Below are 144,179 nucleotides of genomic sequence, written 5' to 3'. Positions count from 1 at the left end.
AGGAGCAAGAAAGGTACTCTTTATTTTTGGAGAAGTGAGAGAAGATAGAGCATCCATGAAACCAGGATGTTACAAAAAAGGAACACAAAACAAGTAAGAATTCTTGGACAGTAAAGACAATATACAAAATAAAAATGTATTGGAAAAATTAGAAGGCAAAGAAACCATTAAGCAGAACAGAAAGACAAAAGATGGACATTACAAGCATTTTTTTTTTTTTGGCTGTGCCGCATGGCATGCAGGATCTTAGTTCCCTGACCAGGGATCGAACCCGTGCCCCTGCAGTGGAAGTGTGGAATGTAACCACTGGACCACCAGGGAATTCCCACAGCAATTTTTTAAAAAACTTAAAGATTAATCCAAGAGATGTAGTAGGAGTTCTGGAAAGAAATAATTCAGGAGAATTTTTCCTGAAAGGGTTTCCAGATTAGAATATTCACAGATTATCTGGCACAAGTAATGAAAAAAAAAATTATCTTCAAGGCATGTCATGGTGAAATTTTGAAACATCAGGGACCAAGAAAGGATCATAAAAACATCCAGAAAGAAAGATCAGATCACATGCAGTACATAGAAATCAGACTATCATCAGACACCTGATGAATGCCTTCAAATTTTTGAAATAAAAATAATTTACCCTAAATCTCAAAACTCAGCTGAACCATCAGTCAAGTGCAAGGGTAGGATAAAGATATTTTAAGACAGGAAAATTTTCCAAAAATTCCCCTTCTATACACCTTCTCTTAGAAGGTTACTTAGGTGATGTAACGTAGATTAGGAGGATGGAGGGAAGAGAAGTGTATGTGTTGGGGGGCGGGCGGGAGAGGGCAGCAATAGACCCACACATGTCAAGGTACGGGAGGAAGGGATGCTTTTGATAGAGAAATGTTGTTTATTTAAATTCTCATCTTCCATAATAGAAAGTCAATAGATAATACCTAAAACTTATGAGTAAAAGAAATAGCATTTTAAGGATACCACTTAGAAATACTAAGGAGATACTGAAAGAGTTAAAGCTGGGGACTGAAGGATGGGGAAGGGTAGGTAGGGCAGGGTACCCCTGTTATTCGTCATAAGCCTTGTAGTACCATTTGATTTTTTTTTAAATCAGTCATCAGTTTTATCCATTTGATTTCTTAAAATATGTGAATTCATTGGTTTGATGAAAATAAAAATTGCTTTAAAAACAAAAACTGTCCGTTAGCAGATGTAAGCTATTATATATGGAATGGATAAACAACAAGGTCCTACTGTATATCACAGAGAACTATATTCAGTATCCTGTGATAAACCATAATGGAAAAGGATATAAAAAAAGAATATATACATATATATGTATAATTGAATCACTTCGCTGTACAGCAGAAATTAACACAACATTGTAAATCATCTATACTTAAACAAAAAACTGTCCAATTCCCCTTAAACACCACAATCTTCCAAGATAATAAGTAAAGAATATAGACAGCTGAATTACAGAAGGGCTGTTATTAGGTGTTTGAGTTGCTTTCTCACTGTCCCCATTTCTGGTCAGGGTATCACCGGTGAAAATCAGTGATTAAAAAATTCTTCGAAATTAAAAGAATAAAGAATACTTTGAAACTATAATTCCATTTCTGGCACTCAATCCAAGCAAAATAATCCTAATAATAGAAAAATCTTTATGTGAAATGATATATAGCACTGTTTATATATTACTATAAAATTGGCAAATCCTTAGCTGCCCAAACATAAGAAAGCATGAGTAAATTCTCCTCAGCCTTTAAAAAGAAAGTTTATGAAGATGAGGTAGTAACATGAAAATGTCGATAATCTACTGTTAAGTGACAAAGTCAGTGTGAAAAATTGCATATAAAGTAGGATTACAACTATTTTTAAAATATCTGTGCATAAAGAAAGGTTGGGAGAATATATCAAAAGGTTTACAATGGTTTTGTTTCAACGGTGATTTTATGAATAATTTTTTTTCTTTATACTTTGTACATTTTCAAAATTTTTATGTTAGTATTATAACAAAAAATACTTGAAAATATGAATTAAAATTAATTTTTATATTTTAAAAACTTTGGAGCTTACCATTTTGATTTTGTCAACTTAGCCTTAAAAAAACACATGGGATTTTTTTTTCAAATTTTTTATTGGAGTATAGTTGATTAACAATGTTGTGTTAGTTTCAGGTGTACAACAAAGTGAATCAGTTATACATATACATCTATCCACTCTTTTTTAGATTCTTTTCCCATATAGGTCATTACAGAGTATTGAGTAGAGTTTCACTGTGCTATACAGTAGGTCCTTATTAGTTATCTATTTTGTATATAGTAGTAAAACCCATGGGATTTAAAAAATTTTTTTACTGGAGTATAGTTGATTCACAATGCTGTGTTAGTTTCAGGTGTACAGCAAGGTGAATCAGTTATATATGTACATATATAAATATATACATTCTTTTTTTTTTTTCAGATTCTTTTCCCATATAGGCCATAATAGAGTATTGAGTAGAGTTCCCTGTGCTACACAGCAGGTTCCTATTAGTTATCTATTTTATATATAGTAGTGTGTATATGTCCCAAACTCCCATTTCATCCCTCCCTCCCCACCCCTTCTCCTTTGGTAACCGTAAGTTTGTCTTCCACGTCTGTGAGTCTATCTCTGTTCTGTAAATAAGTTCATCCGTATCATTTAGTTTAGATTCCACATATGAGTGACATCACATGATATTCATCTTTCTCTGTCTGACTCATTTCATCCAACACGATCCCATGGGATTTTTTAATGGCAGTCATTTCAAACCCATAAATAGTTGATTCTTTGACAAGCTTATGAATACATTTTAGTCAAAATCATCCCAACATTGATAAATTTTCAGCAAGAAACTATTAACTAGAGAAATCCATTAGGCCAACTTGACTTGAATAATTTATTGCTGAACTAATCAGTAATTGATCAATTTTGTGTATGGCAAAGTTAAGCTGTTTCAAATAGCTCCCATTTTCACTTTGGTTTGCTGGAACTATTTTCATAAAAATCAGATTTCTCCCTCAAAATCTTATACAAAAGAGTTGATTCATTGATCATTTTTTTTTTTGGACAATCAGAGTTTCAACTATTAAGATTTCTGTCAATGACTTATTTTGTCCAAGTCCTTCTGCCTTATCGAATTTTGCAGATTTTCATTGTGCCAAGATTTATTTTTATTTATTTATTTATTTATTTATGGCTGTGTTGGGTCTCCGTTTTTCTGTGTGAGGGCTTTCTCTAGCTGTGGCAAGCGGGGGCCACTCTTCATCGCAGTGCGCGGGCCTCTCACTATCGCGGCCTCTCTTGTTGCGGAGCACAGGCTCCAGACACGCAGGCTCAGTAATTGTGGCTCACGGGCCCAGCTGCTCCACGGCATGTGGGATCTTCCCAGACCAGGGCTCGAACCCGTGTCCCCTGCACTGGCAGGCAGATTCTCAACCACTGCGCCACCAGGGAAGCCCTTGCCAAGATTTAATTCTATTATTTTTGAGTCAACCACAGATCTTACCATATTTAGTTTTAGCCATTGTCAGTTTTATTTTTACCATAATAGTCATCATGAATTTTATTTTTTTATGCCTGTTGTTTTCTATTTTTAAAAACTCTAGGGAATTCCTTGGCAGTCCAGCGGTCAGGACTCTGAGCTTCCGCTGCAGGGAGCACAGGTTCAATCCCTGGCCAGGGAACTAAGATCCCACATGCCACGCAGCATGGCCAAAATATTAAAAACAGAAACGAAAACAGGTACTTCCCTGGTGGCGCAGTGGATAAGACTTCGTGCTCCCAAAGCAGGGGGCCTGGGTTCAATCCCTGGTCAGGGAACTAGATCCCACGGGCCTGCGAGCCGCAACTAAGGAGCCTACCTGCTGCAAGTAAGACCCAGTGCAACCAAATAAATAAATAAATATTAAAAAACCAAAAAACTGTCCTTCCGATCTCCCTGACTTCCTGCTTTACTGGCCTCCTTTCTTACCTCCAACCTCCCAAGCTCATTCCCAACTCAGGGCCTTTACATTTGCTGTTCCTTCTGCCTGGAATACTTTTCCCTGAGATCATCACATGGAGACTCCTTCTATCCTCCACATCTTATCTATGTCCTCTCCTCCTGGGGACCTCCCCAATTCCTATTTAATTCCACCCTTGCTCCACAATTCTTGTCACTATCTGAAATTATTTCATTTATTTACTTGTTCATTGTCTTCACTACTAAAATATGGGATACACGGGAGCAGGAACCTTATCCATCTTGTTCACTGGTGTATTTCATTCTCCTGACACATGGTTATTCCTCAATAAATATTTGTGGAAGGGACAAACAAATGAATGATGTGTAGAAAGAGCTGTTATGGAAGAATGAAACAAATGATGTCATGGAAGAGTCAGAAATGCCATCGCTAAACAGGCGTCTTGTGATTGAAGGATGAGTAGAAGTTCAGATGGTGGGGGACAGGCAGTTGAGAAGGGGGCCAAGCGGAAGAACAGAGATGAAAGAAAGGTACAAGACAATAAAGTCTGTGCAAAGGTGTCTAAACGAGAAAGAAGGAAGAGCTTTACTGAGCATCGAGAGAGCAATGTGGTTGATACTTAAATGGTTTCATTACTGCCTGACAGTCAAAGGCACTGTGACAAGCTGAACAACACCTCCAAAGATATGCACATTCTGTGACATGATTCCCAGCACCTGAGAGCATCTTACGGTACATGACAGGGGGATTAAGGTTGCAGATGGCATTCAGGTTGTTAATCAGCTGACCTTAAAACAAAGAGATCAGCCTGGATTATCCAGGTGGGCCCAGTGTAATCACAAGAGTTTTTGTTTGTTTGTTTTTATTCTTTTTCAAATTCTTTTTCCATTTAGGTTATTACAGAATGTTGAGCAGAGTCCCCTGTGTGATACAGTAGGTCCTTGCTGGTTACCTATTTTAAATATAGCAGTGTGTACATGTCAATCCCAAGCTGCCAGTCTATCCCTCCCTCCCCAACCCTTCCCCCCTGGTAACCACAAGTTCATTCTCTAAGTCTGTGAGTCTGTTTCTGTTTTGTAGATAAGTTCATTTGTATTTCTTTTTAGATTCCGCATGTAAGCGATATCACATGATATTTGTCTTTCTCTGGCTTACTTAGTATATAATATCCAGGTCCATCCATGTTGTTGCAAATGGCATTATTTCATTCTTTTTAATGGCTGAGTAATATTCCAATGCACATATGTACCCCATCTTCTTTATCCATTCATCTATCAATGGACATTTAGGTTGCTTCCATGTCTTGGCTATTGTAAATAGTGCTGCAATGAACACTGGGGTGCATGGATGCTTTCGAACCAAATTTTTCTCTGGATATATGCCCAGTAGTGGGATTGCTGGGTCATATGGTAGTTCTATTTTTAGTTTTTTAAGGAACCTCCATACTGTTCTCCATAGTGACTGTATCAATTTACATTCCCACCAACAGTGCAAGAGGGTTCCCTTTTCTCCACACCCTCTCCAGCATTTATTGTTTGTAGATTTTTTGATGATGGCTGTTCTGACTGGTGTGAGATGATATCTCATTGTGGTTTTGATTTGCATTTCTCTAATAATTAACGATGTTGAGCATCTTTTCATGTGCCTCTTGGCCATCTGTATGTCTTCTTTGGAGAAATGTCTATTTAGGTCTTCTGCACAAGGGTCCTTTAAATGAGGAATTGGGGGGCAGAAAGTCAGTGTCATCATGGGGCAGGCTGAGAAAGACCAGACTGGCCACTGCTGGCTTTACAGATGGAAGGAAGCGACAAACGAGGAATGGGGGCAGCCTCTGGAAGTGGAAAAAGACAAAAAAACAGATCTTCCCCTAGAGCCTCCAGAAAGAAATGCAGCCCTGCCAATACCTGGATTTTGGCCTCGCAAGACCCACTTTGGACTTCTGACCTCCAGAACTGCAAGATCATAAATTTGTGTTGTGTTATGACACTAAATGTGTGGTACCTTGTTACAGAAGCAATAGAGAACAAATACAGACACCAAAAAGTCACTGCAGTCAGATGAGGAAAAGGAAAGCAATGTTCACAGCTCGTTTGAGTTTATGTTCTGGTGAATGGAGATGCTTTGGTAGGCATCAGAGGGGCTGAATTCCACTCTCAGACGCTGACTTTACCCAGTTCATCTTTGCTTGCATAACCTGCAAGAACAACCTGAAGGACTAGAAACCTTTAAAATCACCTTCAAGGTACAATAGAAAAATTGAGCAGATTAGATTGGAGTGGGTCCTTCTGGGCAATCAGCACTGCTTTACCTTAATGTTCTCCCAGGATTTAGAAATCATTTATTACTAAAGGCATCCCTTAAGCAATCTTCTATCAATTTTTAGAAACCCTATTAGATAATAAGTCTTCTGATATTCTGAATTTTTTTTTTTTTTTACAAGAGAGCAAGAATGGATGCTTTCACTGAAAGAAGAGGAATAAAATCTCTGAAGAATGTCCTCTCAGGAAGATGGACAAGCTGTGAATAATCACCATTTTGGTAAGCACTAATTCTTGCAGTGTTGGCCCTTATAGGTCAACTAGATCCCTTTCTTTTGCTTTGTAAATTGAGCTGAAATCGCTCCTGCTGACCTGAGACTGCTGGCTGCCTGCCCAGAAGTGCCACCCCTGCAGGCGCTGTATAATGAGGCAATCCACAGGGCTGATCTCAGCATAAATAAAAATTCAAGCTGAGACTTAAATTTTTAGCAGTATGAAAGCAAAATAGCCAGAGGAATTGCAACAGAATGACATCATTCTAATAACTGAGTAATCATTTAATCACTCTAAGAACCGATATCGCAAGTGTCATTATGACAGCATGGGCCATAGCTGCCTAAGACACAGGCTTCCTTCTCACTTTATACCCGTGACAAAACATGAGGATACAATTACATTTGGTATTTGGTTTTGGTTTGTTGCAGTGGTTTGTTTGGAGGTGAGGAAAGGTAAGAAGATGTTTCCTCTTTCTTTGTGAAAAAAGTTTCTGCACATAAATGATGGAAGGAAGGAAAGAACAAAGGATACACATGTTATTGAGTCCAAGCTCATACTGCCCGCTGCAAAACAGGCCAATAAATTGAGGATGAGTTGTTGGGGGCAAGGAATAGTGACTTTATTTGGAAAGCCAGCAGACCGAGAGGATGGTGGACTAGTGTCCCAAAGAACCACCTTGCCCGAGTTAGAATTCAGGTTTCTTTTATACTAAAAAAGGAGGGAGTAAAGTCAAACATTTCCTGGTTCCAGTCAGCTTCCAGAGGGGGTGTGTTAATTTCTCCCTTCCTGCCGTCATTCACAGGTGGGCCTGGTCAGGATGTTTCCTGTGAGCTAAACAGAGGTATTTTAGCTTAACGCTCATTATCTGGGGAGCAGGGTTCCCAGAGATGGGCCATTATGTAGAATTTAAGCTTAAAGGCAACATCCCTTTAGTGATTAACTTGTAGCAAAAGCAATAGAATAGGAAGGTTAATGTAAAAGAAATGGATCCAATATGGAGTCAGACTTGTTCTCCCCTATTACACACACACAAATACAAACCCTTTGTCGTTTCTTTTGGGCTAATATAAAGTCCAGGTCATTACTTTGCCTTTTTTTTTTTTTTTTTTGGCCGTGCTGTGCGACATCCAGGATCTTAGTTCCCCAACCAGGTATTGAGCCTGCGCCTTGTGCATTGGAAGTGCTGAGTCTTAGCCACTGGACCACCAGAGAAGAACATATTTTGCCATTTCTTGAGCTAACTTTAGAAACCTCTCTTAACCCCCATCCATTAAACTATTGATGTCGCTGAAAGAAAAAAGAAAAAGAAAAGGAAATCTCTCTTAAGCATTGTTAACATTTATTATAGGTAAATTTTGGAGTATTGCTTAACAGAAAACAAGAGCATTATGTGGTGTGAAACTGAAAATATTCTATTTTAGAATTTCTAGTATTTGTGGTTCTATATTCATTACTGTGGCATTCTACTAGATTTTCCCTCTTCAAATTAATGACTTGTCCTAGAAGGAGAGGTAAAAAACAGAATAAAACATCTTCAATGAGATGTTAACAGTTGAACAGTAAGTTTTTACAGCTTTATGTACATTTTTAAAAATTCACAAGCATGCACATTTAAAAAATCTTACTAGCTTTCAAAAACGTTTATTCGTGAATGTTCTCTGCTACACAACTACTCTGATAGCTTATGGGTAAGTTTCCTGTAAACCTAACCAAAACAGATCAGAAAAAAGACCATCACTGGAAAGGACTGATGACACACTTTAGTGTAAGACAGTATTTCTCAATGTTTTTTTTCATTATCACTCACCTAAGGGGAAAAAATTAAACATCATTTAAATTCTATGTAAAGGGAGAAATGAGTAGCAAAGAATAAGATTTTGTCAGTTGGGGTTGAGTTTCAGAGGGCCACAAACTATCGTAATGTCTGTTTTTCTTTTTTTTGCCCTTCAAGAACCAATTTTCACTCCCTTGGCGGCAATACTACCATAGCCCTTTGAGAATGCATGGGATAAATAAAGCAAGGCAAAAAAAAAAAAAAAGGCAAGGGGAGGGGAGGAGGAGTGGGGGTTGGATGTAGGCCCTTACCCCCCAGCCCCATATATTCTATGTATAAGCTGATGTATGTGATGAGCAGGGTTTTCGCGGAGTGGTGCTATTGACATTTGGGGCTGGATAATTCTTTGTTGCGGGCAGTGCGGGGTGGGGTGGGGGAGTTGTGCTGTGCATTATAGGATGTTTAGCAGCATCCCTGGCTTCTACCCTCTTGAGATGCCAGTAGCCAACCCCCAACTCCCAGGTGTGACAAAAATATCTGTAGTCATTGCCAAATGTCCCCTGGGGGGGACAAAATTACCCCCATTGAGAACCACTAGCATAGAGTGATTCACAAAGTGGCCACAGTGAGGAGAAGCATGTGGAGGTGTGGGGTGGGAGACAGAATAGTGACACACACAGACAGCAGCGCAATACTGTGTGAGCATCCTACCGCTACTGTGACCAGTGACCACAAACTTGGCGCTTAACAAAAGACACACTGACTATCTTACAGTTCTGTAGGTCTGAAGTCTAACAGGCTCTCCATGAATTAAAAGCAAGGTGTCAATCCATATATACATTATTGATACTATGTATAAAATAGATAACTAATGAGAACCTACTGTATAGCACAGGGAGCTCTACTCAGTGCAATGTGGTGACCTACGTGGGAAGGAAATCTAAAAGAGAGGGGATGTATGTATATGTATAGCTGATTCATTTTGTTTTACAGTAGAAACTAACACAACATTGTGAAGCAACTGTACTCCAATAAAAAATTTAAAAATAAAATAAAATCAAGGTGTCAGCAGGGCTGCATTCCTTTCCGGGGCCTCTGGGGGAATCTGTTTTCTGGCCTCTCCCAGCTTCTAGAGGCTGCCCACAGTCCTTGGCGTGTGCTCCCCGTCCATCTTCAGAGCCAACAATGTCAGGCCAAGTCCTTCTCACCTTGCCATCTCTCTGACACTCATGCTCGTCCGCCTCCCTCTTATATTGAAAGGACCCTTGTGATCACACTGGGCCCACCCAGGTAATCTCCCCATCACAAGGGCAGCTGATGAGCAACATTATTCCATCTGCAACCTTAATCCCCCTTTGCTTTGTAACTTAACATACTCACAGGGTATTGGGGCGGGACATTTTTGGGAGGGGGCATGATTCTGCCCACCACAAATAAGTGTGGAATGATCCTATGAACAGTGATGTTACTGACTCCCAAAGTAGAAGAAACACCCCTTTATGGAGGAAGGAGTAAAAGTGAAACACACGCTAGTTCCTGCTCTTCCCAATGAGAGGCCCCTGTAATCCTCTCTGCCCCTTTCTTTATAAAACAACAGAAGTTAGTTTTCGGCGGGCGATAATAGGTAGTTCTCATGTGGATTGTTTCATTAAGGTTGTACACTTCAGCTCATGAAATCTCAGGTTAAGACAGGGACCTCCAGACAGAGGAGTGGATAAAGAAGATGTGGTATATATATATAAAATGGACTATTACTCAGCCATAAAACAGAACAAAATAATGCTATTGGCAGCAACATGGATGGACCTAGAGATTATCATACTAATAAGCCAGAAAGAGAAAGACAAATACCTAGGGCTTCTCTGGTGGCACAGTGGTTAAGAATCCACCTGCCAATGCAGCAGACAGGGGTTCGATCCCTGACCTGGGAAGATCCCACATGCTGTGGAGCAACTAAGCCCATGTGCCACAACTACTGAGCCCACGTGCCACAGCTACTGAAGCCCGTGCACCTAGAGCCTGTGCTCTGCAACAAGAGAAGCCACCACAATGAGAAGCCTACTCACCACAACGAAGAGCAGCCCCCACTCGCCGCAACTAGAGAAAGCCAGTGTGCAGCAACGAAGACCCAACACAGCCAATAAATAAATAAATAAATTTATATATAAAAAAGAGACAAATACCATATGATATCACTTATATGCAGAATCTAAAAAAAATAATACAAATGAACTTATTTACAAAACAGAAATACAGTCACAGATGTAGAAAACAAACCTATGGTTACCAAAGGGGAAAGGAGGGGAGGGATAAATTGGGAGATTGGGATTGACACATACACACTCCTATATATAAAATAGATAACTAATAAGGACCTACTGTACAGCACAGGGAACTCTACCCAATACTCTATAATGACATGTATGGGAAAAGAATCCAAAAAAAAGTGCATACATGTATATGTGTAACTGAGTCAAGAGGGAAGACAGCAGAAGTAAGAAGAACTACAGTTCTGTGGCCTGTGGAAAGAAAATCACATTCACAGAAAAATAGACAAAATGAAAAGGCAGAGAACTTTGCACCAGATGAAGGAACAAGATAAAACCCCAGAAAAACAATTAAATGAAGTGGCGATAGGCAACCTTCCAGAAAAAGAATTCAGAATAATGATGGTGAAGATGATCCTGGACCTTGGAACAAGAATGGAAGCAAAGATCGAGAAGATGCAAGAAATGTTTAACGAAAACCTAGAAGAATTAAAGAACAAACACCTAGAAGAATTAAAGAACAAACAAACAGAGATGAACAATACAATAACTGAAATGAAAAATACACTAGAAGGAATCAATAGCAGAATAACTGAGGCAGAAGAACGGATAAGTGACCTGGAAGACAGAATGGTGGAATTCACTGCCGCACAACAGAATAAAGAAAAAAGAATGAAAAGAAATGAAGACAGTGTAAGGGACCCCTGGGACAACATTAAATGCAACAACATTCGTATTATAGGGGTCCCAGAAGGAGACGAGAGAGAGAAAGGACCTGAGAAAATATTTGAAGAGATTATAGTTGAAAACTTCCCTAACATGGGAAAGGAAATAGCCACCCAAGTCCAGGAAGCGCAGAGAGTCCCATACAGGATAAACCCAAGGAGAAACACGCTGAGACACATAGTAATCAAATTGGCAAAAATTAAAGACAAAGAAAAATTATTGAAAGCAGCAAGGGAAAAATGACAAATAACATACAAGGGAACTCCCATAAGGTTAACAGCTGATTTCTCAGCAGAAACTCTACAAGCCAGAAGGGAGTGGCACAATATATTTAAAGAGATGAAAGGAAAGAACCTACAACCAAGATTACTCTACCTGGTAAGGATCTCATTCAGATTCAACAAGGAAATCAAAAGCTTCAAAGACAAGCAAAAGCTAAGAGAATTCAGCACCACCAAACCAGCTCTACAACAAATGGTAAAGGAACTTCTCTAAGTGGGAAACACAAGAGAAGAAAAGGACCTACAAAAACAAACCCATAACAGTTAAGAAAATGGTAATAGGAACATACATATCGATAATTACCTTAAACATGAATGGATTAAATGCTCTAACCAAAAGACACAGGCTCACTGAATGGATACAAAAACAAGACCCATTTATATGATGTCTACAAGAGACCCACTTCAGACCTAAGGACACATACAGACTGAAAGTGAGGGGATGGAAAAAGATATTCCATGCAAATGGAAATCAAAAGAAAGCTGGAATAGCAATACTCACATCAGATAAAATAGACTTTAAAATAAAGAATGTTACAAGAGACAAGGAAAGACACTACATAATGATCAAGGGATCAAACCAAGAAGAAGATATAACAATTATAAATATATATGCACCCAACATAGGAGCACCTCAATATATCAGGAAACTGCTAACAGCTATAAAAGAGGAAATCAACAGTGACACAATAATAGTGGGCGACTTTAACACCTCACTTACACCAATGGACAGATCATCCAGACAGAAAATTAATAAGGAAACACAAGCTTTAAATAACACCGTAGACCAGGTAGATTTAATTGATATTTATAGGACATTCCATCCAAAAACAGCAGATTACACTTTCTTCTCAAGTGCACACGGAACATTCTCCAGGATAGATCATATCTTGGGTCACAAATCAAGCCTTGGTAAATTTAAGAAAATTGAAATCATATCAAGCATCTTTTCCGACCACAACGCTATGAGATTAGATATCAATTACAGGGGGGAAAAAACGTCAAAAACACAAACACATGGAGGCTAAACAATACGTTATTAACCAAGAGATCACTGAAGAAATCAAAGAGGAAATGAAAAAATACCTAGAGACAAATTACAATGAAAACACAACCATCCAAAACCTATGGGATGCAGCAAAAGCAGTTCTAAGAGGGAAGTTTATAGCAATACAAGCCTACCTCAAGAAACAAGAAAAATCTCAAATAAACAATCTAAACTTACACCTAAAGGAACTAGAAAAAAAAGAACAAACAAAACCCAAAGTTAGTAGAAGGAAAGAAATCATAAAGACCAGAGCAGAAATAAATGAAATAGAAACAAAGAAAACAATAGCAAAGATCAATAAAACTAAAAGCTGGTTCTTTGAGAAATAAACAAAATTGATAAACCTTTAGCCAGGCTCATCAAGAAAAAGAGGGAGAGGACTCAAATCAATAAAATTAGAAATGAAAAAGGAGAAGTTACAATGGACACTGTAGAAATACAAAGCATCTTAAGAGACTACTACAAGCAACTCTATGCCAATAACATGGACAACCTGGAGGAAATGGACAAATTCATAGAAAGGCATAACCTTCCAAGACTGAACCAGGAAGAAATGGAAAATATGAACAGACCAATCACAAGTAATGAAATTGAAACTGTGATTAAAAATCTTCCAACAAACAAAAGTCCAGGACCAGATGGCTTCACAGATGAATTCTATCAAACATTTAGAGAAGAGCTAACACCCATCCTTCTCAAACTCTTCCAAAAAATTGCAGAGGGAAGAACACTCCCAAACTCATTCTATGAGGCCACCATCACCCTGATACCAAAACCAGACAAAGATACTACAAAAAAAGAAAATTACAGACCAATATCACTGATGAATATAGATGCAAATATCCTCAACAAAATACTAGCAAACAGAATCCAACAACACATTAAAAGGATCATACACCATGATCAAGTGGGGTTTATCCCAGGGATGCAAGGATTCTTCAATATATGCAAATCAATCAATGTGATACACCATATTAACAAATTTAAGAATAAAAACCATATGCTCATCTCAACAGATGCAGAAAAAGCTTTTGACAAAATTCAACACCCGTTTATGATAAAAACTCTCCTGAAAGTGGGCATAGAGGGAACCTACCACAACATAATAAAGGCCATATACGATAAACCCACAGCAAACATCATTATCAATGGTGAAAAACTGAAAGCATTTCCTCTAAGATCAGGAACAAGACAAGAATGTCCACTCTCATCACTATAATTCAACATAGTTTTGGAAGTCCTAGCCATGGCAATCAGAGAAGAAAAAAAATAAAAGAATGCAAACTGGAAAAGAAGAAGTAAAACTGTCAGTGTTTGCAGATTGCATGATACTATGCATAGAGAATCCTAAAGATGCCACCAGAAAACTACTAGAGGTAATCAATGAATTTGGTAAAGTTGCAGGATACAAAATTAATGCACAGAAATCTATTGCATTCCTATACACTAAAAACAAAAGATCAGAAAGAGAAGTTAAGGAAACAATCCCATTCACCACTGCAACAAAAAGAATAAAATACCTAGAAATAAACCTACCTAAGGAGGCAAAAGACCTGTACTCAGAAAACTATAAGACACTGATGAAAGAAATCAAAGATGACACAAACAGATGGAGAGATATACCATGTTCTTGGATTGGAAAAATCAATATTGTGAAAATGACTGTACTACCCAAAGCCATCTACAGATTCAATGCAATCCCTATCAAATTACCAGTGGCATTTTTTACAGAACTAGAACAAAAAAAATCTTAAAATTTGTATGGAGACACAAAAGTCCCTGACTAGCCAAAGCAATCTTGAGAAAGAAAAACGGAGCTGGAGGAGTCAGACTCCCTGACTTCTGACTATACTACAAAGCTACAGGCATCAAGACAATATGGTACCAGCACAAAAACAGAACTATAGATCAATGGAACAGGATAGAAAACCCAGAGATAAACCCACGCACCTGTGGTCAACTAATCTATGACAAAGGAGGCAAGAATATACAATGGAGAAAAGACAGCCTCTTCAATAAGTGGTGCTGGGAAAACTGGACAGCTAGATGTAAAAGAATGAAATTAGAACACTCCCTAACACCACACACAAAAATAAACTCAAAATGGATTAGAGACCTAAATGTAAGACTGGATACTATAAAACTCTTAGAGGAAAACATAGGAAGAACACTCTTTCACATAAATCACAGCAAGATCTTTTTTGATGCACCTCCTAGAGTAATGGAAATAAAAACAAAAATAAATAAATGGGACCTAATGAAACGTAAAAGCTTTTGCAAAGCAAAGGAAACTACAAACAAGACAAAAAGACAACCCTCAGAATGGGAGAAAATATTTGCAAATAAATCAACAGACAAAGGATTAATCTCCAAAATATATAAACAGCTCATGCAGCTCAATATGAAAAAACAAACAACTCAATCAGAAAATGGGCAGAAGACCTAAATAGACACTTCTCCAAAGAAGAAATACAGATGGCCAAGAGGCACATGAAAAGTTGCTCCACATCACTAATTATTAGAGAAATGCAAATCAAAACTACAATGGGGTATCACCTCACACTAGTCAGAATGGCCATCATCAAAAAGGCTACAAAGAATAAATGCTGGAGAGGGTGTGGAGAAAAGGGAACCCTCTTGCACTGTTGGTGGGAATGTAAATTGATACAGCCACTATGGAGAACAGTATGGAGGTTCCTTAAAAAACGAAATATAGAATTACCATATGATTACAGCAATCCCACTACTGGGCATATACCCTAAGAAAACCATAATTCAAAAAGACACATGCACCCCAATGTTCATTGCAGCACTATTTACAATAGCCAGGACATGGAAGCAACGTAAATGCCCATAGACAGATGAATGGATAAAGAAGATATGGTACATATCTACAATGGAATATTACTCAGCCGTTAAAAGGAACGAAATTGGGTCATTTGTAGAGACGTGGATGGATCTAGAGACTGTCATACAGAGTGAAGTAAGTCAGCAAGAGAAAGACAAATATCGTATATTAACGCATATATGTGGAACCTAGAAAAATGGTACAGATGAACCGGTTTGCAGTGCAGAAATATAGAACAGATGTAGAGAACAAACGTATGGACACCAAGGGGGGAAAGTGGCGGGGGGGGATGGTGGTGCGATGAATTGGGAGATTGGGATTGACATGTGTACACTAATACTATAAAATAGATAACTAATAAGAACCTGCTGTATATAAAATAAATAAAATTCAAAAAAAAAAACAAGCAAGCAATAACTGAGTCACTGATGTATACCTGAAACTAAGACAACATTGTAAAAAACTGTACTCCAAAAAAAAAAAAAAAAAGACCGGGACCTCCTCCAGGTATCATTTATCTATAGTATAGTATGGAAATGGCTGGAATTGCATTCTTTGATTTCTTTATTTATTGAATACCGTTTTTTGAGCCCAATTTGATAGGCATTCTCACAATAGCTATTATTGGAAGGCTGCCTGCTGTGACTAACTCAAAACATCCCTCAGAAACTCTGCCAGACCTATAATCACTTCTGACACTTCCATTTAGTTGTGAGGTTTGGGGTCCATAAACACCTCACATTACAAAGAGAATTGAGGGCTCTAAGCCAAGCTGATTTCTAACCATCTGTAGTCAAAACTGGCTTTGGGGTGATATAACTTACAGAGGTTCTTACCTATCTCTCCCCTCAAAATTAACTTCTCCATTCACAAAAACTTCAAAAACCAGTGGCAGGCCCCGCTGACTAATAATAAACATCACAGTGTCATGCGAAGACTAGAAAGAAAACACCCTGTCTCTGCGCATTTCCCAGTAGGAGGAAAAATGAGACAGTCTTTGGGGCCAGGAACGAATAGCCACTGTGTTACTTTTTTCTTTTTTTAAATTAAATTAAATTAAAATTTTTAAGTATAGTTGATTTAAAATGTTGTGTTATTTTCAGGCGTACAGCAAAGTGATTCAGTTATACATATACGTATATCAACTTTTTAGATTCTTTTCCCATATACGCTGTTACAGAGTATTGAGTTCCCTGTGCTATACAGTAGGTTCTTATTAGTTATCTATTTTATATATAGTAGTGTGTATATGTTAATCCCAATCTCGCAGTTTATCCCTCCCCCCTTTCCCCCCTGGTAAACATAAGTTTGTTTTCTACATCTGTGACTCTGTTTCTGTTTTGTAGATAAGTTGAAAAATCTGTTTTATTATATGAGCCTAGAACTTAACTTCATTCCATATATAAACACAAACTGCTTTTTGCACAGTTTGAATATGTACTGTGTTTTCTAGGAATGTAACTACCTTGTGAAGGAAGGGAAGCTTGCTGTTGGTTTTGTTTAGAGCTTTACCAAGAGTTTTTAAACCATTCAGAAATCAGATCATGGAAGGCAACACTGTTTATGATATTTGAGAGGCTGATAGAATAAACACGTGCATCAGGCTGTATTCACAGGAATTCTGCATAAAGGTATAAACACCTTCTTACTAGTTTGTAATACTTTCTGATCCAGTTGTATGCAGAAATTTACATATCACAATACATATTGTTTTATTATAGATTACTTTTACTTTTCCTTCATATTACAGTTTGGGCATTATGTTGATTTTTCTGAAATTATATTTGTAGATTAGCTGTGATATATAAATTTCATATCATGGTAGTCAAGGGGGCATTATAAATTCCTATTATAAAAAAGAGGGTGTTGGGTCCTTTTGACACAAAAACAGGGTTGAAAACGGCTAGTGTAGGAGTCTTGTAGTCCTTTTGTTTTCTAAAATTTTTTTTTTGTTTCTTATTTTTTACTCTGAGACTTAAAGTCACTGGAGAGTTTTGAGCAAAAGAGTGCCTGATGTGGTTAGTTTCAGAAACGTCACTCCTGCTGCTCTGTGGAGACAGATGCGGGGAAACACCAACCCTAGTTTAGAGGGTTTATCAGCACCCTCCTCCTGTACTGCTCAGAACTGGATGCCTTCATCTTTGTCCCCGTAGCCCAGCGAGAATGTCGGAGTGTCACTAAGCCGCTCTGCATCTCCGCTACCCCTTCCAGAAGCAGCTCTGAATGCTACCCACTCTCTGGATTCCCTGTGTTGTCCTGGATCTGAGTTCTGTGATTCTCCAATGCTTGTTAGCTCATATATATACATATATATAAAGCTTGTACATATGTGTGTATATATATATTTATTTTATGTACTTATATTTACTTTACATACTTATGTGTGTATGGAGAGAAAAAGAGAGAGAGAGAGAATGTTATATATATGTAAAATGTATTCTACCTTTCTAGTTGTCCTTGGAGAGAGAGTTGTCCAGATTACCTATTCCAGCAATTATTCATTCCACCATTATAAAAGGTGGAAATTCTATAATTTTTTTTAATTAAAAAAAGAGAAACTGGAAGAAAAGAAACCAAAATAACATGTCTCTCTCCAAATAGTGGAATTCAGGTAATTTTATATTTTTTGTATTTTTCAAATTTTCTGTAATTAAGAAAAAAATTCTTGCTTGTTAGCATTATGCTTAAGAAGTCTGAGAGTCCCACACATTGTAAGCATATTTAAAAATAGAAGGCTTCCCTGGTGGCACAGTGGTTAAGAATCTGCCTGCCAATGCAGGGGACACGGGTTTGAGCCCTGGTCCAGGAAGATCCCACATGCCGCGGAGCAACTAAGCCCGAGTGCCACAACTACTGAGCCTGCGCTCTAGAGGCCACGAGCCACAACTACTGAGCCCATGTGCCACAACTACTGAAGCCCGCACGCCTAGAGCCCGTGCTCCACAACAAGAGAAGCCACCGCAATGAGAAGCCCCGTGAACCGCAACGAAGAGTAGCCCCCACTCGCCCCAACTAGAGAAAGCCCGCACGCAGCAATGAAGACCCAACGCAGCCAAAAATTAAAAAAAAAATTTAAAAAGTAAAGTTGATATTATAAAAAAAATTATCAAAAAAATTTTTAAAAAAGTGATTTAGGAGGGGCTTCCCTGGTGGCGCAGTGGTTGAGAATCTGCCTGCCAGTGCAGGGGACACGGGTTCGAGCCCTGGTCTGGGAGGATCCCACATGCCGCGGAGCAACTGGGCCCGTGAGCCACAACTACTGAGCCTGCGCATCTGGAGCCTGTGCTCCGCAACAAGAGAGGCCGCGATAGTTAGAGGCCTGCGCACCACGATGAAGAGTGGTCCCCGCTTGCCACAACTAGAGAAAGCCCTCGCACAGAAACGAAGACCCAACACAGCCATAAATAAATTAAAAAAAAAAAAAAAAAAAAAAAATTAAAAAAGTGATTTAGGATAAGCTTGTTAGGAATGTTCTCATTCATTTTAAGATATGTGAGAGCTTTGTGAATATCCTTGGCCTGGAAATTACAATATTTAGTTGACTATTAGAAAATCATTGTATGGATAACAACAAGGTCCTACTGTATAGCACAGGGAACTATATTCAATATCCTGTAATAAACCATAATGGAAAAAGAATATGAAAAAGAATATATTTGTATATGTATAACTGAATCACTTTGCTGTGCACCTGAAACTAACACAACGTTGTAAATCAACTATACTTCAATTAAAAAAATAATAAATAAAATAGAAAATCATTGTCAGTAGGAAAGACTACATGTAATTAAATAATTATTCCTCCACTAGAGGTACCAATGTATTTTGAAACACCACACTGCAACATTTACCTGAAACTGGTTACATTTTAAGAACCGTTCCCAAACATCCAAGGCTAGTTAATTCATGCAAAACTGTTCGCTGATTTTATTATACTTGAAACGTTGGCCAAAGAAATTGTTGATAATGACAGTGGTCTCGTGAAAAAACAAACAAAAAAAACCAGCTAGAGACAGGATAATGAAATCTCTGTGCTTTTGTGAGACAGACGTTGTGGGTACTCAGTCAGACCCCGCTGGATCCTGTTACTGCTTCTAGCTGCGCTTCTCAGCTTCTGGGCGCCGGTAACTCTCACAGGAGGCCGCCCTGGAGCTACAGGGGCCACTTTGCCTACTGGTTTACTGTCCGCCTGGGCAGCCCCAGCCCATGGCCAGTGCAGGAGAAGTGTGAAAGCCCAGCTTCCTTGCCATGAGCTGAGACAAACTCCGAGGCAGAACTTCCACTGCAGTGTTCCCGGTGGGGTCAGGCGGAAACCGCCCCCTGCAAGACTGAAATCACCCTGGGACTTGGCTTCTCTTTCCCTGTCGACTTCCCCTGAGAGCACTTCTGTGATAAACCACTGGCACAGGAATCCCTGATTTGGGATCCGTTTCTATCTCAAATTTCAACTTCTTTAGGGAAAAATATTAGTATAAAAATTTTTTTCTGATCCTGTCAAGGATGCAGCAGGATTTATTTTTATCTACAAGTCAGTTATGACATACATTGGAGTTAAAGACACTTTACATATTTAGCAACTTAATGTTAGTTCACTGAGGAACTATGAGGGACTGCAGGGTTTGTGAGAACTAACAGTATTCAGGTAAGTACATTTTATATCCGTGATATATAAACTGACAATCTAGATCTATGGTCTGCAGAAAAAGGGCTATTCCTGGAAGATCAAATTACCGATTAAGTGGTGGCTTGCAGAAATGCAGGATTCTGAAGGTCATTGGCTCCGAAGAGGAATTTCACTCAAGCCGTCACGACCGAATAGACCCCTTTGTTCCTCTACAGAAGTATTTATGTCTACAAAGTCTGATCTAGACATCCAGGCTCTTGGGGTACTCTTTCTCCCCAGGTGGAACTGGAAAAATACTGACAAACCCTGGGTGTACTGTTTGACCTACTTTACAGATGACAGAATTTACACTTCAAGGCTTGAAGCCACTTCCCAGAGACAGTTTGTTCAGGAGATGGGAGTGCAGGGGTCTGAACTCAAGCAACCTCTCTCCAGCACCCTCGCCCTTAACTGCTGCCCCAAATGCACAGCATTGTCTCTTGTGTTTATTGTGAGAGGGACAGGCCCAAGACAGACTAAGGAGCTTGCCTAAGGCATCAGAGTGGGTCCCCAAAAGTATTCCTTATCTTGTAAAACTAGACTCTCTTGTCGGCTGTCTGCCTAGTTCTTTCCTTCCTGTTACCCTCTAGATTCAATAAAATCCTCTTTAAATAATTTCTCCTGGTCCCAGCCACACTGCAGAGTATTAAGGGGAGGTCATGGTGGTGACCACTAAGAGCCCTAGAAAGTCAAAGGAGTCTTGACTAATCCAGGTACCCAACCCCACTTAAAGCCTGTTCCAAATCTACCAGACCTTGAGATGAACGTCTATTTTATTCAAGAAGGCAGTGGCTTTTCTGACACCTGGTGACATTCATGAAGAGTCACGCGACGAGGAGCACCATTGTGAAACAGTGAGAATGCTGTTGGTCAAAGCATTTTCAGAACGTCAGACGTGTTTTACAAATCACATAAAAATAATCCATGATACTGTGGCATAATTAGACATATTAATTTCTACTGTTACATTGTTCCATCAGGAAAGCTTTTCAGTTGGCAGCTAACAGCTTTCATGGTGGTTTCTATCTTTGGGTTTGGCCCCTCTTGGTCTTGTCCTTGGCTTTGTTCTTGATCTGACTCTGGGGGCCTCCAGTTCTCCACTGACTGACTATAAGAAGAGAGAAGAAAAAGAACAGAATGGGGCATAGAGGGGCAAAATCTATGAGCAGTCATTATACCAAGAATGAACAAATTAGAGAACTACTAAAATGGGAGGAGGGGCTGAGCATTTAAACATTTTTCATTCTAATCACAATATTATACTAGATGTGTTGACAGCAATGGATTCTAACAGGTCCTCCCCACAGAATCCAACTGGGAGCCAATGGGCTGAATTCTTTAATGTGGATGATCATTTTTTGAATTTTCCTTTCTGATAAGTGAAATTTCCTCGCTTAGTTAATAATCGACCTCTGGAACCTAAATGGTATGTTCACGGTCTCATAGAAAGAAGTTTAGTGATTAGATGACTGATAATTAACATTACCCATCAATTACTGTTTCCAAATCAACTAGGACTGCCAGATAATGAACCTCTCTCTAAATGACAATGAGAATTGCAAATAAATGAGTTCAGATGTTCACAGCATACCAATTAAATTAAATGATTAATCAGTTTCAGAGGGATGGTGAGTTGCCCTTTACCAGGATTTGAGAACGAGCTGTGAGGTTTGTTTTCTGACTGCTTCATTAAATTTGAGTGCTTTGATGATGAGTTTTAAAGGTACAGGCTAACTATACTACCTTTTCAGCAGATTTTTTTTTTTTAAGGAAATTGATCAGTGTTTCCTACTAACAGGCTGTATTGTAAGTTTATTTTTCCTATATAAAAATGGTTGAAAACTGTATGTATAGGGACTTCCCTGGCGGTGCAGTGGTTAAGAATCCACCTGCCAATGCAGGGGACACGGGTTCAAGCCCTGGTCCGGGAAGATCCCACATGCCGCAGAACAGCTAAGCCCGTGCGCCACAACTACTGAGCCTGCACTCTAGAGCCTGCGAGCCACAACTACTGGAGCCCGCGCATCTAGAGCCAGTGCTCCGCAACAAGAGAAGCCACCGCAACAAGAGAAGCCACCGCAACGAGAAGCCCGCGCACGGCAACGAAGAGTAGCCCCCGCTTGCCGCAACTAGAGAAAGCCCGTGCGCAGCAACGGAGACCCAACGCAGCCAAAAATAAAAAATTAAATAAATAAATTTATTTATTAAAAAAAACTATATGTATAATGATGATATTCACTGCATCATGAATAACAAGAGCTAAAATCTACGAACGCTCTAAATGTCCAGCCAACATTCCCAAGGCTGAACTGGAGGCTGGTGGTGGGCTATGGGGAAAGGGTTCCTGGGTAAAAACTTCCACTTCTGGTGAGTCTCTGTGGGATCATCAAGATGTAGCTGGAGGCTGCATGTCACCTCACTCCTGGTGTCAGGCAGCTTGACGCTTCCAGGACAAAAACAAAGAATTGTTTTTTCTCCCAATGATGCGTATTTATAAAACTTGAGTATTCGGCAGTGGAAGCCAGTGGGAAACTAGGTCTTTTTAGACCAAAACCTTTATTGTTAGAAAAGGTGTTGTAGCGGTTCTTTCTTTTTTTATAGTTAGTACTGTTGGGATACAACTCTTGCTAAAAACTTCTAAAAACCCAATACCAACTGGACAAAGGAAGTGGTCATTACACCCTTTAAAAATCTGTAGCAACAAATACTATTATAATATGAAATCTAAACCTCAAATACATTGTGTGTGGGAAAACCAGACTTCAGATGCCTCATCTTTATCTACTGAGAAATACCACAAAAAAGGAGAAAAGAATGTCAAGGGTTTACAGTAGCACTGTATAATAGAACTTGCTGTGATCGCCAAAACGTTTTCTGTGCTGTCCAATATGGTAGTCAAAGCGGCCACTGAGCACTTGAAATGTGGCTATTGTGACCGAAGAACTGACTTCTAAATTATATTTAATTTAGATCTAAATTTAGTCACAGGTGATTAATGGCTACCGTATGGGATAGTGCAATTCTAATGTATTTTTCAGTAAATATGTCTGTGGTTTATAGGAAAGAAGCTGTCACATAACAAAGTGGCAGGTAAATTGGTTGCAGAGTTGTGTGCAGATAATCATATTTTGCCAAATGAATCAACTGAATCAGAGGGCTGTCTGTAGAGAATTTAAAAACAACAAAAGCTGATTAAAAGTCTGTTTTTATCATCATCATATGCTGACAGTTCTAAGCAATATCAGTGATAAAGTACCCCTCTCTGCCAGTGTGGAATGTAGTGGTTCCTGCTCCCCTCTTGGTATACGAACTGTTCTCCACGACACCTCAAGTGTGTACAAGGACAAAAGGAAATCAAATGGATTAGCCATTGGGCTGTTCACAAATATTTGGTTCTCCCTCTTACTGGTGAGATTTCACTTCCCCACACTTTGAACTCAGGTGTAGCCTTGGGACTTGTTTTCAGATAACTTTCTGAGAAAAAGCTCTAAAAGCCAGGGCACGCTGTATGGGCACCTGGCAATGTTCCAGGTAGTGGCTATTCCAGTAGCCTTGTTTCTGGAATGAGGACCGTGACCAACCATCAGTGAACACGTAGTTTGTTCGAGAAATAAACCTTTATCATTTTAAGCCACCGAGATTTGGGGGTTGTTTGTTACTGTAGCCTAATCTAGTCTACCTGACTGATGCAGTATACCTACTAATTTCCCTTAGGAATTTCAGAATTTAGAGATGGAATGAGAGCTTAGCATTGAAAGGATAAAATGAAGAGTTGAACTTCCAAGAACTTATTCTACATAAAGTCACCTTTAAGAAGCTTAAGAGCAGAGAAATGATGAAGCATGGCAGCAATGAGGTAGCAGCCACCCTCCAATTCATTTCATATGGCGTGGTACTTAAAGGTGCATGGATTTTTTGTTTTTATGGTTTGTTTTACTTTATTTTTTAAATTTATTTTTATTTATTTATTTTTTGGCTGCATTGGGTCTTCGTTGTGGTGCGTGGGCTTCTCACTGTGGTGGCTTCTCTTGCTGTGGAGCATGGGCTCTAGGTGCACAGGCTCCAGTAGTTGTGGCACATGGGCTCAGCAGTTGTGGCTCGCTGGGCTCTAGAGCGCAGGCTCAGTAGTCGTGGCACACGAGTTTAGTTGCTCCGCGGCATGTGGGATCTTCCTGGACCAGGGCTCGAACCCGTGTCCCCTGTATTGGCAGGTGGATTCTTTTTTTTTTTTTTTTTAATATATATTTTTTTAAAGCTTGATGGTATTCACATTGCTTAATTTGTGTCATGCTTTATTTATTTATTTATTTATTTATTTAATTTATTTATGGCTGTGTTGGGTCTTCGTTTCTGTGCGAGGGCTTTCTCTAGTTGTGGCAAGCGGGGGCCACTCTTCATCGCGGTGCGCGGACCTCTCACTATCACGGCCTCTCTTGTTGCGGAGCACAGGCTCCAGACGCGCAGGCTCAGTAACTGTGGCTCACGGGCCCAGGTGCTCCGCGGCATGTGGGATCTTCCCAGACCAGGGCTCGAACCCGTGTCCCCTGCATTGGCAGGCAGATTCTCAACCACTGCGCCACCAGGGAAGCCCGGCAGGTGGATTCTTAACCACTCGCTACCAGGGAAGCCCAGGTGTATGGATTTTGATAGAAAAATGGACAAAGGATTACAATGGAAGGTCACCGTAAGGCAAACATAAGACTCTTAAATATAAAAAGCATGCTCAACTTATTGAATTAGTTAGGGTCAAACTAGGCCATGCTACCATAAGAACAAATGCACCTAACTCAGTAGCTTGACAAAGTTTTCTCACTTGTGCAGGCTGATAGGGGTTGAGCAGCTTTTTCTTCCATCTTGTAGCTACGAATCATTGACCTCCATTGGCATACCAACTCTTGATTGCCTTGAAGGAGGTAATATATCACTTGCTCCCATTCTGTTAGTAAGAACGTCATTAAGACCCCTATCTAAATGTACAAGGCACCTGGTAAACATAGTTCAGCTGTACGCCTGGGGGGAGGGGGAGGAAGATATGGGGTGTGTGTGTGTGTGTGTGTGTGGCTTTGCCTCTGCCACACTCAGAAGTGCAAAAATAAAACTAGACAATACTATTCTATCAGGCTGCAGAACAGAATCTGTCAATATACAACAATTTTTAACTCTGCCATTCTACTTCTAGGAATTTATCCTACAGATGAACTAAGATATATGTAAAAAACTTTTTGTAAAAGCAAGAGATTGGAAAAAATCTTAAATAATCATCAGCAGGGTCCACATTAAACAACTTATCGTACACCCATATGATGGAATACCATGCAGTCATAAAAAAGAATGAGGAAGCTCTTCATGAACTGAGATAGAATAAGCTCTGAGATACATAACCACATGAAAAAAATCAATGTGTATAATATCCTACCATTTGGGTAAAAATGAAAAAAATACATATGTATTATGTTTGTACATTTATGAAAGTATCTCCTGATGATCAGGAAAAACCAAACTGATCCCATTGCTTGCCTCCAGAAGGGGAACTGGGGGGATGGCGGTGGGCAGGGAGACTTCTATTGTAGTCCCTATTTTATCTTTTGGATTTTTAGCCATGCCAATGTATTACCTAATCAAAATTTTATTTATTTAAAAAATATATTTATTTGGCTGCACTGGGTCTTAGTTGCGGCATGCATGTGGGATCTAGTTCCCTGACCAGGGATCAAACCCGGGCCCCCTGCATTAGGAGCATGGAGTCTTAACCACCGGACCAGCAGGGAAGCCCCACCAAATTTTAAAATGTTTATATGGAGGATGTGAATTCAGACTGCCACTGTGACCTTGAGCAAATTGCTTCATCTTTATGTCTGTTAATCGACAAAAGGGAGGTTAGAATCAGTGCCTCCATCTTGTGGGGTTGTAAGAAACCAATTGCTCGACTTCTGAAGAAAATTCTAATAGAATCAATTACGGTATGTTTGAACCACCTGCTGACCTAGAAATATTAAAAAGGTACAGCTTGTGAGGCAGTCAGGGAAAGCCTGGTGAGTTTTCCCACGATAAAGGCATTAGAGAGTGCTTGGTGTGTCTGAGAAACTGCAAGGAGGGTGGATGAGATGGAAGGAGGACAGCACTAGGTACATGAGATCTCAGGGTGGGAGTGGGAAGACCATGAAGAAGCTATTTGCGGCTTTAGTTTCCTGTGATCCCCTAGCTGCTGTGTAGACTACCTGTAGGGCAGCAAGCCCTTCTGGGGGATACGCAACGCTGACCTTCAGCCTGAATCCTCCCTCCCCTCCCCAAGTCGGCATCCTGAATAGCTGGGAAATTAAATGAGTCTTTCTAATTCATGCAAGGACCAAAGAACCCAGAGAAAAACTCGAGACTAAGCACTATACATTTTATTTTCCCTGAAATTCTTGACTGTTTCTGCCATCATGTTTTGTACCTTTTTGCAGGGTATTCGGTTTGCTTTAAAGCAATTAGTATTAGATCACAAAAGATAACAGAAGGTCCATTTGTTTTAGTTTAATAAGACGTTTATTCTATCATTATATATAGTTGAACCACCTCTACACACAAAGTAATATGGTTTAAGATTTTTTGAGTGGGAAGGAATTTGGGTCTCAAAAAGGTTTTGCGAGCCTGCAACATGTTTTCTGGAAATCATTTAAGTGGGCCTTTTAAAAGACCCTTGAAGAAAATACGAGGAAAATTGGTTTGCAAGAAAACCAGCAATTAGATTTCAAAATTAAACTACCTATTAAGATAGCAAACCAAGAACTGGAAAGAACTGGGGCAACTCCTCTTCCATATTTCGTACGCACTCAACTCCACCCTGGGAAACAGAAGCTTAGTCTAGGGGAAGTCATGATGCAAGCAGAATGTGGTGGTACGCCCGACCACAACCGGTGGGTGGCCTGGCACGTCTGTGGAATGGTGAGGCTCTTGGGGGTAGTTTGAGCAGGGATGAGAAAAATAACTGTAGACCACACATAAAATCAGAAACCAATTGAACTTGTATTGACACCAACTACACGACTCTTCTTAGTAGCCTTATGGGAATGGATAAAGTGGCTTGACCCAAGATAACACTGATTAGACTTAGCAATGTAACTTTTAAATAAAACCAACCCTATTTTCCCCAAGGTGGCTTAGATTTCATAATGGGTCACAAACTAACACTACAAATAAAACGTTTAAAATTTTGATCCAAGCCCCTTCTATCGTCCCACACTTGAAAGGGACCTGATGAACACCAATTTCCCAATCCTAGCATCACTAGCTTACAAACCTTAGGGTTAAAAACTCCCTCCTCATTTACCCAATGTTCAATTTCCATCAGTTTCAATATACACTAGTGTAAATACCATGACTATTTTGCATGAAGTTAAGTATTCTACAGATCAGAGTCACGGGATTGAACCAGGAGCTCCCACCTTTTATGTGAACTTCAGTGGTACCATCGAGGCCAAGGCAATTTAATTTAGGTTAACCAGGATTTGTTTCAATTTTTAAGAGAAACATCTTGCAACAGGTTTATTCAATTCTCTTAAAAAATGGTGGCATTCCTTTACTTTCCGCCTTTTGGCAGCAGCGGTTACATACATGGAATAGCAAATTAAGTCTAAAAACGTGGGCCCTAGTCAACTTTATTTTTCGGCATTATGATCATGATGAAGGATCACGACACCCTTCACATTTCCAAGGAAAACTCAATTTAAAGTTTGTCCTTGCCAAACTCCATAAGACAGCCACTCTAGAGTAAACCAGCAGAGCATTGCATCACCCCAATAAAGCTGTAGGTTTCATCACATGCACCAACAAATCTACATGGCTAGTTTCTGCGCTCCTCTTTTACAGAATTTTACACCTATTGTTACCAGACAGCATTTTAAACACGGACATATCAACTGCCTAATAAAGCAAAAACAAAGGCATTTCCCTTATTAGAAACAAGATACACCATCACTTAAAATCTTCAAACATTATTGCACTTTAACTTTCAGAATTTGACAATGCATTCAATGAAGCAATCTGCAGACAACTAGTTTTAACAGACAGATTAAAAAACACTTTTAAGCAGACGTGGATGTCCTAAACTGTTTATTAGGTAAGAATTTTACAAACATTACTTATACTAGCGGTAGCGGTGGAGCTGGAGAGTATTGCGCCTTCTCCAGGCTGCGCGGCGAGAACCACCGATCGTGTGGTGGAACTTGTGGCCCTTGCCGAGGCCGCGGCTCTTTCTGCCCGCAGACGTCAGCCCCCGCATCTCCCTGTGCTTGTGGACTGGTTTGGTGATCCACTGGGTGTCAGGGTTTCTTCTGATAGCTTTATGGAAGGGATCGATGAGGATAACCTCAAAAAACTTGTACGTAGAATCTTCACCCACCCAGTAAGAATTCAGGACCCTCAGGGCCCCACAGTGGCGTCCCGCTCGCTCCTAGAACAGGAAACAAAGGCCCAAGGTCAGCCTCCCACACATCCTAGTAGCCAATCAGGCGGCAAGAATTCCCCCCAGAGGCAGGGACCATTATGATAAGATAGACGTACGTAGTACGTAACAGACATAAACATCCTTAGATTGATTTGCTCCCCAGAGGCTGAGCCCGTAAGTACGATAAGGTAGACTTACTATAAAACAAAGGACTCAGACATGCTTCGATCTGAAACCGTTCTCTCTTACTGCCTCCTTGCCAAGTGAAACATGAATGCTAGTATCCGGCTAACCAAATCTAGTACTCTGGAACCATGCATTTTTCTAGCACAATCGAAGGGTTATTAGCAAAGTTTTACAGAGAACTGTGAAGGCCACGAGTCTCTTTCGAATGGTCTTCTCTGCCTTTTCTTTGAAACACAAAACCTTTTTAGTTCGTGGAGGGCAACAGGCCCTCGTTTGCCAACCTCTACAACAGCGCACAGCGTAACTGACTTAGCCGAGAAAGACAGCTCCCTACCGAGCACAGGAAATCAGTGGTGTGAACAAACACAGCTTCCCTAACACCTGGGGAGACGTGCTCTTCAACACCACGTTTACTGCCCTTCAAAAGCGTAGGTTCCACGGACGCACGCTGACCGTAAAGCACTTTCCTCTGCGTGAGCAAAGACAGGCTCCCAACAAAAACTGACAAAGTCCGATAGCAACTCCTCGCTGGCATTAGTTAAAAAACAAAATCACCCAACCCCATTTTCAACGCCACAGGGCTCACCTGGGGACAAAGGAACCACGAGGAAAGGTGCCCAAACCCTCGTCCTCCTCCTCCTCCGGGAGGCGGCCAACGCAAGCGCCACTCGAAACCCACTCACCTCGGCCACAGACTGCAGGCTCCGGGCAAACTTGAGCTGGTTCACGCCATGGTGGACGGGCTTGCCGTAGGTGGCGCCCTTCGGGACCGGGCGTTTGCGGCCCCCGCGGCGCACGCGGACCCGGTATATCACGTAACCTATTCAGAGGGAGGGGCGCGATGGACTCAGGGCCTTGTCTCCAAGGCGCCGACACCGACTGTTATCTCAGGCCAGCGGCCGGCTTCTGCCGAGGCCCCGGGCGAGCGGGACGGCTCCCCGAGAGCGCTTCCCGGCTCTTCCCGGGGGGGCAGCATCTCCTCCCGGCCTCCGCGCGGGGCCCGCTCACCTTGCTTGGCCTTGTAGCCCAGCCTGCGCGCCTTGTCGGGCCGGGTGGGGCGCGGGGCCCGGTGCAGCGCCGAGAGCTGGCGGTACTGCCAGCAGCGCACCCGGAGCAGAAAGCGCATCACGTCCGACTGCTTCTTCCTCCACAGCTCCTGGATGTACTTGTAAGCGCCCATCTCGGCTCACCTTGGACGTAAGCCAGCCATTAGAAACACATCATCCCTTTCACGTGTAACGACAAGCCCCCGTCCGCCCGCCCGAGTCGCCACCGACCACAAGGAAAGCCCCGATGATCAAGAAACGGCTCTGCACGAACGCGGGGCGCAGCCGGCCCAGCCCGGCGCCGCGCACGCTGCTGCCGGACGAAGGAACCGAGCTGGCCCTGGGCACCCGGGGGCGGGGGACCGAGGCGGGCGGCGCCCCAGGCCCGGCCTGCAGAGGTCTTGCCGGGACCCCCAAGGGGAAGGTGCCGCCGCCACCGCCAAGCGGTACTCCTCGAAGAAAAGCTCTCCCTCCCCCCAGCCCCCCGGCCTCGCTTCCGGACGCCCCAGGCCCGGCCGCCCGTCCCTCAGCCCCCACGCCTCCCTCTCCTCCACGCTCTGGCCCCAGCTCGGATTCGCGCCGCCATCACAGCATTCCCCACAGCCCGCTCCGGGGGCCGCCTCTCCACGCCCGCGCTGCCCTGCATCCCGACCGAACCCGCACCGCACAGGAGACAGGAGGAGCTCCGAGGTCGCAGGGTCCCCGAGCCTGGATGGCGGAGATGAAAAGAGATCCGCGGCGGATAGAATAGCCAATATCCCACCACAGCCTACCTGATGGCTGCCGCCAAACGGAAAGGAAGGACCCTTTCTCCCACAATCCCTTTGGCGCTCCTCCCCCGCCTCTGCGAGCCTCGTTCCGGTGGAAAGCGGCGGCCGCGCAGAGCCTCATGGGACATGTAGTTCCGGCAGAGAGCCCGCTGGGCGGAGTTCGGCCGGGATTGGGCGTAACCTCCCCCCGGGTCCCTTCCCCCGCTCCTCGGGATTCGAGCCTGAGAGGCAGAGGCGAGCCGGCGGTGATCGTCAGCAGCAAGGCCTGGGCTAGAGAGCGTCCAGACATCCCGCCGCCGCCAGGAGGCAAGTTGGGGGCGGGGCTCCCGGGGCCGCAGCCCGCGCGCCGCTCTCCTCTGGGCCTGCGAGGCGTGCGGGTCTGTCGGGGGCATCCGGCGGGGCCGCTTTGCGCTGCTGGCGCCTCACCTGGCGGGGGGGGGGGGGGGGGTCGCTGCGGGCTCCCCGCTTTCCCCGGACGCGCGCAGAAACTGGGGGCCCCGGCGGCGCTGCCCCAGCCGGCAGGTGGGGCGCTCGAGGTGCGGGGGCTTCGCGGTGGGAGCCGCGTCTGTCCCCCCCGGAGCAATTGGGGCTGCAGGCCCCGCTCCGAGGAATTTTGCACCAAAAGGATTGGGGGGGAGGGGAGGGGGGGGTGCAGGCAGGTCCTCGCCTTCCCAGATCCGTGCCTCTCCTGCGTGCAGATCTGGTCCCAGATTTGCTACGTCAGAACCACGATCTTTCTAGAAGGGCGAATATTTATATGCCAAAATCTGGTTGTCAGGTGCGAGTGTTTTGGGGAAAAAAGCCGAGAAAATGCAGGCGTTTTGTGTTGCGTTCTTTATTGACAGTTTATTTACTAGCTTTTTTGCATCTCCAAAATATTTTCATTTTAGGTAAATCATGTGGTTTAATTCTCTTACAAATTCTAAGTTTAAATGTGGCGAAGGTTTAAGAGACTCTTATCTTCTAAATTAGTGGGTTTGGTTATTTTTTTTACCCCATTTCCTAATATCCTTCTTTTTTTTTTTTTTTTTTTTAATTGCAGCTTTACCGTTGTAAAAGCCCTCACAGGTGCATTGATTCATTCAACAGATATTTCTGAAGGGCCTCATATGTGCCCAGCTGCTGGGATGGTAGCAGTGGTCGTCGCAGCAATTCTAGCTTGTTGGAAAAAGGACAATAAACATAAAATGTATATTATGCTCTGTGATAAGTGTTAAGGACAAACATTAAGGGGAAGGGACGGGTAGGGCGTGTTGGGGCAGGGGTGGAAATTTTGGATGGAATATTCAGGTAAGTGTTGAGAAGTGGCGTTTGAGAAAAGACCTTGGAGGTGTGGGGACTGATTTCAGAGAGAAAAGCGCCAGGGCTGGAGCGTGCCTGCGTTAATACAGGACCAGCAAGGAGGCATAGGGGAAACTGGCCCGTGACATCAAAGAGACGAACGTTCTTATGGACCTTGGGTTTTCACACTTTCTGAGATTGGAAACCATGGCACGATGTTGAGCAGAAGCGTGACATCATGTGACCTACATTTTAAAAGGATCACTTGGGGACTTCCCTGGTGGTCCAGTGGTTAGGACTCAGAGCTTTCTCTGCCTTGCCCTGGGTTCGATCCCTGGTCGGGGAACTAAGATCCCGCAAGCCTGCACAGCGTGGCCAAAGGGAAAAAAAAAAAAAAAAGGATTGTTTGAGGCTAAAAGGAAGAAGGGAAAAAGTTTGGACGGTTAGGAGGTTGCATTCATTTTCCTGTTGCTGTTATAACAAATTACAGCAAATTTACTGGCTTAAAAGAGTACAAAGGGACTTCCCGGGCGGTCCAGTGGTTAGGACTCTGCACCTCAAATGCAGGGGGCACGGGTTTGATCTCTGGTTGGGGAACTAAGATCCCACATGCCACGTGGCACGGCCAAAAAATTAAACAATAAAAAAAGAGTACACGTTTATCGTCTTATAGGTCTGTAGGTCAGAAATCTCTCTAGGCTAACATCGAGTTGTCAGTCGAGCTGTGTTCCTTTTCGGGGTGCTAGGGGAGACTCCATTTCCTTGACTTTTCCAGCTTCTGGAAGCCACCTGCATCCCTTGGTTCCTGGCCTCTTCATCTTCAAAGCCAGCATTATAGCATCTTCAAATCTCTCTCTCTCTTACTTCTGCCACTCTTGTCTCTGCCTTATAAAGACACTTGTGATTACATTGAGTCCACTCAGATAATCCAGGATAATCTCCCCATCTCAAGGTTCTTCATTTAGTCACAACCACAAAGTCTTTTTTTTACCATGTAAAGTAGAATACTCATGGATTTGGGGGATTATGATGTGGACATCTTTGAGAGATCAGATGAGAGACTATAGTGCCTTGGACTACTTCATTAGTGATGGAGGTGCTAAGTGGTCCAGCCTTGGATGTGTTTGAAAGGTAGAGGCTTTATTGATGGACCAGATGTGGGTTGTGAGGAAAATTAGTCAAGAACGATTGACTACAAAGGTGGAATAATCATTTGGAAAGAAGATTCTGGCAATGTGATTAATCACTGCTATTTCTTAATTAGGTTTTGCAGCTTTGTTTGTTGATTTGCAGTTTGCAGTTTCTCAATTAGCAATTTTGCAAGATTTGGATTGGTATTTTCAATTGATTTTGAGATTCCTGAGGGCAGGGATCATTTCTGATTTTGCCTCCTAGTTTGTCCCTAATGCCTGGCATTAGGATAATCCCTCAGTAAATATTTAGTGAATGAGTAAAAGAATGGTTACTGGAATCTGTTTATTGTATTTCATTATGTGCAGTATTGTTTGCAAAACTCTTTTAATATGTGTTTATGTGTTATGTATGTAAAGTGTATTCATCTATGGCTAAGTGAAAGTATTGCACACAATCATGATGTTTACATAAACAAATACACAGTGTAGAGGTTTTCTTCCTGTGATGCTTGCATAATAAGATCTATAACATCTCTTTATGAGGTTAACAGTGTTTTGGTGATAATATTTTTCAGTTTGCATTAAAAAGTTGTGTTTTACTTTAAAACTAGAATGATTTCCTTAGAAGAACAGAAGGAAGAACAGAAGTACTGACAATTCTCGGTAGCTCTTTCTGATGGCTTTTCACAGAGCATACTGACCAAGCTCAGTGTTTTCAGCAGAATGGATCGGATCATATTTTTATTCTCTAGCCACATTATTGATTAGCCTGGAAAGCAAAGCAATATGTATTTAAGACTGCATTGGATTTTGCCTGTTAAGCACATACTCTTAGTCATTTACATCAGAATGTCAGGGATTAGTAGGTCACAGATTGAATTGTATTGTCCAGCAGTTTCTTAGGGTAGAGACTATACAGGTAGCTGTAGCTACCGCTTTTTGTATTAACCTCGTGTTGATGCAGTTTCCGGGTAAGTAGTTTCCGCTCTCATAGTGTTACAGTATTAGAAGTGACCTTAAAGGTCATCCATCTACTCTGGGGCCTTTCAAACTCTCGAAACCTGGGTTTAATAAGAGGCGTGGCCACCCCCAGGATCTATTCATGTGATTCCCTGCCCTTTATATTTGGAAGGGAATGGTACCTATTTATTGTGTTTGGGAATTATGAAATATTATAATGCTTATAGAACTAAGCTTTTAGTAGGTTTTATTTGTACCTGTTGAATATATATGTGTGAGAACAACTTCCTTATATGTAATGTGAGTCCCTACCATCATGATCATATATAGAAAATAAAGTGTTTTGTATGTGTATTTAATGTTCTTCATTCAAAATATTACATTAGATATTAATTTTTTACAGAACATATACTTTTAAAAAATTAATTTTATGGAGGTATAGTTGATGTACAGTATTACATGAGTTTCATGTGTACAACTTAGTGATTCACAGTTTTAAATTATATTCCATTTATAGTTATTATAAAATATTGGCCATATTCCCTGTGCTGTACAATGTAGCCTTGTAGCTTATTTTATACACAGTAGTTTATACCTCAAGAATTCTTTTTTTTTTTTTTTTTTTAAAGATTTTTTGGTGTGGACCATTTTTAAAGTCTTTATTGAATTTGTTACAATATTGCTTCTGTTTTTATGTTTTGGTGTTTTGGCTGAGAGGCATGTGGGATCTTAGCTCCCTGACCAGGGATCGAACCCTCATCCCCTGCATTAGAAGGTGAAGTCTTAACCACTGGACTTCCAGGGAAGTCCCAAGAATTCATATTTTTTAACGGTAAAGCAGGTCACTAATCTTCAGTTTTTACTCTAGTTGTGGCGAGTGGGAGCTACTCTTCATTGCAGTGCATGGGCTTCTCATTACCGTGGCTTCTCGTTGCGGAGCACGGACTCTAGGCGCACGGGCTTCAGTAGTTGTGATGCGTGGGCCCAGTAGCTGTGGTGCACGGGCTTAGTTGCCCTGCGTCATATGGGATCTTCCCAGACCAGGGCTCGAACCTGTGTCCCCTGCATTGGCAGGCGGATTCTTAACCACTGCACCACCAGGGAAGTCCTAATCTTCAGGTTTATGTAGTATTATTGTTTCCCACTTGAAGACAACTAGGAAGCTAGAATGTTTCAGATGTGCTTTGATTAATCACACTTACCCTCTCATCTTTGTTTTCTTTTTGATGGTATAAAATATTTACCATGATCTGTTTTATTTCTTTCCTTCTCTCACCATCCTAAAAAACCTTAAAATCCTTACCTAGTGTTTGAGTTACCTCTTTTCAGTTGCTTTTATTGTTTTCCCTTGAAGTCTTCTCTGAGATACTGAAACAAATGCCCCAGTTTATCTTGTACACATACAAATACAAAATAGTGCATATTTTTAACAAACTTTACCTGCTGATCCTAATATTATTTCAGAGGAAGGGAAATAACAATAGAAAAATCAGAATTTAGATTCCAACGGCAACCTTTCCTGACAACAGAATTGTTGCGCATGCCACCATCACTTTCTTATCCTCTTCTCATGTAGTTAGGTGGCAACTTCCTTTAAATTTTAACTCTTATTAAAAGCCCTTTGGGCCTTTCTCACCTTCTGAGATGACCCACATCCTGTCTGTGGAGCATGTTTCTCTCTAAATAAATCCACTTCGGGACTTCCCTGGTGGCGCAGTGGTTAAGAATCCACCTGCCTATGCAGGGGACATGGGTTCGATTTCTGGTCCAGGAAGATCCCACATGCAGTGGAGCAACTAAGCCTGTGCGCCACAACTACTGAGCTTGAGCTCTAGAGCCCGCGAGCCACAACTACTGAAGACTGCATGCCTAGAGCCTGTGCTCCACAAGAAGAGAAGCCACAGCAATGAGAAGCCCACGCACCACAATGAAGAGCAGCCCCCGCTGGCCTCGACTAGAGAAAGCCCGTGCGCAGCAGTGAAGACCCAACACAGCCAAAAAAAAAAAAATTTTTTTATGTCAGGAGATAAGTGTCGTGGCTGATCTGGGTCATAAGAAATTATGGACTTTGACAACTAATCTACGACAAAGGAGGCAAGGATATACAATGGAGAAGAGACAGCCTCTTCAATAAGTGGTGCTGGGAAAACTGGACAGCTACATGTAAAAGAATGAAATTAGAACACTCCCTAACACCATACACAAAAATAAACTCAAAATGGATTAAAGACCTAAAGGTAAGGTCAAAAACCATAAAACTCCCTGAAGAAAACATAGGCAGAACACTCTTTGACATAAATCTTAGAAACACTTTTTTGAATCTGTTTCTTAAGGCAAAGGAAACAAAAGCAAAAATAAACAAATGGCACCTAATGAAACTTAAAAGGTTTTGCACAGCAAACAAAACCATCAACAAAATGAAGACAACCTACTGAATGGGAGAAAATATTTGCACATGATATGACTGCCAAGGGCTTAATATCCAAAATACAACTCATACAATTCAATATAAAAAAGACTCCAATTTAAAAATGGGTGGCGGACCTAAATAGACACTTTTTCAAAGAAGACACACTGATGGCCAACAGGCATGTGAAAAGATGCTCAACGTCGTTCATCATCAGAGAAATGCAAATCAAAACCACAATGAGATATCACCTCACACCTGTGAGAATGGCTATCAGCCGAAAGTCTACGAATAACAAACGTAGGCAAGGATGTGGAGGAAAATGGACCCTCTTGCACTGTTGGTGGAAATGTAAACTGGTGCAGCCACTATGGAAAACAGTATGGAGGTTCCTCAAAAACCTAAACATAGAGCTACCACATGATCCAGAATTTCCACTCCTGGGTATATATCCGAAGAAAACAAACATGCAAATTTGAAAAGATACCTACATCCCAATGTTTGTTGCAGGACTATTTACAGCAGCCAAGATATGGAAGCAATCTAAGTGTCCATCAACAGAGGAATGGATAAAGAAGATATCAATATATACAATGGAATACTACTCAGCCGTAAAAAAGAATGAAATTTTGCTATTTGCAACAACGTGGATGGACCTGGAAGGTATTATGCTTATTGAAATAAGTCAGAGAAAAGACAGATATTGTATGTTCTCATTTATATGTGGAATTAAAAAAAGTACAACAAACTAGTGGATATAACAAAAAAGAAACAGACTCAGAGATACAGAGAACAAACTAGTGGTTACCAGTGGAGGGAGAGAGGGGGGAGGGGCAAGATAGGGGTAGGGGATTATACTCCTATGTATAAAATAAATAAGCGACAAGGATATATTGTACAGCACAGAGAAGATAGCCAATATTTTATAATAACTATACATGGAGTATAATCTATAAAATTTTTGACTCACTCTTTGTTGTACACCTGAAACTAACATAACACTGGAAAAAAAAATTTACAGACTTTGGGAAAACAGAGTAGAGAAGACTTACAGGAAGTTCATTTGTTAATGTTTTAGGTGTTGGTTAAAAAAAAAAAATAGTGATGTGTGACACACGTGCGCACACACATACAGAAAGATGCCCACCGTCCCTTTTATTTGAATGCTCATTTGGACTTTCTTGTTGTTGTTTTCTGACTTGAAGGCGTCGTGGCATGCTTTTTCGTCAGCGCTATTGCATGTTCCACACTTCTAGGTAAGAGAGCTGGAGGAAAGGAGGCAAAAGACAATGTGGAACTTTAACTTCTCTTCCCAAGTTTTTCTGTTGTATTTAATGAGCCCCCTTTCCCTTTGTGTCTTGTCTGCTGGTACCTTGCCTTCTGGAAAATAAAAACTTTGAGGAAAATTCAAGAAAGTGTTACCCAGTCTCGCTCTTCCATGCATATGTGAGGAAGCGAGGAGAAATGAGTTTTCCTTTCTTTCAGTTTAAAGTGCATGAAGAACTGTGACGCAAAAAGAAGCACGACTAAGACAGCCCCAAATCCAGTTTCTCACTCTCCTGAGAAAAGACTGACTTTCGCATTGATGGTGTTAATACTTCTTTAAAAAATGATGTCTACTCTCTGTCCAAATTTTTATCTTCATGCCTCCTTAAATTTTTACTTAAATGCTTATTTTTCCAGGTAAACATTGATGAGCAGGCAGTTCAAGGATTGCTTCATCTAGGATTCGGTTCGGATTCCTATAGACTTAATTAGTATTGGAATAGTCTTTGTATAAGATGTGTTTATGCTGTTTGAAAACAAACATATATCTATACATGTATTCTTATGTTTCTCTAGGTCACCTCTGCAGAGATATATAGGAAACTAGTAACATTGATTAAGGGAGGACGGGAACCAGGAATGGGGTTTGGAAGGATGTACCGTATTCTACATTTCTTTTTATACTTGGTTTCCCCCTGTGTATGTATTACTAATTAAATTTAAACACAGAAAGAAAGAAAAAGGAAAGGTTGATTTTTTTTCTTTTTTCTTTTTTTTAAACAGTACACAGTTTTAAAGATCTTCTCTTTTCTTCACAGTGATATCCTAAGAGAAGATGGGAAAGGGCTGTAAGGTTGTGGTTTGCGGCTTGTTATCTGTGGGGAAAACGGCAATTTTGGAGCAGCTCCTTTATGGGAATCATACTATTGGTAAGATTATTTTTCCCTAGTTTCCCTGCAGGTTCTGGGAACTGGTCAGGGTCTTTTGTTGGTCGTGCTAACTTAAAGATGGGCAGTGGTGCACAAAAGTGAGGTGTCATCTAGAGGGACCGAAAGGGTCATAGAAATCGACAGAGATGAGGGGGGGAAAGTAGGGACAAGGGAAAAACATCTTTATGTTGTTGAAATTCCAGAGTGCTTGCACTTACTCTGTTAGAACAAGAGTTATAACAGGTAAGAAAAATGTTGTCTCTATGTGGTTTCCAGTGTGTTTACATGATGAAGAGAGTGGTCTTGGAATCACAGACTCACTGACTTCAGAATACGTTGAATGATCTCTCATTCTCATTTCAAGCATGACTTTCCAGTACTGCCGTATAGGTTTTAAGAATGGAAGAGACAGTTGTTTGCTGCAGTATGACCTAATTTTGTGAATCGGATTATCTCATTCATTTATTCATTCATTGAGTTAAATAATTGTTCAGTACTTGCTCTTTGGTACAGGCTGTGATGAGGCCTGTGGGGATTTAGAGGTGGAGAAGCATCTCTGGCTTTAAGGATGTCACAGTTCGGTAAGGAAGGACAGACATAACACGTTAGAATCAAACAAGGCTTATCTTAGGGAGATACGTAGAATCCCAGATCTTTGAAGTATTTATCGCTGGCAAGTGGCTTCAAGCACATTTCTGTCTTACTTTTATTAACCATTTTGATGAACTCTGATTCTCTTCCACCTTCCCAGAATAATATTTAACAACTTCGGTTAAATCCATATTTGGTTTTTATTAATAACGATGCCTGTGCCAGAAGGTCTGTAAACCTATCACAGTGCTGCACTATTGGTTCTGAATTTTTCACCTTCAGATTCTAATTTATGCCAGTGAAAAAGTAAATTATGCTCAAAGAGGGAAAAAAAGAATCCCTTTCCCCTCTTAAAACCCCAACAGATTTTGTTTCTGTAGGCTATGTCTTATGATATTTTTATTGTATTAGAGATTAAACCTGAGGAAATTAAAAAAAAAACTTATCACGTAAAATAATAACAATAAACTTATTGTATGCTAAGGTAACACATTTTAATGAAAAATAGTTATATTTTCAAAAAAATCTAGTGAGAAGGTGAGTGTTGGTTTACGTTTTTGAAAATCGAATGTCCAGCCTGATAGAAGGCAGCTGGATTATCATATCTGCTTGCCTTTGCATTCAGTCTGTTGTTATATGTTTTTTTAGTTGAAATATGTGAAGAAAAGGTGGCCTCACACAAATATGTGGTTGAAAAAGGTAGGACTATTTTAGTAGCTTTGCAGATGATGGTGGACTTCCTTCTTTGGTATTTCACTAAAACTCAATCGGTGACGGTTACTTAAAGGTTATTGCAGGGTGGAGTCTGAAGCCACATCAGCGAACTTCTCCTGTTCTATTACATTAAAACCTCATTGATTTATCTTGCACTTCAAATGGGTTTTTTACCCATGCATGGTTTCTTAACATTTATGAATTGGTCATTTGGAAAATACTGGTTAACTGAGGTAAGCAGATCTTCCAAATACCATTTATTAATATCATCAACAGTCTCATCGGTATCGGGAAGCTATCAAGTTTCTGCTGATGGATACAATTCTCATTTTTGCTTGAAAGCTCAAATCTTATCATTAACAACAGATACTATCAGTTATTTTCCTTGAAATGATAGGCTCTCGTTATTCATCTTTGAGAAAATGTCTGTCAAATACCCTGAATAACCATGGTTTTTTTCTGTTATTCCTTCTTTAAAAAAAAAAAAAAAAAAGAAGTGGGACTTCCCTGGTGGTGCAGTGGTTAAGAATCCTCATGCCAGTACAGGGGACACGGGTTCGATCCCTGGTCCTGGAGGATCCCACATGCTGCGGAGCAACTAAGCCCGTGCGCCACAACTACTGAGCCTGCGCTCTAGAGCCTGCGAGCCACAACTACTGAGCCCATGCGCTGCAACTACTGAAGCCCACGCCTAGAGCCCATGCTCCGCAACAAGAGAAGCCACTGCAATGAGAAGCCCGCACACCGCAACTAGAGAAAGCCTGTGTGCAGCAGGGAAGACCCAACACAGCCAAAAAAAAAAAGTAGCTATTTCAACTTGAAACTCAAATGCAAGAGCTTTTCCTCCAGACAGTAACCATTATTCATTAAGCAGAAATACTTCATGTATACTTCTCATTAATCACATAGAATATTTTTTTTAATATGACAGCTTTTTTTTTTTTAATTTTATTTATTTATTTATTTATTTATTTTTGGGTATGTTGGGTCTTCATTTCTGTGCGAGGGCTTTCTCTAGTTGCAGCGAGCAGGGGCCACTCTTCATCGCTGTGCGCAGGCCTCTCACTGTTGCGGCCTCTCTTGTTGCGGAGCACAGGCTCCAGACACGCAGGCTCAGTAGTTGTGGCTCACGGGCCCAGTTGCTCCGCGGTACATGGGACCCTCCCAGACCAGGGCTCGAACGCATGTCCCCTGCATTGGCAGGCAGACTCTCAACCACTGTGCTACCAGGGAAGCCCCACATAGAATATTAAAAACATGTAAAGATACATACTCAAAGATTAGGATTTAATAAATTTGGTAATTTTTCCTGCTTCATCAAGGACATTCTTAAGTGAAACTGGCTTTTTCTTTTGAAACTGCAAGTATGAGGTGTTGCGGAATTCAACCTCTAATACAGTTGTTGCCACTGCCTTGATTTGTACTAAGGCATCAGCAGTTTTTTTTTTAGAGAATTTTTTTTTCAATTAATTAATTAATTTTATTTTTGGCTGCGTTGGGTCTTCGTTGCTTCGTGCAGGCTTTCTCTAGTTGCGGCAAGCAGGGGCTACTCTTCTTTGCACAGGCTTCTCATTGCTGTGGCTTCTCTTGTTGTGGAGCACGGGCTTCAGTTGTGGCACGTGGGCTCAGTAGTTGTGGCACGTGAGCTCTAGAGCGCAGGCTCAGTAGTTGTGGCTCACGGGCTTAGTCGCTCCACGGCATGTGGGATCTTCCTGGACGAGGGCTCGAACCCGTGTCCCCTGCATTGGCAGGCGGATTCTTAACCACTGTGCCACCAGGGAAGTCCTGGCACCAGCAGTTTTACCCATCATTACTTTTATATCATCAGTGCAAATGTCAACACAGTGAAAAAGACGAATGTCTTATATTATTATGAAAATAGTTTTGCCCATATGGGTTCCCTGAAAGGAGACGTCAAGGGATCTCTGTAGACCACACTTTGACAACTGCTGGCACATGTAAATATTCTCAGCTGAGCAGTATTATGTACTATGATTGTTTCTTTTCTTTCTTTTTCTTCTTATGGAGGCTAATATTTGCTCTATCACTTCTTTAGTTTTGTTTATACCTTTTGCTGATTCTTCCACATGTCCAGATGGTTCTCAATTCTCCATGAGGTCAATCATATCAGATAATCCACCCTGCCCTTTTTTTTTGAGATATTTTTCCAAAAATATCTAGCTAGCATTCTCTTATCTGGGCCAATTGTACAGCTGTCACCATAGAACTTCCCTTTACTTTTTCTTTCTTCCTGGGTTTGATTTCCTGTTTTCTAGATCTCCCGTCACCTTCTATTTACACCCTTCTTTTGGTGGAGCGCATCTTGCAGTACTTTTTGGGGGGTTGAAAAGGTTGCACGATGGGATGAGGCATCGGGTGATGACAGCCCTCAGAATGCCCTCTATGCCTGGTGCACAGTAGTAATCCTGGGGCTTCTGAATAAAGGTATTTACTGTTGTCCCTATGATTCCCTTTACTCTCGTGTGAGGTTTTGTTTTCCGAATCTGGTGTCTTCCTCTTTCTACGATTACATGCTAATTTTGATGGCGGGCCTCCCTCAAAGAGTTTCCTGAGAAAATGTGCACCATACATATTCTGAGGCTTCACGTGTTTGAAAATGTCTTTACTTTCATTCACAATTGAGTTATAATTTTGATGGGTATAGAATTTTAGATGGAGAATAATTTCCTTCCAAAATGTTGAAAGCATTGGTCCATTATCATCTTTTCTCCTTCTTTTATTATAAAATGCATCATACATATAGAAAAGTGCATAAAACACGTATGTGGTTTAATGATTAATTATAAAACCTTTGCATAACCTCCACACAGGTCAAAAGGTAGAAGACTGCAGGTACTCTCGTCAGCTCCCCGTGTTCCTCTCTTAAATCAAAACTCAGCCCTTCCCTTGACTTTTGGTTAATCCCTTCTTTATCGTTTTGCCACCTATGTGTGTATCACTGGATGACATAGTTTATTTTTGTCTCTTACTGACTTGATATCAGCGGAATCATACCATATAAATTTTTCAGTGTTTGTTTTTTTTTACTCAGCATTATATTTGTAAGACTCATCCATATTGTTTTAAGTAGGTGTGGTGTAATTTTCATGATAGGTATATTGTCTCAATATACCTCCATTTATTTACCTCTTGTATCTTTATTTTTTTGCCCGCCCCATGTGGCATGCAGCATGTGGGATCTTGGTTCCCTGACCAGGGATCAAACCCGTGTCACCTGCATTGGGAGCGTGGCGTCTTATCCACTGGACCGCCATGGAAGTCCCTATTTACCTCTTGTATCTTGGTGAACATTTGGGTTGTTTCCAGTTTGGGGCTATTAGAAATAGTGCTGCTGTGAACAGTCTTATACACGTATCCCAGCTATGATTTGGACAAGGTCTGGGGGATATACCTAGGAATAAAATAGCAGGCTTATAGACCATGTGTATCTTCAGTTTACCAGATTCTAATACCTTCTTCCAGTGCTTCTGAGAAGCCAGACGCCATCGTGATTCTTGATGCTTCGGATGTGGACGCTTTTGTAGGCTCTCTCCCCAGTGCTCTGCAATTCGCAGTGGTGTATCATAGGATCAGTCTGTGTTCATCCACCGTGCTGGGCACCTGGTGGGCCCTTTCAATATGGAAATGTGTGTTCTTCAGCTCTGAATTATTTCTGTGTTCTCTGTTCTCTCTTTCGGGAACTCCCTTTCAGTATGGAAATGTGTGTTCTTCAGCTCTGAATTATTTCTCTTCTGTGTTCTCTGCTCTCTCTTTCTGGAACTCCCTTTCAATATGGAAATGTGTGTTCTTCAGCTCTGAATTATTTCTGTGTTCTCTGCTCTCTTTCTGGAACTCCCTTTCAATATGGAAATATGTGTTCTTCAGCTCTGAATTATTTCTCTTCTGTGTTCTCTGCTCTCTCTTTCTGGAACTCCCTTTCAATATGGAAATGTGTGTTCTTCAGCTCTGAATTATTTCTGTGTTCTCTGCTCTCTCTTTCTGGAACTCCCTTTCAATATGGAAATGTGTGTTCTTCAGCTCTGAATTATTTCTCTTCTGTGTTCTCTGCTCTCTCTTTCTGGAACTCCCTTTCAATATGGAAATGTGTGTTCTTCAGCTCTGAATTATTTCTGTGTTCTCTGCTCTCTCTTTCTGGAACTCCCTTTCAATATGGAAATATGTGTTCTTCAGCTCTGAATTATTTCTCTTCTGTGTTCTCTGCTCTCTCTTTCTGGAACTCCCTTTCTATATGGAAATGTGTGTTCTTCAGCTCTGAATTATTTCTCTTCTGTGTTCTCTGCTCTCTCTTTCTGGAACTCCCTTTCAATATGGAAATGTGTGTTCTTCAGCTCTGAATTATTTCTGTGTTCTCTGCTCTCTCTTTCTGGAACTCCCTTTCAATATGGAAATGTGTGTTCTTCAGCTCTGAATTATTTCTCTTCTGTGTTCTCTGCTCTCTCTTTCTGGAACTCCCTTTCAATATGGAAATGTGTGTTCTTCAGCTCTGAATTATTTCTGTGTTCTCTGCTCTCTCTTTCTGGGACTCCCTTTCAATATGGAAATATGTGTTCTTCAGCTCTGAATTATTTCTCTTCTGTGTTCTCTGCTCTCTCTTTCTGGAACTCCCTTTCAATATGGAAATGTGTGTTCTTCAGCTCTGAATTATTTCTCTTCTGTGTTCTCTGCTCTCTCTTTCTGGAACTCTCTTTTTGGATGCTGGATCTTCTGGACTCGTTCTCTGATTTTTAAAATTTCTCTTCTCCTGTTAGAAATTTCTCAGCATTTTGTTCCACTCTATGGGAATTTTCCTCATCTTTATCTTTCAGCCCTTGTATTGAGTTTTCATTTCTTAGTATCCTGTTATTTCATGGATGCACTATCTTATCTCTTTGAGTATAATATTTGGTAGTTTTTTTGTCTGTTTTCTTTTCTTTGCACAGTCTTTTTCTTTTCAGGTGCTCTTTCCTGATTTTTGGTCTCTTTCTCAGGTATCTGGTAATCCTTGGTTGTCTGCTTGTAATTAATAATGGAGAACTGAAAAGCTAATTTAAAGCTCTAAGCCTGTGGATAGGGTTCATGACTTCGCTTCATTATAAGGTGACCTGGGTGGGGCATTTGTTGGTTAACCTCAGAGGTTAGCATGTTTAGGATTTCTCCTTTTTCACTGGCCAGATTCCCCAGATTCCCCTGCCTAGAGGATGAAGAGTTGGCCACCAAAGTTTTGGGAGCGGAGGGAGCACGTCACTGAGTTGCCCCTTGTTTTCACTGTGGAACTCATACCCTCTGTCCCACATCTCAGCAGCCTCTGTTTTACCCTTTCTAGAAGTGCAGCCTTAGTCTCCCTCTGGGACAGAGGTGGCGTGGAATGGCAGAGGAGATGCAGAGTTGTAACGTCACTTGATGTATAGGGTGACAAAATCTCAAAAGGTCTAAGCTTAATGGGAGGAGGAAGGGAACCAGACTGGCTTTTGGTGGACAGAACATCCACCATGACAAAAGTCTTGGTAGTTTTTGCTTTTAAATTTTTTGTAATCGAAGCCCAATAAGTTTATGTCTTCATAGACTGCCTCTTGCACTAGTCATTAACATTCAAAGTGTTCATCTTCTCACCTCAATCCCCTCTTCCACAAATGGTTGTTGCATACTTGCTGTGTACAGAGAAGGGTTGTTTCTCTTGAGGAAGTTCTAGGTGAGTTGAAGAGACAAAACCTACACAAATGGAGGAAAGTAAAATGGATTTTACAAGGCTTATCATTCAGGCGAGCAGGGGAATGAAATTGGGGCACCCGTTATGAGCTCACGCATTCATCATTCATTCAGACATTTACTAAGGACTTTCTACGTATGTAAGTCAATTCGTTAGTCCTCAGAGCTCCAAAGAGAGATTCACCACAGTCCTGGCTCTTTTTTTTTTTTTTTTTTTTTTTTATAATTTTGCTTGTGGCCTTTTTTCAAGTTTATTTATTTATTTATTTTTGGCTGCATTGGGTCTTCGTTTCTGTGTGAGGGCTTTCTCTAGTTGCGGCAAGCGGGGGCCACTCTTCATCGCGGTGCGCGGGCCTCTCACTATCGCGGCCTCTCTTGTTGCGGAGCACAAGCTCCAGACGCGCAGGCTCAGTAGTTGTGGCTCACGGGCCTAGTTGCTCCGCGGCATGTGGGATCCTCCCAGACCAGGGCTCGAACCCGTGTCCCGTGCATTGGCAGGCAGATTCTCAACCACTGCGCCACCAGGGAAGCCCAGTCCTGGCTCTTGAGGAGTTTACACTGCAGCTCCGGAGGGGACAGATACAAAAAGAGTTTAGGGTGAAGTGGTATTACCTGTGCAAGGCACAGTAAGAGCAGGATGGGGGGAAGTGGATAATCCGAAGAAAATCTACAGAGCTGACATTTCAGCAGAGCCTGGAAAGGGTGAGGTGTTGACCAGGTGTCTCCTGAGCTGTTGCAGTCGTTCAGGTGCAGGGAGCAAGCCGAGGGCAGTGGAAGCAGGCGGTGGATTGAGCAGATGTCTCAGGTGTAGAGTGGCTGCTTTAGGGCCCCATTCACCCATACTTTCCTTGTTCAAAGAGAACGCTGAAGACTGACCAGGTGAATGGTGATAACGGGACAAAAGCAAGGAGGAGGGACAGCTGGGGGCAGGAAAGATAACAAGTCTTGTTCGTTTGAAGGACTTGGAGGACATTCACACAAAAGTGCACAGTAGGTACTTGGGAATTAAGGCCTGGGGCCTAGACCCAGACTGGACATGTACATTTCCGAGTCCTTGAAACAGACCCTGGAAACAGTGGAAATTGTACAGAGAAAAATCAAACTTACCCAGGTCCTGTCCTTGGCGCTGATGAAAAAGAAAATGGGGCCACTTAGTTGTTGAAGCTACTTTAAAAATCAGCCCTTCATTCTCCAGCTGAGATAGTCAGTTCTTTGACTCTTGTAAGTTACTTCTGAAAAATAAGTAAATCTCACTGCCAAATTTTTATTTCTTTTATGTCTATATGGAAGAAATAATCTTAAAAAGCACTTTGTTCATTTACTGTAACAATTACCTTTCATTTTAAAGAAGCTAGTAAATGGAAATATGATTCTTATGTGTAATAAATAAGGAACCTAGAAAGCCAACTTCTAAAGGACAAAAAAATACTCAACAATTGGTATTGAGTTATCCAAAAAGAGTAGAAGCTTTTTTTTTTAATTGAGACATAATTGACATAACATTGTATTAGTTTCAGGTGAATAACATAATGATTCGATATTTGTATATGTAAAAGTAATTCCTTTTTAACCCCAGGAATGGAGGATTGTGAAACAATGGAAGATGTGTATATGGCTGCAGTGGAAACAGATCGGGGAGTCAAGGAACAGTTACATCTTTACGACACCAGGGGCCTACAGGAAGGCGTGGAGCTGCCAAAGCATTATTTTTCATTTGCTGATGGCTTTGTTCTTGTGTACAGTGTGAATAACCTTGAGTCCTTTCAAAGAGTGGAGCTTCTGAAGAAAGAAATTGATAAGTTCAAAGACAAAAAAGAGGTCAGTGGGTATGTTAAAAAATGCCAGCTATGAATTATAACACTGTTGAGATTGTAGCATGGGCTTTTGGGCAATTAAAATATTTTAAAAGCATTAAATTGTATTCACAGTGTCTGTAATCTTCATGATTTTTTCCCTAGCCCAGGAAATACAGGACTGAGTTCAACCAGGACCAGCATTTGACTTTCTGCCTTTGCTTGTTCCCATGTGCAACTTGAATTTTAATGACTCCATATTGCATATACTACATAGTTCATTTCATGTTATTTGGGATCACTGTTTCCTAGGGCTTTTTATTGTCTTCTTGGAGAAATAGGATTGTCCTTAGCCTTAAAAAAAAAAAAAAAAAAGAAAGAAAAGGAGTGGAAAAAACTAATAAATAATTAGTGGCTTCTATCCACTTACCATTTGTAAATAAGATTCTTACTATGGTCTGTAAAGTTTTAGATGATCTGGCCCATGTCTGTCCTTTCGCCTTTAGCATTCTGTTCCTCTGTCACTGTACTCCAGGGGTCAGCTTTCTGCTTTTCCAGCATGATAATTTTGTTCCCCTGTGAAGTCCTTCTCAGTTGCTCGTTCCCCTGCCTGGAACTCTCTCATCGCAGGTCTTTCTCGGGGTCTTGGCATGGCTGACTCCTCAGGGTTTAGGGAACCATGTCATGAACCCGTTAACAGCACCGGCTACATGTTCTTAACCTAATTTTTATGTATTTTTTATGTCATACTTTTAATTTTGAGGTAATTGTAGATTCACATGCAATTTTAAGAAATAATAGAGATCCCTAACTCAGTTTCCCCCAATGCTAATAACACTGTGCAAGACTATAGTAAAATAACACAACCGAGGTACTGACGTTTATACAGTGAGGGGACCTTTCCAGCACTGCAGGGACCCTTCATGGGACCTTTCGTGACCACACATGGCATTCCCCTCCCATCCCCTCTCCCTCCTTAACCGTTATCTGTTCTCCATTTCTGTAACCTTGTCATTTCAAGAGTGTTAACGTAAATGGAATTGCAGTTTGTAACCGTTTGGTATCGGCCTTTTTCACTCAGCATAATTCTCTGCTGAGTCATCCAGGTGATTGCGTGTATGAGTCGTGCATTCCTTTCTCTTGCTGGGTGGTTTTCCATGGTGTGTATGTACCAGGGTTTATTTAACCACTCACCTGTTCAAGGACCTCTGGGTTTGTTGATATTTTAATTATTTTTATTATTTTGAATACTAACTTACTTTGTGAATAGATAACAACATTCACAAGGTTCAGTCTTCAAAAGATATGAAAAGGTAAGTAATGAAGGCTCCTCTCCACCTGTTTCCCATCTTTCCCACCGAGACAGATAAGTGCTGTTATTATTTTGGGGAGTATCCCCCAGATTTCCCTCCCTGCCCCCCTAAAGTTAAAAGTATAGTTTGGTGAACACTCATATACTTGATACTTGAATCTTGGCTCTGCTTCTCAACTTTTCTGCCTTAGTTTCCTTATCTATAAAATAAGGATAATAATAGTACCTTTCTCATATGGTGATTATGGGGATTTAAGAAGCACATTCATTCAGCAAATGCTTATTTTTAAATTTTTTTATTGAAGTATAGTTGATTTACCATGTTGTGTTAATTACTGCTGTACAGCAAAGTGATTCAGTTATACATGCATATATATTCTTTTTTAAATTCTTTTCCATTTTGGTTTATCACAGGATATTGAATGTAGCTCCCTGTGCTATACAGTAGGACCTTGTTGTTTATCCATCCTGTATATAATAGTTTGCATCTGCTAATCCCAACCTCCCACTCCTTCCCTCCCCCACCCCCCCTCTGCCTTGGCAACCACCAGTCTGTTCTCTATGCAAGTCTGTTTCTGTTTCGTAGATAAGTTCATTTGTGTCATATTTTAGATTCCACATATAAGTGATATGATATTTGTCTTGCTCTGTCTGACCTACTTCACTTAGTATGATAATCTCTAGTTGCATGCATGTTGCTGCAAGTGGCATTATTTTGTTTCTTTTTATGGCTGAGTAATATTCCATTGTGTATATGTACCATGTCTTCTTTATCCATTCATCTGTTGATGGGCATTTAGGTCGTTTCCAGGTCTTGGCTACTGTGAATAGTGCTGCAGTGAACATTGGGGTGCATGTATTTTTTCGAAATAGAGTTTTCTCCGGATATATACCCAGGAGTGGGATTGCAGGATCATACTGTAGTTCTATGTTTAGTTTTTTAAGGAACCTCCATACTGTTCTCCACAGTGGCTGCATCAATTTACATTCCCACCAACAGTGTAGGAGGGTTCCCTGGTCTCCAGCATTTATTGTGTGTAGACTTTTTGATGATGGCCACTCTGACCGGTGTGAGGTGCTGCCTCATTGTAGTTTGATAGCAGGTGCTTACTGGGTTGTGTGCCTGGCACTGTTGTAGGTGAGGCGGAGGGAATACAGTAGACAATAGAACAGAGTCCCTGTTGCCTTAAAGCTTCTGTCTGGGGGGCGGGGGAGAGAGGGACAGCGAACAAATACGTATTGTGAGGAGCGATGCAGTGTAGGAAGACAAGTCAAGCGGAGTGGGGAGCGAGGGCACTGCTTTCTGTAGGTGGTGTGGGAAGGCCTGGTGAGGTGACTTCCAGCAGAGATTTGAAGGGTGTGAGGGAAGGGCGCAAGCTGATGTCTAGAGGAGGGGCTGCAGGTGGAGGCCCCAGCCGAGCAGGGGCCGGGGCGGGAGCGTGTCGTGCTCGGGAGCAGCTCTGAGGCCAGAGCGGGCGGGGTTGGGGGGGAGGTAGAGCTGAGGGCGACTCGGGATGGGAGGCAAAGGGATGGCAGGGTCTAGCTTGGGTGGCACTTACTTGTTTTCATGTCTGTTTTAAAAAATTGAAAGGGTAATGGTTGCACATGGTTCAAAAATAAAAATGATGTATAGAGAGGACGCTAGTGAACTTGTTCCCACCCCTGGGTTCAACCATCTATTTCCTGTACCTCAAGCATGCTGTTTTAATGTTTCACCCCTTTCCTAGTCTGGGGGCGTCCTTCCAGAGTTTCTCTGTGTAAATACAAGCAAATAGAAATGTACATAATTTTTTTCTTATTTTTCTCTCTGTTGTACCAAAGGTAGCATATTGTTGTACACCTTGTATTTTTCATGTAATATATTCTGGAGTCCTTTCCATAGCAGGACTCAGATTCCTTTTTTTTTAAACTGATGCATAGTATTCATTGTGTGGCAGTAGATGTACCATACTTATTTAACCAGTCTCAGATTGATGGACACTTAGGTTCTCTCTGGTCATTTGCTATCATGAACTGTGCTACAGTGAATAATCTTAGACATTTATTATCTTGTACATTTTAACATAGAGTTGTAAGATCAACCAGCAGAAGTTAGGTTCTTGAGTTAAAGGTAAATATGGTGACAAGTTAGTCCATAGGAATGGTAAGAAAATGCCTGTTTCTTCAGTCTTGACAACAATGTGTGGTTAAAGTTTTGGATTTTGTGACTCTTCTGGGTGAAATGGTATTTTCGTAGTTTCATTTGTCCTTAATGTGAATGAAGTTGAACCTCTTTTGACTTATTTTTATTATTATTATTTTTTTAATATTTATCTGGTTGCACCAAGTCTTAGTTGCTGCAGGCGGGCTTCTTAGTTGTGGCGTGCATGTGGGATCTAGTTCCCGGACCAGGGATTGAACCCGGGCCCCCTGCATTGGGAGCGCAGAGTCTTAGCCACTGCGCCACCAGGGAAATCCCTTCTTTTTTTTTTTTTTAAAAAACATCTTTATTGGAGTGTAATTGCTTTACAATGGTGTTAATTTCTGCTTTATAACAAAGTGAATCAGCTATACGTATATGTATATCCCCATATCCCCTCCCTCTTGCATCTCCCTCCCTCCCACCCTCCCTATCCCACCCCTCTAGGTGGTCACAAAGCACCGAGCTGATCTCCCTGTGCTATGTGGCTGCTTCCCACTAGCTATCTGTTTTACATTTGGTAGTGTATATATGTCCATGCCACTCTCTCAGGAAGTCCTGTCTTTTGACTTGTTTTAAAATGGTCACTCTGGGACTTCCCTGGTGGTCCAGTGGTTAAGACTCCACACTTCCACTGTAGGGGGCGTATGTTTGATCCCTGGTTGGGGAACTAAGATCCCGCATGCTGTGTGGCCAAAAAAAAAAAAAAAAATCACTCTGTGTTGACTTTCACCTTGAGGGACAAGGTGAGAAGCAGAGTTTAGTTCACATGCTCTCGCTCTAGAGCACTTTGACATTCACCGGCTGGAGAAGTGAGAAGGCAGCAAAGGAGTGTACAAAGTGGCCTTTGAAGTACGAGGAACAACACCAAGAGATAAGGGTGTCCCAGAAGGCAAGTAAAGTCGGCACTTTAAAAAGTAGGAAGTGACCAAGCTATGTCAGATACTAAAGGCAGATCAAAAAAGCCGAGAAGTGGCCAGCTTTAGTAACTTGGGAGATCTCAGCAACGACAGTTGTGGTGAAACAGTGAGACAAAGTCTGATGGACTGGTCGTGAGAGAGTTGAGCACAGCAAACGTAGCTCTTTGAAAGCGTTTTGAGTCAAAGGGTAAATATATTGTCCCCTAGAAGGGGAACAGAGACGAGCTGGAGAAGGATGTGTAAGGTGGTTTTGTTTTTCAGATGAGAGAGATGGTTGTTGGTATGCAGTGGGGTGACTCAGCGGAGAGACGCAGGTGAGGGGACCGCCGATGGACTGACATCCTTGTCCAGGTGGAGGACGGTGGGGACATGGGCTTAGAGGACGGTGGGGCTGTTAGACGTGGTGGTGGAAGCACCTGACAGTTCCCTTCTAGTTGCTCCCGTCTTCTTGCCGACGTAGTGTGGACATCAGCTGAGGGTGGGACGGGGAAGGCAGAGGGAACGGTGGAGGTTGGAGGAGAAGGGACCAAGGTAGGAGATGCCGTCCGTACAGGGGAAGTGGCGGGAACGTGATGTATCTGCTGGAGGACAGCACCGCGCTGGAGGTCAGTGGTTACGAACTGGGACCGGCCAGCGGGGTTGTGTTTCTCTCCGGCCACGTTCGGTAAATGGTGTCGGCAAAAGGTACAGTTAAGAGTTCAGCTTAACCGAGGTGGCGGCGGGGGGCCTACGGCGTGATGACAATGGCGAGGGAGCGAACGAGCAGCTCAGCTGGGGGAGCGCCGAGGGCAGCAGCGGGGCTGAAGGACTGAGGCAGAGGCGGTAGCGCCGGGGCTCGTGGGTGCCTGCGCTGCTGTCGGGTTGCTGCAGAGGGGCGCTGGGATGAACCAGGAAGGCAGCGGTCGGAGCGGGATTCCCGCGCTTGAGGTCAGAGAGGGGAGCGGTTATCCTGTTCGTGGGAGCGAGTGGCTGCGGTCAGGAGGACAGTTAGGATCTCTGAGGTCAAGGAGCTGAGGGATGAGGTTGCCGGGAGGGTCACCCCCGGGGCTGGTGAAGCCACCACCAGCGTGACGGGAGTAGCGTGTGCGGTGACCAGGGCCAGCGCTGGGATGAGCAGCGACAGCCGGGGCGGGGAGGGGGGGGCCGGGGCCGCAGGCAGAAGCAGCAGCCCTCGGCCTGAGGGTTTTTAGGGAGGTGGCCCTGAGCCTAGGACACCTCACCCGCTGTGCCCTGCCCTGCGGGCGGCCGGGTGAGGGCATGCAGCCAGGCCGGAAGGGGAAGGGGACCTTCACCGCGGAGACGGGGTGGTGAGGAGCGACGGGAGGGCTGGCTCCTGCTGAGACGGAGGAGAGCCCCGGCCTGCGGACACATGGGAGCGCGCGTCTCCAAGGCGGGAACGCGGCCGTGGCGCAGAGGCCGCCCTCGGAGCTGCTCCTCCCCGGAGCCCTCCGCCTCCCCGGCCTCCTGCTTCAGGTACCTTTACAGGCCCTCTCTCAGCATCTGGAGGTCACGACTCGTCTCCCCTCCCGCGGACCGTGACTGCCCTTCTGGTCGCCTGAAACAGTGCCTGGGGGTAGCGAGCACTCCACTTGGAGAGAAGGATCGATTGCCTTGCATTTAGGGTAAAACGTTCCTGTTGGGTGGTACGTTCAACACGTATTTAGTGCTTGTGTCAGGCACTTTGCTATGATTAGCAGTCACGTGAACAGAACAATTCCCGTTCTCAAGGAACTCAGGCCCCAGGGCTGCAGACCTCTCACGGCTCCAGAAGTTCCCTGGTTGTATCTTCAAGTACGTATCGCAGGTTTCCCAGACAGCAGGTAGAGCTAAACTGAAATGCAGACACACTTCAGTCACCCCGTTATCTGTGCCCTCGATAGTGATTTCCCCAGTCTGTCTTCCAGCCGTACCGGAGTGGAGTAACTTCAGGTGTTTCGTAGTCAGCAGCCTGTAGAGCATCTGCGCTTTTAAGGAGAGACACTGAGCGAGGGGTGAGGTAATGCCCTTTACCCTTCAGCTCACGCCTGAGGGTCAGCTTGGACGAAGCACTTTGTTAAATGGGACAGTTTGATTCCTCCATTTGGCCTAGGAACTGATGCTGGCAAAGTGTGATCTTTTACCCGTTTCTTTCAGGTGGCCATTGTCGTGTTAGGAAACAAAACTGACCTTTCTGAGCAGAGACAAGTGGACGCCGAAGTGGCACAGCGGTGGGCCAGGAGCGAGAAGGTGCATCTGTGGGAGGTGACGGTCACAGACCGCAAGACCCTGATCGAGCCCTTCACCCTGCTAGCCCGCAAACTCTCCCAGCCCCAGAGCAAAGCGAGCTTCCCTCTGCCTGGGAGGAGAAGCAAAGGCAACTCCAGCTCTGAGAACTAAACCCTAGGGTGCGCAACTGTCCCTTGAACGGTGACCGCCTCGAGGTGTCTGTGAACTCATGTAAAACAGGCCATTTCTGTCTACCTTTGGTCCTTAGGAAGCCCCTAGGGAAGTAATTTAATGCACTTTCAGTTATAATTCAGTTACTGCTGCCTGACATGAAGTAATAATATATTTGCATTCGCCTTGTTTCAGACTTGTCCCTAAAATTAGCACCTTTGTTATCTATATTATGTTGCATTTGTCAAAAAAATAAAATAAAATTTGGGTGGTATGCACATGTACCTGTGAGTAGCTCCCCTCACCTTTAACCCGTTTCAGCAGCTGTCATTCTGTGTAACTTTATGCAAACTTATTTGCTCAAACGTTAACTTTGTTTTTGCAAAGTTCACTCATCTAATGTCTAGGATTACGAAATGACGTTTTTTGTGTGTCCAAATTGGATCACAAACAGTAAACAATTTGGGTACAAAGTTAAGCTAAATTTTATCTGGTAGAGATCCTGCTAAACCTATGATTTAGCTTTGTTCAAATTACGTTGAGCATGAATTGAGTAGGTGGTGTAAATATGTTCCAGCTGGTTCTTCCTTCCGTAGGAAACTGCTGAACACTTAAGGACAGTGACGCTTCCGTTTCCCACAAGGCATACCGTACCTTCTGGAGTAGTCTTCAAGTTAGTTAGGTATCTGAGTCTGTGCTATGGTTCTCTGACGATTTTGGCACGATCTGAGTAACACGGCTGACTGTATTGAGCAAGCTGACAATATTGTAACTAACTGTAAAGTCGGGAGCAAGCTACTTCGTGGTTTTGACCGGGAAAACAGTGAACTATTAGTTTTCAATATAAAGTATGAGACAAGCTGTCCAGCAAAGAAATGTTTGTTAAAAGGTCTAGTAAATAGTAGTATCTTGAATACTTTTAAGGCGCAGTTCAGTGAATTCAAACTCACTTGGTGGGATTTCCCTGGTGGTTAAGAATCCGCCTGCCAATGCAGGGGACACGGGTTCGAGCCCTGGTCCGGGAAGATCCCACACGCTGCGGAGCAACTAAGCCCGTGCACCACAGCTACTGAGCCTGCGCTCAAGAGCCCATGGGCCACAACTACTGAGCCCGTAAGCCACAACTACTGAAGCCCGCGTGCCTAGAGCCCGTGCTCCGCAACAAGAGAAGCCACCTCAAAGAGAAGCCACCTCAATGAGAAGCCCACGCACCGCAACAGAGAGTAGCTCCCGCTCGGCACAGCTAGAGAAAGCCCACGCACAGCAACGAAGACCCAGTGTGGCCCCCCTCCCACAAAAAAACAATGTAAACTCAATTGGCTCAGTTCAGTGAGTGCAAGCCAAGAACTACTGTATATAAAGATAGAAAACTTACTTATATGGCAGCCGCACTAGCCGATTTAGATTTAAAATTTCTCATCATGTTTTTTTGGGTAAAACAATTGTCACTCAGATATGGTCAGGTCATTTCCTGCCTTCTCTCCCGGTGTTGAGCTTCTAGCTTTTTTTGTTTGTTTGTTTGTTTTACATAGATGGATAAATCTACAGTTATTTTAAAATAATATAATAGACCCCGCAGTTTCCTCGTCTGCTGAATGCAGCTTAGAGCCGTTAGTACACAGAGTGACCGTGTTCTTTTTAAGTGCGTCATGAGCATGCAGGTACCTCCGCCCAGGGCCCTGGACGAGCTTCTCTGGAGCAGGTGTGTGCGCCTAGGTCCTGCCAGACTCCCTCCACTGTGGCGGGGGTGTTTCCCCACGAGAACCCACTTCTCACGCACGCACTTACCACCACAGCGCCTCCAAGTTGGAAAATGCTTTGACGAAGATACAGCAGAACTCTGCCTTTGGAAGATCATGAGTTAGATTACCTAACCTTCTCTAAGGCCCCTATCCTGCAAGGCTGTTGGATAGATCCAGAGTAACGTACCAATCCTAACACACGTGCTGGGTAGACAACACCAGCGCGTTCAGTCTGCATTACCTCTAGGCTCTCTGAGTAGCAAAGATCTATCAAGAAGAAAGAAACTACAAAAAAGGCAAAAGGAAGTAAATGAATACAGCAGCGTTAGGTGGTGGTTTTAATATTGTTTATTAGCACAGTAACAAATGCAGACTTAGGTAGTCCACAACATAGAACCAATCCACTGAGCAACTCCTATTCCACACCTTACAGTTAACAGCTTAAGGTATTTTACTACAGGTTTTCACAAGTCCTGATTCAAACCTCTATCTTTTCACAATAAAGTAGACTGGCATATAAAATAAAATACATAACTACTCATATTTCCTATATGGTGTCTTACAGCCATGTGTCCATTTTATATGTATGAGATGACAGTCTCTAAAAGCTGTTAAATATCACTGTTCCCCTCCAAGAAGGGGAAACAAATTCCAATTTTTTAAAACAAAAAACTGTGTAGTCTTGGAAGGACTTTACATAAATGGCCACGTGTGTAACCTGTACAAATTCAGCTGTTTCAGATTTACAGACTACAAGCAACTGAACCCAAACGTCTATTCTTCTCTGTACTGCATTTCAGCTCATACTGCAGAGCTAATGACAGTTTTAAAAGTTGCTATTACCAATTCTGTCTACTGTAGCAAGATACCTTAAGTTACAACAAAATCTTAGGAAATAAGACTGAATAATATCTGTTATAGAAATACCCTACTCTTCACCAACGCCCACCCTCCCCCACCCCTTCAAAATCATAAGCAGCTCTCTCTGTGACAGACAAAGAATGTAGAGAATTGTGACAACCCAATTTATGTAGCGTATCTCTTGGTCCACTGTCTGGCCATTCTGTCATGTTCTGCTCTGTTGGTCATATACTGAGTGGCAATACTTCCCACCAAGGGGTCGGCTGGAAGAAAAGAATGTACGTTACTTCGAAGAAGGGAAAAGAACATTTTTAAGTTTCAGCAGATAAGCTAGTGACAGCTTGCGAGGAAATGGACAGAGTGGCCGTGATCAAACCACTCCACCGTTTGGGATACTTTTCCTCCCGGACTTTTTTAAAAACAGTATGGATGCAAGGGGGTCCTGATCCAGACAGAATGGTCCCGCCCCGCCTCCTTAGTTCACTCCATCTCTCCCCCAACAACCACCCCCCACTGGAAGGGTCTCGCTCCTGCGTGTACGGGTACGGATCGCGCAAGGCCCTGGACTGCTGTGAATACCCAGCTGTGTTCACAGGACCTTCTGCTCGATGGCACCAGCTGTGACACTGAGCGCTGTGAAGTCCTCAGGGCCACAGCAAGCGAACGCTATTTACCTCTCTACACTGTTGACCCGCAAGACCCGAAGTTGCCAGGTCAAAACCCGTACTTCCGATTAAGTACAGTGTTTCTCTGAAACCTAAATAAAATCTTTAGTAATTAAATTTCTATTTCTTTTTCTAGAAAAAAATTTTAGTAAGAGGAAATTAAGGCCCAGATGAAACCACAGTCTGGTAATCACTAAGTGTACAGCAGGGAAACAACGCCACGTCAGTAAGCAGTTGTGGGCAGGTGCTGAGCAGACCCGCAGGCAGAGGGCGGGTGACTCAACATTCACAAGCGTGCGTGCCGTTTCTGTACGGGAAACACGCAAAAGGGGAAAAAAAATAAAGGGGAGAGAAGGAAGACGCAAAAACCTAAGGCAATCTTTTGTAAGTCTTCAGTTTATAACACCTTGTTGCTAGAACACGTCAAGTAATGGTGAAGTCGCTGCATTTTTCACCCAGTAGACTGAACTCTTGATTAGAACTTTTCTTGGAAAAGCAATGAGTTTCTGTCCCTTGAAAGCCCGTACAAAAATAAAATCTGAACTTTAGAAAATCTTAGTTTAAGTGGAAAATAACCATTTTCCAGGTGAGGAGGAATAAAACAAGGTAAGGAATTATTAACCTTACCAGGATTACAGTCTGTAAGAAGTGAGCAGATAGAAAGAAGGACTTTAGAGATGGTTAGTGCTGGACTCCAGTTATCTTTCAATATGTCCAAGCAGATAACTCCTTGACTGTTAATGTTACAGTGATAGATTCTTGTCCGAAATGTAACCTAAAAAACAAGACAGTGTTAAACGAAATCTGAACAGCAAACAATGAAACTTTTTACTAAATTGCCTTTTCAATAAAATGGTCCTAATTAAAACTTTTAAAGAAACAGACATTTGGTTTTCTTAAAAAGTGAACTGTTTTTAGAACAGTTTAACTAAGGCTGATAAGAGATAGGGTAAGAGACTATTTCACGAAATTGAGATTAGAAAGTGCTCACTGATACAATCTCAGGGATTTTCAATTTCATTGAAAAAGTAATATGCATCAACAAAAAGCAAGGTAACCTCAGTATTTTTTTTTTAAATTGAAGTATAGTTGATTTACAATGTTGTGCTAATCTCTGCACAGCAAAGTGACTCAGTTATATACGTTCTTTTTTTAATAGTCTTTTCCATTATGGTTTATCCCAAGAGATCGGATATAGTTCCCTGTATCGTTCTTGAATTCATCTTTAGCAGTTTTAATGTATTAAGTATTTTCCAAACGTTTCCAAGTTTGAACAGCTAGTTGTTTGCTGACCTCTTGTGTTAGCTGGTAGTACTACATGACCTCAAAGCAAGCTTTAGAATCTCATTCAAACACCACAGTGGGTACATAAAGACAAAGTGCTTAGCAAACAGTGATCACACACCTAAAAGGCTGAAAAATATATTTGAAGATGAGGTTTGTTTCTGCTTTTTCTGACCTTTATATCAGATCTTGCAGATAGTCGTGCCTACCTAAATCACAGAATTCACTTTAAACAGAATCTCCACAGGTGAGGAGCCAGAAGTGGGTAAGGACCACAGCAGCAGACGAGTCGACATCAGCCCCACGAACCTGGGTTATTTTGTCTGGTCTCCTACTTTTTGTGAAATACACTGAATCACTCCAAAGTGAAAAAACCCTACAACTTTACCACTTTTTTTTTTTTTAAAGTGACAGACTTGCAGTCACCTCTTCGGCTGCAGTTGTACCTCTTTCGCTAGCAGTCCACCCCATCCCCAAGAAGAGGTTTTCCTTCCGACTGGGCGAATGAGAATCACAGCTGAGTATTAACAGGAGACGGTGACGGAGCAACCCCTGCCCATCCTGGACGAGAAAGCCCAAGCTTGGGGTCAGGATCTGAACAAGACCAAAAGATGACAAGGAGCGGAATCCAAGGCTTGGTTTGGTAGGAGATTCTCTAATTGTTTTAGTGCGTGGATATTTTGACACCATTTTTATCTGTTCAGAAACTTTTTCTGTTGAGTGGGAAATAGGGGATTATTTATAGGCTGCTGACTATGTTCCTATAAATATTAGCAGGATTTTAGGCCCCATCAAAACAAAGTACTTACTCTTAGAAATGGTCTTTGCCAAAAGAGGCAAAGTCAACCCAAAGAAGTGTTTTGTGTATGTTCAAGTGTACTTAGAGATTTGTCAAGATATAAGAGAAATCTATTTTTTGCGATTAAAAACTCAATTTTAAAAGCCTGAATAATCTTCCACGGGAGTATGTAAACTTTAGCATAAATCCGGGGGACTTTCTTACCTTCGGAGGCTTGAAGGGATATTCCGGTGTGAAAGTGATGTCAAGGAAGAATACGCCACCTTCATACACGGACCCTGGAGGCCCGAGGATGGTTGATCGCCATTCATAGATGTTGTCGCCTTTGGGGCCAGCACTGTGAAATAATACACCAGACGGTGAGTAGAAGGCGGGGCGTCCCCATTTTTACAGTGTGTCCCCACGAGGGGGAAAGGTCGCCTCTCCTTCCTTTTTGTTTAGTGTGTGGATTCTCTCCACAAAACGCAGGTATCTTGCAGACAGGCCTCTGATGCAGGCCTCCGACAAGACTTAGGTCACGTATACGGTAAAAAAGGACGCTGAAACCAGTCTATGCCCGCTTAGCTGTGAAGAAGCAAGAAACCCCTCACTTCTCAAACCCTCTCCTTGACACATCATAAGAAAATGTAAACGATACTTTACAAAAAGAGAAACACCTCTCAGCACACCAGAGTTCATTAAATTAGTGACAAAGTTTTGCTCACGGCTACATCATCTTCGAGGACCATCTTAAGCACCAAAGCTTCATTTCTGACCCTGTGACTGGGGCTCTCCCTCCTTGTTCTTGTTTCTCCATAATCTTACCCTGAAAGGAGTCCAACGGATTGCAGTTCTCTTTACAGCAGAAACCATGCTGGGTGGGGGAGGCGGAGGAGGACGAAGTACGCGGTTACCAGTCATTCAGTTTTCACTGCTGCACACATCAGATTCCACAATCAGGTCCTCTCTCTACACGTTAAGCCACCCGCACCTGTGAGGTTGGCACTCCTCACGCGGAGTGACCCCGTAGCGCCCTGCTCCGCGGCGCTGTGTCGGCTCACAGCGTGCTCTGTACTCGAGCACATGAACAAACAAAAACACAAGCAAGACCTCCGAGGGCTAGCTAACACATCTGCCCACACAAGTAAGCGTAAGGCTCCGCTACCGAGAGAGCAGACCGCAAGTCTGGGCGACGGTCTCGGTGCCGATGCAGATAGACCTGCCCGCAGCGCGGGGTAACGGGTAACGGGTAAGGGTAACGGGTAATGGGTAAGGGGTAACGGGTAAGGGTAACGGGTAACGGGTAAGGGTAACGGGTAATGGGTAAGGGGTAACGGGTAAGGGTAACGGGTAACGGCGCGGACGGCTCCGCTGACACGGCTTCACTTGAGACGCTCAAGCCTAACTATCAACAGCCGCTTCGAGGACAGCAGTGTGTGTTGGCCGAACCACAAAAGGTCTTCACTTGGAGAGGCTTGTAGATCCCAGTGGATACACAGAATAACTTCTACAGAGCAGGCAAAGCTCTTTTCAACAAACGTATGGTGTGAACTGGATTCACTCCCCCCCCGACACTCATGGGCGGCCCACGCCCGACGCAGATGCTAAATGCCAAGGTTCCCTAACGCACAAGACAAGAACTGCTTGTCTTCAACATGCCCACTGCTAACTGGTTAGAGGTGGGGTTCAAGTCCTTCTAAGAGGAAGACGAGATGAAGAGGAAGGGAGAGGAAAAAAAAAAAAGGAAAAGAGAAAACCTACCTGTGGCCCTGTACTTTCCCCCCAAACCCACCAGAGATTTTTCTCTTTCAACCTGAAATTTGGAGTGAGACAAACGACAGACAACAACACAGGTTAGGGGCATGAGCTTGTAAAAGAGAACCAGAAGGAAACAAGCTGGGGGGAAACATGGTCTGGCAGAAAAGGAGGGAGAAGACGCGGACAAAGGATAGGGGCCAACGGGGAGGGTGAGGGCCCAAAATGGTCAAGAGGTAGAAAGCGTCCAGACGCTCACGGAGCACTTACTGGCTGTGTGACCTCGAGCGACTTACTCAGCTTAGAGCACCCACCTCACAGCAATGTTCTGAGAACTAAAATACTGATAATACGGGGCGGGGGGGTGGGGAGGGCATGACTATCTCTGCAGAGCGACAGGCCCACGGTCATCTCCCGTTAAATGGCAGCCGTCACCTCCGTTTCCAATTATCTGATTATCCCCACTGGCTCAAATACTGTGGTCCCTGAGTATCTCCTTGTGATGGGTATTCCCAACAACTATTAAAAACCTGTTTTACGCTGGACAGATATGAGAAGAGAGCTCGTTTAATTAACCCTGTCTCTACTATTAAGTGACACGTATATGCAGACACCAATCTTCGAGTTTAAAAAAAAAAAAAAAAAAAAAGACGACTTCCGATTCTGCATGGCATCTGACCACAGTTCTCACAAGGTGCGGGGTAGGGGGCGCTCTTAACCCGCCCTCTCCCTCTAAAAACATGCAGTAACCCCTCCAAGTGAAAGGATACAACTCTGGTTGCTGCTGCTTCACAGCCTGAGATTAGAACTGGTCCTTGGGCATCTGAAGGTTGCCGACCTGCTTATATGTTTGCATCCAGCATACGTACTTGAACAGAAAGTCTACAAACCATGGCTGATGCAGCTATGATACCTGATTACCAGACTGGAGTTAACTGACAAGTGGACTAAGCACACGAAGACGACACTGACACAGAGGCTGCAGATAAGAAGACAAACTATTCTCTCTTATCCAACTGGCTAAGGACTCACGGTATCTAAGACTTAAAGGCAAGAGGCCATCATGTACTGTAAACCCCTCTTCCTACAGATGAGGAGCCAAGGCCAAGGGCAGAAGCTGGGCCATCCCAACACCAGTGCATCGGCAGCCATACCGTTTTCCTCAGTCAGCCTGGTGATGCTGAGACCCAGAAAAAAACAACAGTAAAGTCAGTCCAACCCCGGCAGGGACATGTTTGCATAGGCCCAATTCTGCTGGCCCCTTAGCACAGAAAATAGATAAAAGAAGAACAAAGGTCTAACAACATGCCACTACAAGCAGATTTTATGACTGTACAGAAATTTCATCATCAAAATAATCTATGGAACTTTAAAAATTACAGATTCCTGACCCTTCAGCCCAGGCCTCCTGAGCTTAGACCTGAGAATCTACATATTTAAAAAGCTCCTCTGGGGACCTTTGAGCAGGTGGTCTGCATTTGGGACCCCCTTGTACAGGCTACTGGGAGTAGGACAACCAGTTTAGAATGCAAGCTTTAACATTTCATGCTTGTCACCTGTGATACAGCTAGAAATCCAAATCAAGATCTCTACTTGTTTGTAATCAGCTTTCAGTTCGGGTGTGAACCTTTCTGAAAGTTCAGAAAAAAGTATGGAGAAAGAGAGTTCAAGAATCAAGTACACAACATAAGCTTCAAAAAAGTGGAGAATGAAGGTGGGTTACAGTAAGAAAAATAATGAGTGAAATAATATCAAATGTAGTTGAAATGCTAAAGGTTTGGAAAAGACTCAACAGCACAGACCCCTAACCTGTGGGTCCTCAACCAGGAGGAGGCTTGGGAGTTACTGTGAGGGGTCTGAGAACCCACTGGAAAGACCAAGCAACGCTGCCTGAATAAAAACTTCAGCTATTCATTCTAAGGCTGTTATTGGATGAATTCACGTAGCTTTTTGTCTTATGCATTTTCTTAATCACAGAATAAAACAAAAATTATGATACGGGGCCTGAAAAACTTTTGCTTTTTTTTTCTTCCTTCCAATTCTCACTGGAAAAGTTAAGCTCGACTTGTCCAGAAGGTGGGTAGACAGACCCATGGCAAGGGGTGGGGGGCACGGGAGGGGGTGAGGGCAGAAGTCTCCAGCTCTCAGAAGGCCACTGTCAAGGAGAATCTACGTGAGGCTGTTCGGGGGAAGTGTGTCCAAGCACCCCACTCCTTTCCCCATAAAGTGACCAGCTGGACTCCCTCAGGTCAGCATACGCCTCCACCTGCCTTCCGTCCCCCTCCCTGTAACACAAAATACTTCTGGTTTCACAATAAGAAACGTAACTCCAATTTTAAATACCGGTTGAAGTATTCTAATCAGTCTAAGTGATTAGAAGGGATGGAAACTTCTGAATTGGGAGATGGGGGGACTGAATTTAAGGCATTAAGGAAAGATGGGAACAACAACAAAAAATACACATCCCTGTTTGGAGACAGTGAAACCCAACTGTGATTACAATCTCTGCAGGCAGCTGAGACTGAGAAGGGAAAAGGAGCCCATGCCTTCGCCTTCCAGATTCTGTTAAACAGGGACGTAACGTTTATCTGTAACACAAACACTCTTCAAAAGAATTCCCTGGCGGTCCAGTGGTTAGGACCCTGCGCTTTCACTGCCGAGGGTTGGGGTTCAATCCCTGGTCGCGGAACGGCCAAGAAAAAAAAAAGTGTAACACACAGAACTCTTATACAAGGCAAAAAGAAAGAACTGTGCCCTTAATTCTGTTTTTTCCCTTCTGGTCAAAATAAATACAGCCGCAGTAAACATTTTAAGAAAAATGACAGTAACTTCTACTTTTGACACAGTATTTTCTTATTTCTGTAGTGGTTTCTGACGCCCTACGGACCCACCAACAGTGGGAGCGGGGGTCGTATGAAGCCCGCCGGCTGGCAGGCACTCACCGTGCTCCAGGCCTCTCGCCTCCCAGGGCCTCCCCGCATGAGCGCTGGGAAGGGCCGCTACACGCTGCAGCTCTCCTGTCTCCCACATACTCTCTGGGGAGCTACACAGGGAGCTACACGAAGCACAGAGCTGCCGACGGGTGTAACTAACGCTTAGCACATATGGTCCTAAATAGAATCTGAACAGTATAAAAAGTAATTAATACAAGTCATTTAAGGTATCATCCAAAGAAAATTAATAAAACCAACTCTTAAAAACTCTCATTAGAGCAGTCTAACTACTGGCATCTAACGTGCCCTCTGGACTAACTTCTCCAAGAAAACCGCATAAGCCAACGTTTAAAAGCTTCATTTTGTTTTGTCTTAAAATCATGCTTTTCTCGGTCCTCCCCCATTCCCATCCTCAATATTAGTTTATGAAAAGACTTTCCTTCCATGTCAACAGTTAGAAACCAAAGTTACACTTCAGTTTTCAAAAGGTATCACCGATTTCTTATAAAGAATATCCTGAAAGCAAGGCAAAAATTATAATTGATTTTTAAAAATGGTATTTCTACCTGATCAATTTTTAAATTGTTATTGGGAGCGATGACCCTTGCTTACAAACATAGAAAACCCTAACTCAGATGTTCTTTTAGGCATAATCCTGAAAGACGACTCAGTTATCTAGTCTCACACTCCAGAAAAAAGTGAGGGATGAGAGGTCAGGAGACAGAAAGATAAGAAACGTGCCGCAGGCGAGCGTCTGGACAGCAGCAGCAGGCCGTGAACGGGTGCCGGCGTACCCCGAGAAAGGGGAGAGGCTCAGAATCAGCTGGTTAGCAGCTCGGTTCTTCCCACCTAAAAATCCCAAGTAATCCCTGCTATTATCCCGCAGTACAATGAGCGACGTTTCATAAGAATAAAGAACTGGCGCTTGGCGTAAACGATCGTCCCCAGGAAACGGGATGCGGCAGAGGCTGCGGACTGGCTTGTCCATGCGTCTTTCCTCCTCTTCTTTGTAGGAGCGACATGATAAGGCAAAACTAGTTGCTTACGTAAAGTGCATCACTCACATCACAAAATCCCCCACATGCCCCCATTTCAGCAGTAGCCTTAGAGCAGTGGTTCTCCATTGGGGGTGAGGCTGCCTCCGGGGCAGTTTTGGATGTCACGACTAGGACGGGGCGCGGGGGGCGCTACTGGCGCCTTGTGGGTAGACGCTAGATGCCGCTCAACATCCTACGATGCCCCGGAGAGCCCCCGCAACACAGGATTCTCTTGGCCAAAATGTCAGCAGCGCCAAGGCTGAGAATGCTGCCTCAGGGAAGACGTGCCCTCAATCAGACCAGGAGAGAAGAGCTCCAGCGTGAATCCCTGCTGTCAGACTCCGGTGCCCACCCTCTGGTCTCTGTCCCACCGCTCAGCGCCTGGCACAGAAAAAACATTCAACATACACGGCTGTCATCACTGTAAGTTAGATTTGCGGGACTTCCCTGGTGGTTAGGATTCGGCGCTTTCACTGCCGTGGCCCGGGTTCCATCCCTGGTTGGGGGAACTGAGATCCCGAAAGGCAAAGGCAGGCACTGCTCGGCCAAAACCAAACCAAACCAAACCAAAAAAAATTAGATTTGCACGTGTTCTAGTGTTCTACAGACCCTTGCTACTCAAAATGTGGTCCCTGAACAAAGCAACACCAGCATCCCCTGGGTGTTTGTTAGAAATGCAGACTCTCAGACTCCGCCCCAGACCTAAGGCATCAGAATTTGCATTTTAACAAAGTCTCCAGATGCTGCCTAAGCGCATTAAAGCTTGAGAAGCCAGCTATGGAGAAACTAAGTGGCAATGAATACCAACTCTACTTTCCAATCTTCTAGACTTAGGTGACCATTTATTTGTATTATCTAGCTCTCTCCTTCTCTGTAATTCTCTGTAGTAAGAAACAAGTATTAACCCTGGTGATGCCTTGCTCTGTTAAGACTGTAAAATCAATACCATACACAGAACTTAGAAAATGCTTATAGGAAGAGATCCACAATCAAATCTACGCTCCCTACAGCAAAGCACACTACTCAAAATCCATTCTTAATTTACTCTCCTTTTCCTAAGAAATTCAAGAAGAATATGGTAAAATAGCACGAATCTATTTTATCAGTTTACCAGAGGGAATCCTCATCTCCCACAACTACCTCCCAACAGACAGACGCTCTAGGGAATGAAAGCCGCCTTCTCCGTGAGGTCTGCTTAACACAACACGCCCAGAGGAGTTTTATAAACACAGAACCAAAAGCTGTGCTGTCCTGGGCATCCCCTCGTAAAACAGTAACCGCGTAACCTAGAAGTGAGTGGCAGACGGAACGTGAAAGATCAGCAAATCTCGCTAGTGACCAGCCGGCTGGTGACGCGGCCAGGTCAGGGCGATGAACCGCTGGGCGCTGCTGGGGCGCTGCTGGGGCGTCCTTCCCGGCAGCCCTGCAAGGCCTCCTCACACAAGCACGAGGCAGGGCCGCTTCGCACACACCGTTCTGGCTACTGCCCCTCATAAAGAACTTTCAGGCCAAGGGCCGGCCAACCTCAAGCACTCCCCAGAAAAGCTGGTGCCCACGTAAGAACTCACATCAGTGGTATCCTGCGTGTCTAGGCAGTTACTCCGGAACAGAGTGGGTCCAAATAGGGGGTACATTTTCCTACATATGAGAGGGAAACGAACTCAAACTTAGGATCGAGAACAACACGACCCATGTCCACCAGGAAGCCTTCCCACAAAGCCCCCCAAAGTCGTGTTCTCAGAAGAGAACAGATTTGTCTGTGGATTATTTACACAGACTGCTACAGCTGTGTGGGTGCACAATCTCTCTTACATCAGATTGTCAGTCTCTAGAGAGTAGTAATTTCCCACACATACTACAGGTTTGTAGGCCTGACAGTGATTAACAGTGTTTAATTAGCTGGTCAAAATATGCACCACTGTTTAGGATTATATGACAACGTTTCCAAATTAGGTGAAATAACAAAACACCACGAAAGCTCAATCCTGCCCAGGTAGCCATTCAATTATAGTTTTATCTTACACGACTGCTTTAGAAAAAAGCAACAAGTCCTTCTGGAAATTCACATTCCAATACTGAAAAAAAATCAGATGCACATAAAGACACAATTTTTAAAAGAAAACTAGTTAAAACTAGTTTCAAGATAATTTGAAAGAGACTCCCTTAGGGATAGTGAAAGAATTGCAGACCTAAAAAACCACGGCCCTCTGGGGTTCCTTACTCCCAACGAGGGACGGCTGAGTAATGAGAGTTTTTAGTTAACTGAGCCAAGAATCGTGCTTTAACTTCTGAACTATTGGGTATAGAGTGAGGGGTAGGTAGCGAGCAAGTGAAATGACAAACTAGTGCAAACCACGTCAAGGGACTAAAACATCAGACTGGGGAGGGGGGGAGAACGACACGTAGGAAAGATTGCAGAGAATTAAAAGATCAGCACGCCCGGTGTCTCCAAAGCCATGTTCCTACACAATGTTAAACAGGCAGCTATTCAGGATTAAGGTGGATCGGCCAATAGCTCTTTTCTGCAGGAGCCACACAAGCCTGACTTAGAACCATTCTAATTTGTTTTTTTTCCCCAGAGAAGTAAGAGAAATGGTCAGGGCAGGTCAAGTTCTAAGGCTGTCACTCCTGTATCGCCACTGGAAGAAGCCTGAGAGTCCCATGGCTGAGTCCTGAGTTTTCAGGTGCAGTGCTTACTTACATCAGCATACACTGATGTAAAACTGCGAAGTGAGCACCGCTGACCCTTGAACAACACGAGCTTTAACTGTGAGGGTCCACTTATGTGTGTATTTTTTTCAGGCAATATATTAAAAAAATCTGGGGGGATTTGCGACAATTTGAAAAAACTCGCAGCCGAACTGCATAGCCTAGAAATATCGAAAAAATTAAGGAAAAGTTAGGTATGTCACGAAGGCATAAAATAAATGTCGATACACATACAACATACAAAATATGTGTTGATGGATGTTGATGTTACTGGTAAGGCTTCCGGTCACCAGCAGGCTATTAGTAGTTGAGTTTCGGGGGGAGTCAAACGTTATACTCAGGCCCCCCAACCACTGCGTTGTTCAGGGGGCAACTGTAAACAGAAATCGGTTATTAGCCTGGCTCTTACAGTCATCAGTCCACAGGGTCTACTAAGCACAATCAGCTCACCTGCGGGGGTGGCAACTGTACTGTGGGTAAATGAGAGGCAGCTGGGGGAAAGAGCGCCTCTCGTTTAGACTTTTGGGGGGATAGGCACACTTGTTAACACCTGTACCCTCCACACTTCCGTGCCGACCCTCAAAAGCAATAGTGCCACAAGGCAAAGCTATCTAAAGGACACCAAAATGCTCAACAGAGAACTTACCAGGTCCTACTCGAGGCCAAGAAAAGACCCTAGAACACATCAAGGTCTCCCATCCACTCACACTCACCGTCTGTGCAGGCTGCACTCTGCGGTGCTGGCCACCCCCGACTGCAGGCGGGCAAGCAGGGGACGGCCGCGCAGTGGGAAACGTGGGCAGTGACGTAAGTGCACGTGCTCACGAGACGAGGCGCACCATCCACCACAGACACACTTGCCTGAATATCCTGCTGCAGGGGACTTTTTGGGTCGCTTATTACGTGGTGTGAATGCTATAATTATTTTATTGTCTGATGAAGCTTTTCATTTAATAATAACTTTAAATTTTTACTGTCCTTTAAAGTGTTCCACTTCGGACGTTACGTGGCTAATCAACGTATGAGGGGATCCCAGACCACACTCCTGCACTGGCCATCAGTCTGGGGCAGCCTCCCCCGCGGTCTCCTACTTCCAGCAATCCTGCCGCTGGGTCTTCACCCTCAACCTGCACCCTCTTTCCGGGACTTTGAGTAAAACACCCCAAGTAGGTCCTCCCCATCCTAGGTCCAGCCCTGCCTCTTCCCTCAGCACGGAACCCAGGTGGGTTTGGAGGGTAAAAACGCCCTCAGCTCAAGCTGGCGTTGACATCATCAGGCACAAGACCAGATGGGCAGTTTCCCCGAGACCCCTTCAACAGGCCCACAGGGCACGACTACTTTCCTAATCCTAACACATGACTGGCCTTTTCTTCCTCTCCGTCTCTCCCACTTGCACCGTGAAGTTTTCCTGAGACTACACGAGGGGTGACATGGGGACATTCTGAATGCAGAAGCAGATAGGGTGATCCAGCTGTTTTCTCAAGTCAGACATTCAAGCAATTTGCAAATCTGTAAAACAGCGTCACTCTTCTAGGTTTTTTTAGATTTGGAAAATAGAGTTACATGTGAACCTGTCTTTTATGATTTTTAAATGAACTATTAATATTTTTAATGTTTCAGCTATAATTTTGAATGCAGTAAAAATCCGTAATTATTAACCACATAAACAAGAACTTTGTTGTTGTTCGTAATAATTTTTAAGAATGTAATGGGGTCCTGAAACTTTTTAAAAAGTTTGAGAACTGCTGGGTAGATTATTTTAAGACAACATTAGCACAATTGGCTAACCACTAAAATAAGTGTTTGACTCTTACTCCCATCAGATATTTAAAAAACAAAACAACACAAAACAGAAAACACCCTAAGAGCTTTAAACAGGAACTAGAAAGCAACGTGAGCGAGGCGTCTGCTATGTGGGGCTGGGGACCTCTCAACCTGACGCCCCGCACAGAGGCCGCCAGCGTCTCACGCACGGCCTCCTGCCTCGCCGTTCCGGCTCCGGTCCACTCGCAGCTGCCCGTCTGCGTCTCAGTGCCTAAAAGCTGCTCGGTCGGGGCCAGCAGGCAGGAAGTGCAGCTAAGTAACAACCTGTGGCGCTTGTACAACACAATCCACCCATCCTCTGACACACACTGCTCCCGGCGGCGGCGGAGTCCAACTCCCCTCCCTCTGAATAGGGCCGGTCAGAGTGACAGCGAAGGGGCACAGCGAGACTCCCCAAGCTGGGTCCTTCCTTTTGGTGGTGAGACCCCCCTCCACCGCAGCTGTCTGGCACTCTCTCTGTGCACGTAGGAAACCCTAAACTAGCGGGCACCTGAACACTGGGGCCGCTGTGGACAAACCGCAGCAAGCGCGGGAGGCCTGGGAAGGCTCGGTGTCCCAGCCCTCAGGCCCCGAGCCTCCGCAGCGCGGCCCGACGGCCCTCAGGAAGCCTGCAGACGCCTCCGAGGTTACGACACATGCTGGTAGCTGTTTCACAGGGTTTAGTTTGCGATGTTCTCGTCAGGCAGGAATAAACTACTGAACACTTCTCAAGAGCAGCCTCTGCCATCGGCTGAGTGCTGGCTGGGACAGTTCTCCAGGGTCCCCTTCGGCACCTCGCACGGTGGGAGCTGGCTAAGGAGGCGTCCGTCCTTCACGGGCGGTCTTTCCTTCCGTCCCACTCCCCACCTCTACCTTTGTTCCCCCCACCTCTACCTTTTGTTCCCTACACTACAAAAACTGCTCGTGTTCGAATTCTCATCTCAAGAGTCTCCTTCTGCGGGAACCAAGGCTGAGACACCAATGAAGTTACACACACACAGGGAAAGATGAACATATGTGACTACACAAAAACCGAAGACCCTTAAGAGAAAGATGTCATCAACAGTTTATCAAAGACTGGGGGTAGATATCTGCAGTACGTGATCGAGGGTTAATATCCTGACTTTGGAAAAACGTTGAACATACTAACAGCAATGGATGAAAGTACACAGGCATTTCAAAAGAAACCCATATGGCCAATAAACAAATTGTCAATCTTGCTTAGACTCAAAGAAATGCAAATTAAACATGAGACACATTTTACCTATAAGGACTGGCAAAAATTTAAAACACTGAAAATCTTCTGTGTTAATTGTCTGAGGAAACAGGCACTCTCTTCCATTGTTTGTGGGACAGTAAATTAGTAGTTCTTTTAGACTGTGATTAGGTATGAGGTATTCAAATATAAATCCAATATACCCTTTGACACAGATTCTGCTTCTCAGAACTTAACCTAAGGAAATAACTGGACATGTGCACGTGGTTATAGTATTAGGATATTTATAAGAACCTTATGTATGATAAAAAAAAAATTTGGAACGAGCTGAATTATCACTAGGAGATAGGTTAAATAAATCGTGGTACAAGCATATAATTGCACACTCTACAGCTCTTAAATGAGATGAAGTATGCATCCTGAACGGGGTTTAAAGAAATCCATAATGTACATAACTGAAAAAGCAGGTTCCGTAACAGTATGTAAAGCAATCTCATTTTTATAAGACATACCATACAACCAAACTGTTAATAGTGATTACACCTGCAGGATGAGAGACAGGGGATTTATTTTCTCCTTTAGACAGATCTAAATTACTGGGATTTTTAAAAATGATCATCTTTAACCTTCATGATTACAGTGTATTACCGTTCTACAAAGGGTAGAAGAAATGGAATCTAATCCACCTAGTACAGGGAAAGTAACAGAGAAGGCAAGTAACTGTGGTCGCCCTGGGGTAAACAGGGTTTCCGAGGAGAACGCGAGCCCTTTAAGGGTTTAGGGGATGGGGGTCCTCCGTCTGGGCTACTGAGGCCCAATGTTCAAAGCCTGTGGTTTAGAACAGAGTCGGGGCGAGGAGGCTTCAGACAAGTTCACTCCCGCTCTTCAGAGCCCAAGGACATTTTTCACAGGGACCCACTGACTTCCTGCACCTTTGGGTGAAGATGTAAAATAGTCCTTCACAGGAAATGCCTGTGAGCGCTCCTGCCTCCAACTTATAACCCTACGATAAAGGCTTCCCTGACCTTTAACCTGGAAACCGATGGGCACCGTCAGCCTGCCCTCTTCCCTCCTCTCTTCAACTCAGGGGCTCTTTCCTAACCTCTCCTCTGCGCCCTGCTCCTAAACCAGGAGCCGAGAGACTAGTTCAGGGAGAGATGACAAACCCTCCAACAGCGTAAACCAAAGAAGCTCACATACACACCAACAGCAGGAAGCAAATACTTTTCAAATCAAGGCAGGGGGATCTGACAGACCACTCGGCATACACATTACCACACACCAACTGTTAGCTAAGATGATCTGTTCAATTTACCTAAATATCTATCTAAGTACTCAGTTTATCTAAAGAGTCAAAACATGAAAGACTCTGAAGTGGGTGGATTTAACTGTATGCAAAGTACTCCTCAATAAAGTAGACAGAAATGTATCCAAGTATAATAAACAAAATAATGTTTGAATTCAATTCTCCAGAATTTATTAGGTACCAGTTTGTTCTAACCTAATACATGCACATTTAAAATTCCATTCCAAGAACCAACATAAATCAAAAGCAGAAAAATACCCAACATTTGCAGAGAAACATATCATTTCCACAATTCTTTCATAAACGTTGACTTTTTCGATCTTTACCCAAACCTTCTGTATCAGGAGAGGTAGCATTATCCCTATTTTAAAGATGGGGAAACGGATTCAGGAGGTTAAGTGATGTGCCTGTACAAAAAGCCCTAAAGCTAGAAAGTCACAGTTCTGGCCAATGCAATCCAGGCTTTCCGACATTGATATTCTTTCCACTACACCCATGGAGCTTCCGATAAAATTATCTGTCTTCAGACTCAACACCAATTTCATTTAATCACATTTACTAGTCTGCCTCTCCTACCTTATTATTTCATTTCTCTTTCGCATTTGGATGGAGGCTGGAATTAAACAGGAACAAGAAAATCCTGTGATCTGCTAAGAGGTGTTATTAAAATTTCTTAAAGCAAAAATTGATTCCCTTTATTTGTAGAAATGAATTAACTGAAAATACATACACACCACACAGTACCTACTTAGTGTGGAGAGAGGGGATTCTGCTGATGATGTGACAACTCCAAAAATGATGAGAATCCCCCGCTTAATGAAAACCAAAGATGGTTTTGGGAAACAAGCATCAGTTCCATTGAATAACAGTCCAAATGTTATGCTCCTAAATTGCAAAGAGAAAAAAGAAATAAACGCAATTCTTCAGGCGAAGACAAAAGCTAAAAAGCAGGTATAGAACATGACACCTACTTCCGCAGCTGAGAAGTTCGTTCGGTCCCAGACACGGCGCCGGAGCTCCGATCCACTCCACTCCAGCTCACACGGCACCAGGAGGGCCGGCCATCACCGAACTGACTTGCACCGAGAGGCAGGTCAACCCCTGCCTGAGGATACAATAGCACCCCCGCTCAGAACTCTGTGAAGCCGGGGCCTCTGCAGCCTCTTTGTTCCCTCCCTCTCCACTGCAGCTCAGAACCACCAGGAAATCACAGGGTCAGGATGTGAGCACAGCTATGTACTGCATTTGGAGAGTCACTGGCTTCTTGCTCGGCCCCAGCTGGCCAGGACAGAAGGGCAAGAAGGCTGTTTATATTTGCAAAGGCTGAGAGACTGAATGAGAGAGGCTATGCCCTGTATCTCAAAAATACAAGGCTGGACTTGGAGGGGAGGGTCTAGTTTCTTTCTCGCTGTGGAATGTCATAGCCAAATCTGTGTCCTGCTAGCTACACACACCTGCTGGTTGAGCAGTAGAGATCAAAGCTCTCATCGAGTCAGGTACTGCAGCAGCTGCTAGAGACGCCCAGGTGTAGCGTCCCCATGGGACATTTCACGGCTGCCCAAGTCTCCACACCCAGTGCTGGGACTGGTAAGCAAATGCACAGGACTTGCACCAGGGGCCACTGGCCAGCACCGCTCTGCTCCGTGAATTAACACGTGTAGTGCACGTATACGCTACCTCATGTGTTAGCACCGGTCGCCTCCTAAAATGATTCTGATCACTTGATACCAAAGGGCATTCTCCCCAAACAGAAAAGGGGCCTAACAAAAATGCCAGCTAGTGATTTCCAATTTTATACGAGATATACTCTCAGAGAACTAACTGCTGAAGGATATGCCTATCTATTCAGGATAAGTTTTATAGAAAAGGCCAAAAGGCAAGAAAAGTTCTGATTAAGAGAAGAGGAGGCAACTGCTCGAAGCCCAAGGTGAGGAGTTTCGCTCAGGGGCACATAGTGCAGCTAAGAGCCCACATACATGACTGGAAAATAAGATTGAAGAACAGACAAATACGAAAAATGAAGTGGGAAATTTTTAATTTCTCATTTTCCCCTTCTTTTATGGAAGAAAAAAAAAAAAAAAAAACCAACCCAAACCTAATTTAAGTGCCGGACCAGAGGAGGGAAAAGGCTGTCTCAGAACGTGTGCATCAAGATGGCAGACTGAACACATGTACCAACGTTTATTCCTTCTTCAAGCACCACCCACAGAACCGCAAAGGGATTTTCTAAAAAGGCAAAAACCTACAAAGATGGGGCCAACAGAAGCCTGGAAGCAAGAAGGCAAGTAAATAGACAAGTGGTCAAGGACTTGGCGTCCAAGACTGAATCCTACAGCGGCTGTCGGGAGGCGAAGATCAAGCCCAATGACCCGCGTGGAGTCCCCGGAAGACGAGGCGCCGTGGCGCCTGTGCACGTGCAGGGCGGGGCAGGGACAGGCTGTACAGTGAGGACGGGTGAAACCGCACACAAGCAGCAGCCGCGTCCCAAGACCGGCTGTGAGGCCGCTCCCGAGCCGGGCAGCACCGTCCCCCCCCCGCAGAGTAAGGCCACGCTGACGGGCACCGCCGCCCGGGCCAGGCCGTGCCTCCAGCCGGCTCCCCTGAGGCAGGAGCTGACCTCTCTCCCGGCCACGTGAGCCGCAAGAGGACCCCGGGGGGCCCTCGACCGCGGCATCCAGAGACCCTGAACCCAGGACCCAGGAGCGCGGCGCCCCGACTCCACACCCACACTCACCGCAGGACTGAATGTGTGCGCTGTTCTGAGCTGCTCAAGCCGCGGTCATTGCTACACAGAGACAGAAAGCCCGCTGGACTGCAGTTTACTTTCTGGAGACGCTAAAACCGAGGGTCTCTGAAGCAGGGGACCTACCCTGGCCGAGGGCAGTGGTAGATGCTGAGCTGAAGGGAGCTTCCGCACCCGCCGCGGGCCAGACAGCGAGACCCCAGGCCTCCTCCGGGTCACCAGGGCAGCAGGGACGGCCGGGGGAGGACCTCGGACGGCGACAGAACCAAGGGGGCGCGGCTCCTCTTACTCGGCAAACAAAGATCAAGACAGACTGCAAGGTGGCCGGTCAGAGATGACAGAAATGACAAAAGAAATTTCAAAATAAACTTATCGTTCATATCCAGAGAGACAGAAGATACTGCATGAAAGAAGAACATGGCTAAAACGAAACAACGTTCGGAAAAGACAAAGGGGTGGGATTAATGGGTGAGGTGGTCAAACAGCACAAACTTCCAATAACAGAATAAGTAAGTCACGGGGATGTCACATACAGCACAGGGACCACAGTCAACAATACTGTACATTCGAGAGCTGCTAAGAGAGTAGATCCTAAAAGTTCTCATCACAAGAAAAAGAGCTGTCACTGTGTGTGGTGATGGACGTTAACTGAACTCTTTGTAGCAAACATTATGCAATATACACATATATCACATCATCACGCTGTACACCTGAAACTAACACAATGTTTTATGTCAATTATAGCTCAATAAAACGGGGGGAGGGGAAGAAGAAAAGGAGCTTTTGGAAATTAAAAATAAGCAAAGAAAAAATTTCAAAACTGTAATGAAGGGTAAAGTTGAAATCTTCCAAGAAAGTAGAAAAAAGACAGGTAAAAATTAGTAGAGAAAACATATAAAAATTAAAGAATCATAAGAGGGTCCAAGATTTGAATAGATTTAACAGTGATCCAAAAGGAGTAAACAGAGAGGAGGGTGAAAGGTAATTTCAGAAAACTTCCCAGAACCTAAGTTTTCAGATTGCAAGGGCACTGGGGGAAAACAGACACATCGAGTACTCAGCGAGGAAAAAAGATAATGTACGATGAATCAATCCGCTTGACTTCGGATTTCAACAGCAACACTGGGAGTGAGTGAAGAAGAGAGAGAAAGGAAACAAGATTCAATGGAGAGTGGAGAGAGGAGAGAATCCCCCAAAAGACCATGTGAAGAGCCCGGCGCGACAGCTGTGCGTAGACTTAGTGTCGTCTGTCTAGACTGGAGCAGGTCAGGAGGCTCCAGGAGAGACTTCTTCCAAAATTACGAAATTCATAAACTACCCAATGCATCTGCCTGTCTTTTCAGGAAATGGAGAAGATCATGAAAGCATGTGAAGTGCTAAGTATGGAAAGCTCTGGGGTGGAGAGGGGAAGAGAAGACGAGAGAGAGAAAAACTAACTCCAGAGGAGGGAAAAGGTCATGTAGGGGAAAAAAGTAATCGCAGTTTGCTACCATGGTCCACAGTACCATGTACAACTGTGAAGAATGTTCACGTAATATACACAGGGATATAACAACAGAGTATATCAAAACATAAACAAAGGATATAAACAAAAAGAGTATGGGGGGGTAGCTGGGGAGGAAATAACTAAATCTTCACCATTCATTGTTGTGAATCAAGAGTTACTGCCAAAAATTGAAACAGTGAGTCAATTTGGACATACTACCTAAAAATGGGGAGGTAAACAGCAAAATAACCAGCTCAAAGAGGTGCAAGTAGTTGCCTCTGGAAAGCTAAACATGGGAAAAGCTGCTGGGAACAGTCGTTCCTTTGAAACACACCTTAAAGAAATAGTAAACTATGTTGTTAAACAACCAAGAAAAGATGGAAAGGAAAACCAAAAACTTTAAAACCATGTGACACAGCTCCTTTTTACCAATTCAAGGCCCTCCAAGTACAATAGTGTGTGTGTGAGCTATTTTGCCAAAGGATCATCCACTTAACTACGAGAAATTAAGCATAAAATACAGGCCTAACATCATGGATTCACTACATACAGTTTAATGCACCCTGTACCACATATAGTAAAACGCAAACTAAAATGGTAACAAAAATATGAAACAGGAACAGAGATGGTACAGAAGTGCCTTCTAGGGAGACCTGGGAAGTTTCCACAGTGTAGTGGTATCTAAGTTATGCTTAGAGAGTCCAATAGGCTTTTTTCCCAGGGGAGGGGTGACCGAAATGGAGAACTTTTGGTACAGACATGTGTGTGATGTGCGTCTCCTGCAGGAATGCAGTTGAAAATGGAGCTGGAGAGACTAAATGAGAAGAACCAATCACAGAGGATCTTAAATACCTACCCAGCAATTTAGATTTTAATAGCTTTGCATTGCCTACAAGAGTGTAGTGAAAAAAGTCACTGTTTTAAGAAGTAGAAAACCCCAAACACTGAAAACATCAACCTATGCAGAAATCGGAAGCTACACATTCAACCTTCAATGAACAAAGCAGAGCGCCCAATTAAGAGGCTATGGGAACCTAAGAACCTGGATTAGAGCAGTGACAGTGAGAACAGAATTGTCTCTGGGGAAATCAGAGGTACTTCACAGTAACAGTCCTGAAGGGTTATCAATAAAGCACAGATCCCCTGATCAACGCGCACACACACACAAATACAGAATCCAAACTGTCTCCCCGGCCTGCCCAGCTTCTCTCTCCGCAGCATTGTTGACTACAAACCCCCAGCACCTTTCCCAGCACTACCATGTAGTTAGTTAGTTAACTAACTACATGGGAGTGCTGGTAGTTAGGTAGTAGCTACCACTTGGCTAAGTCATTATTTTATTTGCTAAAAAACAAAATGTTGAGTTCATAACTTTGCACGTTTAATACCTTAACATTTCAGAAAACTACACACCCTGATTTTAGCTCAGAAAAATATCATTAGCTATATGCTTGTTTGATTTGTTTGCAACAGTTAAAAAATATAGTGAACATGCTATTTTGCGCACTGTCTATGTTTAGTTCAAGAAGTTAAAAAATATCATGTTTAGCATTCCTTTAAAAACACTATTTAAATGCGTTTGTGGTTTTATTTAAAGGGGCTATGCCTTACAGCAAATAAAGCAGATACTGGAAGGAAACACATTTAAGCAAAATGAATACTTTTAATCAGTTTATCTGACAGCTCGATAGGGCTGTGCTTCGATTAAGAACCAGGGCTCACAGGTTTAAAGACTCACCAACAGGCACGGTCCACACGGCATAAGCATGAGATAAAAGCACACCCGCCTCAACTCGGGATGCTTAGCGCCTGCTTTGTCACTGGGCGCTGAGGGGACGGTGCACCCGCACAGGCACGGCTGCAAAGACGAAACAAGACCAGGGCCGTCGCCTGGTCACCGGCCCTGGGCGCGGTCCCGACCCCACGGAAACCCGACCTGGGGGCGGGACGTGCGCGCGCTCAGGCAGGGTGACGGCACCGGGAGCCGCGGGGACAGCTGCGGGAGCCACCCTCCTCTTCAGGAGCCCCGGCACGTGTGCCCTGCGCACACGGATGTGACACAGAGGACGCGGCTCGGCTCGGGGGAGAGGCGGCCCCTCAGCAGGAAGCGGAGGAAGACTCCAGCGGCTCCGGCAGTCAGCGCTGCCGGGCGGGGGCGGTGAGGGCAGAACGTAAACAATGCCGGCGCGTCTCACGTGCGGCCAGTTTAAACACCTGTTTAGACACGAACAGTCGTTGAATATCACGCGGGATACTCATTCTTACAAGAGTCACGAGAGTGCGAGAGCTGGCGCCTACTCCCGTGGAAGTGGCAGCTAAGAGGGGCCGACGACAGCGATTACAGGGCCAGGTGAGCCGTCAGAGGAGTCGGGAGAAAGCAAAGCGCGCCCCCCACACAGTTCACGCGGCGACCTCCCTCCCCCTCCCCGCGCACGCACGCCAGGCTCGCGACCTGGAGAGGGGACAAAGGGGACAAGTCCTGAGAACAAGTTTCCCAAAATGAGCAGCCTCCCTGATACAGGCCAGTGCTCCGTACACGCAAGTCCCAGACAAAGTCTTCACCAAAAGGTAACGAATAAAGGGAAAGGGATAAAGTATCATGCTTGTCATAAACTTTAATTTATTCACTAAAAGGGTTGTCCTTCGTTCTGATGTCAAGTTCTTCCTCTTCTGTGATTTTGTGTTCAACGTCCTTGCAAGGCGAGCTAAAATCCGCAGCCCTGCACCAGCCCTCTGCGTGCTGAAGCTCCAAGTTCACTACTGCAGTGACAGCTTCCGCGACAGTTTCCGCGGAGGACAGGCCCGGCCCCAGGCCTGCGGCTCCACTGGCCAGCGCCTCTCACTCGAGACCCAGGCAAGGCCCGTCTCCCCGCACGGTCACTGGCACCTCCACCACCCGGACCCGGTCCTCAAAGGGACCCACACCAGAAGCAGGCCCCAGGTGCACGAGGGGCTTCCAAACCACCAGCCGGCTGACAGGGAAGCAGAGCCTCTGTGGCCAGACTCCGTCCTCAATAGTCAGAGCGACTTGGTCTTGGCTGGTGCACATCTCCAGTCTGACGGGCAACCGAAAGGTACAGGTTTGGGGAAAGACATCTTACAGTGCTGAATGTGTTACTTATCAGGATTTCTCACTTATCTTGGCGTCTCTTGCTCCCTCAGACTTCAGTTCTTCTACGTGAAAATTTCTTCTCTTTTTTTGGCCGCACCCCACAGCTTGTGGGATTTTAGTTCCCTGACCAGGGATTGAACCCAGGCCCTGGGCAGTGACAGCGCGGAGTTCTAACCACTGGACCGCCAGGGAAGTCCTCGAACATGAGAATTTCTATCTTCACTTCTCTTCCTTCTTTTCCCCTTTCATTTCAGAGTATGTGCTTCTTTCAAAGACAAATGTGTGGTCTATCAAATTTCTCCTTCGTACTATATCAATGAATCTAACACTTGGTTACAAAAAGTTCAAACTTTCCAATGCAAAAAGAAAAACACAGGGTCTAGAGCGGCTTTAATGGGCATCAACGGAAGGAGAAAGGGAGAAGGCGAGTCAGAACCTGATACAAATTTAGTGAGAAATCTTAGCGTGCTGTCTCATTAGCAAGTTCGTGGGCCTTGGTAACACACTAGAAATACCTACTACAAAGCAACGATGTTCAAAACTGTACTCCAAATGGAGAGAAGGCTTTAATGTTTTAAATGCTTCACTTCCCTGAATCTGTTTTAAGAAAGGGTCACGCTGCTTTCAAAAAGCTTGAAAAATACACTTACTAGCATGATGTATGTGTGATAGCACACAGGAAACGTGAAAATCAGAACCGTGTGCAAATCCCAGCTGGAGCCTCATCTGGAGAGTGTGTGGCTCATGGGAGCGTGCACACCACGGCACTGCTGGACCCTGAGAAGTAAAGGGAGGACTACATAAAGGGGCTCCGAGCCCGAAAGCACTCTTAAACCCACACAATTATTTTAAAAACAGTAAGTGATAAAACTTCCATAGAAATAGTGACTGCTTACTTGAGTATCAGTAACAGCTGTCACAAAAATCTAAAGCTACATTTGGCTTTCCAATAATCAAGTTAATCTTCTCACCTCAAATGTCAAAATTACAGTAAAATTCCACATAATTAATGAAGTCATTATACTGAAATCAAATAATACTATCACATGGATTATTAAGATATGTACTAATTCAATAAAATTTTAAATAAAAAACCCAAACTAGTAAGAACGTGGAAGTGATTGCTATAGAAGGTTGCATAGTCACACCCCTTAGTTGCCCAAATACGGGAAAAGCGATGTTTTAGAGATCTACCTTTCTAAGCCCTAAGACTGCTTTAAGCAGGCTTTGATTTCACCACCACACAGTGAACTCTCTATTCTTGCATTAGCTACATATCCCAAAATAACTGCTCTGTGATTCTCTAAGTTGAAAAATAGTCCTCATTTTAATTTCAAGCTATAGTCTCACAAAATAATTACTCTAAAGTAATAAAAATTACACTCAAGAATCCTAACCTGTTCAGGGAACAATCTGCCTTCATAAATGTCAAGCCTCTATTATGCATCCAGTTCTCCCATAAAATACCATCAAGAAGTTGGTCAAATGAATAATTAATCCATATATTCATTAAAAGCAGACACTTAAAGATGTAATTCTCAGTTAATTCTCATTTAACCTTAGGACTTAAATTCAGTCTTCTGCAAAAGCAGTTATCACGATCCTAGGTATTTAACAGGCTCTCCTACCTTTTGTAAAAACCACCAGGAGCTGCTTCGGCCCACAGCACACACACAGAAGTTACTGTTCCTCTACCACCTCTCTATCAATAAAATGGATCCTAACTTACTTGAAATCCCTACACGAGACATTTATTTGAGAAGATTTAATATCTTATCCGTCAGGACTTTTTCAGTTTCAAGCGCAAATACCTGACTTAAATGAGCCTGAGCCTAAAGAATAATTCGTTGGCCCACATAAGTGAAAAGGCCAAGGGAAGGTCAGGCAAGGGCAGACCCACGTGGACAAACAGGGTCATTAGGAGCGTCTCACCGTGACTTTGGGTGACTTCCTTTTGAGACAGGCTCTCCACACATGATGCCTTGGAAAAGACAGATAACAGAAGGTTAAGACTCACATCCAACTGACAGCTACCTCAGGAAAAGGGACGACCTTTGAAAACAGCCCTCCCCAATACTTCTGCCACAGCTCCCACAAGTTCAGACTGGGTCAAACACCCCGCTCTGAGGCCATCGCTGCAGCTCTGGAGGGCTGGGCTTGGGTCACGCACCAACCACTACTAGGGGAAGGGGAGACTCTTGACGGAACAGAAAAGATTATTATAAAATGAGAGGTGCTGGTACCCCAAGGGGATGTTAGGTGTACAAATGACATATGGCCATCAGAGACGGTCATGGCTAGTATTCCTCGACGAACACCACCAGGGTTTTTTGAGGAGCACTGGCAGACTATCAAATGCAAAAATTATACAAAGCAGGCCTACAGGTTTACATGTAGTTAGTTGTTCGCACCAATTTACTCATTAGTAAAAAACAAGTAATCAGCGACGGGTACTTCCCTTCCCCTGCCAAATCTCCTTTATGCATTTTATCTTAAAGACTGATTTATGAACAGAAATGAATAGACTGAAATTTAAGAGTTAAAACTACAAAACTTCTAGAGGAAAGCATATGAGAAATCTTTATAATCCTGGAGTAAGTAAAGAATTCTTAGGATACAAAAAACATGAGCCGCACTAGAAAAAACTAACTAGACTTCATCAAAATTTAAAAATTTGGCTCTTAAAAAGACACTATTCACTTATACGCGGAGAACTATAAAACACTCATAAAGGAAACTGAAGATGATTCAAAGAAATGGAAAGATACCCCATGCTCCTGGATTGGAAGAATTAATATAGTTAAAATGGCCAGATTTAATGTGATCCCTATCAAATTACCCATGACACTTTTCACAGAACAAGAACAAATAATCCTAAAATTTATATGTAACCATGAAAGACCCCAAATTACCAAAGCAGTCCTGAGGAAAAAGAACAAAGCTGGAGGCATAACCCTCCCAGACTTCGTACAATACTACAAAGCTACAGTAATCAAAACAGCATGGTATCAGCACAACAACAGACATATGGATCAATGGAACAGAACAGAGAGCCCAAAAATAAACCCACACACCTATGGTCAATTAATCTTTAACAAAGGAGGCACAAATATACAACAGAGAAAAAGTCTCTTCAATAAGTGGTGCTCGGAAAAATGGACAGCTACATGTAAAAGAATGAAATCAGAACATTATCTAACACTATATACAAAAATAAACTCAAAATGGACTAAAGATCTAAATGTAAGACCGGATACTATGAAACTCCTAGAGGAAAACATAGGCAGAACATTATGCAATATTTTTTTGGATCCATCTCCTAGAATAATGGAAATACAAACAAAAATAAACAAATGGGACCTAGTTAAACTTAAAAGCTTTTGCACAGCAAAGAAAACCATAAACAAAATGAAAAGGCAACCTAGGGAATAAGAGAAAACATTTGCAAATGATGCAACCGCCAAGGGGTTAATTTCTAAAATATACAAACAGCTCATACAGTTCAATATCAAAAAATCAAACAACCCAATCAAAAAATGGGCAAAAGACCTAAATCGATATTTCTCCAAAGACATACAAATGGCCAAAAAGCACATGGGAAGATGCTCAACATCATTAGCTATTAGAAAAATGCAGATCAATAATCTGTAGAATGACTGAATCACTACGCTGTACACCTCAAATTAATATAATATTGTAAATCAGCTATACTTCAATAAAAAAACTCAAATCAAAGCCACACTGAATGTATACCACTTCACACCCACTAGGTTGGCTATAATGAAACACAGATAACAAGTATTGGCTAAATAAGAATGTAAAATAGTGCAGCCACTTTGGAAAATAGTTTTGCAATTCCTCAAAATGTTAAGCAGAGTTACCGTTTGACCCACCAACTGTACTCCTAGATATATACCCAAGAGAAATCAAGCATGAACACACAAAAACTTGCACGTGAATGTTCATAGCAACATTATTCATAATAACCACAGGTAAAAATAACCTGAACATCCATCAAATGATGAATGGATAAAATGTGGCATAACCTTACAGGGGGAATATTATTCACCCATAAAGAGGAATAAAGAACTGATACCTGCTAAAACATGGATGAACTTTGACAGCCTTGTGCTAAGGGAAGGACCAGTCACAAATGACCACACAGCATTGATGGCACCCCACTGCTTACCAGCACCTCCCACTCTGGCTCCAGTTAGGGCTTTCTTGCTAATGCTGATCTCTCTTCCCTTCTTATGTGTCCTCCCACTTTGGTCTTCTGTGTAAATCCTTCCCCCATCTCACTACATTCATCTAAAAATTTTCCCTGACTACTCTCTGACTTCTCCCATGTCTGATCTGCCAGGCCAGTGTCTAATTATATCACATAATTTGGGCATTTAACTAGTAGTCTTATTGTTTTTCCTCAAGTTGTACTGTGATTATCTTCTTCCCAGCTCCCTAAGGATAAGGACATACTTGGGCAAAGGAACATGATGGGACCTAACATTCATTAAATACCTGCTTAATATTTAATATTAAAGGGGGCGGAGTCAAGATGGCAGACTAGGAGGATGCAGGATTCGTGTCTCTGCACAACTAGGGCACCTACCAGGCAGCGGTGGGGGACCGTGGACACGTAAGGGGACGGGAGGACCCCCAGCGACTGGGTAGGACATGGGGCGTGGGGGCAGTGAACGGGGAGGAGGAGTGGAGGTGGGACGGAACCAGCGCCCCTGAGGGGAGGCTGGGGGAGGGGAAAGGATCCCACGCCCAGAGGGGGAAGTGGGGGACCGCTGGGAGGACAGAGGATCAAAAGGGAGCGTGGCCAGATTTCCCCTGCCCACTTGGGCCCCAGGGAACCTGCTGAGATCCCAGGCCCCCTCCAGCTGCGCAGGTCCTGAGGGAGCGGGAGGGAGGGAAGGGGGAGCAAAAGTAAAGGCCGGACCTATGGGACCAGCACCCCTGGGGGGCAGCTGGAGGAAGGGAAGACTTCCTACACTCAGCAGGACCGACCCATGGTTAGGGGTCCAGCGGCAACGGGAGAGACCCTCGGGAGAGCGGAGGAAAGGAAGGGGGGGTGGCCAGCGCTTTCCCTGCCCATCTGGGCACCAGGGGGCATGTGAGGCTCCCAGGCCTAATCCTCTGCCCTCGGAGCCTCCTTCCTGCAGCGCAGAGCCTAAGCCCAGCCCCTACACCCCCACCCAGGGCCCCACCTCTGCACTCGGAGACCCCCCCCCCCTCCAACTGCGCTGGGCCTAAGCCCACACATACACACCCTCACCCAGGCCTTACCTCCAAAGTCCGGAACTCCACACTCAGGACCCCTCTGGACATGCTGCCTCTGCCCTGCCTCGCAGGTCCTAAGCCTAGGCCCCGCCCCAGGCTTGAACATCACCCCGCCTAGGCCCTGCCCCACCCTAAACCCCACCTCTGCCTAGGTTCTACCCCCTGCCTAAGCTCCGCCCCCCAAAGCCAAGGCCTTTTCCGGCCTTTTTTTCTTTTTCCTTATTTTCTTTTCCTCTTCTAGGTTGTGGTTCTGTTTTACCTTGTTGATTCATTTGTATTTTTATTTTTTCTAATAAACCTTTTATTTTTAATTTTATTCTTTATACTTTGTTATTGTTCTGCTCCTTTTGGCTTGTTTCCCCTTTTTTTTTTCCTTTCTTTTTTTCTGTTGTGGTTTTGTTTTACCTTGTTGGAGATGTTTCAACTATATTTTTATTTTTCCTAATACATTTTTTACCTTTCTAATTTTATTTTATTTTTTATTCTTTGTTACTGTACTGCTCCTTTTTTTCCTTTTCTTTTGCCACGTCATGCGGCTTGTGGGATCTTGGTTCCCAGGTCAGGGGTCAGGTCTGAGCTCCAGTGGTGGGAGCGCTGAGTCCAAACAGCTGGATTGAGAACCTCAGACCCCAGAGAATATTTATCGGAGTGAGGCCTACTGGAGGTCCTCATCTCAGCACCAAGACCCGGCTCTACCCAACTGCCTGCCAACTCCAGTGCGGGACGTCCCAGGCCAAACAACCAGTAAGACAAGAATACAGCCCCACCCATCAAAAAAAACCAAAACAACACGAAACGACAAAAAAAGGTTACAGATGAAGGAGCAAGGTAAAAACCTACAAGACCAAATAAACGAAGACGAAATTGGCAACCTACCTGAAAAAGAATTCAGAGTAATGATAGTAAAGATGATCCAAAATCTCGGAAACAGAATGAAGAAAATATGAGAAAAGTTTAACAAGAACCTAGAACTAAAGAGCAAACAAACAATGATGAACAACACAATAAATGAAATTAACAATTCCCTAGACAGAATCGACAGCAGAATAACTGAGGCAGAAGAACAAATAAGTGACCTGGAAGATAAAATGATGGAAATAACTGCAGCAGAGCAGGATAAAGAAAAAAGAATGAAAGGAATTCAAGACAATCTCAGAGACCTCTGGGACAACATTAAACACACCAACATTTGAATTATAGGGGTCCCAGAAGAAGAAGAGAAAGAGAAATGGTCTGAGTAAATATCTGAAAAGATTATAGTTGAAAACTTCCCTAACATGGGAAAGGAAATGGTCAATCAAGTCCAGGAAGCACAGAGAGTCCCATACAGGATAAACCCTAGGAGAAATACATCAAGACACCTATTAATCAAACTAACAAAAATTAAACTCAAAAAAAAAATATTAAAAACAGCAAAGGAAAAGCAAAAATAACATACAAGGGAATCCCCATAAGGTTAATAACAGCTGACTTCTCAGCAGAAACTCTACAGGACAAAAGGGAGTAGCAGGATATATTCAAAGTGGTGAAAGGGAAAAGCCTACAACCAAGAATTACGCTACCCAGCAAGGATCTCATTCAGATTCGAGGGAGAAATCAAAAGCTTTACGGACAAGCAAAAGCTACAAGAATTCAGCACCACCAAACCAGCTTTACAACAAACATTAAAGAAACCTGTCTAAGCAGAAAACACAAGAGAAGAAAAAGACCCACAGGGCTTCCCTGGTGGCACAGTGGTTAAGAATCCACCTGCCAATGCGGGGGACATGGGTTCAAGCCCTGGTCCGGGAAGATCCCACATGCCACAGAGCAACTAAGCCCGTGTGCCACAACTACTAAGCCTGTGCTCTAGAGCCCGCAAGCCACAACTACTGAGCCCACGCACCACAACTACTGAAGCCCATGCGCCTAGAGCCCGTGCTACGCAACAAAAGAAGCCACCGCGATGAGAAGCCCCTGCTCGCCGCAACTAGAGAAAGCCCGCGCGCAGCAAAGAAGACCCAAAGCAGCCATAAATAAATAAATTATATAAAAAAAAGAAGAAAACCCACAAAAACAAACCCAAATCAATTAAGCAAGTGGTAATAGGAGATAACAGGAATATACATAGCGATAATCACCTTGAATGTAAACGGATTAAATGCTCCAACCAAAAGACACACACTGGCTGAATGGATACAAAAACAAGACCCTTATATATGCTGTCTGCAAGAAACCCACTTCAGACCTAGGGACGCACACAGACTGAAAGTGAGAGAATGGAAAAAAATATTCCATGCAAATGGAAATCACGAAGCTGGAGTAGCAATACTCGTATCAGATAAAACAGACTTTAAAATAAAGACTGTTACAAGAGATAAGAAAGGACGCTACATAATGATCAAGGGATCAACCCAAGAAGAAAACATAACAATTATAAACATTTATGCACCCAACATAGGAGCACCTCAATATATAAGGTAAATGCTAACAGCCATAAAAGGGGAAATGGACAATAACACAGTAACAGGGGGGGACTTTAACATCCCATTTACACCAATAGGTCACCCAGACAAAAAATAAATAAGGAAACACAAGCTTTAAATTACACAATAAACCAGGTAGACTTAATTAGTATTTTTAGGACATTCCACCCAAAAGCAAAAGAATACACTGTCTTCTCAAGTGCATACGGAACACTCTCCAGGATAGTTCACATCTTGGGTCACAAATCAAGCCTTGGAAAATTTAAGAAAACTGAAATCGTATCAAGCATCTTTTCTGAGCACAACACTATGAGGTCAGAAATCAATTACAAAAAACAGGAACACATGGAGGCTAAACAGCGCACTGCTAAATAACCAAGAGATCACTGAAGAAATCAAAGAGGAAATTTAAAAAGTACCTAGAAACAGAAGGCAATGAAAACACGATGATCCAAAACCTATGGGAGGCAGCAAAAGCAGTTATAAGAAGGAAGTTTATAGCAGTTCAAGCTCACCTCAAGAAACAAGAAAAATCTCAAATAAAAAATCTAACCTTACACTTAAAGCAACTAGAAAAAGAAGAACAAAGAAAACCCAAAGCTAGTAGAAGGAAGGAAATCATAAAGATCAGAGCAGAAATAAATGAAACAGAAACGAAGAAAACAATAGCAAAGATCAATAAAACTAAAAGCTAGTTCTTTGAGAAGATAAACAAAATTGATAAACCTTTAGCCAGACTCATCAAGAAAGAAAAAGGGAGAGGACTCAAATCAATAAAATTAGAAATGAAAAAGGAGAGATTATAACTGACATCACAGAAACACAAAGGATCATTAAGAGACAAACAACTATATGCCTATAAAATGGACAACCTGGAAGAAATGCACAAATTCTTGGAAAGGTAAAACTTTCCAAGACTGAACCAGGAAGAATTAGAAAATATAAAAAACAAACCAATCACAGGTAATGAAATTGAAACTGTAATTTAAAATCTTCAAACAAAAAAAAGTCCAGGACCAGATGGCTTCACAGGTGAATTCTATCAAACATTTAGAGAAAAGTTGACACCTATCCTTCTCAAACTCTTCCAAAAAACTGCAGAGGGAGGAACACTCCCAAACTCAATTTATGTGGCCACAACCACCCTGATACCAAAACCAGACAAAGATATCACAAAAAAAGAAAATTGCAGGCCAAGATCACTGATGAACACAGATGCAAAAATCCTCATCAAAATACTAGCAAACAGAATCCAACACCACATTAAAAGGATCATACACCATGATCAAGTGGGATTTATCCCAGGGATGCAAGGATTCTTCAGTATACGCAAAACAGTCAATGTGATACACCATATTAACAAATTAAAGAATAAAAACTATATGATCATCTCAACATACACAGAAAAAGCTTCTGACAAAATTCAACACCCATTTGTGATAAAAACTCTCCAGAAAGTGGGCACAGAGGGAACCTACCTCAACATAATAAAGGCCATACACGACAAACCCACACAGAAAACAATGGTGAAAAACTGAAAGCATTTCCTCTAAGGTCAGGAACAAGACAAGATGTTCACTCTCGCCACTCTTATTCAACATAGTTTTGGAAGTCCTAGCCACAGCAATCAGAGAAGAGAAAGAAATAAAAGGAATACAAATTGGAAAAGAAGTAAAACTGTCACTGTTTGCAGATGACACGATACTATACGTAGAAAACCCTAAAAATGCCACCAGAAAACTACTACAGCTAATCCATGAATTTGGTAAAGTTGTAGGATACAAAATTAATGCACAGAAATCTCTTGCATTCTTATACACTAACAACAAAAGATCAGAAAGAGAAATTAAGGAAACAATCCCATTTACCATCACAACAAAAAGAATAAAGTACCTAGGAATAAACCTACCTAAGGAGACAAAAGACCTGTACTCAGAAAACTATAAGATACTGATAAAAGAAATCAAAGATGACACAAACAGATGGAGAGATACACCATGTTCTTGGATTGGAAGAATCAACAGTGTGAAAATGACTATACTACCCAAAGCAATCTACAGGTTTAATGCAATCCCTATCAAATTACCAGTGGCATTTTGACAGAATTAGAACAAAAAATTATACAATTTGTATAGAAACACAAAAGACCTCGAACAGCCAAAGCAACCTTGAGAAAGAAAAACGGAGCTGGAGGAATCAGGCTCCCTGACTTCTGACAATACTACAAAGCTACAGTAATCAAGACAGTATGGTACTGGCACAAAAACAGAAATATAGATCAATGGTACAGGACAGAAAGCTAATCTATGACAAACGAGGCAAGAACATACAATGGAGACAAGACAGCCTCTTCAATAAATGGTGCTGGGAAAACTCCACACCTACATGTAAAAGAATGAAATTAGAACACTCCCTAACACCACAGAGAAAAATAAACTCAAAATGGATTAAAGACCTAAATGTAAGACCGCACACTATAGAACTCTTAGAGGATAACCTAGGAAACACACTCTTTGACATAAATCACAGCAAGATCTTTTATGACCCATCACCCAGAGTAATGAAAATAAAGACAAAAATAAGCAAATGGAACCTAATTAAACTTAAAGGCTTTTAACACAGCAGAGGAAACCATAAACAAGACGAAAAGACAACCCACAGAATGGGAGAAAACACCTGCAAACGAAGCACAAAGGATTAATCTCCAAAATATACAAACAACTCATGCAGCTCAATATCAAAAAAACAAACACAATCAAAAAATGGGCAGAAGACCTAAACAGACATTTCAGCAAAGAAGAAATATAGATGGCTAAGAGGCACATGAAAAGATGCTCAACAGCACTAATTATTAGAGAAATGCAGATCAAAACTACAATGAGGTATCAACCTCACAACAGTCAGAATGGCCATCATCAAAAAAATCTACAAACAATAAATGCTGGAGAGGGTGTGGAGAAAAGGGAACCCTCTTGCACTGTTGGTGGGCATGTAAATTGATACAGCCACTGTGGAGAACAGTATGGAGGTTCCTCAAAAAACTAAAAATAGAACTACCATATGACCCAGCAATTCCACTACTGGGCATATACCCTGAGGAAAACCATAATTCAAATGGACACATGTACCCCAATGTTCATTGCAGCACTATTTACAATAGCCAGGACATGGAAGCAACCTAAGTGTCCACTGACAGATGAATGGATAAAGAAGATGTGGCACATATATGCAATGGAATATTACTCAGCCATAAAAAGAAACGAAGTTGAGTTATTTGTAGTGAGGTGGATGGACCTAGAGACTGTCATACAGAGTGAGGTAAGTCAGAAAGAGAAAAACAAATATCGTATATTAACGCATATATGTGAAATCTAGAAAAATGGTACAGATGAACCTACTTGCAGGGCAGGAATAGAAAAGCAGACGTAGAGAATACAGGTGTGGACACAGTGGGGTAAGGGGAGGGTGGGATGAATTGGGAGATTAGGTTTGACATAAATACACTACCATGTGGAAAATAGATAGCTAGTGGGAACCTGCTGTATAGCATAGGGAGCTCAGCTCGGTGCTCTGTGATGACCTAGATGGGTGGGATGGGCAGGGAGGGAGGTCCAAAAGGGAGGGAATGTGTGAATGCGTATGGCTGATTCACTTCACTGTGTGGCAGAAACTAACACAGCATCGTAAAGCAATTATATTCCAAAAAAAAAAAAAAAAAAAAAAAAAAAAACCTGCTTAGTTAAATACTTAATATATAATACTTCCCACTCAGAGGTCCTGGAAGTTCTTGTTATAATGAAATAAGACATTTCCCCCAACAATATAGGCAGTAACAATTATATCAGGTAATATACAGCACCAGTTTTCAAACTTCAGTTGCCTACGGACCACTCTGGAGCAGGGTTGACAAACTATGACACGCACACGGGGCAAATCGGGCCTACTGCCTGTTTTTGTTCCATCTGCGAGCTAAGAATGGAGAATTTTACAATTTTTAAATAATTGAAAAAAATTTTTAAACAACATTTTGTGACAGTAATATTTTATCAGTGTCTATAAATAAATTTTTATTGGAACACCACCATGGTCTTTCATTTACGTATTGTTTTCTATGGCTGCTTTTATACTATGGTTAGAGTTGAATAGTTTTAATAGAGACCACACGGCCTGCAAAGCCTAAAATATTTACCATCTGGACCTTTACTTTGCAAGTTTGCCATCTCCTGCTCTAGAGGCTTTCAGGGAAAGGCAGATCCTCTCCACTCCACTTACTGAAACAACAGGGGAGGGAGAGGTGGAGAAAAGAGGCCTTTTCATCTTAAACAGCCACCACGGGTAATTCTGTCGTAGACCTTGTATTATTCAGAAAACACTGCTCTGCACTATTCCGCTACAGATGCCCAGGAGAAGGGGGACGTGTCACGTGGAGACTGCGAATGTCACAGCTGAGCAAGACGGGAGAACTTAGTGCAGAGGCTTCCTGCCCTTGGCCAACAGTACGTACACGCACAGCCAACCCGGCCCCCTCCCCGAAAGAACAAGCCATGCACGCTGCCAGGTACTTGCAGAGTCTGAGGGAGAGAGAAGTCTCTCTTCAAAATTAAAACGTCTGAAAAGCAGGACGTTTTAATTTCACGTGATAAATTAATTTCATCCCACCTTAAGGTCTGTGCTTAAAAGGTCCTTCCTAGCCCATGGGTCACGTTTTCTTCTTTACCTTTATAGTTTACATCTCCAAGGTAGGCCTTTAATCCATCTTGCTCTCTCCCCATATATGGTATTAGGTAGGAATCCAGTTTTATTTGCCTCCATAGGGTGAGTTAGTTTCCCCTGCACCATCTATTAAGCAATCCCATCCTTTCCCCCACTGGTTTTCCAGTGTCACTGTAATCACATATGAAAATCCTGTATGTACATGTGTCTATCTCTAAGCACTCTAAACCCACCACAATGCTCTACCTAACCACAAGGCCAGGGCAGTAAAACAGTGTAGTATTGGGGCACGTCTTCACGTCTGGTAAAGCAACAATTCCTGCCCTCCACCCAACTGCTTCTTTTTTTTTTTCTAAGACCGACCTAGTTGTCTGGATATGTTCTCCATATATGAGTTTAGAGTAAGTTTATAGAGTTGCCTCAAAAGAAAGAAAAAAAATTCCAACTGGAATTTAAACTGGGATTGAATTAAATTTATAAGGGGGAGAATTAACATCTCTATATTATAAAGTTAACAGTGGTCAGAGAGAAGATATTTACAAAATGTGGAACAAAGGTTTAATATCTGAGGCATCAGACAGCACTTCAACAGAAAAGTGGACAAATGGTGATTAGGCAATATACAGACTAGGATACATACGAATGTGACAAGTATGGGACAAGAGGCTAACAAGTGGCATAATCCAAGAAATACATAGCAAACTACAAGACAGCACCTTATACCTGCAGACTGGCAACAATCAGAAAATCAGAGCCGTCCAAGGAGGTACGGGGCTACGAGAACTGCCGCGCCCTGCTCCTGCTGGGCGCGGAGACGGGGACAGCCATCCTGCAGAGCTACCTGGCACAACTGACATTAAATTTAAGCCAGCCCTACGATCCTGCCTGAACTCTTACGGAGGCCCATGGAAGGATGCATACTGAACGCTTGCTGTGGCCCTGCCGGTGGGGACGGAGCTGCCCAGGCAAGCTGGGCTTGTGGGGACAGAATGGATACACCCTACGGAGTGCCACGCAGCAGACCAAAGCAATGCCTCAGACCTGTGCACAGCAACAGCGAGAGAGCCTAAAGCATTGTGCTTAGGAGAGAAAATGACATCGCCATTTACGTAAGTTAAAAACACAAACTCACTGAATACGCTGGCAAGAGCACTTACCCATGATATATTGTAACACATCAGAATGGGTGCGCTCTGGGGGTTAACACGGGTGGAAAATGAGGATAAAATGGAATAAAACAAGCAAGAAGGGACGAGGAGAAAAAGGAACCTAGCTTATAGGAACCCTCGACTCTGGGGTGGGAGAGCGCCAACACCCACCACGCTAGCTACTGTAGCCTGTACCCTGCAGACGCCACCCAACCACAGCACCGCAGGCACACACCACAGCTCTACCGCTGGGTATTTTTACATACTCCAGTTGCACGTCTAACAGACCTTTATTAAAGGAGCCCTAAGCGTAAGAAATTATAAATGGTAAAAAGAAATATCAAAAAGACATCTTGAACTGGTACTGGTATAACCAGAATGCAGGATAAAGACGGCAATATCTGTTAACTTGGGTAAACAATATGATACCGGTTAAGAGATAAAGGAACAACAGAATGGTATTTGGGTGAAAGAAGAATTAGGCAATTTTAGACATGTTTTGCTTTTAAGTTCCAATGTTTGCTTGAAAGCACCGACTCCAGAGGACGGTCAAGGATGGCTGGACATGCATTTGAGAGTCATCTGGATTGCCTGTTGTTCTACCTGCCACAGAGTTATTAAAGATGACAGCGGTGTGGAAGACGTACAGGCTGCTAATGATACGGATGCTCGCGGAGGCGTGGAAAGGTGCTGGTTTCAAACAAAACAAACCACTAGGAGGCAGAGCGGGAAATGACTGTGGAACGTGAGAGTGGAGAAGGCAGGGAGTAAATTATTGCAGCTCTCATTTACTCAAAGTTGACCATGTGTAATAAAGACTAAGTACATAACTCCGTGTTCACACGCCATTATATTCTACTTCAACAGCAGTAGGCGCCAAAGATTTAAGACAGATTTCTGCAAGCAAAGAACTGAGAAAATCCAGAGTGTTATTATGTGAATGGTGCTCCAGAGTCGTGCGATGCAGTGGCCCTGACTCACTCTGACTGACAGCAAATACCGTGCGCAGTTCAGAATGTCAATCAATATTTAACACCTACTATGTGCTAGACAATATGTTAGGAATTGCACAGCCTGTGGTTAACAACACTGGCATGAACCTCACAATTTTACACAGACGAAGTCAAGGTGTTATGGACACCCCTCTGCCCCTCTATCCACCCCCAACGAAACCTACTCTGGGGAGACAGAAAGTCAATTGTAATCTTAGAAATCTGAAGGAAGCTGTCCTCAAACTGCGCTCTTGCCAGAAAAACAGCTTTATACCATACTTTATATTGCTATAATACATACTTTTAAATATATATTTACATATAATATATAGTATATATACTATGCTGTATTACAGTAATTAGTATTGTATACAGTAGTGTATAGTATTGTATTTATATATTTACACATATTTATATATAGAATATATACTATGTTATAATAGTACACGGTATACTTTATGGTAGTTTTACCATAACTATAGTATGATAAGGTTCTTTACTTAAGTAAAATAAGCCACTGCTTTCCTCAGAGGTCATAAATCAAGTAAAGAAAAATAAAGCTTTCGAGCAGCTATTCCAGGAAAGTCTAAGCTGTAAGCATCTATTCCATTTAGTCCTCTACAATAGGAATCTTCCTTTCCTCAAAAAGTATAAAATCTTATGACTTTAAGAATCAAATTTTAATAATCTAAAAATAAACTTGTGTGACATCATGCCATAAAAATTGCTATTCACCCCAAACCAAAAAAATCCCCAATGAGCTACGAAATAGTTCAAATCTACCTTCTTACCTGATCCCAACATAAAGCCTATTAAATCTGAGATTTACCACCCATTACAGTCAAACTAAAAGTTATATAACCATATTTACTTTTATCTGGTTACAATAAATGTTTTAGGGTAAATTAACTGTCTGGTCCAGTGTAACAGTTGCTAGAATAATCACAGTACTAAGCCGTGTGCCTCAAGTCTTCTTTGCCCCCCGACAGCAGTTCCCCCCAGAAGGCCCTCAGCCCTCTCCCACCGGAACCTCAAACCACCACCAACCACCCAAACACACTTCCACAAAGCAAGAAGATCTAGGACAACGATATAAAACTGGGGCTCTAAGCTGCATGTGGCTCTTTCACTCACCAACCGACAGGATTTCAAACGCGTCAGAACAGTACAGTACAACACTATGCTCAAAGTAGTAGTCGTGTGGGCCTTTTGGCTAATGGTGACTACAAACGTAGCTCCAGAATCCCACAGCTGAATGGCACTGGTTTAGAAAAGGCAGTTTTTAAAAACGAAAGAAGTGCAAGAGATGAATACATGGCATTTACGTTTTCTCCCTATCAGATTCAGAATATTTCAGCTGCAAATCCAACAGAAATTTGCGGAAAACAGAAGTGTAATCTGTAACAATGTAGCCATTTAAGTCCTATTATAATCAACACATAATATTTTTCTGATGTGGCCTGACCTATCATCATGTTAGAATTAGTATGTCCTCAAGGCACACTTAACCCTAACTCAATAAGAGTAGACGAATAAAAAATAAACCAACAGTCTAAAACAACTAAAAATTCTAATTGCAAAGTGCAGTTGATATGGCTAGAAACAGTACCAGTCTCCAAATGTCAAGACAAATTTTAAATAAAATCTCTTATTCATTTATAGCAAATTTGAAACACAAGCCATTTAAGATGAACTTAATTTCCACCCCCCCAATCATTACGACAAGAATCCAGTAACTTTATATCTTTCCAACCTTCAAACAGTTTACCCACATTTCTAAAAGTATTACTATAATAAATGTATAAAAACTGGAATAACATAAATGTACTGCTTTCTAATGACTAACTTTTATTTACAAAAAAATGTCCTGGCCTTTTTAAGTCACTTCAGCTTCTGGCCAAGATGGATAACAGGGACCAAATTTACCCTACCACTTTAAACAACTCAGAAAAAAAAAAAAAGAACAGAATACATGAAACAACAGTTTCTAAACACTGGACGTCAGGCATCTCAGGGCAGTTGATTCCTGAGAAAGACACACACACACACACACACACACACACACACGGAGGGCTACAGTTGTCCCTGTGATACAGAGACAGAACCCAGGTGGCCAGAGCACACAACTGCTGGAAAAGAAGAGGTGCCCGGGAAGAGAGCTCCAGAGGTCCAACTGAGTACTTACCGGCACACGCAATTGCAGGGAAAGAACACCCACAAGGGAAAGAGGAGACAGCCCCAGGGCTCCCTCAGGGTTAAGAGTCTGTGTTCCCACTTGCTAGAGAAGACAGGGCACTGGGTAAAATACTCAGAATGGTATTGCCTCAGCAAAGGGGAAAAAAGTAAGCTTCACAGCTGTTCTGATCACTCTAAACAAAACTTAAAAGCAAGTCTCAAAAGGATCAGACTAATTCCAAGTAACTTAACTTGGCATCTCAACCATGAAGCTCAAGAATATATTATTTAAGAACACAAAAATACCCAGCACCCAAAAAGGTAAAATTCACAACGTCTGGCATTCAATAAAAAATTACCAGATATGGAAAAGTTTGAAAATGCAAGGAGAAAAACTAATCAACAGAAACAAACCCAGAAATGACACAGATAATAAAATTGACAAAGACAATAAATGTTGTTATGACTATTCTCTAAGTTCTAAATGACTGACAAATACCTGTGTGTTAGGTAATATATAATTATAAATTATACTATTATTATAAATATATATATTATAAATATATAATTATAATTTAGAAAATTATAAAAAGACCTAAGTCAAACTTCTAGATATAAAAATACAGTATCTGAGACGAAAAATACACTGGGTGGGATTAACAGCATGTTAAACACTGCAAAAGAAAATATGAATACACTTGAAAACACAGCAATAGAAATTATTCAAAATGAAACAGACAAAAATAAAAAAATAAAAGACTTTGAAGAGAGCATCAGTGAGCTACGGAACAACTTCAAATAGCCTAATATACAAAGGAGAAAAGGGCAGAAAAAATATTTGAAGAAAATTAACAGCCAAAAAAATTTCCAAATCTGATGAAAACTATGAACACATAGATCCAAAAAGCTCAACAACCCATAAGCACAAGAAACATGAAGACAACTACACAAGGCAGATCATAATTAAACTGCATAAAACCAGTAATAAAGAGTAAATCCTAAAAGCAGTCACAGGGAAAAAAGACAATACATGGGGGGGGGGGGGAAAGACAATACATGGGAGAACAAAGATAAGTCTTTCCTATAAGACTTCTCGTAGGAAACAATGCAAGCCAGAAGACAGACGAGCAAGATCCTTAATACATGAAGAAAAAAACTGTTACCACAGAATTCTATACTCAGCAAAAATGTTTCAAAAACAAAGGCAAAATAAAGATTTTTTTCCCCAGATATTCAAAAACTGAAAGAATTCATCACCAGCAAACCTGATTGTAAGAAATGTTAAAAGGCAATCTCTCAGGTGGAAGGAAATGATAATAGGTGTGTATCTGGAATTACACAAGGGAATAAAGAACACCAGAAATAGTAACATATTTGGAAAATATAAATTTTTATTTCTTAAATTGCTTTAAAAGATAATTAAGTATTTAAAGCAAAAATAGTAACAAAGTATTATGGGGTTTATAACCTGTAGAAATAAAATTTATGATACCAATAGCACATCTGCTAGGAGGAATAAATGTTGAAGGATCCTGTACTGTAAGGAAGGGGCATAACATCACTTGAAGGCACACTGTAGTATGCTAAAGACATATTTTATAAACTCTAAAGCAACCACTAAAAAAAAAAAAAAACAAAGAGTTACAGCCAGTAACCCAACAAAGCATATGTGATCATTAAAAGATAAACTCAACCCAAAAGAAGGCATGAAAAAAAGAAACAGGGAATAAAGAACAGATGGGATAAATTGAAAACCAATAGTAAGACAGTAGATTTCAACCCAATCACATCAACAGTAACATTAAGTGTAAATGGTCTGAACATTCCTATTTAAATACAAAGAGTGTCAAATTGGAAAAGAAGTCCCAACTACGTGTTGCTTAAAAGAAATATTTAAATATTAAAAACTCATGTACCAGCTATCACTTATTAGACACGTACTAATCAATATGAAAAACTTCTCCTGCAGGGACTTAAAAGTATCAACGTGTAGTATAAAGCAACACAGATTAATGGGCAGGTGGAAAGAAAGGGAAATTTATAAGAGAATGATAAAGATTTATAATATTCAATTCTCCATATTACCAGAGTCCGTCTTCTACTGAAAGTACATACTACTACATACTATCTAATCCTCTTTATGTCAAAAGTTCCTCCAAAAAAAAAAAAAAACCTATTTTAAACCATTCTCACTCAAATCAGATGTAGGCTACTACTATTAAAAAACAAAACAAAAGCCAAAACCAAAACCAACCAACCAAATACAATGTCCAATGCTTTAGAAAATCCAACAAGACACGATTTTTAACACACCAGAAATCCTCTGAATTTCAAGTTTGGGATAAACCAACGGCTAAAAATAAAATACATGGCAAGTTGGACTTGGGTGAAGCAGGCAATATTCCCCAAATATAGTCCCTCCTCTCTTCAGAAGAAAGCAAATGTATCACTAAACACTTCACAGTTAACACACTACTATCTTTTTGTGACACCAATATCCTGGCTGCTTAGACTCTTGAGAGCTTCTCTAGCGTCAGTAGTAAGTCTGGAACACACTCCGGCTCAGCCCCCTACATCTACACAGAGCACTTGGCTAGACTCCCTGTTTTTAAATCCTGGCTCCCAAAATTTCTAGCTGTGTGATCACGGGCAAGTTACCTAACTTTATGCTTCAACCTCCTCTTCTGTAAAACGGAGGACAACCGAAGAGTGTAACTTTTTAAAGAGAATGCTTTTATTAGTTACCTATTTAAGGACCTGCTGTAGACCACAGGGAACTCTACTCAATACTCTGTAATGACCTATATGGGAATAGAATCTAAAGAAGAGTGGACAGATGTATATGTATAACTGATTCACTTTGCTGTACACCTGAAACTAATACAACATTATAAATCAACTATACTCCAATAAAAATTTTTAAAAAATAGATAATAGCTATTGCGTATTGAGTGCTCACCATGAGCACAGCACTGTTCCAAGTGTTTTGCATACAATATGTTTTTTTTTTTAATTTATTTATTTTTGGCTGTGTTGGGTCTTTGTTTCCGCGCGAGGGCTTTCTCTAGTTGTGGCAAGTGGGGGCCACTCTTCATCGCGGTGCGCGGGCCTCTCACTATCGCGGCCTCTCTTGTTGCGGAGCACAGGCTCCAGACGCACAGGCTCAGTAGTTGTGGCTCACGGGCCCAGTGGCTCTGCGGCATGTGGGATCCTCCCAGACCAGGGCTCGAACCCGTGTCCCCTGCATTAGCAGGCAGATTCTCAACCACTTCGCCACCAGGGAAGCCCTCACAATATGTATTTAAATACTAAAAACCTACAAGGTATTTACTGGGTTGGCCAAAAAGTGCCTTCAGTTTTTAAGGAAAAAATAAAAGATGCATTTTTCATTTTCACCAAGAACTTTATTGAACAACGTACTCACCCTTTTGTTCCACTACCTTCTGCCATTTTTCAGGCAACTTCATAATTCCATCTTCCCAAAACTTTTTATCTTTTTGACCAAAGTACTGTTCCAGGTGCCTTTTACAGTCTTCCAGGGAACTGAAATTTTCCATTAAGAGAATTTCCTAAAGACCGAAATAAAGGGAAATCCGAAGATGCCATGTCTGGTGAATATGGCCGATGAATCAGAACCTCCCAGCCAAGCTGTAACAGTTTTTGCCTGCTCATCAAAGAAACATGCGGCCTTGTGTTATCCTGATGGAAGATGATGTGTTTTCTGTTGACTAATTCTGGATGCTTTTCGTTGAGTGCTGCTTTCAATTGGTCTAACTGGGAGCAGTACTTGCTGGAATTAATCGTTTGGTTTTCTGCAAGGAGCTCATCATAGAGGACTCCCTTCCAATCCCACCACATACACAACATCACCTTCTTTGGATGAAGACCGGCTTTTGGTGTGGTTGGTGGTGGTTCATTTCACTTGCCCCACAATCTCTTCTGTTCCACAGTATTGTACAGTATCCATTTATCATCGCCCGTCACAACTTGCTTTAAAAACAGAACGTTTTCATTACGTTTAAGTAGAGAATCTCATGCAGAAATACAGTCAAGAAGGTTTTATTCCCTTAACTTATGTAGAACCCAAACATCAAAGCGATTTAACATAACCAAGCTGGTGCAAATGATTTTCAATGCTTGATTTGGATATTTTGAGTATGTCGGCTGTCTCCTGCGTGGTATGACATTGATTGTTCTCAATTAATGTCTCGATTTGATCGCTACGAACTTCAACTGGTCTACCTGACCGTGGAGCATCGTCCAGCGAGAAATCTCCAGCAGGGAACTTCGCAAACCACTTCTGACACGTTTGATCAGTCACAGCACCTTCTCAATATACTGCACGAATCTTTTTTTGTGTTTGTTGCGTTTTTACCTTTCTTGAAATAATAAAGCATAATATGCCGAAAATGTTGCTTTCTTCCATCTTCTATATTAAAATGGCTACACAAAAATTCACCAATTGTGGTAAGTCTTTAAATGCACGCTGAAATGACAGCTGTCACGTGCAATCCTACAAAATTGTTCCGAAGTTAAAGACAACTAAGTGCTACCAGAGCCATCTTACGGAAAAAACCGAACGAACCTTTTGGCAAACCCAGTAATAAGCATTTTTATCTCCAATTTACAGATAAGGAAACTGAGGTGCAGAGATTTACGTTTCTCCCAAATTTACATATCTATTAAAAAGGGGGAGCTACGATTTTAACTCAGTCTAATTTCAGAACCTGTCATCTTGATCCATATGCTAAACGAGTAACTCCTTTATAAACTTTTTTTCAAAGCTGCCTGTCTTTCACTCTAGACTGTGAACTATTTAACGACAAGAGCTCCATCTCCTTCATTCTGAGTAATCCCAGCAGCCAGCACAAAAAGAGTATAAAGCAGGTCCACGGAAGGTGCTGGATGAACTCCGGGTGCGCGGAGTCCTGCTTCACACATTGCTTAGTTGTGCTCGGGCAGGAATCAGAAGGCTGGTGTTCTCTCCCAACCACACCAGTCCTCAGCTTTGCTGCTACAGGAAAGTCTCATCATCTCCCTAGACCTGAGTGTTCCCATCTGTAAAATGAAGAACTGGACTAGATCTAAGTTCCCTTTCAGCTCTAAAATTTCCAAGAAAAGCCAATATCGCTCTTCGGAAAAAAGAACAAAAGAGTTGCCTCTGACCAGGAGAATCGAAGCACCTTGTAGTTTTCAGAGCAACATTTAGAGCCCTTTTATTTCTTGTTTAAAATCCCTTGCTCCCCCAGAATAAGAGCTCCTACTGGGCCTGGGCCTGGCCTGCCTTGTTTACATGTGCTCCCCCAACAATGTACCTGACTTGTGGAAGATATCTGGCGTTTAATGAGTGACTGCACTACAGATGAAAACTTGTGAACAATAAGTGAAATGAGGAAATATTTTTATGTAGCACTCCAAATCAGCTGTTTCCTAAATCCTATGAATGGATGGCTAATTTTATTAGCTGGATGTTCATTTTAGATATATCTATTTACTTTAGTTACAAAAACTGTGCTTTAAAGACTCGTTCACAGGACTTTAAAATGCTTTAGTTCTTGCTGTTTCAATATTTTTCACCTACATCTAAGCAGCTTTTGTTCCAGAAGGCCCATGGAGCATAAAAAGTCATCGTAACATCAACAGTAAACACTCAAGACTTCTTTCTGAAATACATATACCTTGTCTATGCTACAACTAGATCATAAAAGCAGCAGCTGAAAAGTCATCAGACACAGCTCAAAACTCAGAGGAACACGTACCGAACTCCGCCCCCTGCCCGCCAACCTTTTTCCTAATGCCTTTAAGTATAAAGCTATTACAATGTTGAAATAAACCATTTACTTTGAGGTTTATTTCTGTAGATTATGCATAGAACCACACACTGAAATTTAACGCAGTCTCAATTAAACAGGGTTCTTGAAACAATTATTTATGAATTTGATAAAGCTATACATCTTTACACCCTGAGGTTTTCCTTCTAAAAGCCTGAAAAATGAAATAAGTTTCTAAAACTGAGTGACTATCTTTTTACTGTGTTTTAATAACTTATGATTACATTATAAGGACCAGAAGTATACTATATGCAAAATACCTACTATATGCCTTCTTACCCCTGGCTTGTGCATTTTGTCTGAATGCAGACGTCCGAGCCTCCCCCGGAGACAGATGATGCTTCACCGGGGCGGGCTCTGGCCTCTGAATATTTTTTAAAATGTTACATGTAACTGAGAGAGCAACGAAGTTGAGAACCACTGCACTAAACTACAACACTTAATGCTAGATTGCTTTAAGCAATTACTTCGAGCAAGTAATTAACTCAGTGTCTTTTTCTAAATCTAAGTATTATCAAATGGAGTAGTGACTCCTCACACTGATTTGTATGCATTCCAGGGAATACCACAAGTCTTAAAACAAAATTCAGTACAAATTTCATTTTAAAAAGAAATTCCTTAACTTAAAAGAAGGGAAAGGGAATACCCAGTAAAACTGAGTTTCTGAAACAGGTCCTCCTCATCCATGACAAAGTCAGAAAAGCAGCAGGTTCGAGCCCTGGCCTGTCTTTCTGCTTACATGTTAGGTAAAGACACAGTGACTCACAACTGAAAAGCTGTGAGCATTGCATGTGGTCAGCACCCACAGTGTCCTACTTGAAGAACTGTCCCCAAAGTGCACTCTCCCATCATAAAAACAGTTTAAGTTAAAACATATAAAACGTAAAAGTGTAAGAAAAAAAATTTATCCAATTCCTCATCTCAAAGGGAACAGAAGACTAGAGGAAGGGACGTCAGCAGTGACCTCAGAAGAGCTGCGGGGTGGAGACCTGCTCCAGGTTCCTGAAGGGGAGAGGAAGGACCTTAAGTGCGAAAGTAAAACAACTTGACGTGTTTTAGAAAAACCACCCTAAATGGAGACAAAGATTTGCCCTCTGAAGGAGAATTTGAGAGGGGTTATTATTTCCAATTTATGGATGAGGAAATAAAGTTGTGAGGGGTTAAGTGATCTGCCCCAGGTTACAGTGCTACCAAGAAGCAGAGTTAAGACTTGAATGAACATTTTGTGAGACTCAAAACCAAGCTCTTATTACAGCAAAGGTAACTGCACGGCTATGCAACAATGAAGCAGTGTGGGCCTTGCCCAAAGATCTTTCAAAAAATGTCCCCACACGGACCAAGAGTTAAGCTGTTAAGTCATAAATATCAAAAGTTGACATTTTCCGATATAAAACTCTTGGTATCTTGAGTCAGCCTCTTTCTTCACAGTCATGCCTGTAATTTTCTTTACATCGGCAACAAAATTTGCTGTGAACTGCAGAAGCTCACCCTGCCTCCAGTTCTGCTAACGCTGCCACTGCCTTTCCAGCATCCTTTTCCACCCCATGACCTGTAATACTTTAACGACTGCTCCAGGACGGCTTTCAGACCACACGGCACGCGGCTTTCTGAATCACTACCAATAATCTCAAAATGGGGGAAACAAACGATTGTCGAAAAGAATAAACCATCATTAAATTAATTTACGTATTTCATGTAAATTAATTAACTAATGTAGCTGCTTCCAAAGGTGTCTAGGAATCAAATCCTCCTTTGCTGGGATAGTCTATTGCATTCTTACTTTTTAGTATCTGACTATCAAATGGTTCATTTTCAAGGGAGGCACACCCACTACTCTTTTTTTAGGTTAGAAACCGGCAGCACAAAACTTCTATTTAAGAAATACAAAATGAAAAACAAATATCTCCACTGTATACTAAGGCAGTGCTGAGAGGTGAACATGCGGAGACTGAGCTTTTGAAGCAGAGGAAGAGGAAAGAAACGGGAGCTGTGGTGCTACGAAGTAAAAGACACCTTAACGTTTCACAGCCGGGAAAAACAGCCCCTTCTCCCTTGCTGAAAGTCTTCCAACAGACTACCTGCATCTCTGCCACGCCGCGGGCAACCATCAGAAAGCCGAATGCTGTCTTTAGAAGTGTTCCTTTTTCAGGACAACCATTCACTTCTTCCTTCCTTCATTCAGTAAACACTTGGGCAGCTACCATTTCCCAAGCGCTCTGCGGCTAGGGGCCTGGCACCGAGCGTTCAGTACTGAGGACCCTCAACGGCCAGTTATGAAGAGCCAAGGGAACAGGTTTCTTCCATTTTGTTAAATTAACCATCAACACTGGTGTCATCTGGACCAGTTACCAAACTAGCTGGTTGGTCCAGAAGTCAATCAAAGTGCACTAACCGACCCCTCACCCAGAAGTTTCAGAATTGGCCAAAAAAAAAAAAAAGTCAGCTCCTCTCTGAGTGCCTGTGGTCCTGTTCCTCCAGGCAGGTGAGAAAGAACAAGGCGCATGTGTAGAGAACAGCAGAGATGAGAAGCCGAAAGAATCCCTGCTTCTGCTGTCTGTTCCCCAGAACAGCTCAAGGCCTTGAGCTATCAGACTGATAAAGTCACACACTTGCATGTCCTTATAATAATCTCTTTTTATTTAAACCAGTTGAAACTGGACTTAGCTACCTGCAACATAAAGAGTCTTAACCAATAACAAAAGTGGTATCAGACAGGACTCCCTGACTCCGCCCCCAAAGTGGAGGGGCTGAGAACACGGGCCCTGAGCCAGACGGCCTGGGCGCCTCTCCTGGCCCCTCCACGCACTAGCTACACAGAGCCTGGGCCTTGACTTCAACATCTGTACAATGGGCCTAACAGTACCCACCAACAGGAATGGTTTAAATTTTAAATGAGTTTCTACACTCAAAGCAAACAAAGCTTGCCCCATGGTAACTGCCTGACAGGAGTTACGGCTTTTGTTGTTCCATTAGCACAACTCCACGGAGGAGCTAATGCTCCAACTGAGACCCCTCACCTGGCTCCACACGTTCCCTACAGCATGGGAGGGGGGGGGGCGGGGATGACAGGGCCACCCTCATGCAGGGGCTGGGGCAGGTTCCGCGACTGCCGAGTGGGGAAGAGCAGTACAGGAGGAAGAAAAGCAGTACTGGGTGACCCACAGCCCCAGGCACCACCCAGCCAGAACCCCCCACGGCCCTGCCTTCTGTTCCGCTCATCTTCTAAACCTAAAGGCTTCTGCATGCTTTCAGATTCAGCAGATGATTTCTGCTTGCCAAAAAAATCACCCCAACTGGTATAAACGTTACAATTCTTCATTACTTGTGATTTTTATTTTCGCATGTAATGGGGATTGGGCAATTAGGCTACCGACATCTGTGAAACTTAAATCTGTTTATAATAGGTAACAACTGAGACACTAAACCCACCCGTGGTCCTGCCAAGGGGATATTAGCAGACTCGATGTAAAGAGTTTGGAATAAATTTGAACACCATCCCGAAGGGCTCACTGAACTAGGACTAAGCAAGGCCCAAGCGCAGCCCAGAGATCAAGCACCTGCCTTTAAGAAATAGAGGATTCTAATATATAAACAGCCAATGCGGTTCGATATTGAAAAAAATCTCATTAAAAAACGGGCAGAAGACCTGAACAGATATCTTTCCAAAGACATACTGATGGCCAACAGGTACATGAAAAGATGCTCAACATCACTAATCATCAGAGAAATGCAAATCAAAACCACAATGAGATATCACCTCACACCTGTCAGAACGGCCATCACCAGAAAGTCTACAAATAACAAATGCTGGAGAGGGTGTGGAGAAAAGGGAACCCTCCTACACTGTTGGTGGGAATGTAAATGGGTGCAGCCACTATGGAGAACAGTACGGAGGTTTCTTAAAAAACTAAAAATGGAACTACCATGTGATCCAGAATTTCTACTCCTGGGTATTCATCCAAAGAAAACAAAAACACCAATTCAAAAATATACATGCACCCCAGTGTTCACTGCAGCAGTATTTACAATAGCCAAGATATGAAAGCAACCGAAGTGTCCATCAACAGATGAATAAATAAAGAAGATATGGTGTATGTGTGTGTGTATATATATATATATATATACACACACACACACACACACACATGGAATATGACTCAGCCATAAAAAAGAATGAAATTCTGCCATTTGCAACAACGGGGATGGACCAGAGGGTATTACACTAAGTGAAGTAAGTCAGACAGGGAATGACAAATATTCTACATTACCACTTACATGTAGAATCTAAAAAATACAACAAACGAATTAACAAAACAGGAACAGATTCGCAGACACAGAAAACAAACTAGTGGTTACCAGAGGGGAGGGGGAATGGGGGAGAGCAAGTTAGGGTGTGGGATTAAGAGATACAAACTACTATGTATAAAACAGGTAAGCAACAGGATATACTGAACAGCACAGGGAATATAGCATTATTTTGTAATAACTTTAAATGAAATATAATTTATAAAAATATTGAATTATGTTGTATACCTGAAACTAATACAATATCGTGAATCAACTATACTTCAATTTTTAAGAAAAGAAAGAAATCGAGGGTTCCACCTTGTGCACTGCTGGTGGGAATGAAAACAGTTGGTGAGGATGGTGGTTCCTCCAAAAACTAAAAATAGAACTATCATATGATCTGGGAATTCCACTTCTGGGTATTATCCAAAGAAAATGAAAACACCAATTTGAAAAGATATCTACACCTCCACATCCACTGCAGCATTATTCACAACAGCCAAGATACAGAGACAACCCAAGTGCCCACTGACAGATGAATGAATAAAGATGTGGGGGGGTGTGTGTACACACACACACACAGTGGAATATTACTCTGCCATAAAAAAGAATGAAACCTTCCATTTGCAATAATGTGAATGGACCCTGAGGGCAGTATGCTGAGTGAAATAAGTCAGACAGAGAAAGACAAATACCATATGATCTCTCATATATGTGGAATCAAAACCCCCAAAACCAAGCTCATAGCTGCAAAGAACAGATCGTGATTGGGGGATAGGGGGAGATGGGTGAAGCAATACACAGCATGGCGACTACAGTTAACACTACTGCATACTGAAAGTTGCTAATAGAGTATATCTCAAAAGTTCTCATTACAAGAAAAAAATTCCGTAACTATGTACGGTGACAAATGTTAACTGGACTTATTGTGGTGATCATTTCAAAACATATACAAATATCCAATCATCACGCTGTATGGCCTGAAGCTAATATAACGTTTTGGTTTTTTTTATTTTTTGGCCGTGTGGCATGCAGGATCTTAGTTCCCCGACCAGGGATCGAACCTGTGCCCCCTGCATTGGGAGCTTGGAGTCTTAACCACTGGACCACCAGGGAAGTCCCATGAAGCTAATATAATGTTGTATGTCAATTATACCTCAGAAAGACATACGGGAGGGGGAGGAGAGAGAGAAAGAAAGAAAGGAAGGAAGGAGGGAGGGGGGGAGAGAGGAAGAAAGGCAAAGGGGAAAAAACAAAGGGTTCTGAAGGGCCAGGAAGTAGTTTAAAAAAAAAAAAATCATACATACATGATTTTTTCCAAAGATATTTTCTTGGCAAAAATGTTTTTTAAATTATTCTAGAGCCAAAATTCCAGGTGTGTAGCCATCGAGGTAGTAAAAAGGAGAGGGGAGACGGGAAGCGTGTAGCATGTCCACAATCTTACAGCGCTGGGGCTTCTCTAGAAATTCTGAAATAATGGCAAACTCTGGGGCTCCTCTTCCCAGAAACCCAGGTCCAGCAGAGCCAATCAATCCACGGTTTCTCCTTTGCTTTTTTCTGCTTCTCTTTCAGATGTATCTTATTTGTACAAAATAGCAAATGTGGGGATGTAAATGTAGCCTGTGGGGAAAAAACAAGCGAGACCCCATTTCTGACCTCGAGAGAAACAGGTCACCTCTCTTTAGACCCCTTTCCCTTCTCGGTTCAGAGCCTCCCAAGGACCACCTTTCCCTTCGACTCCCTCAGTCTGTAAACTCTCCAGTTCACACCACCTTCGCCTGGTTCACCCCGAGAAGAGAAGGGAGAGGGGCTGCCTCAGGCCACCGCCCTCCCTCTCCAAGGCCCCTCAGGACCGCTGCAGGGCTTCTACCTCCCAGCCCCCCCAGCAAACTGCTCTTCTCTCTTCCCCTCCGCGCAGCACTGAAAGCAAGGCCGTTATAGGCGGGCGAGTCCTTCTCCCGCAGGTGTGCTGGGATAGGGGCTCAACTGGGAATCACTGCGATCACCATACAGAAGGTTTAGATAAAAGGGAACTATGGTTAAAAAAAATCAAACAGTTGTATCTTAGGTCACTAATGAACCTTAATATACAGTGTCTTGTTCACTACCTGTTCAACATCGTGTTATGTTGAGAGGATCTATCGGCACACAATCTAATTCAGTGCTATACACACAGAGAGAGACACATAAATAAATGCTCAGCTTATCATTTTAGTCAAATAAAACTTTTCAAATCTTTTTTTCTGATGGTGGCCGTTACTCTAATATTTTATTGCAAAAGTAACTTTACATCTATCTGTAATGCAGCAACTTCAATGCCTTTACCAGCAGGTGCTTCACCTAACACTGGTAAATATCCAAAGCATGATCCCATCTTCTCATTTTGATCTAAATTTTAAATCACTAGGTATAGTGCATATTTTCTTAAAAATTACACCTATATTTAAAATCTTAAGGACAAACATTACATTTACACGAAGTAGCAGAAATAGCTTTGTTTTGTTTCTACCAATGAAAGATTAAAACTGACTGTGGTTTCATCACTTCCACTTGACTATAATTTCTTAGTGACTGATGTTAACATCTAAAGAAATACTTATACAACTACTGCTAATCAAATAATTTGTTTCAGTAATCAGTCAAACTTTTTAGGCATCTCCTGGTGTTAGGCTCAAGAAATAAAACAGTCGCATTTTAAAGAAAACACAAATGATGGTAACTGAGGGTGATAAATGCTGTAAAGAGGTCATAAGTATAAAGTGCCATGGGGGACAGATGAGAGAGCTGTGTGGGGTGAAGCCGCTTCGTCTGTGCTTTCAAAAATAGTAAGGATAGAAATTGGGAGAGAGAACGCTCCAGGGAGTAGGTTGAATATAGTTAAGTTACGGGCAGGGTTGGGGGGGTGGGGGTGAGGGTGGAGAAATAACAAGATGAAGATCAAGAGGACTGGAGTCGGGCTGTGAAGGATTTCTACATCACACGAAGAATCGGGGTACTTAATTCTAGGGGCAGTTGGAGTCCTTCGATTTTTAAAAGAGGAATAATGCCACGATGATGAAACCTACATTGGAGAACATACAGAGGGGTAAATGGCCAGCCTGATGAAACAATGTCAGTGGCTTAGCTGTGAAATAAGCTGTGTTTTAATCTAAACACAGTTCTGCGGAGTAAAAACTGAACAGGCGATATCGTGACGTAAGGTTCAATTCAGGGCTACTGTAAGTAAGTAGGTAGGTAAGTCTAAACAGTTGTCCAGAATATCATACATCAGGCTTCCCACTATTCCTTCATTATTTTGCATAAAGTGAATACCCAGAATATTGGACACATTCATATCATCTTACAGTATAATTACCAAAATTCGTTTCAAAGTCAAACATAAATTACTTAAGTTTTTGTGTATTTTGATTTTTTCGTATTATTGGTTTAGTTTCCTTTTGAGAGAATACCCATGTTATATCTGCCCTGAAACTCTGTCCCCTTAAGAATTTTGAATGACATGTATAAATTTTGAATGATACGTGTAATTTTTTTCTATAATGGTAAATAAGTGAAACAAAAATTTCCTAGAGGCCTCTTTCTTAGCTGTTTCTTATTAGCTCAGTTGAAAAAAATCATGAGAACTACTCCTTCAGTAAGAAAACGTACCCTTCCGTAAGAACTGATGTAACTTCTTATCAGTGCAACTCCAAACCTCATTTATTAGGATATGCTGGAATTACATTTCATTTTACAGGTCATTTCCATAGCATAACAAACAAATCAAAACAAGAGTTTTAGGAACTGAAGTTTCAAATACACACCTAAGAATGATTGTATCAGTAATCTGTTTATTAGCCTTATTTCCACCTGCGTTTGGCCTACAGGTCCCCTTTCAGTCCAAATATTTCAGCTATCATAACTGAAAAGTATGGCAGAACTATTACTCCCCAGAAGGATCTACCAAATCAAGGAAACTGGAAAACATGCTACGTGGTCTTATCACACAGATGTGGAGCTTCATGCTGCAGAGATAGAGCTTTTAAGTATCACAGGTAACCAAGCGGGGACTGGGGCTCGAGATCCAGCAAGCTGCCCCCCAACCACCGAGGGTCCCACACTGCTTCCCCGAGCTCTCGTTTGCTGTTCCTGTTCTGCAGAGGTAGAAGCCAAAATCCTGATGGCTTCCGCACCAGCAGACCCAGGCCATCTGCACTTCAGCTGGAAGCCAGGCAAGCAGGCGACAGAGACAGCTAAGGAGTTGTTTCTGTCGGCGACGGAGGCATTACAAAGTACTGACACTTTCACCCGACCAATATGTCAGGACAAGCAGGCTGAGCACAATTACACTTCTCCTCACAGGTTCAGACACAAATTGCGGTAGCATGTCTTTAATTTTTATAAAATTTCTAGATATAATAGAGATAAGACACCTAGAGGTAATAGGTATGATAGATCTATTACACCCAGATGAAACAGAACTGCTATCTATATAAGGAAACGTCAGTGAATCTGTTCATAAGGCCAAAAAACCCCAAACAAACAGAAAAAACAAAAACCAAGGATATTTACAAAGAGTACCTCCGTAAGCTCTCTTTTTGTGAGTTGGACATTTTGTCTGAGTACAGGCCAAGCACTGTGGTAGATCACTCCTCTACTTAAAACTCTCAATGGCCTTCTACCGAAATCAGTAAGATGGGACCCCTGCCTACCTCATCTCCTACTACTCCTGCACCCTCACTCATAATGTCCAGTCTTCTACTTGTTGTCTTCGGGCCTAAAAATGCCATTCTCATGGCTGGGTCCTTGTCATCACTCAGGGCTATCTCCTCCCAGTGGTATCACCAAAGCTCCCACCTGCCCTGTCACTCACTATGCCATTACTCTGTTTTAATTTCTTAGTATTGTTACCTGAAATCCCTTTTTTGTACATTTTTCCTTCCCGTTCCTTTGACATATAATTGGCATACAGCGCTGTTTAAGTTTAAGGTGTACAGCATCATGATCTGACTTACACACATCATGAGACTTACACACATCATGAAATAACTACCACACAAGCTGAGTGAGCATCTACCATCTCATACAGACACAAAATTAAGGAAACAGAAAAAAGTTTCTTTCTTGTGATGAGAACAGTTTTGTACACTTTGAAAACTGTCCCTCCCTCCTTATGAATGTAAGTAACCTCCACGAGAGCTTTTGCAGTGCTCTATCTTGGGTACCTGGCACGACAGGAAATGCCCGATAAACGTGAGGACGAACGACTGAACATGGTGAGGAGCGGCTGATTACGGCTGTGTCTTAAGTCAGAGGGCCACACAATGGAACACGCCAGGGCAGACACAGACCAAGGTACTGGCGGTGTTGTCCACGATCTGCATTGCTCAGCCTGGGTCACACACAGGGAGACAGGCAGGCGGCGAACACAGGTGGGGCAGGCAGGAGACGCCTCGCCCACCCCAGCTGAGTCACTGATAACCAAGCCAGGCCTCATACACTTGCAAAACTAGTAATAAGACTGAACTGGAGCAAACAAAGATCTGTTATTACTACAGACAATTCTCATGATGCAAATCATGTGCTTTCAGTATGTTACATTATTTTAAAAACTCATTCAAGGCACATAATTACTAATCTACTGGGCCTGCTAAATACCTGTTGGGGAAATGAATCACACTTTCAAAGTTTAGGCCAATAGCAATTCACATATATAGTCTGGATACACGCAATCGTATCTCTTCCTCAAAAAGTCAAGTGTCGCAAACTCTGTGTTTCCTGGCTCGAGTGAGTTCTGCTCAGAGTAAACCGAGAACACTTCGCCCAACTGGCTAACTGTTCTGTTCTGAAGGGACAGGGAGGGCAGGCAGCACAGCGGGGCACGAGGAGCCGGAGACGCCAGAGCGAGCCGACAAAGACTGCACCCAGCGAGGAGACGGCAAATTAAGCCTGCAGTGATGTCATTAGCATCGGAGATTTGACTTAGCCCTTTCAACGAGACAGCATTTCTTCTCCTGCACTTCCAGGTCAAATGACAAGGAGTAAATGTTACCATCAGCAAACCTCACACTTCTCTAGGGGCTTGTCGGATCTCAGAGAAGCTTCAGAACTGGAGGGCCTTACTACCGGGCTGGGAAGTTTAATAAACCTTTGGAAAGCAATGAGAGTTGGACTGTTAACAAACCTCTAAATGTAGAAAGGTTTCAAGAACGGCCCTGGAAAAAGAAACAGACAAACACAGCACCAGTCATCTGTGGATGAAAATTCCCTCATCTCATAGCAAACAGGACACAGAAACAGAGAGAGGGGGCACCCAATCCTCCACGCTACAAAATTTCCATCATAACAATTAATTTGGGCTCCAAGACCTTAACAGCTTTTTAGTTTTTTTTTTGATAGTGATGTGTTTTAAACTTGCAGGTACTACAGTACAGAATTTCCTCCCAATATATCTAAATGCAAATAGTTACAGTAAAATACAGTAGAAGAAATCCTTACATCTACACAGAATCCAGCAGCATGGCCGGACAGAATGAAAGCCAATTTCAAATTCTGGTTCTAACAAGAATTGCGTCCTTAACATGTGGTTTATTTTAGGACTGGTCCATATCACTTGGCAATGTCTACTATGTAATAAATACATTTTTGGATGTGGAAACATCTCAGTATTCTGAGCTACAAAGAAGCAGCACTTTCTGGGGGGGGCTGCCAATGTGAAGAATAAAGCTATGCATTGAGGACTTTCTTAACGTTATTCAGAAAAAGGACCAAGGCCAAAGCAGTATCATATACTATTAAGTAACAGAAGGCATTGCTATCTTTACTCCCAGTCTCTGCTCACACATTACTATAAATGCTTAACATACATTTACTGAACTATTTACTTAGGTTAGAGGAAAGTTATCTTTCATGTTTATATAAAAAATCCTCCTGGGTGCTTGTTATAAAACAAATGTTTTCTTTCAGAGTCTTTGATGTACACCAATTCAACGATCTCCTTTTCTTTAGGATAAATGTGTTCTAGCAAAGTCTGCTAAGAGAGAAAATTTTACAAAGCCAATCCCAATAAATTTCCTTAAAAAACTGAGATGTATTCCCATAAAGGAGGAAGGGTTATGAGTGGTGGTAGGAGAAATTTAAGTTACTTGGGGAGCAAAGTGCCGTGTAGCCAAACACTTGCAGCTCCACAAGGTACCCTTTGCTTTTCTCTGGCAGTACCTAATGCTTTTGCGATTCCAACGAATACTCTCAACTAGGAGAATGTCTCCCAATCCTGAAAATTTCTAAATTCTACGGTCAACACTCCCAGACCTCTGCTCTCACTTCTCCAGACAGCCTGAGTCACCCACTCACCCAAATGACACCATTTACTGGCCGCCCGCATCTCACCAGGTGGACCCAGCAACAGGACTCAAGTCTGAAGCGTCACGTCATACAAATAAAAACGGATTTCTCTGCGTCGTCAATTCTAACTCATAAATTTGTCAAAGTTATTTGAATAGGAGAGATCATGAATAATTTCTCCTCCAAACACTTATTTGCTATAAGGGCATACTAGAAAATAACCTCTACTAATTGTCTTAAGATGTGAAGGGTATCATTCATAACCCAAAGGACCCACCTTTGAACACAGCTAATGCCAATGAAGTGTAACGTATTTGTGACGCTAAAATGTAGCGCTCCGACTGACAACTTCTGTGATGCGACTAAAAAGACAGCAAGCAGGTCACTCAGGGTGCCTCTGCGGTGCTTCCCCCAACCTCACCCCCAAACCTGAACGGGAATCTGGCGTCGGGATTGTTCTACACAGCTGCTATTTAAACACACTGCTCTGAGGGGAAGGACTAAGATAAACATTTGCACTGTGGGACACTCTCTCATATGAAACTATTAACCACATTCGGCAATAACTCTAGGTGTCTTGACGTCCCCTGGCTGACCGTGTGTGATTTACAATTACGTGCCTTGAGAACCAATCTCTGAAAAGGGGATATCAATTATCAAGTTACACAGGACCGAGAGTGCATGGGATAATCAGAAACAAATTAATAAAACGTGACGGGTAGATGACTGGAAAGATGATACTTACATGATGCTTTAAGAGTTCCAGGTACAGTCAATGTACCTGGAATTATCCTATTTTGGTTAATGTACCAAAACATTAACATAACAGTCAATCTGAAAAGGATGAAAAATACTATGATGAATAACTTATGCTGTGTTATAAGTAAACACGCAGGGCTTCCCTGGTGGCGCAGTGGTTAAGAATCCACGTGCCAATGCAGGGAACACAAGTTCGAGCCCTGGCCCGGGAAGATCCCACATGCCACAGGGCAACTAAGCCCGTACGCCGCAACTACTGAGCCTGCGCTCCAGAGCCCGTGAGCCACAACTGCTGAGCCCGTGTGCCTCAACTACTGAAGCCCATGCGCCTAGAGCCCTGCTCCACAACAAGAGAAGCCACCGGAATGAGAAGCCCGCGCACCACAAGGAAGAGTAGCCCCCGCTCGCCGCAGCTAGAGAAAGCCCACGCACAGCAACAGAGACCCAATGCAGCCAAAAATAAATACATAAATAATTAATTTTTTTAAAAAAGTAAACACGTATACCCACTCATTCTAGTGCATTCACAAGTGTGAAGAGCACAAAATATTGATGCAAATCAAAGCATGTAAAAAAGCTGAAGGATGGCAGCAGCAATTTACCGATTTCCCAATTTATCCATTGCCTAGTATTTTCAAATGAGGTCCAGCAAAAGGGATTCATCAAGATATAATATATGAATCCTGCACTATTTACACATGGTATCCATACCACAATGTTAGCCGTAAAGATCACAAAGGCCTTGAATCCAGTAAAGCAGAACTTTTTCTGGTGGAGGGAGAGAAAAGGAACCCCCCTCCAATCCTTTGAGAATTCACTGAAAATGACAGACCCCCGCCTCCAAGAGAAATAATATACACAATGTCAAAAAATTCTACACTAGTGTAAAAATCTGGTAATACTGACTCACTTCCCTGATAAACACAATGAAATCTTCTAGTTGGGAACAGTAACACAAACATCTTTTCCTTCTCAAAAATCAGCCCCTCTGTTGGATCTGTCTTGTGAAGGTCACCAACCAATGTGAAGTCATAAAATCCAATGGGTACTTGCCGGTCTTCATGTTCTTCCACCTCAAGCAGGATTCCTTCAGAGTTGATCATCACTCTACCTCAAAACCCTTTCCACTCGCTGCTTTCTGGCCCCATGTTCTCTTGATTTTCCTCCTTTCTCAGCATCCTTTGCTGGCTTCTTCAGATTCTACAACCTCGAACTAAAGATGTCCAAGTCTTTATCCTGAGTTCTCTTCTCACTACATCTTTCCTCTCCAGGTGAGCTAGAGGTGTTCCCCAAACATTCAAGAGCCTCTATATACTGACATCCCCCAAGTGTATATACCTATCTCAAGTTTTAATGTGTCTTGAGTTCACGATATTCCTCTCAACTCCAATTACTTACAGCTAACGTCTACTTGACAACTTCATCTGGATGTGTCACTGGCATCTATCTCAAACCTAACACATCCAAGAAAACCTCATTTTCCTTTCCTGCTTCATCCCAACACACACACACACACACACACACACACACACACACACACACACACACACACACGCTTTATTCCAGTAAAATATCACCATCATCTATCTAGTTTCTAAAACCACAGGAACCTGGAGCCATTCTCAGTCCTCTCTCACCTGCCAAGTGCAACCCATCAACAGGTCCAGGGGTTCTAAGCCCACCTCCACTGCCACTACCCTAGTCCCAACTACCATCACCAGCTGCCTGGAATAAAGCCACACCTTCCTTTCCTTTCTGGTCACCTTTTCTCCAACTCGTGCCTTCCTCCCAGCCATTTTCCACATAGCAAGGAGGGTGGGGAAAGACTTTTAAATCGTTACTGAAATAACGTCACTTCCTTGCTTCCACACCTTGAATGGCTTCCCACTGTTCTTAGAATGAAATGGTTTACAAGATCCCGCATCATGCGATTCCCGCAGCCCACAGCCTGTGTGTGCGCTTCCCTCTGGGATGTTCTTCCCAAGGATGTGTTCTGATTTTCACAAGGATATCTCTCTTCTCCTTTCTTCTCATCTTTCAGGTCTTTGCCTAAGTGTCTAAGCCTTCTCTAAGTCACCCCCTCCGCGATTTTTCTCTACCACCGCACTGTTAATTTCTCTCCTACCAGCCAATACAACCTGTGCTTACTAATCCTCTAACTCGGTTAATGTCTGTACTGCCTACTAAAACTCAAGCCGCACAAGCCAGAGGCCAGGTCTGTGTAGTGACCCGCAGACCCTAGCACACAGAAGACACACCTTGGAGACACTGCAGGTTCAGATCCAGACCACCGCCATAAAGCAAATATGGCAACACAACGAGTCACACACACTGTCTGGCTTCCCAGAGCACATATAAGTTACGTTTACACTAACACTGCAGTCTACGTGTGTAACAGCATCATGTCTAGAAAAGCCACGTACACACCCTAAACGATACTTTACTGCTAAAAAGTGCTAATCATCACTTGACAACGCGGGGTTGTCACAATCTTCAATCTGTAAAAGCCGTGGTATCCGTGGAGCGCAATAAAACGAGGTCTGCCTGCATCTGAAATGGATCCGACCTCACTCACTCACACTGCTGTCACTCTTCCACAGCACCGCTTCCTGATTCTAATTCTGACTCCTTGAGCCCTACCCTCTCTAAAACTTTTCTTTAAGTCATTCCAAGCTGCTCCGTCAATTGCTATTTGAAAATGTGCTTCAATGTCTTTTTCTATAGAACTTATTTTGGGTCCATCCCACATCAATTTTCCATCTATCAAATTAAATTGATACAAACACCCAATTTCCTGGTCTTACACATAACGGTCATCATTTCAACGGTGGTCGACCCTACTGGGACCTCTCACTGACTATTACTATTTAAAATTTAGTACTGACACAGGTCACAATAGACAATCAGAGGTGACGCCTGCAACAAATGCAATGCTGACGCTACGTAAGAGCTGGATAACACAGTCTCTTTATCCTGGCCTGGTCATGTTCCCGTTCACTTTGTCATGTTCAGGATCTTCAGAAAGCAGACAGAGGTCAGTTTCTGACTACTTTGTTAATTCAAGTGTTAGGGAACAGTGCTGCTTCAAGTAGCAAAACCCAGTGATCGCTTCCAGTTATGTCTGGCATAGGAAAACTGTTGGCTTTGTAGGACTTGCCTGACTGAGTGAGACATCACTCTGGCCTTCCACAAGTCTGTCATCTACGTAGTGTGGCGTGGCCTCCACAAGCAATTCACTGTCACTCGCATATATGTTTCAAGAAAGGAGCCATTAGCACACAGCAGTTCCTGGATTACACTTCTCCAGCAAGGAGCTCTGATGAGTTCCTTAGCCTTTAGAGTAGGAAGTTTCCCAGAGGATTAGAAGCATATTCTGACACCAGTTACCAGGCCCTTTGTTTCACGTTAGAGCATGACTGCGTAAGAGAGGCTGGATAAGAATGGGCCCATTATGAAGCCCTGTCTCACTCCGCTGATGATGGGGAATGTGTCAGATGTCTCAGGCGGTGCCGGCATCTCCGACATAACCCCCTCTGGAGCAGCTCTGGGATGTGGGGAACGTCTCCGGGAAGCCCAATTTACTTAGCAGCCCTAAACCCTTGCTCATTTGTGGGCAAACAATAACGCTAAAAAGTCAAAACGTGCGAATCACAGGTACTGGCGTTTTCTGTATACATCTTCCCAATCTAGCCCACAGCACCATCTTTTGTATCACACTGCAGTCCAGAGCTCCTCTGTGATTCCGGGAAGGTGAAAATTGCCAAAAGCGCTTGGGTGCCAACTTGGAAAGACTGCCAGCGACGGACAGCAGTAAAATGCAACAGCAATTTGCCCAGCTCTTGCCATTATTTTCTGAAGAGGGTAATGAGGACGTTCCATTAAATCATCAGACCCAAATTAGGTTTTTGTGCTTGTATTTTAATTTAACAAATATGTATCGTTGTTTATCCACTCTCTCGGACAATGTCGGGACGCAAAGACATAACCCCTGCTCTCAAGGAACTTCAAGTCTCCTGGGAAAGAACAAACCAGAGAACACTGGGGACAGATGTTGCTTTTCAAGTAGCTGGAGTGTTAGTCAAGGACCACAAAAGCTTCCAGTCCTCTAGAAACTGTCCCTCCATCATCAAGTTCAGGCCACCAGCCTTCCAAAATACCCGCTCTCCACTTAAAGCCTCAATTCTATATTCTATCACCTTCTCTACAATCGTGTTCAAAAAACACTGCATCTCCCTCTCTCGCCTTTTCACTTTTCTCCTCTCAGTCTACAAAGCATAACTTTAACCTTGACCTCCCCTAGGGCTCACAGCTCTCCTCCTACTTCGCGCCGTTTTTCTCCAGGTCCTCCTCTCTGCTTTCCCATCCCTCGTCTGCGGCATCCTTCAGAGCACAAGTCTCAATCCTCCTCTCCCTTGGGCGACAGGGTGTACTTTATCACCCACTTTCAAATCTAATGTAGACACTCAAGGCCGGTTCCAGCCTCAGCCCCCAGCCAGCCCACCTCAGACTCAACGCGTGGCAACCTAAACACACGAGCGTCACGATGCCTGCACCTCACTTTCAAATGGTTCCGCGAAAATAAATATATGGAGATGGGATCGAGGCAAAGCAAACAAGGCGAAACGTTTGCGGCTGATGTGTCAGGGTGAAGGCTGCTGTTCCCTGCAGTATTCTTTCAACTCTTCTGTGGTTTGGAATTGTTCAAATTTAAAAAGTTAGGGGAAAAAAACAGGTAGGATCAGAATCAAAGACAGAAATCATGGTTCGTGCCTTTTAGGGAGTTTATTTAATTTGCCTAGCTTAAAAGTCGGCTAGGTAGATCCGCGAGTTCAATGACGGATTCATAATAAGCTCAAATGCATAATGGAAACGCAAATATTTACCGAGGGCCTCCTGAGGGGCAGCAACGTGCTAAGCGTGTACGTCGCCAACACAGCACATCACGACACCTCGTCTACGTCTGCTAATGGCACCACCATCTTCCCCGACACCCAAAGACCCCTGACTCCTTTCAAGTCCTCCACATCTAAATCTAATTCTACTGCTGTCCGCCTCTCTCCCCTCTCCACGTTGCTGGCCACCACCTGTCCCCAGCCCGGGCCCACCTGGCCTCCCACCTGGATACTGCAGCAGGAGCTCCACGCAGCCCCTGCTCCGTCCCTGTCCAGATGCTCAGCTCTAACTGGATTACACTTCCAGCTCAAAAGGGTGTCGGCTCTCCTCCAGTATCAGTAAAACACATTCAAGGCCCCCCGGTGACACTGAGGACGCACGTTTTATCCGTTGGCCCCCCCGCTCTTTCCCGTCCTTGGCCGCAGGTTGACTCCCTGCCGCCCAGCAGCACCCTCGTGCCTTTCCTCTGCGACGCCTTGGCTTGCGCTCGTCTCCCCCCACAGGTGTCCCTCACTCTTCCCACCCACTTCTCGTCTCCGCCCCTGCTCCAGACACACCCCCCGCACCCGGGTCAGAGTAGTACGTCACTCCTCTGAACCTTTAAAATATGTTATATGCATTTACTAATACCTTCCAAGTAACTTTCGCGTTTCCAAGTACGATCCAAAATCTGTACGGGTATTTCTCACCATGCTTACTAGACACTGAACTCCTTGAAGGCAGTGACTTTTCACACGTGACAGGCACTCATGGTCTGTGACAGGAACCTAACGCTAGTATCCTGTACACGAATCCCGGAAAACTGAAGTGTTGCCTCCTAAACTGTAAGCAATTTTCCCTCAAAATACCGATAACATCTTAACAGCAGTATAGTCTTATTTACTTTTTTTACTTTTTTGGAGTGGTAAAATATATCATATAAAATTTGCCATTTTTAACCATTTGAAAGTGTAAAATTCAGTGCCATTAATTACACTGACAACGTTGTGCAACGATCACCACTATCTGTTTGCAAAATTTTCATCACCCCAAACAGAAACTCTGTCCCCATTAAGAAATAACTACCCATTCTCCCCTCCCTGCCCCCCGCCTCTGGAAACCTCTCATCTTTCTGTCACTATGAATTTGCCTATTCTAGGTATTTCATGTAAGTGGAGTCATACAATATTTGTCCTTTTGTCTAGCTTATTTTCCCCAGTGTAGTGTTTTCAAGTTCATTCATGGTATACAGCATGTATCAGAACGTCATTCTACGGGACTTCCCCTGGGGGTCCCGTGGTTAAGACTCCGTGCTTCCGCTGCAGGGGGTGTGGGTCCAATCCCTGGTCAGGGAACCAAGATCCTACCTGCCATGCTGCGCGGCCAAAAAAAAAAAAAAAATCATTCTTTTTAATGGCTGAATAATGTTGCATCGTGTGTACAGACCACATTTGGTTTATCCACTCATCTGTCGACAGACACTTGGTTGACTTGGTTGTTTCCACTTTTGGGCTACTATGAGCAACTAGGAACACTGACTCGATGTTTGCCTGAGTCCCTGTTTTCAGTCCTTTTGGGACTACACCTAGGAGTAGAATGCTGGGTCATACAGTAATTTTTTTTTTTTGGCCGCGCCTCTCGGCATGCGGGACCTTAGCTCCCCGACCAGGGGTGGAACCCAGTCCCCTGCGGTGGAAGCGCGGAGTCCGAACCGCTGGACCACCAAGGAAGTCCCCCTACGGTAATTCTTTTCCACTTCATGAGAAGCAGCAGCAGTACAGTTTTACAATCCACACACGTGGTCATTAGGTAAAGCACAACCACCACAAGAGTTCCTAGTCATCTAAGAAACAATTCACTTTTAGGCAGATTTCCTTCCTTCCTACCCACTCGGGCCCCAGGTGATGATCTAATTTCAGGAACCTGACCCTGGTTTGGGTGCCACTTTGATTTGTTGACACTCCAGTCTCCCAGTTCTCACTATTTTTCCACACTACCTTTTGCACACAAAGGGAAGCACACTGTAGTAGTAACTCTCCAAATGACAATTATGATGATACTAAACATCATTCAGATGTTGGAAGTCACACTGATATCCTTAAGGCATTAGCAGATAAATGAAAGATACATAAAAGGAAGGATATTTTTCAGCAGGTAAGATGATACAGGGTTTTGTACAGGATGACTTCTGTTGAACCCACTTCTTAAACCCAAACAAGCATACAAAACATGCTAAACTTGGACGAGATGTATAGGCCTTTACTGTTGTGAGAAAAGGATCATCTCTTTTCACTCCAAGGTTAGCAGCCTGGGATTTCTAAACTGACATCTCATGATTATTACCACCAATGCCAGGAGGTTTTATAAAACCACAAAATACGACAATGTAAATTCACACAAACGATCTGTGCTAACTTGGAGCATCTCTGTGCAAGGGGCAGGATCAGAAGAGGTCATGAGGGGGATCCTTCCACTTTTTACTCCACAACTTCTGCATTTCAGCTTTTCAAAAACACACATTCTTATACCATAATTGTCTAATGACCTAAAATTGTATTTAAAATACAAGCAATAAAAAGCAATGTTAGGAAAAAAGATGAGCTATTAAAAAGGAGCTAAATGGGCAGTTCCAACAATGTCACCATCTAACACAATCAGAAAACTCTAATCTCATTTGAACTTTACAATGCTATGAGGTAGGCCAGCCAGGGATTCAGCCCTTTTAGTAAATGAGGAAAAGAAGGTTGAGAAAAAGCTTCTTAGACAACTGCTTGACATTTTTTTTTAATGCTCTTCATGTGAGCCTTCCTTTACATCATCTTCAAAAATGGGCGATTTAGCTGTAAAACTTTAAAACCAACTATATCTGATTACATTCTAGTTCTCCCCCCAAAATAGAAAGCATTGACTTAGTTAGGTTTATATATTTAGGAAACAGAAAAATAATGGTCAAAATGTAATCAAGTCATATAAAAGGAAATCTTACTTTTATTATTCTCCACCATGCTTGAAGTGTTTAATGACTTCTCGAAGACACTTTGTCCTAAATAGAACCCCCTCCCAATCTTAATTTTTAGGTTTCGAGGCACTAAGTGAGCATTTACTCATAATTCCAATATATCTATTAAGTGAAATCTGAAGTTTAAAGGACTTGGGCAAAATGTGTCATTTATTATGTGCAGACATACTGCCTACAGACATTTATGGCTACAGGTTAGTTACATAGCTATAACTAGTCAATTAAGCAAGCTTGAGCCCCAGGCTATAAATAATAGATACAAAACTGACTGTAGTGGCCCAGAGTTCACCAGCTATCTAAAAGGCATAATTTTACAATCCAATGCTGTAGGAAATCATTACAGTAATTAAGACAGCATTTTTTCCTAAATGATTAAGAGCCAAAATGCAGGGAAAAAAGCCTAACAACCAAAAGCATGGCACATGAGTTGAGAGACTATTACATCTGTACATATAAATATAACCAAACAGTCCAGAGATACCAAGGAATGTGACTTAAATGGCAATACACAGCAACTTTTAAAATTCACTTAAAATACTTCTGACCTCGTCATTGAGTATGTTCTACATTTTGTTCTAAAAAAATCTACTCGACATAATATAAAACACTGAGGATTTAACTTGATGTGCTCATACATTATAACTTTTTTAGAAATTGCATTTCACACAAGTTTTGAAGTTCAGTAACTTCCAATTCAAATATTTTTGCCAAGTGCTAAAAATTACTGAACACATCCAGTACACCTTCAGGAGAAGGCACTCTCCCATTGATTTGCAACAATCAATGGTTTAATTGAGAGGTTCCTATGTGTCCACTGCTGTATTTTAATAAAGTAATGTGTTTAAATTTAAAACCACACACTGAATACTGACTGAAGAAAGGCGGTTCTACAAAAGCTTAGTGTATAAAACACATTAATTGAAAGCTAATTATTTAACTCATTCAAAATATAATTTACAACTGGTGAAGTTACAACTTCATAAGAACCAAGCTTTCGTGTGGAATAACATTAAGTATAAAAAAAATGCATACATTCAATAGATCACTTAATTCACACATTTTAATTGGAAGCTAACTTCAGAAAGTATCCGCAAATTATCCATTTCCATCTGAAACAATGTACATTAAAACAGTAAATAATTCCATCCTATAAGGTACCAACACAAAACACAAAACCAAACTCATCTAAGTTAGCTGAATATCAGGGTTACTGCATAACATTCTGTCAGTAACACTAGTAAGCCAACCAAAAGTAGAATTTGCAGTTCATATTACTTAAGCAGCCCTACTGAAGAATGTCTTCAGAAAATAAAGCAGTTTTTACTTTTAAAGGTCTACATAACACACGCAAAATTTCTCTCGCAAAATAAAAATGCCTGGTGTTCTCTCTGAAATCAGAGATATTTTTTCAAAATGTTTTAAGTATGTCGAAGTTTGTCTGTCCCCGCCACCCAATATATCCATCCAGTTCGGTGCTTCGCCTGACCCACAGGTGATGTTCAGAGGTTTCACCTTGAAGGGGTAATTAGGAGGGTTTTCCAAGGATAAGAAGTTCTACATGTTCAGCAGCACAAATCTCTCACATGTGAACTCAGCTAAAATGGTATGAAGTAAAAGTGTATTTATCCGATTTTTTAAAAAGTGATTAATTCCATGAAAACCTTCCAATTGTTTACAATTTTAAATTTCATTGCACTTACGAGAAAGCCATTTATGCCTTGATACGTGTTACAGGTTTTGAAACCATGCTTTAAAAACTTGATAACTTGACCAGCTAAAGCTGTCTGAACTCACAAGAGACACACGGAAGAGACGTCATACCAGACAGGGGCAATAAGTACACAGCGCGGATCTACCACGGGGAAAGCCCATGGATACAACACAACCAAGGGAAGCGCCAGGCCTCCGTCGGAAAAACGATGCCACTAAAATGAAAAACGAAACCATCCCAGCCCTAAGCCTGACCCATTTCTCCACTGTTCAGGACAACAGTCTGAAAAGATTCTTAACAGCCATGAGAGAAATCCTCCAGAACGATTAACTGGTTACAAACTACAGTTTAAGAGCATTTCAAACTCAAAATGACTTAATTTCCTTACAAAACGGGGACAACGCTTTACTAAAGAACATCCCACACCTGACCAACGTGAAGAACGTGTTACCGAAATGGCAGTATGAAAGCTTCCATTTACTCCATTAACCATAGTTTAGAAAGTACAGTGTTCATAAGCAAAATATTTCATTTCGCTTTTCAATATCGCTGACTATTTCCACAGGCTCCCTTTAAATGCTGTGTAAAGCCACTGAGTATTTTCTTGTGGGTAACAAATTCTTCCTCTACCTCTACAAGTTTAGGACGCTTCTGAAATCTCACATCCCATTCCAATAACAATCCTGAGAACTGAGAATTAGATTAACTGTTATACTTAATTTTTAAACTATGGGAGTAATAGAATGGAACAATTAATCTCTCTCAAATGGCTCTGTTGTGATATAAGTCCCTCCTCACTTCACTGTTGATTTAGTAAAATCATCCAGTCTTCCACCTTGACTGAACAGTAACCAAATGGCTATTTTAAATAAAATCAAGTCATCACCAAATCCTTCAAAAGCTGGTATCAAATTGTTTTGAAACTGAAACACACTTTATGTATACAGTCTGAGTAAAGCAATTTCGAGGAAAAATATCCCCATGGAAGAGTTTAAATCTATACAATAATTTAAAGCAAAACCTTTTTATCAAAGCCACAAATTATGCCCTGAATAGCTCTGCCCAAAGTCCAACAAAATTTATAGAAGTTTCAGGATCCAGTGCTTGATTTAACTCTATGCTCTACCAGCTTAGTAGAGAGCATGAATAACAGACTAAGACAGCAAAGCAATTTTCTAAACTAAAATGTACCTAAGCATCTAAAAGGTTTTACATCATCCTTAATGACCTATCAAAGATCCCTGACCAGGCGATCATACATCTTTGAATTCACTTTACACATACGTACAAGGGTCCACTCCAAATAAATCCACCACCTCTCTTCGACGTGAGACTACATGGTCAGACGCTCATCAAAACGTTATACTCAGGTTATTCAATTTCAGCTGTTAACTTGATGTCAGCACCCAAACAAGCATTAACCAACGAACAGAAGCAAAAGTTTATAATGACAAGAAGAAAAAACCTAAAAGTTTAAACAGAAAAAAAGAAAAAAAATGTAAACGGAGCTCACCTGCAGTTGGGTGGAGGGTCTAAAGTGATGTCCGCCAGCTCCTTCTGAATCCTGGAGACAGGAAGCGAGGGGGGGAGAGAGAATCAGGAGTGGGCGGCCGCCCCGCAGGGCAGACAAACCCCCCCGCCACGCGCCGCGGCCCGAGCTGCCGGGGAGCAGGACCTGCACCCCGCGAGGAAAGAACCGGCCCCACCCGGGCGGGAGCCCCGGCCTCCGTCCCCTCCACCGCCCTGGGTTCGAATCCCGCCTCATGCACTACGGCAGGGCTATTTCTCACCAATTTCCACTTAGGAAATCGTTTTGAAGCTCCTCACTCGCAGCTAGTTTCCGGAATTGTATCACAATATGTTTGGCGGGGGGGGGGGGGGGGGAGCACGTCCCCACCTCCACCCCGGAGCCCGCGGTCGCCCCCCAACCCAGCACCTCGGGTTCCCTCCCCCCACAGAGCGCCCCCCCCAGGCCGCCCGCGTCCCCGGGGACGAAGCCAACATGGCCGCTCCCGGCGAGGCCCCGCGGGCGCTGGCTGACCAGCCGCCGCCGTCGGGCTGGGGGCGGCGCGGGCCGCACGGCGGACCCCGGTGGGCCGCCCCGCCCCCGCCGGCGGCCCCGCCCCCCTGCCCGAGCGCTCGCCGGCCGCGGACGAAGCCTCGGGCCAGGCTGGGGATCCCACAGCTCGCCCGCCGCCTCCCGCCGGGACACCCCGGCCCGCGGCCCGCACAGGTGCACCGGCCGCCCGCACCGCCCGCCCTCTCGGCTCACCTGCCCGGCCCTGCTCTAGCCCGGACACCCTCTCACTTCTCTTGGGCCTGCACCCCACACCGGCTCAGAACCGGGGACCCCCACCCAGTTTCCCATCTCCGCAGCGGCCTGCGACTCCACAAAGAGCCCATCCCCCACCCCCAGGCCGACGCCACCCGGCAGTTCACACCGAGCCATGGCCTTTGTCTTCAGCTTACCTAGGCGCTTCGAACATCAATTCCTACGACAAAGTTTGAGGCCTTTAAGCCTTCTCCACCTTCTAAACGGAGCCTTCTATTTTTATAACCTTTCCTGCTCCTATCATATGAAGCCCTAAAGGGCTTCGTTACAACTTAAAAATCTCACTGAGGCAGCACAGTAGTAAAAAACTAACACACACACACACACATACATACATACATACATACAACCGCAATGGATGCTTTTCTCTTCCCAGAGGTTTTCTGAAGGTAGAAAGACAGGCTGGCTAGGTGCAATGGGGAATACAGGTTTTAGAAGACACTGTTCTGTCCATTTACAAGTAAAGAGAAATTTACTTCTGATTGGGGTGCTGATTAGGGAAGTTCTTTCAACTTTCCTATTGAAGGATATTTCCTGTCCCCTACGAGTTCTGGTGAACTTTACAAAGGGCTTTGCTCACTATCTCTGATACCTACTTAGCTGTGCCCTGCTCAATTCTATTGCTATCAATTATCAGTTCAGTTCGGAGACCTTGGCATTCCCGCTGTTTGACTCATTATTGCGTGTCAGACTAAAAGTTTGGAACCCTGGCTTCCTGATTCTTCACCTGCATCTACTAGAATGACTGTATATGTTAAGACCTATGTACACGGGCCAAAATAACCTCCCCCTGAGCACAACTTTTATAAAAACACACACTGACTTCACTTCTCCTTGTCAACAACCTCTCCTATAAAATATTCACTGAAAAGGTAGCTGCTTCTTTAATACCTAAAAAGTATAATGCCAGACAGCTTTGTCCACTTCATCTCTACAACCAACACCCGCACCATTTCTAGAGTACTGGTAAAAGATTCATAAGAGTAACCCACACATATGCTCCAGAGTCATTCTTGTCCAGACCACCCTTGATGGGGGCTTTTCCCTTACGCGTGGACTCAAAACCAACATGCCGTTTCCAACATGCAGTTAAGTAACCTTCCATCTGCCAATTCAGGTTTCTCTTTCATTCTATCTCCTGGTGTATGTGCCTTTTCCAATTCTATGGGCAACACCTACCTTCCAAATCAACCCATTTCCCAGAGCAGCATCTGCAGGGTCCCACTACCATCACTTTTCCCCTTATTCTTTTCTGGATACAGTGTCCCTCTCCACTTTTTTACCTTTACCATTAACCATAGCCCTGCTCTGCACTAACAGCCACTCTCTCAGCAAGATTCCCACGGAGCTAAAGCTGATGTTAACTTTATACATAAAACTACCGTTGGTAGCTTCCCACCTTTCATTTGTTTTACACCCACCATCTCTTTCTCAAGCATTTCCAAATGAGTTTTTAACCTCCTTAGCGTGTATGGACGAATTGTGTCTAATGAAAAAAATCCCCTCTGTAATTTGCTGACACAAAGCAGGCTATTTTATATTTGATGCCTGTGCCTTTATCCCCAAATATATTCATGTACACCAGGGATATGCAGCAAAATATGAAAATACTAATGACCTAAAGCACATATTCTACCTTTATTTTAGGTCAGGCCAAAAGCTGCCCCAGCTTGGACGAGGGAGCCCAGAAGCTGGGGCGAGGCGGTGGCGGTGGGGGGGTGACTAAGGAAAGCCCCATCCAAAGTGAGCAGGGTAGAAGCCAAAATTCTGGGGGAACACCAGCACAGGGCTAATCAAGGAGAGCCAGTCAGGACTCCTGGGAAGCTGAGATGCAATCAAACTAACCCTCTGAAAATGAGAACAATCTTGCCAAGACATCTTGCCACTTAACTCTACACCTCTACGCTGTTTACAATAAGCTGAAGTCATTCCTTCTTCCTCCTATGGTCAGGTCACCAAAGCACTTTACCAACTTTCCAAATTTCAAGTCAGGGAGAATGACAGGACAAACTTTCAAACTCTGAGAGTTTTGGCTCACTACTCAGTGGAAAGATCTAAAGCCTCATGTTCCATTTTATTTTACATTCTTTAAGACAGATCTCTCTCTCTAACCTACCATTTGGGTTCCTTACTATCTTTCTGGTTTGCCACTTTAAAGTTTAATGACTGTACACCTGACAGCAGAAGGATTTATGAAAAGGTATGAGAGTTCCCAGGAATCTGCTAGAGATTACTTAAGGGTCATGGGATCAGAGGATACTGCTACTGAAAAAAGATGAAGGTAAAAAGTAGCTTCTTCCAGAGACGTAAGAGGAAGAGAAGAAAGATAAAGAGCCTCTGCTTGAATTCATCTTGAAAACAAAAACCAAAAAACAACTGTACAGCCAAAGAGAAGAGAAAATAGCACGAAAAAAATCTGAGTTCCCCTGAAATTTGGTAAACTGAAGTTCTGAAAGAGAACAACGAAGAATCCCCAAAATAGCCTAAATAACCATTGTACATCATTTATTGATTCATCCACTTGCCTCAACTCTCTAAATCAGAAACATCTCTTTAAATTCCATCCGAAAACATCTATCTCCACCTATTACATGTTTCACTCTGCTAATGTGAGTTATTCCTTATGCAATTTGTGATGAAAGCTCTATTCAAAACAGATCATATGTGCAACAGGTGAGAAGGAAGTAAGACGGTAACAGAATTCGCTGTGATAGAGGTGTCCAGGCAGGTATTAGTAATTAAGTGGGATGCCAGCCTCGGGGAGGGTCACAGATTAGTGATTATAATAGGACAAGTCATCTGAAATCAGATTTGGGGGTCACTAATAATACTAACAAGGATTCTTACAAACTGCAGCAAGATATGGGAAAGGCAAGCCACAACAGCTGCATGTGGACCATGATTAAAAGAGAAAACAGAAGAAGCCAACAGAGAAAAACCATTAGGGCTTCCAAGGCCCTCTTTTTCCTTTTTAAAAACACATAACCCATGGGGAGCGTTTAAGCTACCCTCCTTGGAGGCAGACCAAATGCAGCAAGAGGCAGTCCGTTCGGGAAATAGGAAGCCTGCTGGGGTTGGGGGGTGGGGTACGGTACCTCTTGGCGCTGGTGGAGAGGAGTTTGGAGTTTTTGCTCATGCTGACTTTACTCTCCTTCTTCTTGGGGGTGTTTGTTTCTTTCTCGGTTTGCTGGTTGGAGGACGAAGATGAGGAGGAGCTGGTGCTGGCCCTCGAATCGTCATCCGACATAGCGAACCCCCCACCCCACCCCGAAAACAGCCCCTGCAGGGGGAGGGAAACAAAACAGAAAAACACAAACCATGCAGCCAGTGTACAGAAGGAACTCGGGCGCTGTCAGGAGGGCTTTGGCCCGGGGTGCACCCGGCCGCCCACCACCCTCCACTCGCTTTCCAAAGTCTTCAGGCCCTTCACGGCTTTTGCGAATCGGACGCTGCTTGTTTATCTCTGGCCCCAAGTGGGGGACGCGGTGGGAAAACGGTCGGGGGCGCACCGAGCAGCCCCTCCCTCGCCCCCCGGGGCTCCCCTCGGGGCAGGGAGGGGAGCAGCCGGCCGGGCGGGGGCGCGGGGCGCCCGGCCGGAGCGGGCAGGGAAGGTCCCGGCGGCCGGCCGGCCGGCCTCGGGCTGTTTTTTCGGCGGCTTTCCGGGGGTCGCGGGGGACCGGGGGGCCGGGAGCGGAGTTTGGCGAGGTCGGGAAGAGAGGAGGGCGGAGAGGAAGCCGAAAGGGGGGGGGGGGGGGGACGGAGACGGGGAGCGGGTGCCCGGGTGGGGGAAGGGAGAGGCCAGCGGGGGGGCCGAGGCGGCGAGGCCCGAGGCCCCCGCCGCGCCCCGACGCCCCTCCGCCGTCCGGCTCGGGGCTGCGCGGCCGGGGCGGGGGTCCCGAGCACACGCCCGATGGGCACCCCCGGTGGGGGGGGGCGGGGGGACTCGGCCTCCTCGGCGGAGGAATAACAATGAGCCCGTCCGCCCCGGAGGGGTTAATCCCCGCGGGCCCCCGCCCCGGGGGAAAACGGGGCTCCCCCGCCTCCCCTCCCCCGCTCCCGGCCCCCTCGGCGGCCAGCGGGGGGCTCCCGGGGCCGCGCTGACAGTTCGAGCCTCGGCGCCCCCCCGCCCCCGACGCGGGCTGCCCCCGCACCCCACGCGGCCCGGGGGTCCCTGCCCATCCCCCGCGGGCGGGCCCGGCCCCTCTCCGGCCCCCCGGCCCCGTGCCCGGCGGCGAGGGGTGTCCCCGAGGCCCGGCGGCGCGGCCGGGGGGCGGCGGGCGGCGGGGGGGGATCCCCGTACCTCTCTTTGTGTCTGGCTGCTCCGTGCCGCCGCGGCGGCTGCTGCTGCGGCTGCGGCTGGGCCTGGCCACTCGTGTCTCTCTCTCGCTGGGAGAGAAGCGGAAGTGCAGCAACAGCAACTATTAAACAGGCAATGGCTTCCCCCAGCCACACACGCTCGCACTCCTCCTCCTCCTCCTCCTCCTCCTCCCGCCCCTCCCCCACCGGCCCGGTCCCACCCACCCGCGCTCCCCGCCCCCTGGACACCTCCGGGGGGTCGCGAGCCGCGCTCGGGGGGCCCCGGGGCAGCCCGGCGCCGTCACCACCCGGGACGCCGAGCCAGGGGGCGAGGGCTGTGAATTTCCTCTCAAGTGGTCTGGGGACCCCCGGCTCCTGGGCTGGAGCGGGGAAGCCGTTCCGAGACGGGGTGGGGGGGTGGGGGGGGGCGGGGGGGCGCCGGGAACTGTATGGAATAGAGCAATCACGAGAGGCAGTTCTTCCCAAAAGGGCTTCTGGAAGGGGCGGGGATGGCAAATTGGTTAAAAAAAAAAAAGGTAATCTGGTGGCCAGGACTTTGGACTAGAGAATGCCCGGGAACTCCTAAAAAAGTGATCAGCTTGAGGGGGAAATTAGAAATCCTGCAACAGGGTTTCCTGTGGGCTGAGCCTGGCTTCTCCCTTTGGCGATTTACCTTCCAGGAGCAGAGGTCGGTTTAGGCACGCCTGTGAGAAAATCCCAAGACAGGAGTTTTCTGCTCAGGCACGTGCAATTTTACGATTGTGGATTCTTCCAGTCACTTTTTATAGAAAGAGGTGGTGTTTTATAAAAGGGATACAAAGGATTTCGTGACAGGTAAAACCAACCGACGTGTGACAGCCTCACAAATGCGAGAAATCAATGGGAATAAACCCTATACTACTGAAGGAGACTGGATTTAGAATTTTTGGTGTCGGATATTGGATTAAAGTTTGGGGGCCTGCTGTACCTTCTGCAGCGGCGATATAAATGCTATTCAAATAATCATAATGTTTCTATAATAGTCCTTCTAATTCTTCTGAATTGTTCCTTATTTAGTATTTTTACGAAGATTGATTTTTTTAAGATTAAGCCATCAAATTACAATTTAGTTTCTCACTTACCGGTCGTTTCAGTTGAAGGAAATTGAAGAGATAGGTGCGGTGTCACACGTACTAGGTCTGGTGCTTTCAGCAACTGTCCAGTCAGATTTCCATGGGCCACTCTAAATTGTCTCATTCAAATTGCCATCCTTTTCCATGGCAACAGTGTGGCTTCAGTTACCACAGAACAACACAAGCTATAAAGCCCGTGGCATATCCACTAAGCAGGAAAATGAGCATTCTTACTACCACCCACCTCAACCCCTTCCAGCCCTCAACAGGAAACTCCAACTTTATTAGGACTCAAAGTAATTGTGCAGACTTCTTGCTTAATCCTTACCAGGAAAGCTGTATCTACCAAGAACTGTCGTAGAATCAAGGGGTCCAAAAGCTGAGAAAAACCCGTGTAGGTCATCGTTTCAGCCTCCTACCTTGGAGCAGTCCCTCGGTCACTCGAATGCCTAGAAATTTTGAAAAGATCCCAGGCGTGTGTTTGGTTTCAGGAGTCTTGGTAGAGGATATAAAAATAATAACATTCTCTGCTGTATGTTATTTGAAAACAACGCCCCCAAATCTCCTTAAAACCAGGTTGTATACTTTTTGTACTTCTGATGAAAAAAAACATATAAATTCGAGAGAAAACAATGAGCAAACATGAAACAAACTCAGTTGGGATGAAAAAAATAATCTGAAGACAGTTATTAAAATTGAGACTTCCTCTTACGAAAATTTTGGGTTCCTGGTACTTTAAAATACATGTCCACACTGTGAGTACAACCAGTAAAAATTCATATATGTATCAAGACGAGAGCTGGCAGAGAATACAGGAGAAGAAGAGGTTTGATTTGCTGATGTGGCGGGGACGGTGGGTGAATTTTTTCTTTAATTTTGGTTGGCATAAATCATATATTTGGATACTAACTATAATAATATTTTTTAAAAAAACTGAACGTAGTATTTTGTGTTGCATTGTTGATGCTTGGATGCGACTGGTCCCTGGGGAAATAAAATATGTGATGGAAGGGCCCCTCCTCTATAGGGAAGCGCTTTCCCAAGCTAGTCTGGAGGGACACTAGCTCTCTTTTGTGTACTAGGCTTTCTTATCTCTAACCCTGGTTAGTGCTTTATGGTTTGGGAATGACCTGCCGAGGGGGAATGACAACCTCAAAATGTTTAGAAAAGAATCCGCTGCTCTCGAAAGACTATTCTTTATATTCAGATTATTTTACAGATACAGTTGTCTCCATCATAAAAAAATAATAATTCATTTGTAATCTTCTAACTCTACTTATTAGCTGCAAGGCCTAAGGAGATAAATTGATCTCTCTAAGCCTCCCTTTCCTCAGCTATGAAGGGCAATACCTGCGCTGTACTCACTGGTCGGTTGTAAGAAGGATCAAATGTGTATCTATAGTAAAAGTGGTTTATTAACTTTTACTCAGAGTATTAATAATCCCACCCTTATTTTACTTCTCAGGAATTTTGTTAGGACACGGGGTCTTTATGACTTAGAATTGATGACAATATAGGAAACCTTCTAAGAGAAAGATCGGGTCGAGGAATCACAGGATTTTATTTCCAGGAAGGGGCCTAAGATAGCTTTGAGTTCAAACTCCTCATGTTGCAGATGAAGAAATTAAGGCAAAGGAAGCCACTGTGTCTTGTCCAAGGTCAAGCAGTAAGTCAGTGGCGGAATTGTGACTGTGGCCCATGATGATTTTGCCAGTCCTGGCAATGTTGCGGGGTGGAGGGTGGTGGTGGAAAGAGTCTCAATTACACTGAAGAACAATATATTAAATATAAAAGAATTCTGATAATATTTTAAAGAACATATTAACAATCAAGACAGGTGGGAAAGTGGGAAAAAATGGAAGCGAGTGATGGGAATCACTGAATTTATAACATTGACTTGAATCAATTAATGACCCCTATTGAAGTTCCCTACTCCCCATTCTGAGAATAATCCTTATTATTTCTTTATTTCATATTGACGGGTATATTTTAAGTAGGTAATACATTCTCATGCTATATTATCCTAAAGAAACCAAAGGGTATACCACGACAATATCCCTCGGCCCCTGCCCCCAACGCTGGGGAAGTCAAGTGCGGGCTAATGTGCCCATATACAGTGGCTGCTTTGATAGGAAGGCTCAATCTACATTTAAAAGACGCATTCAGCCACAGAGGCCATGTGAGGCAACACTGTGACGTCCCTGGGCTTTGAAAAAGTGGGCTCCAGTTTTTATTAATGCCTATTCCTGATTCTCAGAATGATCCAATCCTCTTCTTCAAGCCATCTTTAGAGTATCAAGTACGTTTAAGTAGAAGCCCTTGAAGATCAAGGTATTGACTGATCCCTAGGAGGTGAAATGACACGGTTGATTCAAAAGAAAGAGACCCCGTCTAACTTTCAAGCACACCTATTTCTGGCTTGTTGCTTACACGGAACTTCAAATATTTCATAAAGGTGACCGTTCTCTTTGACCAATTTCACATCCAAAGAATTGCCAAGCAAATTTGTTAATAATATATTAACATTTGTTAATTTACATATATATATTTTTAAGTTACCCTATGGCTGGATAGAAAGGATTTCCTTTTTTTTTTTTTTTGTCAAAAGAAAGAAACATGTTTGGCATGTAAAAAGAATTTCTATAAAGATTTTCTGAAAAGGTGGATTCACTGTGGATTTCAGTCCACTTGTTTTATTTTATGATGCTCCTTTGCTGAAAAAACCATTCCTTATACAGAAGGATAAGGAAGGTTTGCAAAGAAGGGTCAATTCATGAAGCCTAATGAGATCTGGGGCTTTTATCTTCAATTCGGGTCGTTTTTCCACAGGCCTTTTTATCAAAAAACACTGATCCCTTTGAAGGACCCTAAGCATCGTGCGACTGTATTGGTCCTGAACGTTACTATCACAGGAAGCTAGGACAGAGCTAAATTATTTTTTCTACCACATGGAGGCATTGAACAGCCATGTGATTTTCAAAATTTACCAAGACTTGATAAGAGTCTAAAGCTTTCTTGAGCAAGGGCAAAAATGTTGGTTTGATGTCGACAAATGGCTAGTGCTTAGTATGAAAGCATTCTTCTCTGTTTATAATTTAGCATCTCCTCTGAGGGGCCTATTCTCTGAACACACTAGCCTTCAACCTCCTATACGTTTTTGATAACGTAAGGACAGACTGTATTCGAACATACTGAATTGCAGCTTGAGCTGTTTGGTTCATTAATCTCTGAAACCTTTTCTTGAACTGAACACTATTTCAGTTTCCTGAAATTTGGAGGAATAAAATAGTATGGAAAGTTACTTTTATTTCACGCTCTTAATTATCTATTGTGAAACTTTAAGAAAAAAAGATCAGCTTCCCCACAGTTCCATGGTGTGGCAAATCTAGAATCAAGGATCCAGTTTTGAATCCAAAAGTTACCTCAATAATTGCAAGGCCCAGAAGCAACTGGCAGCAAAGATACCCATCTTGACTTGCTAAGCCTGCTTGATGTGTTCTGTCTTTGCAGCAGACGGTACTCATGTCTCAGCCCCAAATCAATTAATCAACAAATATGTATTAACTGCCCTGTGTATGCTAAGCACAGTGTCGGTGCGTGGCAGACGTAAAGTCTATGGGGTATTCGCTGGCCTCCAGCAAAGGCCAGGGAAGAAGGGATTATAACTGAACCTAGAATAAGTAGGATTTGAAAAGATGGAGAGGCATCACCAGGGACTGAAATGACATTTAAAAAGATATGGAAAACATCAGGCAGATTCAAAACATTTTATTTTTAAAATATAAATATATACAAATGATCAAATACAAAATATTTTATTGGAAATTAAAAGAAAGAAACTGGCCTTTATTCTTCAAAAGTGTCGCTGGCATGAAAGACAAACACAAACTGAGGTTCCAGATGAAAGGAGACTAAAGAAACATGAGAACTAAATGTAATATATGATCCTGGAACAGATCCTGTACTGGATGGAAAATGGAAAAGACAATTATAAAGGACATAATTGGGTCCACTGAAAAAATTGGAGTATGGAAGTTAGATTTGATAAAGGTATTGTATCAATGTGAAATTTCCTGAGGTTGACAACTATACTGAGGATATTCTTGTTTTTAGGAGATACACAGTGAAACATCAAGGGGTAAAGAGGCAGGATGTCTGAAAACTATTGTAATAGCTCAGAAAAATAGATGACAATATGTGTGTTAAAAAGAGAGAAAGAGAGAGAGAGAGGAAGAAAACAAATGTGCCAAAATGTTACAAATCGGTCAATCTGGGTAAAGGATATGTGGAAGAATGTTCTCTGTATCAATTATTCTTGTGACTTTCCTGTAAATTTGGAGGGAAAAACTGTGGTTACCTCAGAGGGATGAAATGGGGGGAAATGGAGGTGAGACTGCCACCTCATTACATATCCCTGTACTGTTTCACTTTTTAACAGAAGTGTGCCTTCTTTTAGTACGTTTTAAAAATCGAATCCCTAGGGACTTCCCTGGTGGTCCAGTGGTTAAGACTTCGCTTTCCAGTGCACGGGGTGCAGGTTCCATCCCTGGTCAGGGAGTTGAGATCCCACATGCCTGGAGGCCAAAAAACTGAACCATAAAACAGAAACAATATTGTAACAAATTCAATAAAGACTTTAAAAATGGTCCACATCAAAAAAAAAAAAATCTAAAACATAAATCTTTAAAGAAGAAAAATATATGGAAGCAGAAAAACTCAGGAAGTGATTGGGGAGGCCATGAGTAGGCGAATTTGTTTGAAGGACTTAGAAAAGTGAGCGGTGACTGGAAGGGTGAAACATAGTCACCTCGAATTTGCAGAGGGCCCACGGTGAGCTGAGAAGCCTGGATTTCATTACAGGATAAAAGTACAAGAGAAAGACATTAGAGGTATTTTAGCCTAAGGGCTTCTTTTAAGAAGATTAGTTCGATAGAAAAGCCAGGAAGGAGAGGAAGAAGTCAGGAAACCAGGAAGAAGCCCTTGGAGGAGTCTGGCCTCAGGGAAGCAGCTCCTAATTCCTAATTCTCTGTGCTCATTAATTCACTGTTTAATGCTGAAGCTCTGGGAATTTAAATCCCGTGATGGCCGAGAACATGTCTGCTTAGAACTATTCTAGAACAGTGCCCGGCAACTTAGTAGGCATGCAATACGCAACCAAAGAAGGCAGGAAATGAACACCATCCTTGGCTTTAATAGTGTTATTCTCCCCTATCCCACCTTCTCCAATGTTCCATCATTCACAGGTGTGTGATTACACCATCAAGCCCTCGATAAGGGACGTGTGGGGGTCCGTGTTGCTAATCCCGGGGAAGCACGAGTGGCCCCAAGATGAGGCCTGAAGCGACTCCTAGCCCCCCCGGCATGGAAAGGAATCCCAGCCTTGCCATCAGGGTTATACAGAACGCCAAACTGGAAGAGCTCTGGAGAGCATCGCCCAGTGTGTCCTGTTGTATTAACAGGGGAGGAAGCGGAGGTCCAGAAATGCTAGGTGAGTTTTCTAAGGTCAGGCAACTAGTTAGCAGCAGAACTAAGACCTCTCCCTTGGAGGAATGCAAGTGGACTCTGGGGTCTTGTGGAAGCCACACCTCCACACCTCAAACATGGGGCGCCCGCGGGGACCCCAGCAACCAGAGGTAAACTCCAAGGAGGCGAGCGCACTTTTATTCTGTCCACCCGGCACTGCTCTCCGTGGACCTGGTCTGCATCAGCGTCTGCCACGTCCCCTCAGCTGTGGACATCAGGCCGGGCACAGAATCACTAATCCAGCACATGTGTGCGGGCACACACACACACACACACACACACACACACACCCCTTGCTTCCTGAATTACACTCACTGAACTGAAGGCCATCCTTAACCTTACCGTGAAGTGGGGACAGACATTTGCCCCACATGACTGTGAGGCTGGAAGCAAAGATTCCTACATGCCCTTCCTCATCCCTGACTTTAAGAAGTCTCTTTACCAACAGACTGGTGGTTGTCAAGGGGGAGGGCATTGGGAGAGGGATGGAGTGGGAGGTTGGTATTAGCAGACGTAAGCTTGTGTATGTATAGGATGGATAAACAATGGGGTCCTACTGTACAGCACGGGGAACCATAGTCAATATCCTCTGATAAACCATAATGGAAAGGAATGCATGTCTATGAATAACTGAGTCACTGTGCTGTACAGCAGAGGTGAACACAGCGCTGTAACTCAGCTACGCCCAGTTTCCCCCTGCCTCACCCTTCCCCACTCCACCACCTCAGGGAGGAGCGCAGGGTAGGGCAGCTAGGGAAGGAGCAGACCTCTTTCCAGATCCACACTCCCTCTGACTAGCAGTGAACTCTGGAAAGTTCTCCAACCTGCCGAACAAACTGGGATAATAAAACCCATTTCATAAGGTTTTTTTTTTTCATTTTTTAAATGGAAGTATATTTGATTTACAGTGTTGTGTTAATTTCTGCTGTACAGCGAAGTGACTCAGTTATACACGTATATACATTCTCTTTTTTCATATTCTTTTCCATTATGGTTTATCATAGGCTATTGAATATAGTTCTCTGTGCTATACAGTAGGACCTTGTTGTTTATCCACATAAGATTTTTTGGGGGACTTCCCTGACGGTCCAGTGGTTAAGACTCTGCCCTTCCAATGCAGGGGGCACAGGTTAGATCCCCGGCTGGGGAACTAAGATCCCACATGCCACTTGGCGTGGCCAAAAGAATAAAAAAAAAAAAAAATTTTCCAGAAGGTTAAATGAGAAATGTCTGTAAACTGCCTAGTCCAGGGCCTGGCATGGCCTAAGCTATCATCGGTTGAATCTAACACATTGTCCTGGTCTAATTAGTATTTTTCAGGACTTAATCCAGCGAGCTCAGACTTTCTTTGGCTGTTCCAGAGTTAATAAATTGGAAGTACACGCAGCCAACCTGTATACTATTTTGTGCTGTTTCCTATCGCTTGGGAAATTGCAAGGGGGGGACCCCCTGCCCTATTCCAGCTCCAGCCCGAGGCCACGCCCTGGGAGCTGAGTGGCCACCTGCTGATTGGTGGTCACGGTGGCACGAGCCTCTGAAAGCCTGAACAAACAGGTAAGTCAGAAAGCATCTGGGTTTGACCAGAAATGTTCCTCTTTCCATGAGTGAGTCAGAATGGCCCAAGTACGTGATGCTCCCGCTTAAATTGTTTGGAGACCTCTCAGGTGAGGATTTGTGTCTATTACACAGAATTCATTCTCTTTCTCTTTAGATGGCAGGTTAGTCCGGCCTCTTCAAAGCGTTAAATCAAGAGTCCTGAAAGGAAACCGATGGTGTGCAAGCTGGGATTTTCAAAGAAGTTTAAAACGCAAGGAACTTCTCTAGGAAGTTTGTCAATCACAGTATGGACAAGTATGGAAAATGTTGGTGAAAATGTTTAGGTTCCTTACGTGCTTCTTCTCTCCTGTAAGAGTCACACACTGGATTCCCAGAAGCAATAACACCATCATAATCGGCATTTTTGGTTTGAAAAGGTCATTTTTTTGCAACATCTATGAGCTATTCAGGTTCTGTCCAGTCTAGGAGAGAGATTTAGACTGGGTAATTGGGGTAATATTTGTCCTCTCTTCTTAGAGTTCTAAATTTTTACTATATTCAGGGGTTGAAAGCCATAACTTTCCTTTGAAAACAGATTTTTTTCATATAATTACATAAAGCAGAGATTTATATTCAGAAACCCTCCAACAGTGGAAAAGCTAGTTACTCACAACTCTGGGTCACTCCTTGGCACTGCTGTGTCCTTGAGTGATAGAGGCGGGAAAATTAGAAGGATCCTTTCTAAGACTGAGATTTATGCTCCGATAATTAGAGTTTATTTAGTTCCAGTTTTGTCTTCGCTTAAAATAAATCCTTGGGTTGGTGGGTTGGTCTAAGAGGTATATATCTAAGATGTTATCTTTGGAAACTGCTAGAGGATGAAATGAAAACTTGTGATTTTCCTTGAACTTGGCTTGAGAGTAAAATCAAGATTTTATGCACTTGGAGGTGAATACATTTACTTTGCTCAAACTTTCTCACTTGTAAATGAGTGGCTTAGAGCAGAGCCCAGAATCGGGAGTTCAAATTCTATAGATTTTTCTTAGTTCTGTCCCCACTTATGGATCCATCTTTACCAAAATCATCAACCACCCTCTTAATTAAAAAAAAAAAGAAAATTGCTTGGTGCTCCAATACATTTACATAAAACACACGTATTATTATTGATACCATCCCACTGTTTATTTATTGCACATCTAAATACTACACAGACCGTTTAGGTTTGGCCCTTTATAGGAATGGCTAGAGAGGCTTTCCTTAGGAGTATAGGGTGTTTTAGTTTCGTTCTGTTTTTTAAATGGGACTTTTGTGTCCTTGCCTTATGAAATATACATGATGTGTAAGATGTGGCAGGCAGAGCTGTCCTGTGTGTCACCGTCACGGCGTGGACATTTGGACGTGTGCTGTGCTAGACCATCTCTGCAACAACTTTAACACACAGCTGCTGCTTTCTAAAACGGTCCATTTTTGTCTATTTCGTTTGTTTCCTTTTTATTATGAATACTTCAAACATTCATAAAAGTAGAAAGAATAGTACAAGTATCCCCGTATACTCACCTCACTACCTACATTCAAGAATTGATCATATTTTTCATACTTGTTTTTTGTTTGTTTGTTTGGCTGTGCTGCACGGCTTGTGGGATCTTAGTTCCCCGGCCAGGGATTGAACCCGGGCTCTTGGCAGGGAAAGAGTGGAGTCCTAACCACTGGACCGCCAGGGAATTGCCCTGTTATGTATTTTTATTTGCTAAAACATTTTAAAGTAAACTGATATCAGGACAATTTACCCCTAAATTCTTCAACCTGCTTCTTCAAAAAATAACCACATAACCATGATCACACCTGACAAAACTAGCAATAATTCTGTAGTGTTGTCTAAATATTCTGTACACAAGCAAGTCTCTGATTTCCCTTTAGGTTCGAATCAGAATCCTATTCAACACCATGCACGTTGGGTTTGTTTTGTCTCTTTTAACCCAGAACCATCCCCAGCTGTTCCACCTCTCCTGCCTTTCTTTAATTGCAGCATTGGCTTGTTGAAAAGACACAACCAATTTGTATTGCAGAATGTTCCCAAGTCCTGGATTTGCTTGTTTTTTCTTGTGGTACCGTTTACGCGACCCCTCGATCCCTTCTGTATCCTGTAGATTTGAGGTTTCACAGAAAGGTGTGATTCATTGCAGTTAAACATTTGGGGCAAGACATTCCACTCGTAGTTGACCCTGTATACTTCCCATTGCATCACATCAAGAGGCAATGACTTCTCCCTTAAAAGGCATCTCTTGAGCAGCAGAAACATGTACCATTTCTCATGTGTCTTTTTTTTTTTTTAATAAATTTATTTTATTTTTGGCTGCGTTGGGTCTTTGTCGCTGTGTGTGGGCTTTTCTCTAGTTGAGGCGAGCGGGGGCTACTCTTCGTTGCGGCGCGCGGGCTTCTCATTGCGGTGGCTTCTCGTTGCGGAGCACGGGCTCTAGGCGCGTGGGCTTCAGTAGCTGTGGCTCGCGGGCTCTAGAAGCGCAGGCTCAGTAGTTGTGGCGCACGGGCTTAGTTGCTCTGTGGCATGTGGGATCTTCCCGGACCAGGGCTCGAACCCGTGTCCCCCGCACTGGCAGGAGGATCCTTAACCACTGCACCACCAGGGAAGTCCTCTCGTGTCTTAAAAAATACCACTGGACCTGAATTCAGAAACTGTGAAAGTCATTTAGCCTCTCTGAGCTTCAATTTTCTTGCTAGAGACGAAACCCATACAGTCGGTAGGAATTGGTTCCAGGATCCCCATAGATACCAAAATCAAGGATGCTCAAGTCCCTTATATAAAATGGTGTAGTATATGCATACAACCTCCTCATCCTCCCGTATACTTGAAATCATCTGTAGGTTACTTATAATACCTAAGACCATGTAAATACTATGGAAATAGTTGTAAACGCAATGTAAATGCTATGTAGATAATTGCCAGGACGCAGCAAATTCAAGTTTTGCTTTTTGGAATTTTCTGGAATTTTTTCCCCCAAATATTTCTGTTCTGTGATTGGTTGGATCCCTGGATTCGAAACCTGGGAGGTACTATTCCTGTCATCTCCGTTGTACAGGTGAGAAACTGAGGCACAACAAGTTGAAGCAATTTGGCTGAGGTCAAAGAGCTGGTGAGAAGAGGAGGTGAGATGTAAACTCAACCAGCCTGACTTCAGAGCCCACGTGGGAAGTCACGTAAGTACCATATAAAAGCGAAGTAGTGACACAGTAATACCAGGTGTTGCATTAGCGAATGGAGAGGATGTTCTTCTGTTTTCTTTCAGACTCTCACTGATGTTATCCTATTACTTGAGTAGCCACAACATGAACAGGTATTTACAGAGGAAGACATACAGCATGGATATAAAATAACAATCAGAATCATTTATTACTTACCTGCCCTCGTGGTTCTGACAACAGAATAAAAGGAATCACATCAACAATAATAAAAACTTTGCCTAGAGGAAAAGACATATTAAGTGATGCCATAAACAGGTACTCTGTATTTTCTTCTTCATGGCTCCACTCCTTTTGTCCTGTTTCATTTGACCTATGGCTCACTTCATAAAAATGTTTAAATATTGATTTCCAAATGGCTTCACTTGGTCCTAAAACAATATTAACAGACCCTGTGGTTTCTGGAAGGATCTGTTCTGCTGTTTCTGTAAAAGATGTTTTGGGGGGTTTTTTCCCCAGGATTTTTGAATCAAGAGAATTAGTTGGTCAATCATACCCAAACATGATGACCACGTGATTTCTTTTTTAAAGGCTGTGCTTAAGGCAATCTAAAAAGGCATGGCCATCAGTGGGTCCTCTGGGTTAAACCTCTCAGAAGACCATCTGTCCTCTCCAAGGGGTGAAATCATACTTGGAAAATGGCATCTAAGCCCCCAGAACCCTCAGCCAGAGCCATCACATTTTATGTCCACACACAGTAAAGATAGCTGTGAAAACTGTGTGCATTCTTCAAAAGATTTTTGCCACTGAAGTCACTAGGAGGTTTTTTCCCCCAGCCTTTTCATTCTGCTTCAAATATCAGAATTACAATATGTTTAATTTGGTAACTGTAATAATCCCAATCCTGGAAATATTTACAATAACATATAAAAGCCAATAAGATCTTTGAAATAGATTTAAAATATATATACATCAACCTAATATGGGAGAGAGACACCAAGATCACAGCGAAGATCTCAGCAAACTGTGGTAAGGTAACTGTATCACAAAGTTGAAAAAATATCATTTATTATGCCCGGATGGTTACAAAAAGAAACACGTTTTCTTGAAAATTTCACATAGCCTATTTCCACTCTAAAGCTACTAAAAATGATCTTTTGGGGGGTTGTACAGTGTTATTAATACCAGCTGGGATGTATTGATTGCTTACTATGTCCTAAGCACTTTATCTACATTATTTCACTTAGCCTTTACAACAGCCCTTTAAGGCAGCTGCATTTATTACCCCCAGTTTACAGATGAGACCACTGAGGCTCAGGGAGATTAAATAACTCAAACAGAGTCACCCAGCTATTGGGAGGCAGAGCCGGAATTCAAACTCAGGGCTGACTCCAGGGTCCAACTTCCCCGGCCGCCCGTGGGTGAGAATAGTGACTACCACTTCCATCAACCGAATTTTAACCCCTAGGAACGTGCAAAGTCCTAACGCAGCAGAGTGCCTTGTGCTGAACCTAGAACAACTCCACGCAAGGAACTGAGTTGCAAAACGGAGCTTCTAGAAGCTGGACTTAGACTCACATTTCCTGTGAAGAGGATTCTCAGCACTGTCGAGGGCCCCCCTGCGCCCCGCCCTCCGGAGCCCCTGTGGGCATTCTCCCTGAGGAGTCAGCACTACTCGGGTGTCCGCAGCTGCTGGGCACCTCTCCCTTTTCCTCTCCCTGCCTCCAAGCTCTGGCAGGCAGTGCGTCTTCCTTTCCCAACCTCTCGCGTTTCACCCAGCAGCCAATCAATAACTACTTGTTCAATGAATAAACGAATGAATGAATGAGTGAATGGACAAACAACTATCAAACCAGTCACAAATGGAAAAGTACACAGAGGTCCATAAATAGTAAGCTGTCGGCCTAAAACCGCCTCAGCCTGGCCAGAGTATAAATTTCACCAAACTTCATGTGAAATTGGGGAATGTTTATTTTTTTTCTGTATTAGATATCATATGATTTATTCACATTTCATTCTTGGAGGCCTCAATATTATTCCACACTTTACT

General features: G+C 43.0%; 4 protein-coding genes across 13 annotated transcripts in view; 2 read left to right on the top strand and 2 right to left on the bottom strand.

Moving 5' to 3' along the window:
- LOC309629547 (uncharacterized protein) overlaps positions 1-18,907 on the top strand; it is a gene marked incomplete at its 5' end in the record, with an annotated part of 31,060 nt that extends 12,153 nt beyond the window's left edge. The window contains 2 exons of the mRNA XM_082393623.1: positions 6,427-6,524; positions 18,244-18,907. The remainder of the gene's footprint in view (positions 1-6,426; positions 6,525-18,243) is intronic.
- Positions 18,908-27,116: 8,209 nt separating this feature from the next.
- On the bottom strand, positions 27,117-30,700 carry RPL15 (ribosomal protein L15). 2 transcript variants are annotated; one of them, XM_082392824.1, is made up of 4 exons: positions 30,561-30,700; positions 29,750-29,931; positions 29,425-29,561; positions 27,117-28,561 (listed from the first exon to the last, which is right to left on the bottom strand). In XM_082392824.1, the coding sequence occupies exons 2-4, from the start codon at positions 29,919-29,921 to the stop codon at positions 28,256-28,258; spliced, it is 615 nt and encodes a 204-aa protein (XP_082248950.1). In that variant the 5' UTR covers positions 29,922-29,931; positions 30,561-30,700; the 3' UTR covers positions 27,117-28,255. The 2 variants fall into 2 exon arrangements, with proteins under 2 accessions (XP_082248950.1, XP_082248951.1); XM_082392825.1 differs by having other exon boundaries at positions 30,456-30,569.
- Positions 30,701-30,726: 26 nt separating this feature from the next.
- On the top strand, positions 30,727-54,408 carry NKIRAS1 (NFKB inhibitor interacting Ras like 1). 8 transcript variants are annotated; one of them, XM_082392831.1, is made up of 5 exons: positions 30,749-30,863; positions 31,600-31,625; positions 38,423-38,533; positions 47,121-47,362; positions 53,882-54,408. In XM_082392831.1, exons 3-5 carry the CDS (start codon positions 38,440-38,442, stop codon positions 54,122-54,124), a joined length of 579 nt encoding a protein of 192 aa, XP_082248957.1. In that variant the 5' UTR covers positions 30,749-30,863; positions 31,600-31,625; positions 38,423-38,439; the 3' UTR covers positions 54,125-54,408. The 8 variants fall into 8 exon arrangements, with proteins under 8 accessions (XP_082248958.1, XP_082248956.1, XP_082248957.1 ...); XM_082392828.1 differs by having other exon boundaries at positions 31,600-31,746; XM_082392829.1 differs by lacking the exon at positions 30,749-30,863 and adding an exon at positions 30,917-31,079 and having other exon boundaries at positions 31,600-31,746.
- Positions 54,409-56,196: 1,788 nt separating this feature from the next.
- On the bottom strand, positions 56,197-130,939 carry UBE2E1 (ubiquitin conjugating enzyme E2 E1). 2 transcript variants are annotated; one of them, XM_082392826.1, is made up of 6 exons: positions 130,768-130,939; positions 129,563-129,747; positions 125,649-125,699; positions 59,680-59,812; positions 58,020-58,167; positions 56,197-56,990 (listed from the first exon to the last, which is right to left on the bottom strand). In XM_082392826.1, the coding sequence occupies exons 2-6, from the start codon at positions 129,712-129,714 to the stop codon at positions 56,893-56,895; spliced, it is 582 nt and encodes a 193-aa protein (XP_082248952.1). In that variant the 5' UTR covers positions 129,715-129,747; positions 130,768-130,939; the 3' UTR covers positions 56,197-56,892. The 2 variants fall into 2 exon arrangements, with proteins under 2 accessions (XP_082248952.1, XP_082248953.1); XM_082392827.1 differs by lacking the exon at positions 125,649-125,699 and having other exon boundaries at positions 130,768-130,930.
- Positions 130,940-144,179: the final 13,240 nt, after the last annotated feature.

Source organism: Balaenoptera borealis, assembly GCF_965194805.1.
Source record: "Balaenoptera borealis genome assembly, chromosome: 5".
Taxonomy (NCBI): Eukaryota; Metazoa; Chordata; class Mammalia; order Artiodactyla; family Balaenopteridae; genus Balaenoptera; species Balaenoptera borealis.
Note: the sequence above shows the minus strand (reverse complement) of the source record. Positions and strands in the feature narration are given on the sequence as shown.

What these genes read in the sequence shown, in the direction of transcription:
- RPL15 (XM_082392824.1), bottom strand. Translation starts at nt 29,921, where the DNA reads ATGGGCGCTTACAAGTACATCCAGGAGCTGTGGAGGAAGAAGCAGTCG. An exon ending in GGGCTACAAGGCCAAGCAAG is followed by an intron (nt 29,562 to 29,749) that starts GTGAGCGGGCCC and finishes CCCTCTGAATAG; the next exon opens with GTTACGTGATATACCGGGTC. An exon ending in GCCTGCAGTCTGTGGCCGAG is followed by an intron (nt 28,562 to 29,424) that starts GTGAGTGGGTTT and finishes TTCCTGTTCTAG; the next exon opens with GAGCGAGCGGGACGCCACTG.
- NKIRAS1 (XM_082392832.1), top strand. Translation starts at nt 38,440, where the DNA reads ATGGGAAAGGGCTGTAAGGTTGTGGTTTGCGGCTTGTTATCTGTGGGG. An exon ending in TTATGGGAATCATACTATTG is followed by an intron (nt 38,534 to 47,120) that starts GTAAGATTATTT and finishes TTTTAACCCCAG; the next exon opens with GAATGGAGGATTGTGAAACA. An exon ending in AGTTCAAAGACAAAAAAGAG is followed by an intron (nt 47,363 to 53,881) that starts GTCAGTGGGTAT and finishes CGTTTCTTTCAG; the next exon opens with GTGGCCATTGTCGTGTTAGG.
- UBE2E1 (XM_082392826.1), bottom strand. Translation starts at nt 129,714, where the DNA reads ATGTCGGATGACGATTCGAGGGCCAGCACCAGCTCCTCCTCATCTTCG. An exon ending in GACCCTCCACCCAACTGCAG is followed by an intron (nt 59,813 to 125,648) that starts GTGAGCTCCGTT and finishes ATTATTTCACAG; the next exon opens with TGCTGGCCCCAAAGGCGACA. An exon ending in TCTTACAGACTGTAATCCTG is followed by an intron (nt 56,991 to 58,019) that starts GTAAGGTTAATA and finishes CTTTTCTTCCAG; the next exon opens with CCGACCCCTTGGTGGGAAGT.